Source organism: Salminus brasiliensis, chromosome 14 (genome assembly GCF_030463535.1).
Source record: "Salminus brasiliensis chromosome 14, fSalBra1.hap2, whole genome shotgun sequence".
Taxonomy (NCBI): Eukaryota; Metazoa; Chordata; class Actinopteri; order Characiformes; family Bryconidae; genus Salminus; species Salminus brasiliensis.
The window spans coordinates 5,840,759-5,966,317 of NC_132891.1; the positions used below are offsets into that span (position 1 = coordinate 5,840,759).

A 125,559-nucleotide genomic window follows, 5' to 3' on the forward strand; every position below is an offset into this window, starting at 1 on the left:
GTACTCAGTACTCGCCACAGCTGACCATAAGTGTCAAGCCGTGCCTTTCTGGAGAACTGTGTCCAAGTTTAACTGCCCAGCTGATAGTTTGAGGTTATGCTCAGGAAATTCTGAGATAGGCCTCATTATTGCATCTATTGCAATGTACTATTTCTACTAGTGGTAAACAGCCTCAGAGCATGTTGCTACCACCACCATGCTTAACAGTTGGTGATCTTTTCTCATCATGGTCCATGTGGTCAGAAGGTGTTGATTTTGTAGCAGGGCTTTCTTTCTTGGACAGCAGTCTCTCAGTCTATGGCAATGTAAAACTGCTTGACTTCCAGTTTATAGAAAACTTGTGGTCTGGGGTTGTTCCTGACCATCCCAAACCAAGTTCTTCTCAGCTGAGGGTGACAGATTGAGTCTTCTTCTAGACCTTGGCAAAGTAGCAACACCTCCTAAAGACAACAGTGCTCCAGTTCAGTGAAGATCTCTGAGAGATGTTTCTTTTCTGACTTGTGTAAACCTATGATCACCCTTCTCAGAGCTGCACCGAGCCCCTTGTACTTTTCCAATGTGCTGTGTGTGTGTCAGTAATGTTAATGAGAAGTGTCGATCAGTGGTTTCAGGGCACAGGAAAGCTACCAGCACAGGAGGTTAGGCGGCCTTGACCTTGGCAGGTTAAAATACATTTGGAACTCTCAGCATCACTCAATTAATAATGTAAGTGGGTGTAAGTATATTTTTGGCCCTGTGTTAATTTCCAACCACCCCCCCCCAAAAAAAATACTATATGCTAAGTGCTACAGTTCAAAGAAATCATTAAAAGTCCAATATGACATTCACGTCCATGATGAGTGCATGTAAACTATATATAAGTGTATATACATGATTTAGCAGTGTGACATAGAATGTCCATGTGGGTTCTATGTTTAGGAAACTCAAAAACACCAACCTCTACATCCATCTGTCACCGGCTTACAGTACATTTCGAACTCTTAGACATGGTCACTTGTTATGAAATTTTCTGTCTGGTACAGCAACCTAATAAGAGCATCTGAAGGACATGGCAGCTCTCTAATAAAAAAATACCGCAGCTCATCCAGAAGGAGTAACTGGATAAAGTCACTATCACTCCGATTACAGCTGTTATGTGAATGCAATGTACAAAAATAAACCTGCAGCTTCTATGACTGGCCTGTGCTGCTGTGAAGGCTGGAAAGACATTTGTTTAAATACACAGGGCATGCGAGATACAAAAGACAATTTGATCTCTAAAAAAAGGATATTTCTGATGTCCCCTCACCCCCATATATCCACCCACCCACCCTCAATCTTGCAGGCAACCTCTCACACTCACTCTGAGAATTTGGGGATAATTAAAGAGAGTGACAGCAGGCCTCGGGTTGCAGGACCACAAGTCTTGGCTATGGGCCTAAAACTTGTTCATGACTCCACTGCCAGACAGACCAGGCATTAAAAGGGCGAGCCAGAGAACCCAACCAACACACAGGTGCTGCTCACGTGACTACCTTCACGGTTGATGGACCAAAAGGGACTTTCTGCATTGTTGCCAAATTGCTTCTTCAGAATCTCATTAAGTGACTATTCAAAACAGCGAAACCTGTTCAGCGTGAAGCCATAAAAGCTGTGAGATACACCCTGTGTCTCAATTTGGACACTATGCGTGATATTTTTACACAGTGCACACACACAGTACGCTATGTGCTGCATACTTGTACTGATACTGATTACTGATTAGTGTTGCGCTGTACTCCTAAAAAGAACAAAATGAATCACAATGAATTCCTACACTGTGCACTATATACCTAGTGTGCACTATATTCCTACACTGTGCACTATATACCTAGTGTGCACTATATTCCTACACTGTGCACTATATACCTAGTGTGCACTATATTCCTACACTGTGCACTATATACCTAGTGTGTACTATATTCCTACACTGTGCACTATATACCTATTGTGCACTATATTCCTACACTGTGCACTATATACCTAGTGTGCACTATACACCTAGTGTGCACTATACACCTAGTGTGCACTTTATCCCTACACTGTGCACTGTACACCTAGTGTGCACTGTATTCCTACACTGTGCACTATATACCTAGTGTGCACTGTATTCCTACACTGTGCACTATATACCTAGTGTGCACTATATACCTAGTGTGTACTATATTCCTACACTGTGCACTATATTCATACACTGTGCACTATATTCCTACACTGTGCACTATATACCTAGTGTGCACTATATACCTAGTGTGCACTGTATTCCTACACTGTGCACTATATACCTAGTGTGCACTGTATTCCTACACTGTGCACTATATACCTAGTGTGCACTATATACCTAGTGTGTACTATATTCCTACACTGTGCACTATATTCCTACACTGTGCACTATATACCTAGTGTGCACTATATACCTAGTGTGCACTATATTCCTACACTGTGCACTATACACCTAGTGTGCACTATATTCATAGTGTGCACTATATTCCTACACTGTGAACTATATTCCTACGCTTTGCACTATATACTACTGTAGGCAGTACGTTCCTACACTGTGTAATACACTTACACTGTACACTATGATGCCGTTTTCCCTTCCGCTACATGTATGTGGCTAGTGCTGAGAACAAGCAGTGCAGAACATTACACACTGTTTAAGATGTACAGATCAAAGAACAACACCCGGTGTAGTCCTGTGGCCTTGTAAGGCCTTGTGAATGAAAGCAGTGTATGCAAATATCTTCCTTTATCATTTCCATCTTGGCAGCTTTGGCTGCAGGGCATCATTACTCAGGGACAGACACCAGGACAAATGGCTGTTTTTTTCTGGACACAAATCACCTAGTCGTCATGTGTCACTTAGTCAAATCACGCATATCAATCATGGAAAATCTCCAAGGACAGGAGAATGTAGGCTGCAGCAGCTTTGGTAGCAGCCACAAGCATTCAGAGCAACTTATGATGGCAGGAAACCCATTTCTCCAATGTTCTTAAAGTGATGCACACTGTGTAGCATGCATTTGAGCCAATCATATAGTACACCATATGGACAAAAGTATTGGGACACCTGCTCATTCATTGTTTCCTTTCAAATCAAGGGTATTATCGTGCTGTTGTTGGAGCTACTGTCTCTACTGTGCAGGGAAGAAGGTTTCTCCTAGATTCTGGAGCACTGAAGCACTGATTCCATTGTACTAAGCGACAAGAGCGTTAGTGAGGTCAGGATGTTGGATGCTCACCACCCCACCTCATCCTCAACTCATGCCAAAAGTATGGGATGGAGCACCATTTATCATTCCAGATAACACAGTTCCAAGATCTATATGCCTGACATTAGGCCTGGTGCCAACAGGTTCATGTTTATCTGCTCTAGTGCATTTATTAGAGGGGGTGTCCACAAATATTTGGACATATAGTGTATTTTACTACTTTACATGCTATGGTTTGATTAAGCAATAATATACAGTTTTCCCCTCCCTCAAATGTATGTAGCCAACCACCCAACACATCTGTCTGAAGTCTAATTGTTTATTTCTAGTGATGGAACACTGATGTGGATATCTGTTGGCTTGTAGCTCACTCACTCGCTCACTCATTCAGTTACTCACTCAGTTTCTCCCATCTGAGCTGTGGAGCAGTGGAACTGTGTTCTCTGGAATGATGGATGAAGCCACATCCAATACTTTTAGGATGATGGGAGGATGGGAGTTGGGGATGAGGTGGTGTGGGGTGGTAATCATCCAACACTTCTTTTGCTGAATGCAATCACATCCTCACAGCAATGCTCCAAAATGTAGAAACAGAAACAGAGATACAGAAAGCTTTCTCTGGACAACAGAGGCAAGGGTTTTAATCCTTGATTTCGAAAAAAACAATAAACGAGGTGTCCCAATACTTTTGTCCATGTAGTGTATCTGTAGACTGAGACTAAATCTACAGTGCTCTGGTCCTATCAGTTTCTCCCATTTATGCATGTTTCTCACATTGAAGTGTTTCAGTTCATCCAACTAATTTTAATAGAAGATTCATACGCTTGTGAAAAAGTCATTGCCCCCTATATCAACCAGTTAATCAATTTCACTAGTCACACACAGGCATTATTATTGCCTGTTGGATCAATTGGATCTAAACATCACTTACTGTGCAGCAGGCTAGAAGGTCTCGAAAAGCAGCACATGATGCCACATTTTAAAAAGATTTTATACACAAATGCAAAACATTGAAGGTCTTTGAAATCCAGTCTGTACAGGCTCACAAAGCCCTTGCTGAGGCTCTGTGACCAAGTGAGCCATTATCCACAAATGGAGAAAACCATCCCAGTAGCCAATCCTACCAAAATTTCAGCAAGAGTGCATTGACAGCTCATCCAGGAGGTCACAAAACAACCCATACGAACATCCAAAATACTGCAGGCCTCACATGCTTTGTTAAGGTCACTGTACTTTATTAGTAGAGGGGTACAAATGCCATTAAAACATTATGTTCCTCTGAAGTACCTTATATTTATATATCCTGGAACCATGTGAAAGAGGCAGGGACATGTAGAACAGCATTCTAGGACAGTAGGAATAATGGGAATGGGACAAGGTTGTTTAAAACAGTTCTGTAGAGCAGTGTGAATGAAACTCGACGGCCTAAACCAGCCTTTTAGAACGGTGGGAAGGTGCTAGCATATTCTACAATTTTGTGGATGGGACAGGACACTGTGGAACCCTTCTAGAACAGTAGGAAGGGTCCAGTACATTTTAGAGTGTCCTGGGACAAGGCAGCCTAAAAGAGCATTCTAGAACCGTGTGAATGGAAAAGGCCAAGACATTGTCCCAAGCACACAAACAGGACAGTGTAGAACAGTATTCTAGAACCTTAGGAAAAGACCAGGACATTTTCAAACAGTGTGATTGAAGGTGCTAGAGGTGCATTCCATGTGACTCCACTGCTGCTGAAATGATACAGCAGTGACCGCAGAGGAAAAGCTAACACAATAAGAACAGTTCATGGTTCCTCGGCTAAAGAGTCAAAAGTTCTTCTCTGCGATGAACTGAGGCACTCTGATTATTCTCAAAGCTGGCCCTTGTCCCCCCATTCAACTCTCACTCTCTAACAATCATATCATTCACACAGACACTAGAGTGGACAATGAAGGATCACTGCTCCCAGACTTGAGCACACCACACAACAGAAGGACCCTTGACATCAGCAACAGTTACCAGAATCTGTGAATTCTTCATTCTCTGGCTGTAAAATCTGGTGATGACGTTCAAATCCACAGAGAGGCCGTCAAAATCCTGCAACCCCACACTTTCTGAACAAGTGGGCCATGAACATACTCAATCACTTTCTGGAAAACAGTCTTCAGTATTACACTGGGGAAGGATCTATTTTCTGGGCAGCTACTGAGAAAGCCGTGCCCTAGAAGGGTTAGAATGACGGGAAGGTTTAACATGTCAGCTGACCTCATGAAGGGTCTCATTAAGGGACATTAGCATCGTAAAGGTCGTGGCACACTGACCCAATACTTGTTTGTGATTCTGGAGACTGTTCTAGAGAGCTCTTCCCCTTTCATAATCTAAATATTCTGGGCCCTTCTTACAGAACCTGTTGTTGATTATTCTGTACCATTCACATTGTTCTGGAATGCTGTTCTACACTGGTCTGTCCCGTCCACATTAATTGTAGAATGCTGTGGCCCCTTCTTATGGTTCTAGAATACTGTTCTACACTGTCCTGTCCCAATTACATTTACATTTATGGCATTTAGCAGATGCTGGCATTTAGCGACTTACACAGTGCTTTGCTATTTACCCTAGGAAAACTCAGCTAGTTAGAATAGACTAATAGTTCAAAGATACCTTTAAGCTTTAGACATTACTAAACACAAGACACTAAGGTGACCATAGTACTCTATTCGCTATTCCTCCAAGTACTCTCAGAAGAGGAGGGTCTTCAGTCTGGGTTTTAAGACAGCAAGCGACTCGGCCGTTCGGACACCCAGGGGAAGCTCGTTCCACCACTTCGGTGCCAAGACAGAAAAAAGCCTGGACTCTTGTCTTCCACGGATTTTGAGGGATGGCGGGTCGAGCCGAGCCGTACTTGAAGCTGGAAGGGCTCTTGGTGCGGATCGGCTTTTGACCATTGCCATCAAGTACGGAGGGGCTGGTCCGTTCTTGGCTTTGTAGGCCAGCGTCAGGGTTTTGAATCTGATGCGGGCAGCAGCTACAGGAAGCCAGTGAAGAGAGAACTCAGCAGTGGAGTCACATGGAATGCACCTCTAGCACCTTCTTACTTTCCAATCACACTGTTTGAAAATGTCCTGGTCTTTTCCTAAGGTTCTAGAATACTGTTCTACACTGTCCTGCTTGTGTGCTTGGGACAATGTCTTGGCCTTTTCCATTTACACGGTTCTAGAATGCTCTTTTAGGCTGCCTTGTCCCAGGACACTCTAAAATGTACTGGACCCTTCCTACTGTTCTAGAAGGGTTCCACAGTGTCCTGTCCCATCCACAAAATTGTAGAATATGCTAGCACCTTCCCACCGTTCTAAAAGGCTGGTTTAGGCCGTCGTGTTTCATTCACACTGCTCTACAGAACTGTTTTAAACAACCTTGTCCCATTCCCATTATTCCTACTGTCCTAGAATGCTGTTCTACATGTCCCTGCCTCTTTCACATGGTTCCAGGATATTCTAGCACCTTCTGTTCTGTCTCTTTCATTCTGTTCTAAATTGTTCTGGCCATTTCCCTCCTAAAATGACGTTTCGCACTGTCCTGTTCTAGAGTGTACTGTACTTTTACCGGCCTGTCCCATTCACACTCTTCTAGGATGGTTTGTGACTGTGAGTGAGTGCTGAGTCAGTGCTCTGGCCTTACATCTGGCCTTAAATACAACAACCCAAAATGACTGAGCTTTCGTTACATTTATATGAATAGGGAATAGAAGTTTGGAGCTTTTAGTGAGTTATTAGAATAGCTTCTTTTAGATTTCTGAGTTTCCAGGTTTCCAAGTTTCATTTAATACACTTTTAAAACTCCTGCTCCCTGATCTGGATCTGAGAAGTCAGCCTTTATCCTCTCATGAGCCACAATCAATCATCACATCAGCATAATCACTCAAAATGTAGGGGAAACAAGCTGAAGGTTTCATGATGGTGTTTTCAGAATCAGAGGACACCATCCCTACCTTGTATTGTTGCTGAGTGTTTCCCGTCCCTTCTCTAATGACAGGATTCCTCAATGTGCACTCAGGTGGCATCTGATGAACTGCATATTCCTTGGAAGTGATCGCTGAGGCCTTGCCCGTAACTCAGGTACTATAAACAGGACAGACTGGTTTGCTGTTGGACGGTGCAGTGTACTGCAACCTAGCCTAGCCAAGTCACCTGCTGTCTGTGTTTTTGAGAGGAAACTGGAGCAGCCGGAGGAAGCTCCTTACAGACAGTGACAAGAGTGAGGTTCGAACCCACATATCCAGGCGTCTCGAGCTGTGCAACCCACACCCACAACCCACTCCTTCTAGTGCCACTGTGTTACCCCCAGATATTAGGAATTTTAATCCATATAATTTATATAAAAACGTGTAACATATATTAAATTAACAAAAGAATTCAAACAAAACAAATAATAAATAAATGTATTTACATATACCAATCAGCCATAACATTAGCACCACTGACAGGTAAAGGGGTGAAAATAACAGTGAACAGTCAGTTCTTAAAGGGAAGCAGGAACAATGGGCAAGCAGAATCTTCTGTGGACAAAAGTATTGGGACACACTTTTACAAGAACCAAACTGTGATGGAGACTAGATGACCGACTGGGTCAGAGCATCACCAAAACTTTAGGCAGGTCCAAAAAGATGTGATTCACCCACCTCACAACTTACAGGACTTAAAGGATCCGCTGCTAACATTAGTCTTGGTGCCAGATACCACAGGACGCCTTCAGAGGCCCTGTGGAGTCCATGATTCGAATAGTCAGCTCTGTTGTGCTGGAACGAGGTGGGCCTGCTCAAGACTAGGCAGGTGGTACTAATGTTATGGATGATTTCCATGACAGGTGTTTGCAAATATTGATCAGATACGCTGGTCATTGATATTACTTCATTACGTAACTGTAACTTGTACATCTCCAACTCTACCATTCAATCCTACTCTCATATTATAATGGCATGTAAATGAAAGGGCTGAAAATCTGCTGTATGTAAAACCTGTTCTGTGTGGTGCTCATCTTCTATCAGTTTCAAATGTGACAACCAGTGATCTCATATCTTCCCGTTACTGTGGAAACAGTCAAATGAACACACACACACACACACACACACACACGCATGCACAACATATAGCATCAGACACTGGTGCGTGTCTTGGCCTATACACTATGTTCTGAGGGGTTGTGATTTAGAGCTGTTAAATGGTTGTGGTGTGGTCTGGTGTGGTGTGGGTAGGAGCTGTCATTGGAACACCTCCGACATTCACTTTGGGTTTAAAAATAGACACTCCTCACATGAAATCAATAATGCCACTTAGATGTGATGGAGTGTGTGCTGGCGAGCTTTGTCAACCCCCGGGATTATCACCACGCTTGGCGCTGTAACTGACACCGTCTGTCTCACCTGCAGGGGTGCTGCTCGAAACAAGCTTCTAAAAGGGATATAACGCCTCAGTCTGAGCTAAAGTGTAGAATAGCTTTCTCGTCACAATCCTTCCTACTAGTTCCCTGCACAGGGATTAAGATTAGTCTAATATAGTCATATTTAAACATGTGGACATCTGATCTTCATTTGAACAAAACTGAGAGATGGTAACCATCTTTACCATCATGTATGCTGGTATGTAAAATGTAATTAAGAGAAATTCAATTTTCTAGAAAGGTTAGAAAGGTTTCTGGAGGAGTCTGAGGTCTTATTTAACCCTCAGACGTTTAGTCTGGTCTGCTCTTGATTGAAGTTGAAGTGAGTGGTGAAGAAGATCACCATCATGGCCAGATCCAAAGAGCTCTCTGAGGCCTTCAGAAAAAGGCTGTAGATGCAGACTCTTTGCCATCAGTCTGTTGCACTGCCACTTTGGCCTGGGGGTCGCAAGGTCGAAACCTGAGCCGTGCCTCTTTGCCATCAGCGGCTGGAGTCTGAGGGAGCACAATTGGCCGTGCTCTCTCTAGGTAGGTAGGTGGCGCTCTCTCTCTTCGTGTAAAGGGAAAAAAGAGGCGGTGGCTGGCTTTGCATGTATGGGGGAGAAAAAGGGAAATAATCAAATAATAGAATTATTGATGGGAGATGTGTAAGAAACAATTGCTGTTGGTAGAAAAACATAAACATATGGGCAAGATGAAAGTTTGCCAAGACTAGAACCTCTGGAAGAGTGTGCTTAGGACAGAGTTTAAGTCTCGTCCTGATGTTCTGACTCTCTCCTTGCACACCCCCTGAGAAAAGCAAACGTGTGCAGTCTCTTTTAGAGGGTAGATGCCTTACTTTGACATCAGCTGTCAGAACATGAGGCCTAACTGTCAGTTCTTCCCTCTCATAACTCCATTCCTTGCACACTATGAATGAGCCGGTGTCCCAATACTTTTGTCCATAATTTGTATGACAAACTAAACAGGTGCCAAGCAAGGCTGACTACGCCAAAAATGACACAATACTGCCATCTAGTGGCCACAAGGAGACTCACCCATCCTACACTCAGCTCATCAGTGCTGACACTCCTGGTGGAGTTGGAGTTTGTGTTCCAGTACTGATCATCCAATCCAATCAGTACCTGCCCTCACTACTGCTCTTGTGGCTGAATGCACTCAAATCATCACAGCAATGTTCCATCATCATAATGCAATAGCCTTCCCCGAGTCTATTACTGCAGCATAGGCCTTATATTAGCCCAGCAAACCAGCCCAGAGGAAATCAACTTTTTAATAGTTAGGCAAAGGTGGTTCTTCTTCAAAGTGATGGTAACAAGGTATCTGAATAGTTTAATACCTCTACATCACAGAAAGCTATTACTTCAAAAAATTTTACTTCATATTTTACTTCATATATATATATATATATATATATATATAAAAACATGTACTATTTATTGCAGAAATTATTATTAATATGCAGCCTGAGGGCTGAAACACTGTTCTACCATAATGTTTGCTGGTCTTTGATGGTCAAGGTGGTTAAAAAGGCCTATGGCCTATGCTGGTAAGCTAGCTGGTTAACCAACTCTTGACCTGCATAGGGTACGTTGCATTTGATTTTGCTTGGTCAGCTAAAGGTCAACCCTCATAAGCAGCTAAAACAACGTGACTAGCTTGAGCTGGCCAGGCTGGGTTTGTCAGCAAGGTTGGTAAATGATTTAGCCAAAAATGATCTAAAGATGAGCACTAAGAAGCTCATGAGACTGATCTTAAATGCAGTTCTCAGGATTTTTTGGCAACAGGACGGACTTCAGTCTGCAGTGCTCACAGTGGGAGTAAACCAGTGCTCTGCTGTAGGACGGCCACACTCATCATTAAGGCATTCACAAAAATCCTGCATATTGTGGGCATAATTAAATAATTATTTATGTAAAAATACGTATTTATAACGTTCAAAAATGTGAAAACTTTCAATTCCAAACTTTAAACTTTAATTCTTTAAGTTTTAGTTTTTTTTAAGAAATATTAAAACTGCATGTTTCGTTGATGTTCTAATGCTAAATTCACATTTTATGATTTTTTATTTCAATTTATCTGCAGAATTTTTACATTTTGGAAAAATAAAACCTAACGTTTCAAACATGCAACGTTTTCCAAGTTAAATTCAGCGGGGAAAAAAATTGCATGTCTCTGTAAAATATCCTCTAAACATCTTAGGAAGTTCTTAAATATTGTCTTAAGAAAGTCTCAGTTTTTTTCTCAAGAACCTCTTAAGACACTCGTCGGTTATCATAAACAATGCGAAATCACATCTTTCATTTTCCAATATTCAGTTAAACACGTGCGCTGGAAAAACAGTCAAACTAAGTTTTCAAACATTTTCAACAAGAGCTAGAAGTGAATCCTCCTCATGTTTCTAACAGTCCTTTAGGAGCATTATCCACTTTTAATCCTGCTAAATTCGACATTAATTCCATAACTATTAAAAGGATCTCAGAATATTTCATAAATGAAAATTTACATTTTTATGAATTGTTATTTAAATCTATCTGCAGACAGATCTTTTTTTTTTTTTTTGAAGAAGAATATAAATTGATCTCAACTATTTTAGGCAAAAAGATTTTTTGTGAATCCAGCGCCACCACTGTAAGAAATGTGTGGGGAATTCCCCACAATTACCCATTTCACCCCAAACCCCACACTGACCGACTTTATTTTCATCTCAATAACAAAATTATTCAATTGTGCAGAAAAAATGTGGATGTAGTTCTTAACGGGTTCGTTACAGAACCAAAACCACCCAAAGAGCCATCTGAGCGGTTTTTTGACTGCTTTAGTGGTCCTCTATAATTTAAACCCTGTGGTCGACTAAAGGTACCCCATATAACCATCACTCCAACACTGTAGAGATGAGCTCCCTCTTCTCGCTTTCTGATTGGCTCCCGCCTCTCCTCACACACATATTCCCCACCATCCCCTCCACCCGAACCATTCCAACCGCCGCCTGAATGACAGAAGGACCAGAAGCCCCCTAACTGAAGGACCACCACCTCACACCCACCATTTCAGCAACCTCCCAGCGGCTCGGACCATGCGCACTCCAGCGGCGAGGTCCTCTTAAAGCCAGACCCGGAGAAGTTTGGGGAAGTTTGCGCGGGGAGGGGGGGACTGCCGGGGTAGGGGTCGACTCAGTCTTCCAGCTTTCGGTATGAACGTGTCTCACGGGCTGCTGGCTCCAGCCATGGCGGGGTCTCGCGTGCCCTGGGCGGACGAGCGCGAGCAGTTCCTCGGGCGCCTCGTGCAGATCGCCGTGCTCTGCGTGCTCTCGCTGACCGTCGTCTTCGGAGTCTTCTTCCTCGGCTGCAACCTCCTCATCAAGTCCGAGAGCATGATGAACCTGCTGGCCGACGACCGACGACCCTCCAAAGAGGCGGAGATCATCATGATCGCTGCGTGAGAAGATCTGAGAAGATCTGAGAAGATCTGAAGAAGATCTGAGAAGATCAGAAGATGATCTGAAGAAGATCAGAAGAAGATCTGAACTTTCTGCTCCCAGAATGTGGAGCACAGTTGGACTTTCCGTCTGTCTGAACCTCGAGGAGGACTCGGACGTGGACTTGTTGACCTTTAGCTTCACCCTCGTGTCAGGACTGCCCAAAATAATGCATGCTGAAGTAAGAGAGATGCTTTTTTAATAAACAGCAGAGAACTGAGGCTTTCTTCTGAGTGTGTGGAGGGGAAGGTGAGGGAAGGCGCTAACACTGGGGAAAGTGGTGCATTGAACTGAATGAAATTGAACTGAATGAAATTGAATTGAATGTGTGCTCAACTTCCACAGCAATGAAATACACTACCCCAACACAGACAACACCTGTGTTACCGTACTATACTGTAATACTGTGGGAGGCGTGTGCACATTTAACCTTTTACTGCATGAGTTATGAAATATGCAACACCCTTGAACCCTTTCACAAGTACATTCTGGCTACCTTTAATGTTCTGCCAAGAGTCAGACCACCCTTTAAGGTGGAATGGAAAACTCCTGCATTTTAGGGATGCGCTGTATGTTGTAGGAAGACCTGTTAGACCTAATTAGTCTTCCTACAACATACAGCGCATCCCTAAAACGCAAAAGTTTTTGGACAGTGAACGTTCAGTGAGGGTCCGTACCTGTGAAAGGGTTAAAAACGGTTCTTGAGTAGTTCTTTAGAGAGCCAAGACTACCCAATGACCCTTTGAATGTTTAAATGTTTATTGTTTTGCCTGTTTTAATGGTTCTCTATGATTCGAAATCTGCTGTGTGTGGTTCTTTAAAGATCTTCTGTTGTTACAAAGAATACAAAACTACATAGAACTTTTTTTATACATCGTTCTATATATTCTATATAGTGTAAATAAAACCATGACAACTGCTTAAATGGTTCCCCATGATGATTAAGATCTTGTACACGGTTCTGTAGAGCACCCAAAAGGGTTACACTACTGTCAATCAAGCCCTTTTTACTGGGAGAGGTGATAAAAATGTTTCCATGCCTGAAACTGTTGAATATGGTTCTTTGAAAAAAATCATAATGGTGCTAGATATAGGTTATAAAATGCTGCTAGATATAGACTGTTGTTAAACAATAGTTTTTATTACTTAATAGGACACTAAACTAAAATAAAGGAAATACAAGGGGTTCTTTGAGTGATACCATGGATAGAAGCCCCCTTTTTGGTTTCATAAAGAACTGTTTTTGTAAAGGAGATGTGGGTGTAAATACTTTTACACCAAGTGAAGCTGTTTTATCACTCTATTACAACAATGTTTTTTTATGGGACCAAAATAAGTGCTTCTGTAGCTTCATTCAAAGATCCAATATTTAGTGTGAACCTATATTTGAATGTGTTCACTAATTATGGACATATTTTCAGAATGCATGAAAGTATGCAATAAAATATGTTTGTAAATAATAATTAATAAGTAATTTAGAATTCTCATTCAAAAGTTGGAAAACCCATGAAAACGGCCTGATTTCTCTTCAGGAAACTCTTTCTGTGTATCTGCTGAATATAATTACATATAAGAAAACATTAAACATGCCCTTTTTCCATGTTAAGTTCAGTCAAGAACAGCGTGTCTCTGTAGGGGATCTGCCTTATTAATTATATGTACATTTAGAAAAATCAAGAAATACATATAACTTGGCACAGGGTGCCAGAACCGTTAAATTTGACTGTAGACTGTGTAAATGGCCCACTGTTCAGTTATGGAACATTTACTCTATTTTACAATAATTATATTTCATCATTTTATACATTGCAAATGGCATTTGGGAAGTAAATTGTAAGATAGTCCTTTATTAGTCCCGCAGTGGGGAAATTCCCAACTCTATACATGAAAACTCTATACATATATGGTTTAAATTATTATTAATATGCAGCCTGAGGGCTGAAACACTGTTCTACCATAATGTTTGCTGGTCTTTGATGGTCAAGGTGGTTAAAAAGGCCTATGGCCTATGCTGGTAAGCTAGCTGGTTAACCAACTCTTGACCTGCATAGGGTACGTTGCATTTGATTTTGCTTGGTCAGCTAAAGGTCAACCCTCATAAGCAGCTAAAACAACGTGACTAGCTTGAGCTGGCCAGGCTGGGTTTGTCAGCAAGGTTGGTAAATGATTTAGCCAAAAATGATCTAAAGATGAGCACTAAGAAGCTCATGAGACTGATCTTAAATGCAGTTCTCAGGATTTTTTGGCAACAGGACGGACTTCAGTCTGCAGTGCTCACAGTGGGAGTAAACCAGTGCTCTGCTGTAGGACGGCCACACTCATCATTAAGGCATTCACAAAAATCCTGCATATTGTGGGCATAATTAAATAATTATTTATGTAAAAATACGTATTTATAACGTTCAAAAATGTGAAAACTTTCAATTCCAAACTTTAAACTTTAATTCTTTAAGTTTTAGTTTTTTTTAAGAAATATTAAAACTGCATGTTTCGTTGATGTTCTAATGCTAAATTCACATTTTATGATTTTTTATTTCAATTTATCTGCAGAATTTTTACATTTTGGAAAAATAAAACCTAACGTTTCAAACATGCAACGTTTTCCAAGTTAAATTCAGCGGGGAAAAAAATTGCATGTCTCTGTAAAATATCCTCTAAACATCTTAGGAAGTTCTTAAATATTGTCTTAAGAAAGTCTCAGTTTTTTTCTCAAGAACCTCTTAAGACACTCGTCGGTTATCATAAACAATGCGAAATCACATCTTTCATTTTCCAATATTCAGTTAAACACGTGCGCTGGAAAAACAGTCAAACTAAGTTTTCAAACATTTTCAACAAGAGCTAGAAGTGAATCCTCCTCATGTTTCTAACAGTCCTTTAGGAGCATTATCCACTTTTAATCCTGCTAAATTCGACATTAATTCCATAACTATTAAAAGGATCTCAGAATATTTCATAAATGAAAATTTACATTTTTATGAATTGTTATTTAAATCTATCTGCAGACAGATCTTTTTTTTTTTTTTTGAAGAAGAATATAAATTGATCTCAACTATTTTAGGCAAAAAGATTTTTTGTGAATCCAGCGCCACCACTGTAAGAAATGTGTGGGGAATTCCCCACAATTACCCATTTCACCCCAAACCCCACACTGACCGACTTTATTTTCATCTCAATAACAAAATTATTCAATTGTGCAGAAAAAATGTGGATGTAGTTCTTAACGGGTTCGTTACAGAACCAAAACCACCCAAAGAGCCATCTGAGCGGTTTTTTGACCGCTTTAGTGGTCCTCTATAATTTAAACCCTGTGGTCGACTAAAGGTACCCCATATAACCATCACTCCAACACTGTAGAGATGAGCTCCCTCTTCTCGCTTTCTGATTGGCTCCCGCCTCTCCTCACACACATATTCCCCACCATCCCCTCCACCCGAACCATTCCAACCGCCGCCTGAATGACAGAAGGACCAGAAGCCCCCTAACTGAAGGACCACCACCTCACACCCACCATTTCAGCAACCTCCCAGCGGCTCGGACCATGCGCACTCCAGCGGCGAGGTCCTCTTAAAGCCAGACCCGGAGAAGTTTGGGGAAGTTTGCGCGGGGAGGGGGGGACTGCCGGGGTAGGGGTCGACTCAGTCTTCCAGCTTTCGGTATGAACGTGTCTCACGGGCTGCTGGCTCCAGCCATGGCGGGGTCTCGCGTGCCCTGGGCGGACGAGCGCGAGCAGTTCCTCGGGCGCCTCGTGCAGATCGCCGTGCTCTGCGTGCTCTCGCTGACCGTCGTCTTCGGAGTCTTCTTCCTCGGCTGCAACCTCCTCATCAAGTCCGAGAGCATGATGAACCTGCTGGCCGACGACCGACGACCCTCCAAAGAGGCGGAGATCATCATGATCGCTGCGTGAGAAGATCTGAGAAGATCTGAGAAGATCTGAAGAAGATCTGAGAAGATCAGAAGATGATCTGAAGAAGATCAGAAGAAGATCTGAACTTTCTGCTCCCAGAATGTGGAGCACAGTTGGACTTTCCGTCTGTCTGAACCTCGAGGAGGACTCGGACGTGGACTTGTTGACCTTTAGCTTCACCCTCGTGTCAGGACTGCCCAAAATAATGCATGCTGAAGTAAGAGAGATGCTTTTTTAATAAACAGCAGAGAACTGAGGCTTTCTTCTGAGTGTGTGGAGGGGAAGGTGAGGGAAGGCGCTAACACTGGGGAAAGTGGTGCATTGAACTGAATGAAATTGAACTGAATGAAATTGAATTGAATGTGTGCTCAACTTCCACAGCAATGAAATACACTACCCCAACACAGACAACACCTGTGTTACCGTACTATACTGTAATACTGTGGGAGGCGTGTGCACATTTAACCTTTTACTGCATGAGTTATGAAATATGCAACACCCTTGAACCCTTTCACAAGTACATTCTGGCTACCTTTAATGTTCTGCCAAGAGTCAGACCACCCTTTAAGGTGGAATGGAAAACTCCTGCATTTTAGGGATGCGCTGTATGTTGTAGGAAGACCTGTTAGACCTAATTAGTCTTCCTACAACATACAGCGCATCCCTAAAACGCAAAAGTTTTTGGACAGTGAACGTTCAGTGAGGGTCCGTACCTGTGAAAGGGTTAAAAACGGTTCTTGAGTAGTTCTTTAGAGAGCCAAGACTACCCAATGACCCTTTGAATGTTTAAATGTTTATTGTTTTGCCTGTTTTAATGGTTCTCTATGATTCGAAATCTGCTGTGTGTGGTTCTTTAAAGATCTTCTGTTGTTACAAAGAATACAAAACTACATAGAACTTTTTTTATACATCGTTCTATATATTCTATATAGTGTAAATAAAACCATGACAACTGCTTAAATGGTTCCCCATGATGATTAAGATCTTGTACACGGTTCTGTAGAGCACCCAAAAGGGTTACACTACTGTCAATCAAGCCCTTTTTACTGGGAGAGGTGATAAAAATGTTTCCATGCCTGAAACTGTTGAATATGGTTCTTTGAAAAAAATCATAATGGTGCTAGATATAGGTTATAAAATGCTGCTAGATATAGACTGTTGTTAAACAATAGTTTTTATTACTTAATAGGACACTAAACTAAAATAAAGGAAATACAAGGGGTTCTTTGAGTGATACCATGGATAGAAGCCCCCTTTTTGGTTTCATAAAGAACTGTTTTTGTAAAGGAGATGTGGGTGTAAATACTTTTACACCAAGTGAAGCTGTTTTATCACTCTATTACAACAATGTTTTTTTATGGGACCAAAATAAGTGCTTCTGTAGCTTCATTCAAAGATCCAATATTTAGTGTGAACCTATATTTGAATGTGTTCACTAATTATGGACATATTTTCAGAATGCATGAAAGTATGCAATAAAATATGTTTGTAAATAATAATTAATAAGTAATTTAGAATTCTCATTCAAAAGTTGGAAAACCCATGAAAACGGCCTGATTTCTCTTCAGGAAACTCTTTCTGTGTATCTGCTGAATATAATTACATATAAGAAAACATTAAACATGCCCTTTTTCCATGTTAAGTTCAGTCAAGAACAGCGTGTCTCTGTAGGGGATCTGCCTTATTAATTATATGTACATTTAGAAAAATCAAGAAATACATATAACTTGGCACAGGGTGCCAGAACCGTTAAATTTGACTGTAGACTGTGTAAATGGCCCACTGTTCAGTTATGGAACATTTACTCTATTTTACAATAATTATATTTCATCATTTTATACATTGCAAATGGCATTTGGGAAGTAAATTGTAAGATAGTCCTTTATTAGTCCCGCAGTGGGGAAATTCCCAACTCTATACATGAAAACTCTATACATATATGGTTTAAATGTTATACATGCAAAAACCTTGTCTCTCAATTTTGGCAATTCTTTCCTCCATTTAAAAGTATTTTTTCAGACAAAAGAAATGCCCCAAAATGACTTGGTATAAAATATTTTGACTCTGACTTAAGCTCTGGAAGCCAGGCCTACATCTCAGAAAAAAGAAAACATAAGCAACTATATATATATATATATATATATATATATATATATATATATATATATATATATATATAGTGGACGCAAGACATATATTCTTATATCAATATATATATTCTTGTTGCCATTTAGCAACACAATGCAGTAAAGCGTCAAAACAAGTGAATTTTAATGCATCACTTTTGTCAGGGCAGGTTATTAGAGACTTTATTAGAGGTTATTAGATATTTATAATGCAGTGCAAAGTGCCATACACATATTAGGCTTACAAATTAATAATAGTAACCAGCTCATGATGTTCAAAACCCTTCAGAACTATAACTATAGAGTGCATGTTTTTAGTTATTTTACATTTATTATTAATAAATCCAGAAGGTTTCCAGGCGTCTGTGGATACACCGTTTCATCTGAAATGAAGGGTTTTAACAAGGTGTAATCAAGGGTGTTCCTTCTTTGCTACTGTAAGAGCCTTTAATCTTCTGAGAAGTAAATACACTAGGTGTTAAAAACAATGCTGCAAGGATTTGACTGCATTCAGCCTCAAGAATAGGTGATTAGTTAATGATCAGTTCTGCCTCTCCATATTGGATGGGGGTCAATCTATCAATCCAGAGAACTTAGTGCCACTGCTCCTCAGCCCAATGCTATGAGGCTATATGGGGTAGAGTCAATGTTTGGCTATGTTTTGGCAACCTTAGGCTCACGGGTGGCTGCCCTGGAGTGGCAGTGCTTTTATTTGGAGACTTTACAAGCTCTACAGCAATGGACCTTTGGACCTTGATGTAGCATCTTCTTGTCTTGTCTCTGGATCCTGTCTGCTAAAAGCTGATGTTACGTAATCGCTGGAAATATGTAGGAAACAATTGTTCTAACATGGTCATTGTAGATCATCTAGTCTAACAAGGCAGGACCACATGCATGACATGCCAAGCCACTAATGGCCATACATGTGCTTTGTCACTGACCTAAATCCTGGAGGAATCAAGCCATAAACAGGCACCCATATGTATAAACATAGACGTGGTGTAATCTATGACATGATCACAATAGCCTTTTCATTTTCACATAGAACTCTGTAGGTCTTACAGGGCGCATTCATATGCAATGCAGACTGCAGTACAAGCTGTTACTGTAGTGGATTATAACCTCCCTAAACATAGGGGATCTGCCTTATTAATTATATGTACATTTAGAAAAATCAAGAAATACATATAACTTGGCACAGGGTGCCAGAACCGTAAATTTGACTGTAGACTGTGTAAATGGCCCACTGTTCAGTTATGGAACATTTACTCTATTTTACAATAATTATATTTCATCATTTTATACATTGCAAATGGCATTTGGGAAGTAAATTGTAAGATAGTCCTTTATTAGTCCCGCAGTGGGGAAATTCCCAACTCTATACATGAAAACTCTATACATATATGGTTTAAATGTTATACATGCAAAAACCTTGTCTCTCAATTTTGGCAATTCTTTCCTCCATTTAAAAGTATTTTTTCAGACAAAAGAAATGCCCCAAAATGACTTGGTATAAAATATTTTGACTCTGACTTAAGCTCTGGAAGCCAGGCCTACATCTCAGAAAAAAGAAAACATAAGCAACTATATATATATATATATATATATATATATATATATATATATATATATATATATATATATATATATATATAGTGGACGCAAGACATATATTCTTATATCAATATATATATTCTTGTTGCCATTTAGCAACACAATGCAGTAAAGCGTCAAAACAAGTGAATTTTAATGCATCACTTTTGTCAGGGCAGGTTATTAGAGACTTTATTAGAGGTTATTAGATATTTATAATGCAGTGCAAAGTGCCATACACATATTAGGCTTACAAATTAATAATAGTAACCAGCTCATGATGTTCAAAACCCTTCAGAACTATAACTATAGAGTGCATGTTTTTAGTTATTTTACATTTATTATTAATAAATCCAGAAGGTTTCCAGGCGTCTGTGGATACACCGTTTCATCTGAAATGAAGGGTTTTAACAAGGTGTAATCAAGGGTGTTCCTTCTTTGCTACTGTAAGAGCCTTTAATCTTCTGAGAAGTAAATACACTAGGTGTTAAAAACAATGCTGCAAGGATTTGACTGCATTCAGCCTCAAGAATAGGTGATTAGTTAATGATCAGTTCTGCCTCTCCATATTGGATGGGGGTCAATCTATCAATCCAGAGAACTTAGTGCCACTGCTCCTCAGCCCAATGCTATGAGGCTATATGGGGTATAGTCAATGTTTGGCTATGTTTTGGCAACCTTAGGCTCACGGGTGGCTGCCCTGGAGTGGCAGTGCTTTTATTTGGAGACTTTACAAGCTCTACAGCAATGGACCTTTGGACCTTGATGTAGCATCTTCTTGTCTTGTCTCTGGATCCTGTCTGCTAAAAGCTGATGTTATGTAATCGCTGGAAATATGTAGGAAACAATTGTTCTAACATGGTCATTGTAGATCATCTAGTCTAACAAGGCAGGACCACATGCATGACATGCCAAGCCACTAATGGCCATACATGTGACGAGAAAAAACGTGACGAAGGCCTTGCATTTAATCAGAGGCTGAAACAGATGGTGGTGGAGATATATGTAATGCAAGGCAAAGAACAATAATCTAAATTAGAGATTACAGCTCTATGCTTTGTCACTGACCTAAATCCTGGAGGAATCAAGCCATAAACAGGCACCCATATGTATAAACATAGACGTGGTGTAATCTATGACATGATCACAATAGCCTTTTCATATTCACATAGAACTCTGTAGGTCTTACAGGGCGCATTCATATGCAATGCAGACTGCAGTACCAGCTGTTACTGTAGTGGATTATAACCTTCCTAAACAGCTTGATCCAGGTTTATCCAATCTTTGATTGCAGAAAAGGCTCCTGGGGATTTGGATGGCTCAGCCGTAAGGTTGGGTGTCCATATCTCCAGCGCATGGTTTGCAAGAGGTTGCAGAAGATGTTGTCATCCTCCAGTATCCCCAGTGCAAAGCTAGAGGAGCATATGTTGCATATGTTTTAATTTAATATTTAATTGTCCACAGCTCTGCTCTTCTAATAATGGGTCCCATTGTCCTCATAAACTGCACAAATCCCAAATAAGAACAGAAGAAATGTCTTCTTTAAAATTATTGGTGAATGGGGTCCTCTGTTTCTAATAGAGGTGTATGAGTGTCAAAAGTGTACCCCAATAAATGTGTAACATTTGCACAAAGATATTTTGTACATAATTTATGAATCACGCTACAGCACCTGTACAACGGTGGTGCTGTTTTTCCAGTTACATACAATCTCATGTCTGCCATGTACTCGAAGAAGAATTGAGAACACAGCATCACCACAGCTACATTCATGATGCTTTTCTCTGTTACGGAGCTTCTCAAAAAGACAACAATGGAGGGAAACTCCTGCAGAAACAGTGAGAACTTCACATTCCACTATAGTTATGTTTAGGGTGAGGGTTAGGTAAAGGTTTAAGATTAGAATTAGGTTTGGGTGTAGTAGTTTAGGTTTAGGTTGATGTGTAAATTATGTTAGATTAGGTTAAGATTAGAATTAGGGTTAGGTGTAGTAGGTTTAGGATTAGGCTGAGGTGTACATTAGGTTAAATTTAGGTTTGGTAAAGGTTAGAATTAGGGTTAGATGCAGTAGGTTAGGTTTAGGATTAGGCTGAGGTGTATGTTAGGTTATGTTAAGGTTAGAATTAGGTTTAGGTGTTGTAGTTTAGGCTTAAGACAAGGCTGAGGTGTATATTAGGTTAAGTTTAGGTTTGGTTAAGGTTAGAATTAGGTTTAGGTGTAGTAGTTTAGGTTTAAGACAAGGCTAAGGTGAAGGTTAGGTTACATTTAGGTTACATTAAGGTTAGAATTAGATTTAGATGTAGTAGGTTAGGTTTAGGTTAATGTGTAAATTATGTTAGATTAGGTTAAGGTTAGAAGGGTTAGGTGTAGTAGGTTAGGTTTAGGATTAGGCTGATGTGTATGTTAGGTTATGTTAAGGTTAGAATTAGGTTTAGGTGTAGTAGGTTAGGTTTAAGATTAGGCTGAGGTGTATGTTAGGTTATGTTAAGGTTAGAATTAGGTTTAGGTGTAGTAGGTTAGGTTTAAGATTAGGCTAAAGTGTAGATTAGGTTAAGGTTAGAATTAGGTTTATGTGTTGAAGTTTAGGTTTAAGGCAAGGCTATGGTGAAGGTTTGGTTACATTTAGGTTAGATTAAGGTTAGAATTAGGGTTAGATGTAGTAGGTTAGGTTAAGGATTAGGCTGAGGTGTATGTTAGGTTAGGTCAAGGTTAGAATTAGGTTTAGATGTAGTAGGTTAGGTTTAGGATTAGGCTGAGGTGTAAATTAGGTTAAGTTCAGGCTGGTTAAGGTTAGAATTAGGTTTAGGTGTAGTAGATTCTGTTTAGGTGTATGTTGAGATGTAGGTTAGGTTAAGGTTGTAATTAGGTTTATGTGTGGTGGGATAAGTTGAGGTTAAGGTTAGTTTTAGGGTTAAGTGTAGTAGGTTAGGTTTAAGTTTAGGTTGATTTCTGCGTGTCTGGGTTACGTCAGTAATTCATGCAGATGCACGACGGTCAGTACATTGTACGAATTCTGAAATGATTGTTTGGACACATATGAACACACAGGTTCACACCTAAGACAGATGTCCCTTTTCTGGAATGGGCCAGTGTGGTTGCAGTCTTTCTTACCAGAAAGAACAGGAGCGCTTGTTTGGAATGAATATCTGCAGATTGCAGAAAAGATTAGACATATTATGTCGACTATCTAATATTTACACCATTGAGATTTCCAAACCTGCCTCTAAGCTAAATATGAAGATATTGCTGCAGTCAAGCCAAAAAAAGGTTTATCCACATTTTGGCATAATTTAAATTGTTCTTTACATTGTGTCAAAATGATGAACCAATAGAAATGCTCCAAAATCTTTTTACATTGACTTCAATTGAAAGTTAGGAAGATTTTATTCCTGTAATTTTAATCCTGTATTTCCTGTAAAATTGCTGTTTTGAAGATACAATATTTTTGCATAACAAAGATTATACACTGAATAATTGAGTAGGTCCCCCTGTGTCACCACAACAGATCTGACCATTCAAGGCATGGACTCCACAAGACCTCTGAAGGTATTCTGTCTGTTCACTGGATGTCCTTTTTAGAGCACTTTTGGTAGGTACTGACCACTGCATATCAGAAACACTGCACAAGACCTGCTTGATGTTTTGAAGATGTCTAGCCATCACATTTTGGCTCTTTTCAGCGTGGCTCAGATCCTTTAAACACCAACATCACCTTCAAGAACTGACTGTTCACTTCCTACCTGATATTTCCATCCCTAAAGGGAAAGTGTGCTGTGTTTTCCAGCTTCACAGCTGCTCAGCACTGGGCTGTGGAACTGTGGGACTGCGTTCTCTGGAGTGATGGACCTCTGTCCAATACCTTTTGGGATGGGTTGGAGTGGAGTTTGTGATCCAGAACTGATCATCTAACCTCGCTTCCTGACATCACCGCCTTTCCTAAAGCCGAATGCAATGAAACCCTCACAGCAATGTTCCAACATGTAGTGTAATGCCTTTCCAGAAGAGTAGAGGCTGTTACTGCAGAAAAGAGCTTGGATGAGAAGGTGTCTACAAACTTTTGCACATTCAGCATATCTGAAAAGGATTTTTCCTGCATCCAACCTCAGTCACTATTGATCCCACCACCCACCTTGAGTTCTTTTGCCCTATTCGAGTGCAGCATATCTGTAAATCAGCTTGTCTGGCTCTGTGTAGAGAATGTCAGTGATGTCAGAATGTCAGAAATATCTCATTCAGGGTAAGAAACCGGATTTGTTGTGAGCTTGAGAATAGCACAATAATCAAGATGGAGAGTGAAAGGGGGCTACGGTCCTCGGAGCCCGCCACCACTAGAACCTGGGCCTTTCCCATTGAGCCGTACTGAATGATTGATGCAACGACGACTTTAGTTGTGAAGAAAGAGAGCGTGAGGAAAAAGTGGCAGAAGAAAAGGTCACTCCCGGTGGTGGAGGCTGTCAGGCGGCAGCGCAGGGCTGAGGAGTGATTTAGTATTCGGAGCTGACAGAGCTACAGAACGGCAGTAGAACAGGGGAAATGTCAAACAAAACACACACACACACACACACACAGCTCTCCACCATAAATGCTACAGTGACAGTAACAACAAAAAGTAAACTCACTTGGACGTCCCTATCCAAGCAGAACAAAAAGAGTTACGCAATAAGGGATACGGTAGGGGGACACAGCGGCTCAGTAGCTACGAAAGTTAACTTTAAGCAAGACTGAGAACTTCCTGCAGTATTCATTAGCAGTTGACTCAATGATTCTTGATTCTTACACTCAATGAGATATTTCTGTCTAGCTGATTTACAACTACAGCACTCGAAACGTACAACATTTGGGTGGTGGGATCAATCGTGTTCAGATACGCTGAATTTTCAGATACGCTGAATGTGCAAGAGAGTTTGTAGACACCTTCTCCTCCAGGGGTTTTCTAAAATCAGGGGAATGAATAGAGAGTCTGTCCCCCTTTTCTGCAGTAACAGCCTCTACTCTTCTGGGAAGGCTTTACACTAGATGTTGGAACATTGCTGTGAGGGTTTCATTGCATTCGGCAAACTCCACTCCTACTCAACCCAAAAGGTATTGGATGGAGGTCCATCACTCTAGAGAACACAGCTCCACGGCTCCACAGCCCAGTGCTGAGTAGATTATACTAGTAGCTGGAAAAACAGCAGACTTTGAATTCACTGTTTTTATAATGACAAAACCCAACACACTTACATATACAGTGATTAGCCATAACATTAACACCACCGACAGGTAAAAGTATATATATAAAGAAATGAAAGAAATATTGACAGTGGCTTCATCTGTCAAGGGGTGGATATATTAGGCAGCAAGTGATCAGTCTGTTCTTGTGGGTGACGACGGTGTTAAAATGAGGAAAAATGGGCAAGCAGAAGAAGTTATGATGGCTAGATGACTGGGTCAGAACCTCCAAAACATCAGGCAGGTCTTGTGGGGGTTTTGTGGTATGCAGTGGTCAGTACCTACCAAAGGTGCTTGAAGAAAGGACAGTAATGTCAGGGTCATGAGCACCCTAGGCACCTTAGGCTCACTGATTGACAGATACGGGATTAGCAGCTTTAGGTAATGTTCACATCGACCATTAGAACTGGGGAAGATGTGATTTTGAGCATGTTGTGATTGTTGGTGTCAGAAGGGGCTGGTTTGAGTCTCTAGATAGTCTCAAGAGTTGCTCAGAATGGTGTAATAAGGAAAACATATTCAGTGAGTGGCAGTTCTGCAGACAGAGACACGTTGTTGGCTAATTGTTACTGCTTTTGCCCACTGGATAGCAGCCATAGCTAAACAAGATTTATTAGGTAAGACTTATTTGAGTCAGACCAACCTCCAAGCTGTTAATCAGTCTTTATGATATCTGTACGACCAAAATCTGAAAACCTCCAGGAGTCGATCCTTCAGATATCTGTGCTAGCAAAATATGAACCTTTTAATATATAAAATATGAACATTTTCTGCACCCTAAGTGAGGAAGAGCACCAGAGTTAGAAAGCGTGTGAAGTAGCCGTAACTGACCAAAAGTTACTGTACCCAAATTGGGAAAGATAATCAGGAGTCCACATCGAACAGCAGCCATTCCCAGCAAACTATGAGTGGAAGATACGTTGAACTGCAGCTGTAGCTTTACCTTACTTTGAGGTAATGCCAACCTCTAAGATTTGGCCCAGAATACATCTCAGATTTGTTTAGAGATTATAAACCCATTAGATCTCTCAGACCCACAGACTCGGGTCAGCTGGTCGAGCCCAGAGTCCAAACTAAACATGGCGAAGCAGCATTTAGCCGTTATGATTGCGTTCTGGTTTTTGCACTTTATTTTTATTGCACTTTAGTAAGCCATAATAAGCTCATTTTAACTTTATTTTAATTTATTATTTTATTACTACATACTTGGGGGGGGCGTTTTAAGTGGTTCTATTGTTTATTTGTTTGTTTGTTATTTTAAAGCACTTTATCTCTTTGGTCTTAATTTTCTGTTCTTTTAATAGTAACATAGTAACAATAGTTGGGAAAAGGCTAGAATGTTTTTAAATGTTTGTATTTTTTCTTTATCTAAAGCACTTTGAATTGCCACTGTGAATGAAAGGTGCTATACAATTGAACTTGCCTTGCCTAGAATTGTCTTGCATAAGCTGTTATGGACAGTGACAATATCCTCCCATTTAGCTTAGAGGTCCTATTTTTATATATATCCATGTTTCCTAATTTCTACCAATCACTATTACTGTAAAAAAACAAGCCAAGCTTTTTAACAGATTTATTCAAACCTGGCCTTTATAAACATATACTGCGAGCTCCAGGCTGTACAATTGGTGCACTTTGCCTGCCTTATGCAATCACATCGTCCGTCTGACTGGTGTGTGCACATCAGTGCATGACAAATGTCATGCATGACTAATCTTTTTTTGAAGAAATAGATCTAACTGAATTTACCGGGTTTGACCTGCCGGCTGTGCTTGCCGGCTTCCACGTGACAGCAAGTTTGCAGAATTGTGACCTGAAGCTGCCTCTGAAATTGGAATGACAGTAAAAGAACATGGCTGATTTAAGAACGCAAAAAAACGGTGTAGGAGAGATGTAGGATGTTTCCTACATGACGATGGCTGCTGTTACTCTTTAACATTGCCATTCGTTTGATCGTTGATCGTGTTCTAGATAGCGGTGTGTCACAAAGTCAGAAATCACATAAACAAGTCTGGTTTAGGCTACCTTACAAGCTAACAGACCTTAAACATGTCTCGGACGATGGCTGATCCACTACATTCAGGCTGAATAAAACTTTAACGCTAAAACTGTGAATATCATGTTCTACCACATCCCAAAGGTTTTCTACTGGGTTCAAATCCGGTGACTGGGAAGGCCACTAAATAACACTGAACTCTTGTCATGTTCATGGAACCAGTCTGAGAAGACTTTTGCTTTGTGGCCTGGTGCATCATCATGCTGGAAGTAGCCGTTAGGAGATGGGTACATTGTGGCCGTGAAGGGATGCACAGGGTCAGCAATAATACTCAAATAGGCTGAAGCATTCAAGACATGATTGACTGGTATTAAAAAGCTCAAAGCGTGCCAAGAAAACGTTCCCCACGCCATTATACCACTACCTCCACCAGCCTGGATTGTCAACACAAGGCAGGGTGGATCAATGGATTCGTGTCTCCAATCATTAACTGTGCAGGTTTGGTGAGCTTGTGTGCTACCCACTGCAGCCTCAGCTTTCTGTTCTTAGCTGAAAAAAGTGGAACCTGACCTCATCTTCTGTTGTTGGAGCCCATCAGCCTCAAAGTTTCACGTCATCCTTAAAAGTCGCCATTCTGATGTTTGATATGAACATGTGATATGAAGCTGCCACCCTAAATATTCTAAACGATAAAAAAGTAAACCATACCATCCAAAAATATTAGATATGGGTAGGCCTATAAGGTAAAGTTGCACTCAATGCAAAACAGAGGCCATTTTTAATAATATAGCAGGCACAATACAGCATGCCATTGTAAATCTTTAGGTATTACACAGGTGCTGTGTATTTACCTCATAACATATTTATTTACTTGTTCTTCTGCAGACCTCTATCCTACAGTAAACTCTAATCTTCTTCCAAAGAAGTGTAAGACATCTGAATATTTGGCCAGATTTCCACTTACAGATTAAGACTAATAATGGGTTAAATTTGAGCATTTATGGGGATTCTCCACCGAAAAGTAGTCCCAGACTAAGCGTAATCTGGCCTTTTGCAAACCAGACCAACCCACTTATTGTCTTAAAAGAAGACTGGCAATGGAGGATGATGTGATTAAAGTGAAAGGCTTTGTTTCTGAGAGTGAAACAGTTCAGCGAGGCTTTTTTGGGCCACGTCCCCTGCGGCATGTCGGCAGACTCTTGATTTTGTATAACATCTGTCAGCACTGCATTAAAAATACCAATCACTTATGGGACTTCAAGCTGTCAGACGGTGTTGTAGTACAACAGATTGTTTTAACAGTGGACTGCTGAGGCTATTTCCTTTCTCCTTATATTCACATATAATTACACTTCAGACTGGGTTTACTGTAGATACACTGGGTGCACTGTATGCATTCATTAGAGGTGTGTCCACAAACATTTGGACATATAGTGTACTGTGAACTTATAACACTTTTGTCTCTTCACTGAAAAAAAAACATTTTTTAACATTCATAACAGTCTTGACTCATTTTATTTGATGCCCCCCAAATTTGACACAAACCCAACTAACTAGAGAAAGCTTTTTAACGCTAAACACAACGACCAACTCAGGAGAATATGGAAGCAAGGCTAAAAAGATAATGCTAGGCCATCCAGAGAAGGGAGAAGGCCCAGGGGACCACAGGGAGTCCAGTGAAGCAAGCAGGTGCTAGGCTAAAAGCTAGGCTTGTGAAGCTGCATCTACAACCCCAATATGGTCAAAAGTATTGAGACACCTGCTCATTCATGATTAAAAACAAGAGTTTCTCCTGCTTTTGTTGAAGTAGCTGTCTCTACTGTCCAGGGTAGAAGGCTTTCTACTAGACTTTTTCACATTTGATCACATTCATCAAGACCTCATATCAGCCACACTTCACTCAGAACGGGATGGAGCACCAACCATCATTCCAGAGAGCACAGTTACCACTGATCCGCAGCTCAATGTTGGGGGGGCTTTATACCCCTCTAGCCCACACTAGGCATTAGGCATTAGGCAGGTTGCCAATAAGTTCATGTTTATTATCTGTTCTGGAGAGTCCTATTCTATTGGCAATGCTTCTCTACAGGGATCAGACAATCTGTGTGTGTGTGTGTGTGTGTGTGTGTGTATTTACACACCTGTCAGCAACGGGTGCATCACAACCATTTGAAAGCAATCAGAAGAGGTGTCCACAAACATTTGGACATATAGTGTGCTTACTATTTATACATCAAAGAACTACTTAAAATACTCAAAATGCAAAATCAAAATACTCAATATTTTATAATAGAATATTCTAATAATAATTCTAATAATTATTAAGACATGTCCCGGACATGGATTAATTTCCAATGGTGACACACCATTCACACAGCGATTTAGTCCCAGACTAGGCTTGATCCATGTCTAAGAAACCAGCCTAATAGCCTAATAATGGCCTAATAACATTTTTTGTAATCAGTGGCTTATTAAGGTCCAAACTGGCCACTATATTGCTGAGTACTGTCTCAGCAGCATTATTAAGAAAGCAATGTTACGTAATTCTCAACTGCTTGAGTGTGTGTGCGTTAGAGGGCAGTTGGGGCATCCTGCCATCAGTGACCTCAAGTTTGAGCATGGGTGCACTCAAATGAGGACAGTGTGCAGAAAAGAGTTGCGCTTATTCACAGCAAAAAAGACTAGAAAGCTGCTGGAGGAAGAGAGCGTGCATCATGCAAAAATGCAGGTGGAGGTCTTTTGTCCTGCTTTATTAGATTACCGTCTGTGCTGAAAAATGACCGTCACAAAATATGACACAACCCAGCCGTCATTTTTTTAAATGAACGATACAGAAATCTGTGTTATTCAATTACAATGACCAGAGAGGTCAGTGACAGCAGAGAAATGGGCCTACTAGCTTCTGCTCCCGTATTTACAGATTTTTATATCAATAATATAATTTAATAGACAAATTTAATACAGGAACATTACAGTGACTGGTGATAGCAATGGAAATATTGGCATAATGGTAAAAGAATGGGGTGCCATTAAAGACCCTCTAGATTTCCACCACATCTGTCACATGTTGGAAGATGCCTCGGCATTAGACGAGAGGCACCGCTCTGTCCAGCCACTGGACTTATTCATTTATCCTTGCCCTAATTAACTCAAGCTGTTTAATGCAGTTGTTTGTGAATCTGCAGTCTGTAGGGATGTCTGTGTGTGTGTGTGTGTTTTCTCTCTGTCCATTCCCCTGACTTTCCTCCACAGCCAGCTCTCCAGTCCCACGAGCCTCGGCCTTCGACAGAGCATTTGGGAGCAACAGCTGCAATACCTTTCCATCAGAAGCGGGACAGGACGTCCCCTGGCTCCAATGGCGTGCGAGGAACAGGAAGCGACAGGCGCTCCCCCTGCCTTGCCTCCCGTTCTGTTCGGCCCACCGCCTCTAAAACATGATTGACAGCGAAAGGCATTCGAAGCACAGCCGCACCATGGCACATCCCCAGTGTTTGTACAACAGACAAAATATTGCATAACTAGACTGCAATGGGAATTGACAGCCTGAGCTACAGGCAGAATATTACAATAATAGACTTCCTCTGTTGCCCTCATGTAGAGCTTTGTGCAGCGCAATGGCCGTCAGAGGCAGGTTAGCGGTGACATGAGATAAGTGACCGAAAACGTTTTTTCTGTTTTTGTCCATCGTGCAGTCACGTTCTGGCCCAAATGTGAGTTTGGGGGGAAAAGAAAACAAAAACTACATAAGAACCTATATAAAAAATATAATTCTGCAATAATACACTCGAGGTCGCAGTGCAGTCCAGCAGAAACATTTTAAAAATCCAATAAAAGCTTTTATAAAGATATATGAGCAATATCAGGATATTGAGGTAATAACTTTTTATTGTTTGTTTATTTATTTATTTATTTTTCATTTGCACAATATACAAGAGAATGAAGTGAACTAGGCAGTACAACATAATGGGGCGGGAAACCATTGAAAAACTTTGAAAAAAGTTCTTTAGAACATCAAAAAGGCTTAATTAAATATCATCAAAGAACCATTTCTACCAATGGTGATTAAAATGACCATTGAAAAAAACTAATTCTTTGGTTACAAATGCCATAAGAATTGCGTTGACTGTACACGGTGTTGGTGTGTCATTGCTAAATGTCGTAATGTCGACATGCTCGGCTCGAAACGCACAAAAGTCATGTACAAGTCTTTTAATTAATCATAGGTGTGTTTGTTTTGGGCGTAACGTGCCATAATAAACCAATCAGTGTGTCTTTCACCATCCCTTTAAGAGCCAGGTGCGGTCGGTCTGACTTTGGCGGGTTGCTATTTCATTGGTGTAAAGCGTGAGGGGGTGTACGAGCGTCAGGGTGCACACGCCTGTGTTGACAATTCACTGCCAAGATAGCAACGACCGTCTGACTGTTGACGTCTGCCTAGGCTGTTTTCAGTCAGTGAAGCTCCTCCTGTGTTTTCCGTTGCCAAGATACACAGCAATACACCAGAAATGTACCTGAACACACCTTATTTCAAGACCACCACGCCCATCAGCGTAGATATATTCACAAGCAGCGCTGCTGTTTAAACGACGCAGACGTAAGCTGGGAAAATAGACTGTTGGCAGGATGGAAGATAGCAATGAGTATCGCAACACACCTTGCGCAGGTTTAAAGATAGGGCCCCTGGGTCTTCTCAGGAATCAAAGATGACATTTATATGTACAGTTTCTTTACAATTCTTATTGCTTTTTAAACCCCCTGTTTCTGTTATTTACACTGTTAAAGAGATTACTGCCAAACTCGTGATAGGAACCAGGAATCTGTGTCTACAACACAAATATAGCCATTTTATTCACTGATCTAAAAGCATCAGTTTTATATGGAATGTAATAATAATAAGCTCATAATAACACAAAAACAATTAACAAAATAGTGGTTATTTGCTCTACAAAGCCATTTTGCCTCTTTCTCCTTTCTCTTTTTTCCCTTTCATAGATATAAGGGCTCTTTATTGACTGTGACGCTATGTGAACAGCCCTGTCAGCGAGGTGGCACTGGTGGTGTCAGGATCCCTACAGAGCAGTTTTGACTCCTTGCTGATTCCATGTCCTGCTGAAATGAGGTCACTCCAAGGCCACAATAACCAAAAAAAAGCATCACTACCGTTTTGTGAGCACTTAACTGTCCAGATAATGTATTCTGAGCCATGGGGATAAAAGAGCTCCTCAAGGTTCTTCAAAGCTCAGCGGAGTTCAGGTTGACAGTGGATTTGCCTGGTGGGGTGTGTGCAGAGATGTGTGTGTGTGTGTTTGGGGAGAACTGAGGTTCTTGGTGACCTTTCCAAGAAGAATTTCTTAACTTCTGCTGAAAAATTGTTTATTCATGTTGTGTTATGTCATAGTGATTTCAATCAACCTGAATATAATTAAACAGCAGCTTCAGCAGCATGCTCGTAATTAGCAATGCAATCACAGCTGGGCAGAAAACGGAGCGATGAATCTATTTCATATTAAAATATGCGTGTTTTGATTCATTTAAGACGTGTTATACAAGTTCTTGCTTCTCCCTGGCACCTTCTGAGGCGTGGATGGAAGAGGTGGGAGGAAAATGTATAATTATACTGGAAAAACCTCAGTATTCTTTGTGGATTTTAAGCAATAGTGTTAAAGCAGCTTTATGTGAGGAGTTGTATTTCTTGCTCCCGGGCAGAAAGTGGAATTTGTGCTTTAAGCCACTATTACCGAAGTCCATGCTTACAGACATTTCTAAGAGACACGCTAAGAGATAGAGAACCGTCCCTAACGGTAAAAGAAGCATGTGGGCTGAGGCGGTAGAGTAATATCACAGGAGTTTATGCAAATTTAATTGTAATTTAAGTGTAATTGTGTTCCTGTTATATAGGTGGTGGTTGCTAAGGTGTTGCTAGGTCGAGGTAGAGGGGTGTCCAGAACTTTTGTCCAAAATGTAGGGTGCCAAAACCTTTGCTCAAACATGAAGCTCATTCAATTTGTCTGGCTAATAGAGCGGTGTGCATAGGTGTCCACAAACTTTAGCCCAAAAGATGTTGACTTTCAGAGTTGCAGCCTGACCGAGAGTTGTAGATGGACTCATTTTTTGAGTTATTGATCCATTGGCAGAAGAAGCCAATAGATAATAATTACCCCAAAGCCAAAACCAGGGCAGAAAGGGTTAGGGGCCTTGCTCAAGGGTCCAACAGTGGCAGCTTCGCAGATCTGGGTATCAAACCTACAACCCTGTGATCAGTAACCCATTGCTCTAACCACTAAGCCTCCACAGCCCCTTTGGTGAGCCTGGTCCAAGAGCATTGCTCAAGAACAGATACAATGTTCCTTACTGTGTACTTCAGACATAAAGTAATCCTCAGCAACTACAAGCATATTATATCCGACAGCAGCTGATTAGAGTTGATGGAGCTGTAGTTGAGGATCACTCTCGGCCTCGGAGGAAGAGCTAAATGGGGGGCTAAATGTATCACATGCTGCTGCCCTCTTTCTGACACTTATGATTCTAAGACCCTACTAATCCCTGGACAACTGTAGATGGGTCATTGTTTTAATAAAGCAGTTTTGCATGGGTTTTAAGCTCGGTCATCCTAACCCCCCACTCTGCGGCTGAAGGGTTTAGCTATGATGAACATCAAGCACACTAGCCCACTGTGGCGTTCCTGTCGGGCATACTGCTGCAACGAATAAATGACAATTCTCTCAAAATAGAAAGCTGAGAGCCTGACAGAGAGACAAATAGGAGGTCAGTTTATGGCGCTGTTTTAGTGGAGTGTTAGCAAACACATTGGAGAAGACTGTGTTGTACAGCCTTGTTTGACAGGTGGCAGCAGTTGCTAGGCCACAGTAGAAGATCTAGAAGATTAAAGGCAGGTAAAGGAGAAGATGTTGCTAACAGTGAATGAATGAGAATAGCCAGCTGTTAGCATTATGCAAATACCATCATGCTAATTCCTACCTACTGCACTCCTTTTCTGTCAGCATGTTAGGTCAGCTAGACCTCTAAGGTCAGTGTTGTTATTCTGTAGTTGCCATCGTGCAAATACTGTAATTTCAAATATTAGCAGTTTTCCAAATGGTACATGTCTCGCCAGACATCAGTAACAAGCCTACACTCATGCATAGAAATGGCACTGCAAGAGAGTTAGTCTAATCCTAACCTTCAGCTCTACTACTGTGCCTTATTTTTAATAAACAGGAATTGTGGTCAATATATTTTGGCTTATTTGTCAATTAACTAAAAAATCTAGATAAAATAAAGATGGACTTAATATTTAATTAATATTTTATTTCAGTGGTGGCTCAGCAGTTTGAGTAACGGCCTATTAATGACAGGATTGTGGGTTCAATACCCGGGCTCGACAAGCTGCCCCAGCTGGGCCCTGGAGCAAGGCCCTTCACCCTCTCTGCTCCCCCGGGTGCTGCACCAATGGCTGGGTTAAAGGCGGAAGCCAAATTCTATCTGTGTCCAACACAAATGGTGAATATGGTTGTCTTGTCTTGTCTAAAGTCACTGGCCTCATTCAACAGAGATCTCCTGGATGATCAGCTTTTCAACCTCCTTAGAGCAGCTTAGACCACCTGAAAGCAAGCTACCAGCAAAAGCTCTTCTTGAGCTGGATTTATCTAAACAGTATCTAATCTAATCTAATCTAATCCATAGAGCAGTGTTCCTGCAATATAGGTGTTGGTTGCAAAGGTGCAGCTGTGTCCAGAAAGGTTTGCCTAAAAAGTAGGGTGCCAAAACCTTCAAATGTGTTTCAGGCAAAAGCTCATTCAATATGTCTGGTTAACTGAGCAGTGTCCACTAACTTTTGCTCAAAGGTGCTTGGGGCAAATAGCTGTATTAACTTGATCTCAGGAGAAAACGCATCCTTACTGTACTGAGGCAACTACACTAATAAATGAGATTTTAATGGTAACTAGTTATGAAACACTGTGTAGTAGTGTTAGTAATGTGGTGGTGTGTGGTTTGGGACACAGCCCCACTAAACTAAAGCATCAGTTAAAGCACAGAAACAGGGGCAGGTCTGCACGGAGAAACACCTGTGCTCAATCATCGCTGCAGGAACACCTAAACACAACCTCAGTGTGACATCACATCCTGCGTTTGTATCGTGTTCAGAGTGCGTTTAGAAACGGACCAAGACCCACCCACACAGGCGGTCTCGGCCCTTATTTGGTGCGCAGCAGTTCGAACCGCACTAACAGAGCAATCACTCAGGGTTTGTTTTAAACGAATCAAAGCGGCCATAATATTAAGAACATCTCTGTACTACTCCATTCAGCTTCCCTCAAACCTGACCAGTCTCCCTGTTCCAGCCACTGAAAAACACCCCCACTGCATAATGCTACCACCACCATGCTTCACTGTAAGGGTGTAAGGGTGGGTAAGTGGTGAGCAGTGCAAGGTTTTCAGCAGAAAACATGCTTAGAATTAAGGGCAAAAAGGTCAATATTGGTTTCATCAGACCAGAGAAAGGCCGAGTGTCCTTTAGATGCTTTTATGGGTTTTGTAGTGGGGATAAGCTTCTATCTGGGCCATAAAGCCCAGCCTTGCTCCAGCCTTGCTCCCGCCACCCCCCCCCCCCTTTCGTAAAACTACCCTAAACAAAAGAAAAGAGCTTAATTTGAACTGATAAGTGTTATAGCCTTACCAGTTAGCAGCCAAAACCAGGCTTCTACTTCTAACTTCATTCCACCTGAAGTTGTACTTTTGCTCAAACTTGCTGTTCCACCTTAAATATCTGCACTGAGCAGCTCCTCTGTTCTGTGCACGGCAATAAGGTCAAAGTTTAGGGTAGTTTTCGAGTTCCTCATTGCGGCAGGCAGCAGCTTCTATCATGCCTTTTAATGGCACCTAGAAGAGGAGGCCCAAATTTCCTGCTTCCAGTACAGTGCATTGGTTTACTAGATCCATTGAGCTGTAGGAGACCTGAGCTTCCTGCTTGAAGAGGAATGTGGGATTATTCTGTCCCGTAATTGTTTTTTCCCCCTGTCACACTAGCTGACTTGGGCCACTGCTTCTGTAAACTGCACATCACTGTCAATATGAACTGAGTGGAAGTTAGTGTGGTACAGCCACAGGTCAGCCCCCTTTGCCTCGTCTCCCCCTGCCTCATTTAACCCACTTTTACTCAAACTTGCTGTTCCACCTTAAATAGTGCAGCACAGCAAGTTTGAGTAAAAGTACAACTTCAGGCCTGCTTTGGCTGCTAACTGGTAACATATCTGCACTCAGCAGCTCTTCTGTTCTGTTCACGGCTATAAGGTCAAAGTTTAGGGTAGTTTTCGAGTTCCTCACTGCAGCAGGCAGCAGCTAATATCATGCCAATTAATGGCACCTAGAAGAGGAGGCCCAAAGCACATGCTGCTGCAACAAAACCAAGGATGTGAAGTACATTGAGATTTAAATGCAAAACACTCGATCCACTAAAAAGCGCCTGGATCGGATCAGGAATGTTTCTGTTAAGCCGAGCAAGTGCAACATTGACTGCCAGGCATTTTAAGGAATTCATCAGCTTGTCTTGAGAGAAAGTGGCAAAAAAACCCACTCTGCTTACATAAATGCACAATCTACTGTATGCCCTTCTGGAACGCATTAGCTACTTGACTGTGAAGAAGCCAAAGGCACGGATTCACAAGCATCTACATAACTTTGCCCCTTCAGACTTGGGATTAAAAATGAAAGTAAATGTAGAGGTTTAATATAATTAACTTCCTAATTGATCATTGATCCCAAACTCTGCTCTGTAGCAGCAATAGCAGCAGCGGTGCATTCAAAGAAATGCTAAATGTCCCTGCCACTCGCACACAGTTGCAGAAAGCTGTTGTCAGCACTGCCAGCAGGGGCCAGCTGGTGTGGCCAGCTGTCCGCATGGGTTAAATGAGGCAGGGGAGACGAGGCGAAGGGGGCTGACCTGTGGCTGTACCACAGTAACGTCCACTCAATTCATATTGACAGTGATGTGCGGTTTTACAGAAGCAGTGGCCCAAGTCAGCTAGTGTGACGGGGGAAAAAAAATGGGACAGAATAATCGCACATTCCTCATCAAGCAGGAAGCTCTGGTCTCCTACAGCTCAATGGATCTAGTAAACCAATGAACTGTACTGGAAGCTGGAAAAATGTACGTTTCATTGATTTACTAGATCCATTGAGCTGTAGGAGACCAGAGCTTCCTGCTGTGACATAGTGGCCACCAAGAGTAATCTTAGAATAGTCCATTAACCAGCAAATATCCATCTAGAAGAGGTTCTGTGGACTCAAGCGGCCCAGTGAGGAAGAATTGGGATCAAATGTAGACCTTGAAGTCAGCTTCCAGTCCTTTACTGTATAGCTCATCTTTGTCCATGGTGTGTCTAGTTGTCATGCTCTAGTCCCCAGGTCTTCAAACTGGACCTTGAATCCAGTTTCCAGTCCACACTGGAAGTTGAGAGGGCTGTTAATGTAATTGCTTGGCCATGTAGGGTCACACCTACCAAGGATTACAAAGTCTGGTACTCTGGTTTCATCACTGGTCAGTTTCAGTCTACAGAACCGCGGCTAGATATTTACTGGTTGATGGTCTAGTCTCAACCTACCAGTGAGGAGCGTAAAAAGCCCCACAGTCCACCCTAAAAGAACAAGATGTATTGCTTATCTCAGAGCAATGCAGTTCTTTAGCTCAAATGAGAAATGCTAGGCTAATGTTGCTAAGAAAACACTGGACACCAGACTGTCAACAATGTCTCTACGTAGTTAGGTAAATGACCTCATCTCTTAACTGGCTGAAAACACATACAATTCATTGGCACGTACAAACGGAGGTGGTTTAGAACAACGTAGGTCTAGGTTTAGTCTCTAAAACTAAAAAGACAAAACCTCGCCCCATAGCTAAAGGATAGAGCAGCCAGCTAAACTGTTTTACTAAATATTCTTTAGAAAATAAACTTGTTTAAACACCTATTAGACTTCTGATTTAGATTTTTAAAGCACATAAAATTTTGGAACATATTTCCCATTGGGACATTAGTGACAGCTCAGGGCCAGTGTTTATTAGCAACATTACAACATTAGCCTAAAGAAGCACAGGTCAGATATCAAACATGTCTTGATGATAAATTATAAATTTGACTTAAACTAAACTGGTTACTGTCTCTACTGTCCTAATAAAGGCCTGCCACCACAATAATACCTGGTCTATGGTGGAAGCTAATAGACTTAGCATCCACACAGCAATATCCCATCCTAATTCAGTCAGTATGCAGGTTTGTACCTGGTTTATCCTTCACAAATGCAAAGTCACTATGCTATACGAACGTAGACCCTGGGCCACTCATGCTTGCCATCAACCCCCCCCCCCCCTTTTTTTTTTCTCAACTGTATGGAGACACTTTAGTTTCACAGTTGCATGAACAGTTTTATTTATTTCTGTTAGATTTTTCCAACTTCTCCCACCCACAATGTACAAAACCCCTCCTAGCACAAGCTATGCTCCGGACACCAGGAAGATAATGACACATGCAGCTGGCACGCTTGGGGAAAAAGCACCGGACCCCCAGCTCCACCGCACCAGCTAACAGATGCACGCCTGTGCCCGACAACCTAGCTTAAGACTGATGAGGAGAGCGAGAGAGAAGGAGTGAGAGAGAGAGAGAGAGGCTATTTGTGCTCTCTCCGACTCCGGCCGCTGATGGCAAAGCAGCATGGCTCGGGATTCGAGCCGCCCATAGTGGTAGAGTACACTGGATTAGAATTTTAGTGCATTTTGACTAACTAAAATATCTCTAAAGATACGGTTTTTGCCAGCCATAACCACAGAGTGCCCCCTGCCAAGTTGGTCTACCTTTTATTACACTCTCACTGGCTGAAATTTGCCAATAATCGCTCTATGAAATAAGCTCCAGTAATACATAGAGAAGCAGTTACTGCTTTATCTAAACAGTATCTACTAACATGGAGTCAAGAAACATCTGGAGTCAGACATCTGACCAGTTATTTTGCCAAATCTCCTTCATTTATTAATAAAAGAAACCGATTCCAGCTCACTCAAGAGAGTACATTGTACACATGCATGTTTCGCAATAGCAGAGTTCTCAGACTTGATCCACAGATAGGCTTATTAAAATGTTCTTAAATCCACACAGAAGCCAATTTTCTCTGGCCGGCTGTCACAGTGCCTGATCCGAACAGCAGGCAGTGAAATGAAGATTAAGCTACTCCGTTCAATACAGGTTCAGTTCCAGAACTTACAAACAGGATCGGTAAAGGTTAAGAAATGATTTTCAGAAAAGATACAAAAGCACTACAAAAACAGTTAACACCAAAACCATGCGTTAAAAGAAACGTGTGGGTTAGAAGGCACGCAAGGTGAATTAAAACTTTACTAATAAGAACTCTTCGGTCACATGGAAGTGTGGGACAGGCAGTCCACGAAAGTGCAGGGAAGGACTCTTTCCTGTCAAAAGGAGGAGACAATACCATGAATACAATATAAACAAGCACCAATTAGACACACTGCCAGGTAGTCGAGTAATTGTTCAGGCAGAACACTAATCCCTTCAGACAGGTCTGCAGAGAGCAGGAGGCGACAGGCAGGAATACAAGAGTGCAGCAGTTCGACTAAAGACAGTCAAGAGCACTGCTGCCACCTAGTGTACCAGACAGATCAAGCTCCTGCTCCAGTAGTGGGCAGAAGATTGGAACATTTACACTGAAGGATTTGTACAATTTCAGAACTCACAGAGTTTCCATGGAAGCGTCCGAGGTGCACGGAGTCCTGGGGTCAAGTTGTTGGTGGTTCTTGGTTCTGGCCTGAAGACAGACATGAAGACAAAGCTGCTAAATCACCAGCAGCCCAAATGAACTGCTCAGATAAACTGTTAACTTGCTGTGAATGTGTATCATATGCACCAGCCTTGTACAGTACATAGACAAAAGTATTGGGACACCGGCTCATTTATAGTTTCGTCCAAAATCAATGGTATTAAAAATAAATACATAAAAAATAAAATACATTTTATCCTGGAATAACGGTCTCTACTCTTCAGGGAAGAGTTATTCTAAATTTGAGAGCATTGCTGTGAGGATTTGATGGCATTTAGTAGCAGGAGTGTTAGTATGAGGTCAGGACGTTGGACGATCACCACCCCACCTCATCCCAAACTTATCCAAAAAGCATTGGCTGTAGCGCCATCATTCCAGAGAACACCATCTCACTTCTCCACAGCTTCTGTCAACAAGTTCATATTTTCTGCTCCAGAGTCTTATTCCGTTGCCAGTACTTCTCTACAGAGACTAGACAAGCTGCATAGCCATGGACGTGCATTTGCATATTTGTTAGCAATGAGGTCTAACACTGTAGCCAAACAGTGTCCACAAACTTCCCACGGTGACCTCGTATATAGTTACAGACTGTAGCCCAATTTAGTGCAGCTCCATTCTACTCTGTCAACCAGCATCACTAGCAGAATATTGTGTGGTGGACTATTCATGGAAATGGGTCATGGGTCATGGCAGTGCATGTGGCACTGGCATGAGTGTCTTTGATTGAGTGATTGACACTCGACCCATCAGTGTGACCACACTTAAATAAACATGTGTTAAAATGGCCCTTTGAGTGATTCCACAGAAGATCCAGGGTTGTAAATGAGATGCATTCAATATGTAAATAAAAGTGGTTCTTCTATGGCATCCCTCAAAGAACCATTTAAAGCACCTTTATGTTTAGAGTATAGCATCACTGATGGATCAACTGTAGGTCCACCACTTTCAAAGCCAACCAGGAGAAGCTCTGTGGCAAGAAAGTCCTGACCACTGAAAGTCCTTGAGAACAAGTAGGTTCCAGCAAGCCATGGCGTTCCACCTACAGCATGTAACGTTACCAGATGTTATTTACTACACATACACTACATGTCCAAATGTTACTTGGAGTTGCACCCAATTCTGACATTGATGTGCAAATGCACGCACACAGCTTGTCTCGTGCCTATAGAGAAGTACTGCCAATAGAATAGGACTCTCTGGAGCAGATAATCATGAACCTATTGGCACAATGCTGCCCAATGTCAGGCATGGGCTTCAGTTGGGAATTAGGTGGGGTGGTGATCATCCAACATTCAGACTAAACTTATGCTGTTGTTGCTGAATGCAGTCAAACCCTCACAGCAAATACTCCAAAATGTAGTAGAAAGCCTTATGTACAAAAGCCAACAAAAACAGTACTTCTGAGGGGTAAGAAAAAGAAAAGTAGGGCGATACCACAACACACTGAACACTGGGCTACACTCATACCACATGGTTAATAATAAAGAGCTACACTCACTTGTTATGGGTGAGCAGATTATTAGACACCCCCCATACAAAGGTAGCAGCCTGGTCGTCAACCTCTGTAAAAAGCAAACGCACACTGTAAGAGTACAGTATCTTGCCAACATCTGCACGCATGTGTGGATCACAGTTAAACAGATAAGACACGGACTCATAGATCAACACTGACCAACACACCGACTGACCTTTTTCCCAGTCCTCCTCGGCACTTGTAGGGTTCGTCCAGGTACTGACTGGGACTTGAAATTTCTGCAGCCTCTCGATGTTGCTCTCTACAACACATCATGGAGATGAGGGAAAATAGACCTACCTACATAAGAATAAGCTGATGGCATATGTTGATTACACCCAGATAATTAAAAAGCTTTCTTTGTACAGAGACACTGAAGAACCACTTTTGGTTCTATAAAAGAACCAGATCTGTAATAGGGTCCGAAGCTTACAGCTTCTTCACACTCACACACACTAATATAAACATTGTTCTTCATAGAACCAAAGTGGTTCCTCTATGCCACCTCATGAAGAACCATTTGAAGGGCCTCTTTTTTTTTAGTGCGTGACTAACAGCATTTCTACACCCGTACTTTTCAGTCCAGTTTAATCGGACCCTGGAGCGAGTCGTCTGGGTGGGTGTGAACACCGTAATCACACACTAAGGACTAAAAACTACCACAGCGAGACCCTTGAGAAGAGGTGGTCTCTGTCCAATCCCAAAATCAACTCCAGAGCTGTTCATCTGTGGCAAGAACGTAATCGGACCTCGATTTGACCCAACTAACAGGTGTTCTCCCAACTATTTGAGCTAAATGGCTCCCACAGCCAGATGTTAACCCGATTTACTGCCCAGATAATTAACTATACTACAGCTATGAACAGACACCATCTCTGCTGTGGCTCCACCTTAAACTGCACAGACGTCAGAAGTCTGCACCAGTCCAAAACACAAAACCTTCTTTAGGATTTACTTTCTTGTTTCTCCTCCAGACGGGCCTGGAATAAGCAGAGAGTGTGCTCACATGGTTTGTTAAAAGGTAAAGGTGCACATATTTGTCACTATACTATGTACAGAGAAATGTGTCCTCCGCATTCAACCCTACTGTGGTAGCACACACACAGACAAGAGGGTAAAGGGTCTTGCTCAAGGGTCTTGCTCAACAGCGGCAGCTTGCCGAGCCCGGGAATCGAACCCACAACCCTGTTATCAATAGCCACCACTGCCCCTGTGATGAATTTTGGAATTTTCCCATAAAATTAACATATCTTCAGACTTTTTTTTAACAACACTACTCATCGCTAAGGCTATTAAATGTAAATACAGACACAATGAGCTCCCACTGATCTACATTTTACAAAATATTGTTCATCTACACTCAATTTATGGACATGGTTTGCAGCCGTTGTGCGAGAATGACCTTGTCAGACTGGAGATTAAGGCAGACAGACAGGCAGACAGACAGACAGACAGGCAGACAGCCTGCCAAATGGAAAAATGCTGGCTTACCATCCTCAATACTGAGAGAATGTCGGTCCTCACAGTTCTCAATGTGGTGGGACAGCTCATGTTTGGGCATCAGGTGCTTTGCATTGAAGGGACACGTCTTAAGTTCACTCGCCAGTTTGGGGTGATTCTGAAAAGAGGATGGTAAAGACCAGGTAAATACAGAGTTGACCGCTCATCTGCCCAACACCTACACGTATTGGCCGTTGCTGTGGCTAATCTTGCATGAGGAATTTTCCATAACCATAGAAAGGCCCAGATATTCGAACCGTATCAATGATAGCAGCACTTTAGTATTAACAGAACCTACATGTGGTAGGTATACCTGATCAGACAGCCAGTCTGTAGACTGTAGGTCCAAGACTACATTCTCTGCTCTCCATAAAATCCTCTCAGAACTAACTCTCTCTTTTTACCTTCTCAGAGTAAATGGCCACCCAGCCCGACCTGCTGGAAGATTGCCCGCTGAGGTCCCCTCTACCTGCGTCAAACCAGCTGCCACCTACCGGTCCAACCAGCAGGCCCCCCCACCCACCCCCACCCATAGCAGACCAGCGGCTCACCCGCCTACCACTGCTACTTGCTTAGTGACCATGTTAAAACCATTATTAACTATCTGTTATACCTGGTTTGGTCATTTTTATCATCAATGTTTAAATAGTTCTGACCAGAGGAGGACGGGTCAGGTCCTCCTTGTGAGCCCAAGGTTTCTTCCTCCAACTCTGAGGGAGTTTCTCCTTGCCACTGTCGCCGCTTGCAGTTCACTGCGGGTCTTTGATTTATTTGTCCCTGTCTTTTAATAAATCACGATTTATATAAAGCTGTTTTGTGACGACAAAACAAATATGCACTATTCAAATAAATCTGACTTGACTTGACCTCACTAACCAGAATAATAGTCAATTTAGCACATTCTCAGACTGACTTCAGGTGAATTGTGAGGACAAACGCATGAAGGAGGGAGGAAAGTCAACTAATCCCATTGCTGGTCGCACCGTAATCAGACACCAACCTTCCTGCACTTGAGAATATGAAAAGGGAAGCGGCTGGCTCGAATCTGATGGTTCTTGTCGTAAGGGCACTGCAGCATCTTGTTGGGATCACTGGGATCATCTGGCTTCGCTGCAGAAGTTCAAAAGCACATACAGCACTTATTTCAACATGCTCTCAAACCTGCCTTTAAGTGTGTATACACAGTAAACAGAGGTGGGCTGTAACTAGCTCAGTTTCCCCATTTACTTTATACCATTACAAGCTTAGGTGAAGAGTAGAACTGCAGTCATTCAGGGCTTATTTATTCCAATGATTCGAGGGCAAAGAAGAGCAAATTAGGCCATGTTCAGACGGCCAGCCCAAATCCGAGGTCTGGCATAGCTAGACTGTATCCAGATTGAGATTGAGATTTCATCATTTGAGTCACTCCAAATGGACCGTCATCTCACCAGATCTGATCTGAGAAATCTGATTAGCCTGTAGTCTGAACAGAGCCTTAGTCTGGTGTTGTGATCCAGCTCCAGTTGTTGTTCAGCCCTTTGAACTCTTTAAGGCCTTTAGGGGCTTTTAAGGGCTTTATTCGACACAGCCCACCTCAGTACAGTTCTCTTACCAGTGACCTCCTCTCCGTTCAGACGGCCTCCTGTGGAGAGGACAGCTCTAGGATCAAGGCTGGTTCCATATCTGATGGTGGACATCTTCCTTGGCCTTCTTAGGTACCCTAAAAAGATCAAAGCAACTCAAACCTTCATCACACAAACAAAGCTTGAAAAGCCCTGGAGGATAAAGCAATGCTGGGCACGTTGTTGAATTTCTGTCATTTCTGTATCAGTCTGAAGAAGCTAACTTCTTACTGAAAAGCACAATAGCCGCGACCTGCAGGCTGAGCTCCACACGGTTCTTTTGAAAAGTAACAATTTGTGACGCAAGAAAACATCAAAGGCGCCTAGAAACTCGATTATTACTGTTAATGAGCAGCACACTCACAGCTTCCCTGCGTCCAACCTGAACCACACGACCATAGACTTCCTTTTTTTTTATCTGGCTTTAATACAGCTAGCGGAACACGTGATCACCGAGGGGCGAAAAAAGTAAGCACCACCCACTCACGACACGTCACGTCAAACACGCCCCTTTGATCCGCATTCTTTCATTGGCAAGCCACGCCCAAAATATAAATATTAATAGAGCCTGTTGCAGGTAATAATAATAATAATAATAACAATAATAATAATAATAATAAATAATAATAAGAATAAGAATAAATAATAATAAGAATAATAATAATAATAATAATAAATAATAATAAGAATAATAATAAATAAATAATAAGAATAATAATAATAGGCTATATTTCTATAGCGCCTTTCAAAATCCCAAGGTCACTATTTATGTTACGCTCCCGTTTAATTTAGTGTAGCAAACAAGCAATAATTACTAAGTCATCACTGTCACATTTAAAAACCTCGTATCTCCATTTTTTGTTATTTCGATTTCAGTTAGGAACATATGGACTTATATGTACTTGAAATGTGTGCCTCTGTGTATGTAATGGCTTATGTGTGTATGTAGTCTGTACTGTATAGTGTACATATTGTTTATGTGCTTACTGCAAGGGACTATACTCCTCAGATCTTCACTCACCTTCACACAGTTTTTAATAACAACAACAATAATAATAATAATAATAATAATAATAATAATGATACCACTACTAAAAATAATAACACTAACAATAATTTAAAATAAATACATATATTATTGTTAATATTAATGTTATTAATACTCATAAGTATAAAATCTTTTTATTATTATGATTTGGTGTTTCCCGTAATGATGATTAAATTAATATAATAATCTAATACGTTGAGTTCAAATTTGTAAGTTTTTAGAAATAAACTGAAACACAGTTAAAAGTTACTTTATGTAAATATTTTTTATTATATTTTTATTTACATATCATTTATTTTATTTTTTTAAATAACTTCTAATTTTCAACAGGATTAATGTTACATAAAAATAAAATCTCTATCCTCCAGCGTGCTGTAAAACGTTATCCAATCACAACGATCCTCTGCAAGTTTTGGACCAGTCACAATCGGAGGGGCGTGTTTTTCCACAATGTACCACGCCCACTTGCACGCCGCACGTTAACCACGCCCACGCCGAGTTGACTGCAGTCCTTTTGCAAAATGGCGCCGTCCTGTATGACTATGTGCCATAGGGCTTCAGTGACTTTTCTGTGTGGAATAAGAGCTCCGGCGGTCACAGCAGCTTTCTACACGCCTAAACTGGCTTCTGCTCAAGTGAGGTAAAGTATTTATCACAGAAAGAAATGCAGGTTATTGCATGCTAATGCTGCTGTGCCTGAGTCTGGGTGTCCGCCTGTTCTTCATGTGAGATGTCAGGTGTGGATGACATTAGGGAATCAGAGAATTTCCCCTATAAATGATGTTTAGCCTGTAATTTGCTGTAGTCACGTCCCACGATGTAGTCTGTGTAGCAGTGAAAGGTGTCTGTGAAAGGTTCAGCTTTAAGTAGGAGAAGGAAAAGCACTAAATGTTCAGTACTAAGCCCAGGCTGCTGACTTTGAGATATAATCTGGAGTCTAGTTTATTGGGTTGGCTTTTATATTACCAGTATAACCACAATTCAATCAGTCAGTCCAGTATTATAACCAGTATAACCACAATTCAATCAATCAGTCCAGTATTATAACCAGTATAACCACAATTCAATCAATCAGTCCAGTATTATAACCAGTATAACCACAATTCAATCAATCAGTCCAGTATTATAACCAGTATAACTTCAGTTCAATCAATCAGTCCAGTATTATAACCAGTATAACCACAATTCAATCAGTCAGTCCAGTATTATAACCAGTATAACCACAATTCAGTCAATCAGTCCAGTATTATAACCAGTATAACCACAGTTCAATCAATCAGTCCAGTATTATAACCAGTATAACTTCAGTTCAATCAATCAGTCCAGTATTATAACCAGTATAACCACAATTCAATCAGTCAGTCCAGTATTATAACCAGTATAACCACAATTCAATCAATCAGTCCAGTATTATAACCAGTATAACCACAATTCAGTCAATCAGTCCAGTATTATAACCAGTATAACCACAATTCAATCAATCAGTCCAGTATTACCAGTATTATAACCAGTATAACTACAACTCAATCAATCAGTCCAGTATTATAACCAGTATAACCACAATTCAATCAATCAGTCCAGTATTACCAGTATGATAACCAGTATAACCACAATTCAATCAATCAGTCCAGTATTACCAGTATGATAACCAGTATAACCACAATTCAATCAATCAGTCCAGTATTACCAGCATAATAACCAGTATCACTACAACTCAATCAGTCAGTCCAGTATTATAACCAGTATAACTTCAATTCAATCAATCAGTCCAGTATTATAACCAGTATAACTTCAATTCAATCAATCAGTCCAGTATTATAACCAGTATAACCACAATTCAGTCAATCAGTCCAGTATTATAACCAGTATAACCACAGTTCAATCAATCAGTCCAGTATTATAACCAGTATAACCACAATTCAATCAATCAGTCCAGTATTATAACCAGTATAACCACAATTCAATCAGTCAGTCCAGTATTATAACCAGTATAACCACAATTCAATCAATCAGTCCAGTATTATAACCAGTATAACCACAATTCAGTCAATCAGTCCAGTATTATAACCAGTATAACCACAATTCAATCAATCAGTCCAGTATTACCAGTATTATAACCAGTATAACTACAACTCAATCAATCAGTCCAGTATTATAACCAGTATAACCACAATTCAATCAATCAGTCCAGTATTACCAGTATGATAACCAGTATAACCACAATTCAATCAATCAGTCCAGTATTACCAGTATGATAACCAGTATAACCACAATTCAATCAATCAGTCCAGTATTACCAGTATGATAACCAGTATAACCACAATTCAATCAATCAGTCCAGTATTACCAGTATGATAACCAGTATAACCACAATTCAATCAATCAGTCCAGTATTACCAGTATGATAACCAGTATAACCACAATTCAATCAATCAGTCCAGTATTACCAGTATGATAACCAGTATAACCACAATTCAGTCAATCAGTCCAGTATTACCAGCATAATAACCAGTATCACTACAACTCAATCAGTCAGTCCAGTATTATAACCAGTATAACTTCAATTCAATCAATCAGTCCAGTATTATAACCAGTATAACCACAATTCAATCAATCAGTCCAGTATTATAACCAGTATAACCACAATTCAGTCAATCAGTCCAGTATTACCAGTATTATAACCAGTATAACTTCAATTCAATCAATCAGTCCAGTATTATAACCAGTATAACCACAATTCAGTCAATCCGTCCAGTATTATAACCAGTATAACCACAATTCAGTCAATCAGTCCAGTATTACCAGTATTATAACCAGTATAACCACAGTTCAATCAATCAGTCCAGTATTATAACCAGTATAACTTCAATTCAATCAATCAGTCCAGTATTATAACCAGTATAACTTCAATTCAATCAATCAGTCCAGTATTACCAGTATTATAACCAGTATAACCACAATTCAATCAATCAGTCCAGAATTACCAGTATTATAACCAGTATAACCACAGTTCAGTCAATCAGTCCAGTATTATAACCAGTATAACTACAACTCAATCAATCAGTCCAGTATTATAACCAGTATAACCACAATTCAATCAATCAGTCCAGTATTACCAGTATGATAACCAGTATAACCACAATTCAATCAATCAGTCCAGTATTACCAGTATGATAACCAGTATAACCACAATTCAATCAATCAGTCCAGTATTACCAGTATTATAACCAGTATAACCACAGTTCAATCAGTCAGTCCAGTATTACCAGTATTATAACCAGTATAACCACAATTCAACCAATCAGTCTAGTATTACCAGCATTATAACCAGTATAACCAAAATCCAATCAATCAGTCCAGAATTCTAACCAGTATAACTACAACTCAATCAGTCCAGTATTACCAGTATTATAACCAGTATAACTACAACTCAATCAATCAGTCCAGTATTACCAGTATTATAACCAGTATAACCACAATTCAATCAATCAGTCCAGAATTCTAACCAGTATAAGTACAGCTCAATCAGTCAGTCCAGTATTATAACCAGTATAACTACAACTCAATCAATCAGTCCAGTATTATAACCAGTATAACTACAACTCAATCAATCAGTCCAGTATTACCAGTATTATAACCAGTATAACTACAACTCAATCAATCAGTCCAGTATTACCAGTATTATAACCAGTATAACCACAATTCAATCAATCAGTCCAGAATTATAACCAGTATAAGTACAGCTCAATCAATCAGTCCAGTATTATAACCAGTATAACCACAATTCAATCAATCAGTCCAGTATTACCAGTATGATAACCAGTATAACCACAGTTCAGTCAATCAGTCCAGTATTATAACCAGTATAAGTACAGCTCAATCAATCAGTCCAGTATTATAACCAGTATAACCACAATTCAATCAATCAGTCCAGTATTATAACCAGTATAAGTACAGCTCAATCAATCAGTCCAGTATTATAACCAGTATAACCACAGTTCAGTCAATCAGTCCAGTATTATAACCAGTATAAGTACAGCTCAATCAATCAGTCCAGTATTATAACCAGTATAACCACAATTCAATCAATCAGTCCAGTATTATAACCAGTATAACCACAATTCAATCAATCAGTCCAGTATTACCAGTATGATAACCAGTATAACCACAATTCAATCAATCAGTCCAGAATTATAACCAGTATAAGTACAGCTCAATCAGTCAGTCCAGTATTACCAGTATTATAACCAGTATAACTTTAATCAATCAGTCCAGTATTACCAGTATTAATTGATCAGTCAGTCTAGCTGCTTTTCTTTTCACTCGGATGTACATGGAGGGTGACCCTTATTTTTAGTTTAGCCGAGTATTTACAATAAACATGGATTAAAAAAAGAGAGAAAACATATTTTATCAACTTCAATTATAACTAAACTGCCAGTTTACAAGATGTACATGTTAAGATTGAATTACTATGCAAGAACAATAACATTAAAATACATAACTAAAAATTAACAAATCAAAATAAATATTTAAAACCAGAGTTATGAGATAAAAAAAATCGAATTTAAAATGAATAGGCAAATGTGAATTTTATATGCAGACGTGCAAACAAAATACTAAAGTTCAAGCTAAAATATCTAAAACATGAAATTAAAGTGATAAATAAAACCATAATAATCATACATAATTATTATCCAATATGTGTATATATATACATGACTAAAATTAATTTGTTAATTTATTAAACTACAAAGTAAAACAGTTACAGGCACAGTGAAGGTGGTTAGAAATGAATACCTTAAAGTTATTGAGTGTCGGACGCGAGCTGAGCTTTAGTGTTTCCAGTAGTGAATTACAGCTGGCTGCTGCACTGTAGCTAAAACTCAGGGGAGGCTGATGCCTGACATTGCTCCTGAAGGTCAATCTGACCTTTTTCCTGAAGGTCATGTTTAAAATTGTTTAACCTTCTTTGGTTTGAATAGCTTTTAAATATCTGAATTGGGTGTGTTAGATTAAGCCAAGAGCTGTTTTGCTAGCATGTCGGGTTCTCTAGGTGGAGCACTGAAACCTGGAGGAGGAGCAACCAGTAATGTCTTCTCCGTGTGGCTGTTATGATATGCGCCTTCATGCTCTGCTGTGTTACCTGACTGTTTCTCATTGTTCTCTGTAGGTTATCTTTAGCCAGGCAGTATTCCCCCTCCCAAGCAAGGCATGGGGTCGTCCGAAGCGTTGTCTCCAGGCTGAAACGGGCCAACGAGAAGTACGAGAGGTTTCTCCAGCGGTACTTTCCTCGCTTCTATGTTCTGTATCACAGGTTTACAAAAGGTGAGGTTAGCCATTGGTCATTTACACACAAACTACAAACATGCATCCACTTGTCCTTATTATACAATAAAAGCTTGTCTAGTCCCTGTAGAGAAGTACTGCCAATAGAATAGGACTCTCTGAAGCAGATAAACTACATTAACCTGTTGGCTCCATGCTGCCTAATGCCAGGCGTGGGCTAAAGGGGTATAAAGCCCCCCAGCACTGAGCTGTGAAGCAGTGGAATAACTGTGTTTACTGGAATGATGGTGGAGGAGCTCCATCCAATACTTTTTGGATGAGTTGGGAAAGATGAGGTGACCATCCAAAGAAGTGGCCTCACTAACGCTCTTGTTGCTGAATGCAGTCAAATTCTCACATGCTTCAAAAAGCCTTTACTCCAACAAAAGCAGGATAAACTCTTTTTAATAACCTTGATTTCAGAAGAAACAGTGAATGAGCAGGTGTCCCAATACTTTGGTCCATATAGCGTATTTCACATTTGATTCCTAATGCCACTAAAGGAATAAGGGGATCAGGGATCAATATTTAAATATGACTGAATGGACCAATGGTAGTCGTCCAGAGTTAAACTTCCATTAACACACATTGTGTGTTATGGGCAGTGGTGGCTCAGCGGTTAGAGCGCCGGGCTATCGATAACAGGGTTGTGGGTTCGATTCCCGGGCTCGGCAAGCTGCCACTGTTGGGCCCTTGAGCAAGGCCCTTTACCCTCTCTGCTCCCTGGGCGCTGGAGTTGGCTGCCCACCGCTCTGGGTGTGTGTCTGTACTCACTGCCCCTAACACGTGTGTGTGTGTGAGTGTGTGTTCACTACCAGATGGGTTAAATGCGGAGGACACATTTCGCTGTACAGTCCACACTGTACAGTGACAAATACGTGCACCTTTACCTTTTTTACCTTTACATTGTAAATGCTTTCCTCTGACCTTAATTGGAAAATGTTCTTTGTAGGATTTCAGCTCATGTTCCAGGATGGCAAAGAAGTCAATAGAATCAAAATACGGATGATCACAAACAATATTCAGCCCGAAATGTTGCCTTACCGTGAAATGGAGAAGCTCAGACAGGTGAGATGATGTTTTTTTTGTTTGTGTGGTTATTTTTGTAAATTAATGTATCATTAGGGAGGGACCAATACCACTTTTCTCTGGCTTAAATACTGGATAGATGGCTCTAGATGGAGTTTTGAAAAAATAAAAATGGCCACAATGCAGAAACCCGTGCAGGTAGGGAAGCGTAATCTTGCTAAGCTTCACCTAACAGCTTTTAACTGGTGTAAAATTCACATTTCAGAGCAGTGAACAAACGCCAGGCTAGAAACCGAAAGTGCTTCTGCAGCGATTTCTCATTCAGGTTCACGTCTCTGTGTAAAAAGGTGCTAAATGTCAGTGTGTTTCATTCACACAAGCTGCTGAAAGTCTTAAAACTTTGATTTCAGAACCAAACAAACAAACACTGAAGCAGAAAGTGCAAAAAGTTTCATTAAACGTCCATTAAATGTTTAATGGTAATAAGTATATATGACTGGCTTTTACTGGTTGTTTAAGTGTTTGGTTTTATAACAAAGTCTGCAAACAAAAATGTTCTATGTAAAAAATAAATAAATAAATAAAAATAATAAATAAATAAATGTAGGGCGTCAGGAAGCTTCATGGTATGGTTTTCGAACCATTCGTTACTGTGACTCTTCTATCTTAAATACAGCTCTGGAAAAATATATACACCACTCCACTTCCTTAATTTCTCTGGTTTCACTGTTTGTGTTTGAGGAAAATAAATATTTTCATTTTATTCTCCCAGATTTCAAATAAGAAATATTATTTCGTTATAAGCATTTATTTGCAGACATGACAACTGCTCAAAATAACAATACAAATGTCGTGTTTTCAGACCACATACAACCCAAAGATTCATTCAATATTCATATTTAAAGCGATAGTCTTTAAGTTTTGGGGATTTAGAGACCTTTCTGGTGAGAATGTGTAATTGCAGCTCCTGCAGTAGGCGTTCTGCGTGTATCAGCGCTATTTGTAGCTCTGTGGCTGCTTAGGTAACCAGCAAACGGTGCTGGATCCTCTTTTAGATGCTGTGCATGTGACGTAAGTATGTAAAGACGTGGCATGGCCAGGAAAACACCAGGGGAAACCTACCAGACCACTTATATATTCATTTTAAAATGAACATGTTAGGCTTTTGCAGGGACGACTGTGCAGCACAGTGATACCATTTATTACAATATTTTCGGCCCTACACACTCAGGAAATCTTAAAGACTGCTGCTTTAAACACACAGAGAATTCAGAAATCACGGTTTGGTTAAATTACCTTTCATGTCTTGGGTGACTTTATAAAGAATGAATAATATATGGCTTATATGTTTTTTTAAACTACTCATTAAGGACACAGAGCAGCTTTACAGAATCATGAATCAGTTAAAGGACAAGAGATCAACAAAATAAAAAGACAAAAAAAAAACCTAAGACCCCCAGTGAGAAAGCCAAAGGTCACAGTGACAAAAACTCCCTCAAAGCTGGAGGAAAAAAACAAGACTCACAAGGGGGAACCCTCTGGTCTGAACTATTTCTAAATTACTGTTACTGATAAGACTGTTCTACTGCTCAGGTGTTTAAATATCATTATGATATCACAATAATCATAATGTAGTATAACTTGATATAATCATAGTTGTGATGGTCAGAGTAATGATAAATAATGCTGGCAATAATAATAAGAGTGGCTGATAGTAAAAGTCCATGTTAGTTATAACATGGTCATTAGGCAGTTGGTGTGGCAGGAGGGTGGGCAGCTGGTCTGACACGGGTGGTAGGGCAACCTGGTGGTCAGTTACATATTTAAAAGATATTTAATATTTGTCTTTCCCTTTCTCTGTCTGACAGTTTCGCAGAGACCTGTATAAAGCCTTTCCTGTGATGATCATCTCATTACCTCCATTTGCCAACTACCTAGTCTTTGTTCTTATGTAAGTACTGAATATTTTAGCTCGACACACACTGAGAGGTTTTCTGTCTGGCCTCTTTAACGTTCTAAAGCACATTATACGTTTTATTTGGAATTCTCTGTCGATGCTCAGTTGTTTACTGTCCCCTCGTACTGACCAGCACAAAAAAACTGTTCTCACACAAACCTTCTACACCTTATTACAGTCCTCTTAGGCTGTTCAGAGTTGACGCCCTAAGAGAATTAGCCCTAAGAGAGATCCAGTTCCAGGATCAACTTTAAAATGCTTCAATAAGACTTTTATAAACTTTATTAAATAAATAAATAAACATATATATATTATTGTATGCTTGCTAACACTGCATGACGAGCTACAGTACTGTAAACCAGTGAGAATTAGAATGAACAAAGCTGTGTTCATGAGAACATCTCCAAGGTTCTCCTCATGGAGTCTAGTATTATTGGGAGTTCACCTGGTTTGGTGGTAAATCAGGGCTTAATGATGGTAAATCAGGTGAGCTGCTGCTGCTGTTGCTGCTGAAGGAGTTGAACACATCCTCCACGCTGTGCTGGCTGGACTGGGGGGCATCCAGGAGAAACCTGGAGGAACCAAGCCCTGTTCTTCAGACTAGCTCATAAGATCTCAGTTTCATCTGTTGCCAGCAGGAGGTGCAATAGTGTACCTTCCACATTCCTGAAAATTCCAGGTGATCAAATGCTCTGTTCACACAGCAGGTGACAGTGGCCCAAGTCCGATTTACCACCCAAATCAGAAAAATCTAAAAAAAAACTGCTTGGGGTGTTTATATTATCTTCATGACGTGACCTGTGTCTGCCGTTAGGCTGAACAGAGCACACTGCTGAACTGACCCACATGGCCAATCCACAAGGATCCACCTGACACACACCGCTATCCTGTTTATCTTTTTAACCCCTTAAACAGCCTGTGGCCTCCCAGCATTAAGCCTCTTAATAACATTAAACTTCATTTACCAGAGAATAGCTCCACATGTTTGTACAGAAGTCCCCTGTAGTTACTGAGTAATATACCTTAGTGTGTGATATGCCTCTGCACAGACATTGTCACATTTGTTTAACTAATTCTTAGGGAACCTTTTTTTTTCTCTGAAGACCCTTTTTTTGAAGGTTCCTCAAAGCTCCGTAAGAGGTTCCTCCACAGTTTCAAATTGAAGAACCTCCAAAAGTTCCTCAAGGTTCTTATAGTTCTTATACTTGTATGTATCTCTTTGGATGGCTTTTGCTCCATGACTGGGAGACTAGCGTCCTCTCTGCTTCTTTTATGACTGGCATCAGCGACCCCTAATCAGGGGAGGAACTGGCTTGCTGCACGAACTGGCTGCTCTTGGATAAAAAACAGTGCAAAAAGTTCCTCAGAGATCTTTTACTTTTAGCAGTGTAGAGACTCCTGTTTAGAGATGTAGTGTTTTGGGTGTTACTGGTGCATGAATGTGTAAATACAACACGCATGGATTGATGGTGTTGGTGACATCTACAGGCCAGAATGGGTGATGCTGGCTGATGCTTGGAAAATCACCTAATATTTTCAAATCAAGATATAAAACATTCAAATTTTTATCCCTTTTTTGGTCTGAGTTTTCTCTCTTGGCCCCGTCTGTGTTTTGTATTACTCTCTGTAATTTCCACACACATCCATGCACCCATCCATCCTGCACTCACCCCAACTCCTCTCCTCCTCCCCTCCACTCCTATTACCAGGTACCTTTTTCCCCGTCAGCTCCTGATTCGCTACTTCTGGACTCCGCAGCAGATGATTGAGTTTCAGGCCGTGTACCACAAGCAGAGGGCACAGCACCACCAGGCTATACTCAGCGGGCTGGAGAGGACTGCATCGAGTGTCCGAGATAGCCGCCTGAAGAGCCAGCTTCTAAGCTTGTGCAGTAAAGTGAGTCTCAACCCACTGCCATACTGTCTTACTTATTGTTTTGGGAGTGAGCTACATTGTGTCGGTAGCTCTCAGGTAGCTTTAAGTCAGAAGAACAGTTGCACTGGGCTGCCTGATACTCGGTGGAGATGTAGCTGAGCTGGCTTTCACTTTTCAAAGCCTTTGTTGCAGTAGATTCATTGTATTGGTACTTGGCGCTCTGTAAGAACGTCTGCTTGTGTTTACAGACCCGAAGCGGTGCTCACCCTGTTGTTTCGGACATTCATGCCGTACAAACCTTATTCTCTGGACCTCCACTTGCTATCAGGAGTTTGTGCGCGGATCAAATGGTATATGAATATTTATATATGACAATTTTATCTGTTGAAGTATTATTATATGAATAGGCAAATTTACATGGTAACAGCAGTAGCAGTGGTGTAATATATAATATATCTATATATTTATATATATATAATATTCTACACATTTCTTTTTATTTGTAGACTGAAACGTGAAATGTGGAACAATACAATTATCTAAAACAAGAATTAAGCTAATATAAATGTGAATATATATAGATATATAGATAGATAGATAGATAGATAGGTATTTATTTTTGCTTAATTATTGTTTTAAATCATTCCAGTGCTCTATTTAATTGTGTCAGCCTGTAGTTTGTATCCCTTTGAGTGAATTTGAGTGGATTTTTGTTTGAATGTATTTGCCCACAGAGACACCTCTGCCCATTGCTCTTCCTGACACGCTGCCTACCTTCCTTCTGGATTCGCATCCGCTTAAATAACCACGCCAAAGAGCTTATGCAGCTGGATGATGCCATTGTCCGTCTGGGCCTCCACCAGCTGAATGACTCAGAGCTCAAAGAGGTTTGAGATACTGTCTTAAGGTTTAAGCAATTAGCATAGAAAAATAGCATTCATGCATACGGATGAAGACCATTTAAAAACACCATCCTTTAAAAAAAGACGCCAGCTGCACTTTTTGCATTGTGTGATCTGTTCATGATGAATGGACCAACAGAAATGATCCAGAGTTACAAAACACAGCTTTTGTCCATTGAAATACATCACATTTTTGAGTATTAGAATTATGTGATCAGTCCGATCATGCAACCTCGTTTTCAACAGGCATGTTACGTTCGAGGGCTGAGCGTAGAAGGGCTGCATCCTTCTCAGTGCCGTGAGTGGCTCTCCCAGTGGCTGCAGTTCTCAACATGTCTTAAAGGTCAGTAAGGCATCCGGTCAGCCTGTTGTCAAATGTTGTTCTACCAGATTTCCATGTGAATCATTCTCAATACAAACTTTTCTTTCTAATTGCAGTGGTTTAGTACAGTGGTTATGTTTGTAGAATGGCTGAATTAGCCACACAAACATAACATGCGTCTCTTGCAACTGAGGGTTGCCACGCCTTTTCCAAGTCATTGCTGTAGTGTGTTTAACAGTTGGGCTGGCAGTTAACCAGTCATCTCTTTTTGTTCCTCAATTTGATCTAACCAGAATCAGAGACGTCCCTGTATTTGCACAGCATGGTGCTACTGACGGTAAACTACATGAAACCACCACGCAGCTGACCAGCTACCATGACGATGCAGATGAAGAAGAACCACCAAAAAAAAAAAATAGAAAAAGGGTAAACACCACAGGAATGGAGGACTGCTGAACAGCAGGAACACGCAATCCTTTACACAGCGTTGAGTTTATGAGGTTTATGTGAAATGTATAAGTTCTCTGATTTTGGTGGAAGGTCACGATAATCTTTTTAGGACTTTTTGGGAGGAGTTGTGCACTTTTGTTTACTTGAGCACAAAGATTAGAAAGGGGTGGAGAATGTCGTTAAGCCAGGAAGTAAACACAATTAGGCATTGCCATCAGGCGACAGTAAATAGAACAACAGGATCCATTCCCCATCTACAAAGGGTCGTGGGCCTCTACAGCATGTTAGCATAATAAGATCAGTTATATCGAGGTGATGGATGCGCAGTACGTCCAGCAGCTAATGTGTTTGTGGGTGAGCTCATGCAGGCCCACAGGCTTTGGCTGGTGTCATGTTTACATGGAGTATGCTTTTGGGTTATTCCACCTAATGCAGCTCTGGCAGGACTGAACAGGAGTCTGTGGAGCTTGATGTTTTGATTTGTGCTTTGCTTCTTTTTTTATCACTTCCCTCCTGTGTTGGGAACAGTAGAGTCAGACCCTTGTAATTTTAGCTTTCTGCTAGAGAGGCATGCCCTCTTCATCACTACAGAGCACACAGGCTTGCGTCTCTATATTGGACCTATATTAATAAGCCATGTGTCTTCATGAACATGTTTAAGTGCACTGTCAGTTGGCCTTATAGTATGTAAATAAGACTGGTGGTAGAGGTGGGTGAAAATATGGTAAAAATGTCATATCACAATATTTATAGACAATTTCACAGTTACACAATATTTATTGTAATATATATTTTGCCATGCAGACAAAAAAAAGCATCAGGAGCAAACTGCTCAAAACTGCTCAAATCCTCTGCTACATTGAGTACAGTGACTCCTCTTCAAAATCTGCTGCACTTCATCCAATTGAACAGCACAAATTATTTTAAGCACTGACAATATCCACAATACTTTGGCTTATATCACAGTAACAAAATGTATCACGATTTCAATAAAATATTTTCATATTGCCAACCCCTAACTGATGGTGACCAGGGTGCCCTGATATAGTCCACAAAAACAATTATTTGAGAAAATGTAAAAGCTTTTGTCTGTACTTAAACACATGATTTTTAGTTTTTAACTATGTGACGAAGCACCTGATTTTCTGTACAGGACCTCGTTAAAAGCATGTATCTCAATATCGCCAATTAGAGAGTTTCACAAAGAAAGTAGGTGAGATCTTGTCGGTGAGCTAGTCTGAAGAACAGAGCTGGGTTCCTCCAGGTTTCTCCTGGACACCCCCCAGTCCAGCCAGCACAGCGTGGAGGATGTGTTTAACTTCATCAGCAGCAGCAGCAGCAGCAGCTCACCTGATTTACCATCATTAAGCCCTGATTTACCACCAAACCAGGTGTTGATCTGAGGAGAACTCTAAATAATACTAGACTCCATGAGAGAGGAGAACTTTGAGAGGAGATGTTCTAATAATGAACCCAGTGATTGAGAACCACCACCACTTTCTGTATGAGTGTTATTATTAGTGTTTATTCTAATATCAGTGATTTATTGAGCTGATAAACACTTACTGTCCAGATAATTAGCTTTACATTATAATTTTCACAGGTGCCTAAAACTTGTATATGTCCAGTACTGTGCAAAGGAACCAAGCTTTGTTCTAGCTCATAAGATCTCAACTGCTTTCTTCAGAACTTCTTGTTCCTTTTTTACTGTATTTATGTTTACCAGCATCTGTTCTTACAGGATTTTACGGGAGTTTCTACAGTCTACAGGTCTTATTGCTGAGAGACGTGCTTTTAAATAATGTGCTTAGGTGCCAAAACCTTCTGCACAACATATATATATATAAAGTTAGAAAAAGAATGATGTGCTCATTTACTGTTATGATAATGAGTTGTTTATGTTGATGATTGTTTTGACTTCAGTTGCTGATTGTTGGGACAGTTTAAGCACTTAAAGGTTTCAGAAAGAGTGCCTTGCACACAAAAGGTGCTATTATTAAACTAATGTTGCCTACTGCCTCTGCAGCGTTAAGGGAAATCTATAGCACCGTTCAGCCTATTGTCTTCGGCGTCTGTAGTGTACAGGGATTTCGTATGGACAGCACTTTGAGGTTCCTGTCCTTAGTGAAAAAGAACAGAAGAAAATGCCATCAAAACAAGTTTATAATGAATGGACAGGTGCATGGGCAGGTGCATCAGCCCCAGCACCCATTTTCCCCGTCAATGGTAAACAACTGCATGCTACAGATCCAGCCGAAAGATAGTAGGCTGAAAATGCTGGACTATTCCTTTCAGTACTGAATTGTTTATTTTACTTTAGAGGTTCTGTCTGTGAGTGTATGTTTGTGTGCACATGTGTGTATGTATTATTTTTCTCACTGAAGTCAACATGCAGTTACACAATGTGGATGAACTTGAACATGAGCAATAAACTGACTGGATGTTGTGCCCTGTTTATTGTCTCCTCCAGTGACTCGTGGGATCACTTGGTGTGCAGGAAGTATGCAAATGCACTGATTTTGAGAGAAAACCATAGAATTTTATTTCTCTTTCCAAAATATTTTACGCATTCAAAGCTTACCACTTAATATAATGCAGATAGTACAAATGTGGCGTTTCAGCCACGTATTTAGGAGAAGTCTGGGAGTGTGAATTGGAGTATAAAAGTCTGAAGTCAGCTCTCTATAAGAACAGAATCCGTTTCCAAAGGGAGCTAATAAAGTACAAACACGCAAGACTTGAAGAAAATAAACCACCGTGACAGTTCTTCACCTCTACCCTTTCTTTTTCTCAGCTTCTATGATTAAAAATATAGATGTCGCTCTGCTAATCTGCAATTAGGCACATTTTCCGTCTACAGCGAGACAGTTATAAAACTTGAACTTTAGCTAAACAAAACGAACGACAGGCATTTACAAAATAATGAGTCTTTAAGCCTTGAGTATGTAACTGATTTTAGTTTTTTTCTTCAGTTGCCAACTGAAATCCTGGGGCGGGGATCACATCACCTCGTAGCCACTGCGGATGCCTCTCATCAGCATACAGGCGAACACAAGGCCCAGGATCTAAAAGAAACCCAAACAAAGAGATCAGGAATGAAAAGCAGTGTAAATATTTGTGCGAAACTGACTGTAAAACTGTGTGCATGTTTCTTTTGTTAGCGCCATGCTGCGTTCTTGACAACAGGGAGCTCTGAAACTCCTACATTTTCCACCTATTAAGAATTTATGCAACTTGTGAGGTTTTTAAGCCAAAGTTTAGTGTGTTCTTATGTTATTATTAGTTTTTAAATGGATGTAGTCTAAAGCAATGTACTATTTATATAGCTTTTAATATGAGGATGAATATGATCTAGAACCCAACAAAACTGAGGTTAGTGTTTTTAACTGTCAATCAAAAACATCCTCATTCTGAATCACAACTTTTTATGTTAGACGAGCTACGCAAAGATCATGTGATTTAAAATCCAGTTTGAAATATAACCACCAACAAATTGCAGATCTTTAACGAGACGTGAAATGTACAGCTAGCTCACTATACATATAGGCATGTATATTTGTGTATTACCTCCTCCCTCTCTCTCTTGCTGTCAGTGTGCAGCTGCTCTATATAAATATTTATAAATTTACATTACATTTATGAAATGTAGCTGATGCTCTTATCCAGAGGGACTTACGAGGCTACTGGTAATACAGAGATGGGCCAATGCAGTGATAGAAGTCTTGCGCAAAGACTGTTATTGGTGTAGCGCAGCATAATCACCCAGACCAGGAATCGAACCCCAGTCTCCCACATGTTTATATATAAAAAACCAGTGACCACATATATTTTTTTAGACCTTTAGACACTCACACACACAACATATACATATGATTGTTTTTTGGGGTTTTTTGGGGGGGTTTTTTGGGATCATTGTGTGTGTGTGTGTGGGTGTGTCTAAAGGTTTTGGTCCTCAGAATGGATCAATAGAAATGCTCCAAAATGACTTAAATAAAAATAACAAAATATGTTTATAATGACCTCCATTAAAAATCCTTCTCCTGTAAAGTTGCCATTTTAGAGATACAAGGTTTTTCGATGATCTGATACACAATTGGGCGTCATCTTATTAAAACTATATCACGAAACAGTGAACTGAACTGAGGAAATCCAGACTTTCCGTGTAGGAATTAAGAGCTGGAGTTCCGTTCAGATGGATGTGGGTGGGAAACCTCGCAGTTCCCAGTTTGCTCATGAACGCAGCATTGGTACAGTTTAAACGTGTGCTCATGTGTGAATGGAGCAACATGTCTTACCTCTATGAAGGCAATGACTAGAGCTGCTACTGCAATCCACAGAGTGTTTTGCTTCAGCAGTTTCTCAAGAGCATCCTGACAGCCCTACATGCCGAACAACACAAAGGTATTACCACACAGTTATTACACAACATGCACTTACAGGTAAGCCTTAGAAGCCTTCTGCACTCATCACAGAAAGGCAACCCAATGTAACTGTGTAAATACCTGTGTAATCAATCATGCAGTAATTGAGGAATTACACATAGATAGTATAACATTCATATCTGCAGGTCAAAAGGTTTGTTTACTGTGGCTCATCTAAAGAGAAATAATAAAAAGAGGGGTGTCTTTCTTTTGACTAATTTCCTTGTGGACAGAAATGTATTCAGTGGCAGATCTTACCGTCACGTAAATCTTGTTTGTGTCATTCATGGCTTTTAAACCGCAGTTTAAAGTGACGTTTTTGCAGCAGGAGTCCGGGACAGAGATGCCATCCGGTTGGTACTTGACCCAGTCCGTAGAGTTCAGAGCTCCGCAGCATTTCAGCTACACGCAGAAAAAGAAGACATCTGGTGAGTGGATTTGTGTGTGTGTGTGTGTGTGTACATGGTTTAAAGTATATGGTGTTTTGATGCTTTCCTTCAATAAAATGTGCATGATATGGACTAAAGTATTGGGACACTTCCCAATCATTGTTTCTTCCAAAGTCAAGGACACTAAAAAAAAGCTTTCCTGTTTTTGTTGGAGTGTAACTGTCTCTGCTGTCCAGGGAAGAAGGCTTTCTACTAGATTTGAGGTGTTGCAGTGCAGATTTCATTGCATTCAGTGTAAAGAGCTTTAATGAAGTCTGGATGTTGGATGATTACCATCCCACCTCATCCCCAACTCATCCCAAAGATATTGGACGGCGCACCATCATAACCATCATTCCAGAGAACACAGTTCTACTGTTCTGCAGCTCAATTATGGGGGCCTTTATACTCCTATAGCCCACACCTGCCAATAGGTTCTGCTCCAAAGAGTTATATTCTACTGGAAATGCTTCTCTACAGTGACTAAAGAAGCTGTATATGTGCATTTGCATATCTGTGTCAGCAATAGGTGCAACTTTATATAGCTGAATCCATTCATTAGAATAGGTATTTGGACATATAGTGTAGTTACTAACAATCCCAATGCTTGCTGGCTATTGTTTTGTTTTTTTAATCAGGTCTTAATCAGTTTTTGTCCCTATTTAAGACTAGATTAGAGATTCTGTGATTTAAGTGATCGGGTTGATCAGATCAGTGACTTTAATCCTGTAGGAATCTGCAATGCTGTTCCTTCTTAAATTGTTGAGGAAGAGCAACCTTTTGAAGTTGCAACAAAAATGGCAACCCATCGTACATTTAAAATATTTAAAGTATGCGGTTTATTCTTAATAGTTGGACATCTAAACCATATTACATGTCTTTAAAGTCAGACTGTATGGCTGGATGTCAGTCAGGAAGCAGGATGTGAATTTTATGTCAACAGATGGCACCGGACAAACATTTGAGAAGTACACACATCCTGGGTAAACCCACTTAGACTACCTAGATTTGTCTTCTCCTCAGCTTAATATATCAGGTCAGCCGGAGACATGCTAAGCACTAACACTCTGAGGACTTCACATTTTAGTGGAGTGTCTTTTAAGGAGGCAAACAAATGCTTATGTTGTGTACGAGTGGTTGAATGAAAGTTGCTGGAGCCTCATGGATCCACATGCTAGTTAGTTCAGCCAGTTTATTACTGGAAGCCAAGGATTACAGATCAGGAAAAGCAGACAGCGTATTTGTGTTCATAGCTGATTTGTGTTTGTTTTGAAGAAGTGGAACACATACATCTTCTTGAATTTTGTCCAGACCTTGCTTGTACTCCTTACTGGCATTGTTGTACTGCTGGATCATGTCCCGGAGACCAGCATCCACCAGGCCTGACAGCTGGAGAAAGAAGCAAAAAGTATTATCTACAAATGTCAAACTGTCTTGGGTTTGGGACATGAATTAATCTAAATTAATTAAGATGAAAAACTAACATTAAAATACATGATCACTTAAAATGAGTTTGCTTTATTGTCATTTATGTAGTAGAAGTAAATTCTTCTATTCACATGTCCCAGCTTAAAAAGCCAGGCTCATATGTGCTACAGCAGCCTAAGGACCTAATAATAGCAGCAGGTATCAAACCCACAATCCTTTGATCAATAACCCAGTGCTCAAACCACTGAAAGCCAGGGTCAGAGCATACGGATTAGCCATGCTACAGCTCCTCTTGAAGCTGAGAGGTTTAAGGGCTTTGGTGAAGGGCCTAACAGTGGCAACTTAGTGGACTTGGGTATCAAACCCACAACCCTGTGATCAACGTCCACTGAAAGCAGTCCAGTAGCGGAACGCTAACAGCCAGAGTCAGCTATGCTACAGCTCCTCCTGGACTTGAGAGGTTTAAGGGCTTGGGAATCGAACCTACAGTCAATACCCTGTGGTCAATACTGCCGTGCTTAAAGCTCTGAACCTCCTCTGAAAGCCAGGGTAAAAGCACGGGGTTAGTCATGTTACAGCTCCTCATGGAGCTGAGAGGTTTAGGGCTTTGGTGAAGGGCCCAACAGTGGTAGCTTAGTGCATACCTAAGTCCACTCAGCTGCCAGTGTTGGGTCCTTCACCAAAGCTACACCACTGGGTTATTGATCACAGGATTGTGGCTTCGATACCTGCTGCCATTGTTAGGTCCTAAGGGTGCTGTAGCACATATGAGCCTAGCTTTCTAAGCTGGGACATGTGAATATAAGAATTTACTTCTACTACATAAATGACAATAAAGCAAAATCATTTTAATCTACTGTAAAATAAAAACTGTGTTGTCATTTATTTTATTGTGTGGGAAAGGCAACTGAATGATTGTGTCTGTTAAAAAGGCTTATACAAATCTTCTCACCTTGTCTCTGAAGACATAAGCAGCAATGGCTGTTGCAATTTCAATGATGATGATGAGAGACAGCAAGATGGCGAACTGTGGAAAAATAAATGTTCAGGTCAATTCAATGCTAACATCAACAAACCAGGTCATTGCTTTCCACCACTCTTCAGATGTATAGTATTCTTTCAATTCTACACAATAAACAAAGGCACACGTTTCAGTATCTGGTTGGACCAGTCTGGCAGGATGGTACGAAGCTGCTTAGTCATTTTACAGCTAGCAGGCTAATGCTATTTGCATGAGAACATCTGATCATATCAGCCCACTTCTATCAGCACTGCACTGGCCTACATGGGCTCGCTCCTGAGTACCTGCAAGATCTCATTTCTTATTATAATCCATCACGTTTACATAGATCATAGTGCGCTGGCTTCTTACTACTTCCTAGAATTCAGAAAACAGACATTTCTTAGAAAGCCTCCCAATTCTGGAATAACATTCTGGATAAATCTTGGGACTCAGACACAGTCTCAGTCTTTAAATCTAGACTGAAAACTTATCTGTTTAGTTTAGCTTTTGGTAAGTAATGTTTCCCCTTAGATAAAGGTTGTAGGTCCAGAGGTTCGCGGACACAGGGAATTGTGGTAAACTGAGATGCTGGAGCTGTCGTCCCTCTGCTTGCACCTTGATCACTCAGGTTTGTGTACGTTGGAGCAGATGGACACTAGTGTTTCAGGGTGGTCCCGTGTCTGTGTTACCTTCTGGCTCTCTCCTTTTAATTATGCTGTTATCTGTTAGTCAGATCTGCCAGAGTCGTCAGACACACTCTGATAATGTGCACATTCTCTGTACTCCATAAATCCAAACAGAAGAGAACTTCTCAGAGTTAATGACTTCCCACTTTTCCAGCCTGACTGCGATGGAAGGCTGACCGCTGTGTTCCCATTACCCACATCAGACCAGCTGCCCACCCTCCTGCCTACAGACTGTTGAAGTTTACATGGACTACTATTATTATTAATACCACCATTAACCATCATTACTTTCATTATTCTTGTCATACTACGATTATATTATTGATCGGATGATATGATTATATCAGATTATGATTATATTAGATTATTATTAAAATATCTGAGCAGAAGAACAGTATGTGGTGGTACGGTGACTTTTTATCAATACTTTATAAGTACGATAGAGGAGTCCCCCTTTGTGAGTCTTGGTTCCTCCCAAGGTATCTTCGTCCAGCTCTGGGAGAGTCCAGCCTAGTTCTGGGCTTACTGTCACATCAGCACTAAACGTAAACAAGTTAAGTCCTGTGCTATAATTTCCCATTAGGTTGAACTGGATGAGCTTGTCCAACCTAGCCCAACAGTTGCTATGAATGAGTTTGTGGGCAGAGCTTGGGAAAGTTTATTAGGGCAGTGCAAAACCATTGTATAATAAGTGAGTCCAGTGTTACCATGGTGACCATGCAGTAGTTCTCTTTCCAGGCTCCACAGCAGCCGAAGAAGGCGATGAAGAAGATGACGACTCCCACAATGATAAGGACGAGAGGAGCTGCAGAACCGGATGCACCTTTGATTACAGGTGTGTTGTGGAGAGCCACCTGAGCCAACACTCCGAGTACAATCAGAGCCAGGCCACACAGCTGAGAGAGAGAGAGAGAGAGAGAGAGAGAGAGAGAGGAAAATCATAATACAATATCTCATCTACAGATGGGAAGATATTAAAAAAAGTTAGTCTTTTTTTATATACATTATTTTTTATTTATGTATTTTTTAAATAAGATCTTTTTACACTGACTTCCATTAAATGTTTTAGTAAAGTTGCCCTTTTGGATATATAAATAAAAAAAGGCAGACCATAAAATTATGGTACAGCAAAGACAGTATCTGTACACGATTCATTTAATTATTAAAAGTTTACGTGGTGCTCGCTGGCTTTTAGATCACAGCATTACATCACTATAACAGAGGTCATGTAAAAAACACAACATGGGAGAAAATGGCCATGCCACACCTGTGTCATAAGCCCATGTGTCTGTGCTGGTTATTTATTAAACACTGGCTTGCCTAGTTTGTACTCATAGGAAAGCCCTTACAGAAAAGCCCCCTCATAAAGTTCCCCTTTGTAACTGCTAGGAGAAGCCTGAGTCATTTGTTTATCAAACTGGACGGCCTTTGACTTTACCAGTGACTATGACACATGTATTGTAAATGAAACTTTCCAGGTCATCATATCTACATTACTCAGACTCTGGTTATGTATGCTATACTCAGCATTGCATAACACAAGTTCATTTTAAAGTTAGGAGAAATATTACTGTAGATTGTGCATTTAGCAACAAACCACTTCAACACATACCCCTCTAGCCCACACCTGGCATGGTCCCAGGGGAAAATATGCTCTTACCTTTTCTTAAGCTATTTTCTAACTTAGCATTTTTTTCAATAATAGTTTTTTTGCGGGGTTTAGGCTGCCTTACCCACCTCAGCCAAAGTCCAATCCTTCTCTAAACACCAAACATACTGAACACTAGCACTGAACTGAAGCATTATTTAGTAGAACCTTCTTACTGACGTTATTTGCCAAAGGTGTTGTGAATGATACCTGTTCACATGTAAGTAAATACACACAGCACTTAAAGGATGTAGTCGGGAAAGCTCTGTCAGGCACACCTCGCTCTATCCGGCACTTGAGACTACCAATGTGAGTTACAAACGAATAGACTGCAAATGCAAATGCTAAATACAAGTCAAAAAGGGGATGAACTGAATTGTATGTTTATATAATAAATATATAATAAGAGTTTTTTTATTACTGTAGAAGCTCCAGATCTCATCAGAACAGATGCAGGTGAACATAAACAAGAGCTTCTCATTCTGAAGAAAGAAAGTAGGTGAGATCTTATGAGCTAGTCTGAAGAACAGAGCTCGGTTCCTCCAGGTTTCTCCTGGACGCCCCCCTGTCCAGCCAGCACAGCGTGGAGGATGAGTTCAACTCCATCAGCAGCAGCAGCAGCTCACCTGATTTACTATCATTAAGCCCTGATTTACCACCAAACCAGGTGTTGATCTGAGGAGAACTCTAAATAATACTAGACTCCATGAGGAGAACTTTGGAGATGTTCTAATGATGAACACAGTGATGGAGAACCACCACCACTTTTTTATGTAAAGGAGCAAGAGATTTGGTGTGTGTAATAAAAACATACAAATGTCAAAGTGGAGTTATGAAATAACTTATAATAACTAAGTTCTGGGAGGAGGAACATGACTGAAACTTTCCTCCTCCCTAATCCAACGTCCTATAAATTCTACGTTCCAAGTTCACGTCTACAACAAGTCTACGCAACCCTCCACCACCCCGTCACCTCCCTTTTAACCTTGTCATCTATCATTCTCCACCAATCAGCAGGGGGACTGGCTTCCTACCACAAAGCAGAAGCCACCTGAACTCCTGCCCAAAGTCCTCCTGAGTTCTCCCCTCATCTCTTACAGTCCCATCACAAATCCTTGTAAGATGAAGGCATGGTCCGAACTAGCAAATTCTGTGTTATGCATCAGTCCTGACATCTGAGATTTTGCTTGTCTAAGATGGGCAAGTTCAAAATATGAAATATGTTAAATTCATATCAATGAAGACATATAGTTACCATAACTTTAAATTAACAAAATTAATTACAAAATTAATTACATTAAATAAAAGTTAATGAATTTACTAATAAATAAATAAATAATTGAATTAATATGAAAATTATAATTTAAGAAAAATAATAAAATAAAAATAAATTATTTAAAATAAAATAAATAAAATTAACCAAAGGGGGTTTGTAAGATTCACATCCAGTTTGTGGGAGAGAAACTATGAGACATGATGCTATTGGCCCACATTCACCACATGTACATCCTTGTTTAAGCCCCTTACACACGAGGCAACACCAGTGTAAATATTTGAGGGTTTAATTGGTGATAGCAGGTCCCTGCAAGGAAAGGCCGAGTCCAGGGGGAAGGGAAATCCAGAATCCAGTCTGCTGCACTCAACAAAGCTCAGTGAATAGCTGTGAGGATTTGTGTTTCCCTGGCCAAATTATGTTCTCTATGAAAGGAATTTTTTTTCTTGCAGGCACTTTCTCTCTGAGCACTGCCTGGGGAAAAATACTGATCCTCACATGACAAGGTCACATGACGCTATCACGACACCTTAGTCATGAGGTTTCATGGCTACACTTTTCCACTTCCATTCAGGGATTGCCCACTGGAAAGACAGTGTTTTCCTGTGATGTAATTCACTCTCTTTCCCTCCAAATCATATGATTAATACACTAAAAAGGGTAACAGAACAGGGTAGTATAATAGATAGAATGGGGTTTGTGGATATGCTTTGTAAGACTAAGTAATTTGCGCCATTGGTAATCTCCACAACAAGAAGTAACGGTAATAAATTCCCTCAAATCAGGAGAAAAAGATGATAAAGTGATTTTAATCCCTTAATTTATCATAATGCGTTCGTTTGATCGCATGGGACAACTGATTTATAATCAATTCAACATTAATTGTGAATAAAACTATATCAATAGCAAGCAACTGGTTCTATGTTCTATGTTAATCCAAGGTGGAACTACACCAACTTTCCTCACTTTAGATCAATCAGTGCTGCTGGGCTGCAGATATACAGTCATAGCACTTAGGAAGCATTGCTAAACAGTATATTCCCTGTGATGAAGTTCAGTAGTGAACAGATTCATATCATAAGTCTTAGAAAGCAGTCCACAAACCATATTATATCTATCATACTACCATTTTAACTCAACTAAAGTCCTCTGCAACTCAAATCAAATAGATATTTCCAAATCATATGACCCATTCACTAAAAAGCATGAATAAAAAAAAATAATAATAATTGCCTTGAAAATGTAGTATAACAGATATTAAAGGGTTTGTGGATATGATATATTAGACTTTATAAGCAATTTGCACCATTTTTGTGTTACTAGCAATGCCTAAAAGGATGCCTAGCATATTTCCTCTGACATATGTGAAGCCAGTCACTGCCTCGTTTTAAGGCTAGACAGCCAGCTCACTCGGAGGAACACACAATAGCTCCCCATATCACTCCTAGTGTGAGGGAAGTGCCATCAACACACCCCTCTGAGAGCATGGTCAATTGTGCCCTCCCTGACTCTGGTTGCTGATGGCAAACAGAATGACCTTAGATTCGAACCAGCAACCCTCAGTCTTTTGATGACATAAGACAAGTTTATAAATATAGAAATATATTAATTTATGTAATATTTTTCTAAAGACCAAAAGGGTTCTATAAGATATTCAGACAGGGTGCACTATATGGAGAAAAGTATTGGGACACCTAGGCATTACACGCCTACGGGAGCTTTCACGGCCAATAGGAATTAATATGAAGTTGGTCCCCCTTAGCCCTGCAGTTATTGAGTCAGCACAGCGTTGGAGACTGCTACGCACTAGTCTGTGACTCTGTAACTTTATGTGGTTTGCGAAAAATCTAGGAGGGGAAGAAATTTCAACAGCTGAGTTACTGCAACAGTGTCATACTATTACAAAACCACACTGGAGTTCAGTGAGCTCTTTAGAACCACCAATTCCTTCACTAATGTGTGTAAGAAAGGCAGACTGCAGGGCTAGGGGCTGGATTCTATACACCTGTGGCAATGGGATTAAATAAAATAGTTGATTAAGAGGTTTGTCCCAATACTTTTTGTTCATATAACGTATAACTAAACCATATTTCATCACTTTGGATCAACACAGAACAAGTTCCGTGCCTTTTTCCCTTTTTCTCGTACTAAATATACTTACAGACTAAGCAAAAAAGATCCAAAAATTAAATGGAAAAAAAATTGTTGCATCTGAAGCCATGAAAAATAAACTTCACACAAGTGCAAGGCTAAAGGTTACTCAGAAGTTCTGCAAAACTCAGAAAAGTTCCCATAAATGTAGCGCAACCAGAAGCATCTGACCACAGAAGCCAGAGGAAATGACAAAGTATAGATGCCTGAGTGTGTGTGGGTGTGTGTGTGCTCATGTAGGCGTATATCAGCTGACAAAGTCCATACAATGGCTAAAACAGTAAACGTCTAAGCTTTACTCGTGACATCATCACAGGATTTCATCCTGTGGTTTTCATATGAAGAATGTGTGTTCTCTGGAAACTTGGGCTCAGGCCATATATTAATATATTAATATATATTCGCTGTGCCGAAACATGTCGTAGGACTAAGCAACGTCAACACCCCAAATGCAAAAGAGCTGCACTGAGACAGGAAAGACGTTATCGCACCTCTGATCTATTTAAGGTGTTACTTTTGACTGTGTTCATGAGTTTCAGGAGGACGTTATATTTAGTATACAAAAGACTCCAGGCTCTGGAGGTGCCAGTCCATGTATTTAAGCACCATAATCTTACAGAACAGACGGCACTGCTCTCACTGCCTGATAGAACTGCCTGGTAATGCCACTGTTCATTGGGAATTGTTGGTACAGCATAGCTGGGCCTGAAATGTAAAGCTTTATAAGTTTACGAGTCAGAACAAACTGGTGGAGACATGAGAGGTGTTGAAGATCTATGCAGACTGGGCCTAACAGCTTAAAGACTCACGTTTTTACTGTTCTTCTTAAGTCAGTCTTCTTAAGAACATATATCAGTATACAGAATAGTACATAAGACAGGTCATAGTATAGGGAACTATGTATAGCAGTGCCTAATGGAACACAGCACAGAATATGAGCATTCACTGAACTGCTGAACATCTTCATCTACAGTGGCATCTGTGAAGGGTTAGTTCTTAAAGGTGGTGTGTCAAAATCAGGAAAAACTGGCCAGCATAAGAACCTGAGCCACTTCGACAAGAACCAATCTTTGATGGCTAGACGACTGGGTCAGAACAGGTCTTGTAGGGTTTACGGTCAATACCTACAACAAGTGGTCTGAGAAAGCTGCGAGAGATAATATGCACCTAAGTCAGTCTATCTCTCGATCTCTCTCTTGCTCGAAGTGTGTGTGTGGGGTTTTTTATGTGCTCATACTTATTTATTAGTAGATGACGACAGTATTACAGAGCTCATCCCCTTGCGGTTCAAAGAGTCCCTCGCTTTATCTGGCAGAGGCGTTGTGAGAATGTATGGACCATCTATTGTTCCACTGCCCCCTAAACTGTTAAGTCTCAACAACCGTCTCTCTGAGCGTAATTAGAAACCGTTGTTTACAGGAAGTTAAGCTGGTCACAATGGGGCACATGTTAGTGACAAGTGCGAACAGGAACCAGTCAAAGTAGATCCAGATACTATCTGGATTCAAAATGCATGGTAATGTCAGGTGCAAACAGGCTCAATATTCGGGCCCACATATGGAATAAAGTGTTGGAATAAAATTTCCATCGTAGCGATCTAAGGATCTACACTTTGCAGGAAAACTAGAGTACAAAACCGAAAGGGATCCTTATGAATCCACGTTAATAAAATTCCACCTCCAGACACCATCAAATGTACATGTTTGACTGGTTCTGTAGACTTTCACATGACTACACCCCCAAAAAAGGAAGGAGGGTGTGATTTCATTGAGTTACGCAAAACTGATTTCCATGAACAACAAAGTCTAAGAGACATGCAATATGTGAATGACTGTGTGAAAAGTCAAAGGAAGCTGACATGAACGTAGCTGTGAACGGTATTTGGTCATAGCGACCTGTGACTGGTCATGACAAAAGATGACCAAGCTGAAGACTTACCCAGAAGACAAAGTTAAAGAAAAAAAGCAGGAACTTCACGCATTTCATTCCACCCTCCACAGCCATGGTGCTTTAGGTTCTGGAAAACAAAAAAGTAAAGCAAATCAGACATGATCATTACAGACAGCGCTTCATTTCAGTCACATTGAGTCCTGGACGGCTGTCTGACAACTTATAAAGAGGGGTGACATGGTAAACTTGGAACACTGCAATGCTGAAAGATAGAAATGCTCCGATCCAATCCACTGGATCAGGACTGGGGCGGATCCAGGCATATTTAAATGGATTGGGTATTGGCTATTTTAATCCAGTCCTAGCTCCAGTTCTTTGGTTTAACCGCTGTGTTCAACCCGCCTTCTGGCGTCCTCAAGACACCATTAACGGACATTATGAACAGTCCGCACCCGTGAGCGTTCTCAGAGGTAACTAACAGAGGTGTCAAGTAACGAGGTACAGATACTTCGTTATCTTACTTAAGTAGAAATGTTGGTTATCTATTGTTTACTGGAGTAATTAAAATGTTTGTTTTCATTCCAGTTCGTCATCGTTAAAAAAATAATAATCGCAAAAAACTTATCCAGCTAAATCGCACCATCGGAAAGTGTGACATATGCAGTCTAGTATGAAGACTGTGTCCGTGGCAGAGACTCAAGAGAGCTGCAGTGAAACGTCCCGACTGAGCCCCACATTTACATTCCAATAAAGCTTATTGATCACACGCCTCTGAACTCTGACTTTCTGCAGCTTTACAGAACTTCTAGACAACGACTCCTCATATTTTCCTCCATGAAGCTCATGTTAATGCTCAGTAGAGCACAGAGACGCTCCTTTAATAGAGCTGATATTACTGAAATGCTTCATTTTCAATGGGCAGATCTGCAGCTGAAACAGGAGCCTAGTGCAGCCCAACATTTTTAACATCAACATTTTAATAGAACATTCTCCTCATTATGGCTTTTAGAGAAATTTTTTTGTTTTGTTTGTTTTTTTGGGAGGGGGGTTGTTGTGTTTTCCTTCCATTACTTTTACTTTTCTACTTGAAGTGGTTTTGAAACCAGTAGTTTTACACTTTTACTGGACAACTTCTATATAAGTCTTTTTAAACCCCAGTATCTCCACTTCTACCTGAGGAATTAATATCAATACAACATCTTTGGTAACAAAGCAGACAGACTTCCATCACTGCAAACACAATAAAAACAGAACATAACACCTAAACAATGTATAAAGCTACTGCTGAAGCGCTCTGTTTCACCAGCAGGAGAACCGGTTTTACTGCGGTATTAATCAGCAGCTCATCTAATCTAGCTAAATCGTATTTAGCTATAGCAACACAAAGATCTGATCAGCATAGGGGCGCAAAATAACTGGATCTGGACATCTCTACTTTAAAATCTTTAAAACACAGCGCAGGTATCAGGATGAGTTTTGGATGAGGTTAGTTCATTTAGAATAGACTTTACACCGACAAATAAGAGTAAGCAATTACAATTTCCATTTTTACTGAATGTAATAAGAAACAGATGGTAATAACATTGTGTTCTAACATCTTATCGCCTCCTTATTACCTTGCAGTTGAATCTGACACTGTTGTTTGTTTACTAAGCTAAATCTCTCAATCTCTTTACCCTCACCTTTCTTCTTAATTTAGTTTCATTTCCAATTCCCACCCACTAATAAAAGTGGGAAATCAAGGTTTAGAAAGCAAAACGCTTTATCATCAAAAAGATAACTTATCAGTTACAGTTACAGTTGTATCAGTTTCAAAGAGAACCTACAAAGGCCCAAACTTGACCACTGTAAAATTCACCTTGCTATGCCTCTAGGATCACCAGCCTGCATTCCATGTCCTACTGAAGCGGCCAACTCATCTACAGCTAATAGTGACTTTACAGTGTGTGTGAAAGTTTAAAAAATAGGGAAATGCTAACAGGGTTGGTTCCTGTGCTGAAGACCTTTGTGTTAGAGTGGTCATGATTACTCGACTGATCAGCACTGATTAGTTCTGATCAGCACTGATTGGTGAATTGATCTACTGCTCTCTACAGCTTAATTGGAATACCAATTTATATGGTTACAGTTGTGCAAAATCTTTGTATCTCCATTTTTGTTGTATTAAATTTGCATTTTTTTCATTGTGTGCAAATTTCATGATGGACCAATAGAAATGCCACAAAATGTTTTGTACTACAATCTTTTTACACTGACTTCCATTTATAGTTAAGGTCTTTTTCCTTCTTCTGTAAAGATGGCATTTTGAAAGTTAAACGTTTCTGTGTAACAACGAAGTAATGCTGCGTTTAGCCAAAAATAATCATTAATAACAAAAAGTCTTCTAATGTTAAGCTAAGCTTTCTTGTTTATCTTTTTCAGTATCTTATTTTTTATTTTTATGGCTGATTATTATTCTTCATCTAACACATCTTAATAAATTACCATTAAATAATCAGTAGATTAGAAATGTGGAGCATTCAGGTGCTCTATATCCAGGTCTATATCCAGGTAATTGTGGGTTAATGAGAAAAAGATCATACCAACATTAGCACACCCAGAGCACAGGCCAGACCAAGAGAGGGCTGCCTGCCCTGTGCCTTGACCAAAGAAACAAAATCAGAATGTGGATCTATAGTTATAGATAAAATAATAGTTCAAACATTTCAAGCTCAGACCGTTTCTACCTTTGTAAACGTTGAAATGTTTACAGTGATTTATAATGGCAGTAAATATTCTTCAATGTATCTCACCCAAAAAGAAGAAAATGAAGCTCTGCTTGCACAGTAAGTTTATGCACAAAGGCTCTAATTGTATACAGACTTAAGCCTTTTTTGCAAGGGGGGTGGTGTCAATCCAACCTTAAGCTGGTGGTTAATTAATAACAGAATGCAGAATAAACAAACTATGAATTAGAAATCACAAGGTGACCCTGTGTAAGTACGGACTCAGCCTAAGACTGGCTTTAGCCTCAAGACGCAAGCGAAGTCCAAGCCACACAAACACAGGCCTGCAGTGTTAACAAGGTTCTGGTTTTCCAAAAGCGAAAGAATTCTACAATCCTGATGCGTGTCCCAGTGTCATATAACTCACAATAAAAAATACTTTATTTAAACCCACAGACAGACGTTTTTAACATTTATAATTTATTCCCTATTTCCACTATTCATTCCCCAGTTCCTCCAGTACTAAATAACATTTAAATATAGATGCTTTTAAAAAGTTGTTCAAATTGTATCACTTTCACTTCAACTCAAGTGTGTTCAATATGACAGGAATGTGCTCTTTACTCTTTACTCACATTTACATTTACTTCCCTGTTCTAGTCTTTTTTACTTGTTCGGCAGGTTCAGCACCTGGACTGATCTGTGGTTTCTCACACCTTTCATACTGTCATTATAGACTCAAACAATCTCAGAAAGTTAAGGAATTTCGGCTAACCAGCTTCAGTTAAGCTCCACTGTAGTTCTGCAGGTTTTTTAAGTGGTTGTTTTGATGGGCATTTTAGCTTCTCATGCTGTCATTACTTTAGCAAGGTTTTTTATTTACATTTATTTTACATTTACATTTACAGCATTTAGCAGACACTCTTATCCAGAGCGACTTACAAGGTAAGTCGTATTACAGAGGAGGGCCAGTGTAGTGTTAGGAGTCTTGCCCAAGGACTCTTATTGGTGTAGCGCAGCATAGTCACCCAGACTGGGAATCAAACCCCAGTCTCCCACGTGGTGTGGTAGCTCACTGGCAGGTAGTGGTGTTATCTGTTGCGCCACACCAACCACCAACCATTTTAGTTCCCTTTATATTACTGAAATGCTTCATTTTCAATGGGCAGATCTGCAGCTGAAACAGGAGCCTAGTGCAGCCCAACATTTTTAACATCAACATTTTAATAGATCATTCTCCTCATTATGGCTTTTAGAGAAATGTGTTTTTTTTGGGGAGGGGGGGTTTAGTGCACTATAGACCCCTGGGGCGCGGCCTAAGCTTTCGGCCTTTGTTTTCCTTCCATTACTTTTGCTTTTCTACTTGAAGTCGTTCTGAAACCAGTACTTTTACACTTTTACTAGAGTAAAAAGCTTAAGTTGATACTTCAACTTCTATAGAAGTCTTTTTAAAACCTAGTATCTCCACTCACTTCTACCTGAGGAATGAATTTCAATACTTTTAACACCTTCGGTAACAAAGCAGACAAACTTCCATCAATTTCGGCTAACCAGCTTCAGTTAAGCTCCACTGTAGTTCTGCAGGTTTTTTAAGTGGTTGTTTTGCTGGGCATTCCAGCTTCTCCTGCAGTCATTACTTTAGCAAGGTTGGTTTTATATTTACATTGATTTTAGTTCCCTTTGTCATCAATTAACTTGTACAGTACAACAAAGGGGGTCAGAGCGCAGGGTCAACCATGGCCAACAAGTGGTAGCTTAGTAAACGTTCGATATCCGACATATAACCCGGCTCCTATCTCCCAGTTAACTAACCACCAAACCACCAAACCACCACTGCCCCGTGTTGAAGAACTATATTTCAAAACTGTCGGACTGCAGCGGAAATATTACAGAAAAGCCCAGTGGCATTGTTTACTGTACATGTGCTTGATGACTGTCATGTAAACATTCATTGTGTAGAAAGTCATTCATCCGGCTAGATGACTCATACAACAGTAAAACTGATGATAGGTTACTTTGTTGATTTTTAATAATATATATGCTATATATATAAGATATTACTGTATCTACACTTTAGGGCTTTTATTTAGATTTTCTTTATTTATTAACTGTTCCAGGCGATATTTTATTTCATACTTACAACTTTGGAGCTGTTTATTGGAGCTGTCTAACAGAACAACTTTCTGTTTGAGTGGTTTTGATCTGAAACAACATTTTGTTTACTTGTTTTCTTTTTTTGTCACCAAAGGAGAGCAAGTATGCTCGGGGTTACTGCAACAAAACTCAATATGTAAACTCATATGTTCCATGTTTATTATCAAAGATATTGCCACATGTAATTAATATTAAATCATTATTATATTTAATTATAATAAAAATGTAATTAATAAACATGTTTGTTTACATTTTATAGAGTGTTTATTCATACACAAAGGGTTGCAACTGTAACAACTGCAATTTCCTTTTTGGGATCAATAAAGTATTTTAGATTCTGATTCCATACATAAACATTAACAATTAAAATTAGGAGAGCAATGTTTTTATCCACTAAGAAGCATCGGTAACATGTAACTAGTGGCCTATTTTCATGTGCAAATTAAAGTAAGCCATTTAAAAATGGCAGTTCAGCCTGCAGTATTCATGTGTTGCTTTTAAATAACTAAAATACAACAAATTTAAAATACAATTATCCGTCTTTTCATATTGACAAGCACCCAATTCAGGAAGCATGTGCTCATCGAAAAATCCAATTCCCCGCTACTAGCTTTTACTTGCTTTTTCTTTGTGTTGCTGCTTGTATGCGTTGATTTTATAAACACAATATTTCTTAGCCAACTTGAAGACAGAATAAGCATAAACCTTCAGGTTACGTAGGAATATTGTATTCACAAGATAAGTGAACATGAACACCACCACAAAAAGTCATAGACTACTTACTAGTGGCAAATCCCTGACTTTGAATGTTTAGGGAGCGTCAATAAAAAGTAAAGCTCGTCATTTAGCAGCAACACATGAACACCATAGTCAGAAAAATAATGACAGTCTTACAGTAAGACATTAACTAACATACTTTTTAATGGCCTACTCTCATATACACACATGAAGAAGACAGATAGCTAGCTAACCATCAAGCACATGCCACTGATGCTTATTACTGGGTATAAACATTAGCTACTCACCTACTGTTAATTCTTTGCATTTTGCCAAATATACTTTCTCTCTGGCGACAGAAAAACAGAAGTAAACAAAAGCGACTAAAACCAGCGGAACAGAAATCGGGACGTACTTACGAGCCCCATCGTCGTAAGAGGAACAGTGGTAGACCACTTGAAGGCTGCACGCGTCCTTCCACGCTACGCACTTTTCTGACGGTCCCTTAGCGTCAACGACCGTACGGCAATATGTTTTAATATTTAATATTTAATTTTATTACATTTAGACCATTTTTACTGCTAGTTTGTTCTGCCCTGTCTCAGGATGCATGAGGCAAACAGGAAATCAAAGAGAGCAACTCTGGATATGAATATGTAGAGATAGCTATTTTAAAGTAATACAGCTCTGAAGTAAACAGTTTTCCTGGATTATTAATAGCTCTACCATATTTACAGCACAGTGATCGCTAGTCACAAGCTTTACAAAAATAAACAGGTTCTTCAGACACTATTTCTTCTTTTTTGAGAAGACTCCAAATTGATCAGCCATTTTGTAATGATATTTTTTTTTCTGTATGATTGCAAAATGGATCATAACGGAAAGCCAGGATTATTAATATGGCGTTTAATGCTCAATAAACGGACCGAAAATGTGGGCGACTGTCTGTCTGACTGTCTGTCTGTCTGACTGTCTGTCTGACGCACTGCTGCGTGGTTAACGCTCGTGAACGCTGCCGAAATATGAAGTTTACTATAATAACATGAGGTTCCTCATCTAGCTTCAAGAAAATCTCTCGGATCCAGGTTCACATACTGAGCCAGTGCGCGGTCTCAGCTGGCAACACGTTGCCCAACTTCGCCAGACAACAACAATGCCACCATTCACTTCACTAAACCCAATTACTGCTGCTTAATGTCCATAACCTCTCGATTGAGTTAGTTATCTACGGTCATTTCCAGCCTAAACATCATTAGACAGCAATAATAATAAAAAAAAAACTTAACTTAAACCACCGTAAACTCGAATTCAGATATTACTGAAAACGCCCGTTATGTCTACTCTTCAGCCTGATCACAGCCAGACAACCACTTACCTTAGTTATCGGATGTAAGCGGCGGAATATTGGAAACACTGCCAGAAAATAACAGTGCTGGTCGGTGATAATGCGCTGCTGTGTCTTCACTGCGTGTTTCGACGGCTGAAACTGTTGGCTATGCTTTATTTGCTGTATCTACGTATTGTCTTGAACTTTCGGTCCCTCCCTTCTTCCCCAGCTAGCTACCTCCTGGCCCTTTTTCATGTGACCATGGCGTCACCCCTACTGTTTGCTTTAATGATTACACACACAGGCTGTAATGGAGGAGGATGTAGACCAGTAGACCAGACCTTGTGCCTCTTCTCTTCTGGACCCAAGATCCAGTTAAAGAAGGCGGTCAGTTACATTAATGATGCCAGAGACATGTTGTGCTGCAGTAACGAGGCACATCACATTACCAAGGCTGTTGTAGCCTAGTAATAGAGGACAGGTTTCATTTTTGAGTTCAGATATGATTTGCATATTAGCTAATGTGATAGTAAAGACATGAGCTGGGAATTGGCTTGCGGGTTGTCATAAATGCAGAAGACTGGCAGGTTTGGGTACTGTCAGTATGGTTCACCGAGGTCCAAAAGATGGGGGGAAAAAAACAAAAAAACACTACAAGGGTAAAATTTGTCCAATACATTGTCCATATAAAAGGTAAAGGTGCACATATTTGTCACTGTACAGTGTGCACTGTACAGCGAAATGTGTCCTCCACATTTAACCCATCTGGTAGTGAACACACACTCACACACACACTCACACACACACATGTGTTAGGGGCAGTGAGTACACACACACACCCAGAGCGGTGGGCAGCCAACTCCAGCGCCCGGGGAGCAGAGAGGGTAAAGGGCCTTGCTCAAGGACCCAACAGTGGCAGCTTGCCGAGCCCAGGAATCGAACCCACAACCCTGTTATCGATATCCCGGCGCTCTAACCGCTGAGCCACCACTCAGCGGTATTTGGACATATAGTCCAAATATATAGTCTCTATAGTCCAAATATGAAGCGTAAAGGAAACCTGCTGTACCCGGTAGCTTGTTTTTCGTTTTTTCTGAAAAGATGGGTGAAAGTTGGCCAACAAGTCAAAACACAGCTTTTGCAGATATTGCTGGCTTACACAGCTTTGAGTTTGATGGGTCGTAAAGCTGGTCATGCTGTTGGCCAGTGCTGTCAGGTCGATCAATCAGCTTAGTCATGGTGGTCAGCAAGCTTGGTAATACTGTTTGACCAGCTTAAACATCGAACTCAAATAAAACAACCACTTTTTTGGGGTCAAAAGCTAAGCTAGTCAACCAACCTGAGCTGGCCAGGGTGTTTTTTCAGCGGTGGTAACAGTTGACAACCTTTTTAACATGGGAATGAAATGAGAAATGAGTCAAGACTATAGACTATAGTGTAAGAGTGCTGTAGTGTAACTGCTTGTTTAATACCAATACAGACAGGTAGTGAAGATGACATGAGGGATACTACCCTGCCTGTTTTCTGAGCTTAAAAAAAGTGTTTAGATCCCCTAAGAAAGCCAGAACATCTCTAGAAAGAGTTACTAGGAGTTCATCAGGATCCTTTACAGTGTAGTAACAGCCCATCAGGAAGGCATAAAAGACCATAAGTGACCATAAGACACCAATTCAAAACCACTAGGACTTTTAATTACTTGGTTTGTTTGTTTGTTTGTTTTTTTTATTCTCGTACCACCAGTATTATAGGCTTCATAACTCAGGATCTTACAGAACTTACTGATGTGATACACATATTGCAAACAGCAAGTGTGGTGCCCTCGACCTGTCATCATCTCTCAGCGAGTAATCCAGCTCGTCTTCCATATAAAGAGACCTGAGAAGGGAGGAGCTGCCAGCTCCTCTTTAGTCTCACAGACTTTGAATTTTAAGAATAAAAGTCCTGAGCTCACACAGTTATTAATTTTAGTGAGAAATAAACATTTATATCTGTGTTCATTTGCTATAGTTTGTTTTACAAAGTTAGTAAAGTAATGATTACATCAATCCTGATGCCGTAATATATCTCCCACATGGTCAGATATATGGTTTATTAATTCAATAAGAGTATCGGATCGGTAATGGGTATCGGCCGATACACAAAGTTATCGGTTATCTGTATCAGAACAGAAAAGGGTGGATCGGTGCATCCTTACACCTGAGTCACACTCAACTCAACTGTTCACTATGAAGCTGGATTACCTGCTTACGAGGTCCTCTACACTGTTGGCAAGTCGAAGACGAAGTTTTCAAAGAGTTGTCCAAAGCCTAGCAATGTACCAAGTCACTTTACACAGTGTGCAAACTGGACCACTAACTCATCTCACCCTGGAATACAGCAGCCTTGAGTAGTTAGTAGAAGTAATCTCACATAGATTTGGTTTCTGACACGTCCATTTTGTCTGTGTTCACACTTCACAGCTTCCTGTTTAACTATAAATTCACCAGTAAAAGTGCACGTGTGAGAGGTACAGACTCCACTGTGAGAAAGAGTCAAAGCACCTTGTTCCAGACGTCTGGACTGGCCTTTGTCTGGTCTTTGTCTGGTCTTTGTCTGGGTATTCTAGGCTGACGACCTTTAGTTTTGTCTTGATGCTTTTTTTTTTGACAGCAAGGGTTTCCTCGTCCTCACACCTCCCACAACTTCTCGCCATCAGAAAAGTTCTCTTTGTGCTGTATTGTCACATCAACTGGGGCAAGAGCTTTACCATGTGGCATTGTACAACTGACGCATCTTGAGGACGGAACTTGCTAGGACGGCCTGACCTGGCCATGTCGACATTTTTTTTTTGCTTGTAAAGCATTTAGCGGGAGTGGAACGTCTGATTTCTAATAGTTCTGAGATCTTTTTAAAGCCCTTCCCAGACTCGTCTGCATCTACAGCCTTCTTTCTGAAGGCCTCAGAGAGCTCTTTGGATCTGGCCATGATGGTGATCTTCTTCACCACTCACTTCAACTTCAATCAAGAGCAGACCAGACTAAACGTCTGAGGGTTAAATAAGACAGACTCCTCCAGAAACCTTTCTAAACAAGTTGTGATCATTTATAATGTGTTTTGGTGCTTAAAGACATCATGTGTTTAGTTTTAGTATTACGTATCTCTAAATATACATATACATATATATATATATATATATATATATATATATATATATATATTTAGAGATAGGTCACACAAAATACCTCTAAATTGTCTGTAATTATAGACCCCTCACTCTGTGCTGAGGAAAGGCCGTCCTCATCCTACATATTTATTTGCTACTAATTGTTGTACTTGTTCTGATTTCAAGATTCCGTTTCCCCACAAAGTTAAGGCACATAACGGTTACTGTATTCTGAACAACGGCACTCTGATACATCCCAGCTCTTCCTGTAAGCTACATTAATGTGTAACTACAAGTAGCTACAAGTCTCTGTGGAAACTGTTGCTTTGTTCAGGGTCTCACATTTTTCTGTCAATGTAGAACTACAGAAAAGACAGGAAAGCACTGTATGATCTCAAGGTTACAATGCAGTTCATTTTATTTTGTAGTGGAGTGGAGGCTCGGCTGGGTAAGGACTGGTGGGAGGGGACTTGAGGGCGGAAGTTCTGGAGAAACATGATTTACTCTGATTCACAGAGAGATGTGGTGCAGCCATTTACTGAAAGACTGGTCAGTGGTAGGTGAAGCAGATACTGTAAAAAATAACACAGTATTCTTGTCACGCAAAACCTTGTATCTTTACTTTAGCTGTTGGTGTGAATCTGGCAGTCGTTCTTTACATTGTGTCAGAATTTCATAATTAACAGACCAATAGAAATGCTCCAAAATCACTTGGAATAAAATCTATGTTGACTACCAGTGACAGTAGCCATATATTTCCACATGTATACACACAGTCATATCAGAATATTATGAACTCGGCTTGTATATCAATACTACCTGCTCTGCGGTGGTCAGTCCTGTGGGGTCAGAATTAGAGAACTACACAGTGCTCCTGAAGCTGATCGAATGGGCCAATATATACTTACTATATATTTATACATTACTACAAAAATATTATATATATTTATATATTAATACATATATTTTATACCATATCCTACAAAATGCTATGGATAATTGTTTTTTACTTCAGAAAAACTGCCATGAGTTAATAGGTGAAGTTTTTTCTGATACACATGTCACATGACATCACATGATAACGAACCATAATAAACCAGTGATGCCGTATTGCGTACATGATCATCAAACCATTGTCACAGTGTTACTGTAGGCTATGAGTCACGCTCACGGTGCTTATCGGTGCACTGGGGAACAGTGCCATGTCGTGGTCATAAGCAGCAGTGCTGGTAAAAGGTAGGCTCTTAAAGAGAGCTCACAAGTTGCTGCTAATCAAATACACACAGACATAGACTACATCTTGTCCAAATGTTTGTAGACACCCCTTCTAACGAATGCATTCAGCTACTCTGAGTTGCACCTGTTGCTGACACAGTTATGCAAATGCACACACACACAAACACAGCTTGTCTTGGTCCTGTGTTGAGCAGTACTGCCAATGGAACAGGACTCCCTGGAGCAGATAACCATGAACCTTTTGGCACCATGCCTAATGCTAAATGTTTGGTATTGTAAAACGGTGATGAATTACGGCTGCTTCTTTGCTTATTTGATAACAGACGATCTCGTGTTATTTTGCTTTTATACACTTTTAACAGTTCAGCAAATAAATAAAGTATGAAATTTAATAAATTGAGACACTAATGAACCATTTAGCTAATAGGTTTTGATGTTAGCATTTCCATCTCTGTGAAAACTCAGTTTTCCACTTTTCTTTCTCCTCAGTTTGGTTTTAGTTATTATTTATTTCCATCTTAATCCTTTCAGTTTCAGTTTGGGTCGTTCAAGCTCGGGGTTTTTACATTACTTTTGAACAAAGTCTGTTTGTGCAATACTATGTGCAATACCCCCCCCCCATAAAAAATACTGTGTGCAATACCCCCCCCCCATGTGCAATTAAGAGTCATTTGCAATAACCTGTAAATAATATTGTTATTGCTTTTTTAATTCTTATTTATATTGTGTATATAGTGTAAATTATTTATCTACATGCTTGCTATCCCTTTCTGCTGTGACACTGAGAATTTCCCCACTGTGGGATTAATAAAGGATTATCTTATCTTATCTCTTATCTTTATTAATGATTTTCAGCATATATAATACAAAAAGCCTTAAATCCTTTTAAACATTCCCAACTTACCCCATCCCCAGACCTGCATTTAAGGGAGAGAAGCAAATGTTTATACACACTGAATCATATTAATTTGAGAGAAATACATACTGCATCTTTTACATAGTACATCTTAATGGGTCCTATTTCCAGCTTCCATGTTTTCCACAAAGGTCAAAAAGGGCAGCCAGGTTATATAAAACTCTAGAGAGTCTCTTATTCTCTCTAGTTTGTGATATTACTTCTCTACTTCTCAACCAATCATCTTGCATGGCTGGAACTAGCTGTTGTGTAAAGGGACGTTCTCATGGCAAATGAACTTTGTTAATATGGGTGGTTTAGAGTTCATGTCCTGGCTTCCTCTTTACAGAAAGCAGAAGTGTCTGTAAGTACTGTTCCAAACACGACGCTCCTATACTGATAATACCTTTCCATTAGTAAATAACATTCATGTTTAATACTTACAGCTTCATTTATCTCCATCTTATCCAATAAATGTCAGTCTATCTACTTATGCCTTAAAAACACAATATGTACAAAAGTATTGGGACACCTGCTCATCCACTGTTTCTTCTAAAATCAAGGGTATTAGAAAAGAGTTGATCCTGCTTTTGTTGGAGTAACTGTCTCTACTGTCCAGGGAAGGCTTTCTCGATCTTGGAGCACTGCTGTGAGGATCTGACTGCATCCAGCAACAACAGCATTAGTGAGGTCAGGATGTTGGATCTGCTCCAGAGAGTCCTATTCTATTGGCAGTACTTCTCTACAGGGACTAGAGAAGCTGTGTGTGTGTGTCAGCAAATTGGTGCAGCTTAAAGTCGCTGAATGCGTTCATTAGGAGGGGTGTCCACAAACATTTGGCATTCTTAACTTTAGCGTACGTACGTTAATATAAAGAGTCGTTTGTGTCATACTGAGCGGTTCATCATGAAATATTCATATTATGCTAAGGGCAGTTTGAAATGTTGTCAGGAAATTGACAACAGGGGGTGAGGTTTGGTGTGACAGCGATGATGAGCATTGCATAACCGCATAACATCAAGTTGTGGATTACCTTTACCAGCACAACCACATAATTACCATGTACACCAATGACCAAGTGGACATAATGAATAACATTACATTCAGCACACAAGCAGGTCCTTTTCACACTCCAATGGACGTAAGGGACCCAGAGCTGCTGATCTTCTTAAACCTATTGGCTGCAGCGATTGCAATATAGTTTTTCTGCAGAGAGAGAGAGAGAGAGAGAGAGAGGGTGAGAGACAAATGAATAAACCTCAACATCGATTTTACTCTGTGAATTAGTCTTAGATATCAAGCTCAAACATAAACCTGAAGATCCTGAAAAATCTACAATAAATGTCCAAACCTCTGATTATATACTTCGATCATAACATTAGCACCTCCTGCCTAATATTGATTAGGTCCCCCTGTGCCACCACAACAGATCTGACCATTTGTGGCACGGACTCCACAAGACCTCTGAAGATGTCCTGTGATATCTGGCACCAATGCTTTGACCAAAAATGGCTCCCTATTTCCATGTTAGGGCACTAATGAGTATATCAGCCATTTTTCTCTGGGATTTGAATGTAGGGATTAGCACTATAAGCTCCCACAATGCACTCGTAATTTATAGCAAATGACCGGTGCTGACGCATGTTGATGATGAGGAAGCTACTTAGTGAGCTCAGTCTCTCTCTCTATAGCACAATTCATAAAGCCCAAGGCATTAGCAGAAAATCCTTTAAGTCCTGTAAGTTGTGAGGTGGGTGAGTTCTCCTCCATGGGCTGCATCAACGAGTCCTGGACCACTTTTTGGAGATACTGACCACTGCATACCAGAAAACCCCCCAAGACCTGCCTGATGTTTTGGCAATGTTCTGACCCCTGATCGTCTAGCCATCACGATTTGGCCCTTGGTCAAATTGTGGCCCTCAAATACTTACACTTGCTGCCTAATATATTCACTCCTAGACAGGAGCCATTGTAGATGAAGTTAATTTTTCACTTGTTGATCTTGTTGATCACTGTATTTAATATATCCCTCTTTTGGACAATTGCTGTTTGTTGGTCAAATATAACACATTTATGTTAAATGTAACATAATGTCTTTTTCCTGTATATTAAATTCAGCAAATAAGTAGAATTGGTAATTAATAATGTAATATTTGTTACATTATTTAATGTAATATGTAAGTTTGTTTCCAGTAGAAGGAGATTACGTACCTTCCATAGCCGACGGGCCATGTATTTCTTGAGCAGGACCTGTGACTTCAGGACGATATTACTGCACTTCGCTTTCTCTGAAATGTTGTTCAGCCATGCATGCTTAAGACACTGAGTAGCACTGAGACGACCACTGCAAAGAGAGAGGGGGGAAACAGTCTGATTAGTCCAGTCTAGCTCAGTAATACATACAGTCCCATTGTGTTACAGCACTTTCTGATAAACACTGATTCAACCTGTAGGTGTATGAGAATTACAATTATATATTATAGCCCTGATAAAACATTCCTGTAGTGCTGTCTTAAAGCTGATGTAGTACGCTATTATAAAGCCCTATTGGTCTCTAGTGAAGAAATGCACTTAAACGTATTTAAAACATGGTTTTAAAACAAGGTTTGTCTATGTATGTTGTAAATATCTAGTCAATTTGTGTACTTACTTAAAATAAATGTTAAAATTACATTAATATTATGCTTTCATCAAATGCTTGCAAGTAGACTTTAAACACACTGCAAAATTATATAACATTATTTATAAAATTATATTATTTATAATTATAAATGATTTCTTTCATTTATTTTATATACTTTATTTAATGTTTTTCATAAATAGTTTTCAAAGACTTTTGTACATTTTTGCCTATTAAAAACAACTTATACAGTAATTCACTTAAACACACTTGAAATGTCAAATAAAACGTAAAAACAGTTCTACCTTATATTCAATCCTGTTTCATGTGAGGGTACAGTCAACTGAGCATTTCACTGTTGGTTTTATTGTATGTACTGTGTAACCAATAAACTTTTGGCAAAAGTTTGGCAAAAGTTACAAAATGATCCCTAGAAAGTGTGTTATTTTGGTAAGATGGACAGATATAGAAGTGTATTTGTACTCTAATGTAAAGAATTTCTATTTTATAGTACATTTCCAATCTACTCAGCGTACAATAATACTGTACTGTAACACTTAATGTGTTTACATTTACTTTAGGTATACACTGCTGCACTGGGTGGTAGTATATAGATGAAGTGGATTGGCTGGGTGTGGGTTTTTATCTTCTAATATTTCATTATAGTATTGGTTAAATTTTTTCTGTAGGTCGGACTGCTTGGCGTTTAAGACAATAGACCATGAAGGTAGTGTTATACTGTGATTCTGGATCCTTGTCAAACCAGTATCTGATCATGGTAGGTGTGTGTGGGTGTGTGTATAAAGTGTAAAGTATTTGGTGGTTAAAATGGGCTTAATCCAGCAAAGCACTGACTGAGGGAGGTCCCATTAATGTACTGGGTAATAGAAAATGGGTGAAGGGAAGGGAATGGGCCCTATGTGTAACCTCAAGTATTAGGTGCAGGATTTCTTTATCAATTCATGTAGTATTTTACCAATAGGGAAATATATATGCAGTAGCATGTTCACCTAGGTCTACCTATGTATACTCAATAGTTCTATTTTGGCACAGTTAAGTAAACTTAAAACAATTAAAGTTATGCTTTTGTACGATTTATGTGCAGTTAAAGTATAATAAATATAAATAATTATAAAGTATAAATTTAGAAATAGTTGTTTCATTTTAGCACACCTTAAAGTGCACTGATTATTAGTGAGGCTATAAGTACACTTTAGGGCACTGTAGCATGATAACAGTTAGTACTACTACTTGAGTCTACAGTTTTTATGGGGTTCCTGGTTTGTGCAACTGTCTAATCGCTGGTTCTATCATTTGATTGACATTCAATCTCTGGATGGGTGGGTAGTATGGTCTTCCCTCTCTCCCCATCACTCAATGTGATTTTAGCCATTGCATAACAGAATCAGAGAAACACTCCAGCCAGTTTAAATGTGACACTCAGGAAGCATGATGCACTCGGCCTTCACCCTCCTCATGCTGCATCATGTGATGAAGGTGCCCTAAGTACTGGGTGAGGGTTGTAAATGATTACAATCGAGAGAGAACTGGGGAAGTTCACTGAGTATTACTGCAGTTCATAAGCCGGGTCGTGTTAGAGTAGCAGTGTGACGGCCATGCCTGTTTCTCTGTCTTACAGTAGGTCATTATGTCGTGCCATCTCTTACCTCCGCTCTTTGATCAGCAGGTTGGAGACAAAGTCTTTGGCCTCATCAGAGACGTGCTCAAATGCATCCTCATCAAAGTACCTACACAGGGAAAATCATGTTTTAAACAGCAAAAAATATGCCATAAAATTCATAAATTAACCTCATTAAAGAGGAAAAATCAACCAAGTGCTATAAACTAACTGATGAAACAATATAATGGTATATTGAGTTGACAGTTTGTAACTGTATAGCTGGTGAAGTTACTATACACTGGTTGTTACTGTTTATAGGCTCTTTATAATTAGTCATCTGTCTATAGACAGATAGACAGATAGACAGACAGACAGATAGACAGACAGACAGACAGACAGATAGATAGATAGATAGATAGATAGATAGATAGATAGATAGATAGATAGATAGACAGACAGACAGACACACAGACAGACAGACAGATAGATAGATAGATAGATAGATATATAGATAGATAGACAGACAGTTAGATAGATAGATAGATAGATAGATAGATAGATAGATAGATAGATAGACAGACAGACAGACAGACAGACAGATAGATAGATAGATAGATAGATAGATAGATAGATAGATAGATAGACAGACAGACAGACAGACAGATAGATAGATAGATAGATAGATAGATAGACAGATAGATAGATAGATAGATAGATAGACAGACAGACAGTTAGATAGATAGATAGATAGATAGATAGATAGATAGATAGATAGATAGATAGACAGACAAACAGACAGACACATACTTTATTGATGCTGAAGGAAAATTAGCAGCCAGTAGCAGTTACACAATACAATAATAAGGGTGGTACCGTATAATATTACAATACACATAACACATAATCTCTTATTCAGTTTTAGTGTCTAATGCAGAAACTACTGTTTGGTCTCTCTTGTAATCATTTGGTTTGACATATCTCGTGCCCCAGATATGTCCCACAGGGTTCTATTTTCGGGCCTATGAAGCTAATGGGAATTGTGATAGTAATGTAGTTATAGGGTGAAGAACTGAAGTAGGGGCTTACGTACAGGGTCTAAAGGGTTGGAGTATAAATATCAGCGCTGTTAATCGCTGAGATGTGTCAGACATGAAAGCAACATGAATGATGCACACACACATAGTATATATATCTCAGTACCAGTTGACCGTTAGCACGTTGTTGAGGGTCTGGCTGTCATCATCACCCAGGAAGGGGGAGAGCCCACTTAATCTGTGGAGTAAAGGTGAACAGATTGTGTCATTCCTCCACTGAACACTGAGAACACTAACACTATTTTCAGATCACAGGGTGAAAATACACCAAATGTCCATATGTTTGTGGACACCCCATTCTAATTAATGCATCAAGCTACCTTACACAGATGTGCAAATGCACATAAACACAAACAGCTTGGCTAGTCCCTGTAGAGAAGTACTGCCAATAGAATAGGACTGTCTGGAGCAGATAAACATGAATCATGGACCTATTGGCACCATGCTGCCTAATGCAAGGCATTGTTTGGAGGGGTATAAAGACCCCCAGTATTGAGCTGTGGAGCAGTGGAAGAACTGTGTTCTCTGGAATGATGATTGGTGGTGCTCCATCCAGCACTTTTGGAATGAGCTGAGGAGTTGGGGATGATGAGGTGGGGTGGTGATCATCCAACATCCTGACCTCACTAACGCTACTGTTGCTGAATGCAATCAAATCCTCACGGCAATGCTCCTCCAAAATCTAGTAGAAAGCCTTCTTCCCTGGACAGTTACTCCAACAAAAGCAGGATAAGCTCTAATACCCTGGATTTAAACTATTTTTTAATACCTGTGAGTTCGGAAAAAAACAATGAATGAGCAGGTGTCCCTATACTTTTGTCCCAGCAGTCAGTCACTTTCACTCTGCAAAGGTCAGACATGGTACGCACCAAGTGCGCCCCCAGTGGCCTTGGATCTCACTAATTTTGTTTCCACACCTTTGTGGCTGATTAGCAGTGTTCTTCAATGACCCTTTACTTACTTCTCTGTGAGGCCAGTGCATGTAGATTGGTGTGATTGTGCAGTTGTGACTTACAGCATGTACGTGACGACTCCTAGAGTCCACATATCTGTAGGGAAGGACACAAAGTCAAAGTTGACCACCTCTGGAGCTAGAAACTCAGGAGTTCCGAATGAGACTCGCAGCTTCTCTCGTGGTTTGTACCTAAAAACAATGACAATAAGTTTTACTCACATGGTGTCTTTCTCAAAGCCATCCCTGATCAATACTGACAAGCTTAGGAGAAATATCTCAACATGATAAACACACTCGAGACACACTCTACCTTCTGGCAAGCCCAAAGTCAATGATCTTAATCTGATGACCTGACCGGTTCACACACAGGATGTTCTCTGGCTGAAAGCAGAGCAGGGCGTAAGAGATGATCATCTGCACTCATATCATCCACAACTCTCTGACTGCTGTAGCCTGAGAGTCCTACCTTCAGGTCCAGGTGAAGGACGTACATTTGGTGCATGTACTGAACTCCCTCACAGATCTGCTTCACGAACACCATGGCGTCCACTTCGGTCAGCGGGCAGTTCTCATCCACGATTCTCTCAAACAGCTCCCCTCCTTCCACACTGCAGTAATTGAACAAATCTTGTAGGTTCTCATAAGTAATGTTGTGTTTTTACTCAACATTAAACTCATTCACACTAAATATTAAAAATAAAGGTGCTACACAGTTATTTGAGCAATACCATAGAAGAACCGTTTTGGAGAACCTTTAAAATGGTACACTGATCCACACACACACACACACACACACATCTTTTACATATGTTTTTGTAGGCTTATTAAATTACCCATAACATTGTTCTTCTATTTCACTTCTCAAAGAACCTTTTGTAGAACCTATTTTTAAGGGTGTAAATTTGATTTACTTTAAATGTATGCATGTTTTTTCCCCAAAAATAGATCCCATCAACACAGTTCTTCCTTACAGTTTATACATTTATGCCAAATTGTATAATATATTTTTATATATTAAAGTAATAAAATAAACAAAAATGTTTTTACGTATGAAATTGTATACAGATTTGATTCAGTTATATCCTGTTTTTATTATCTCATTTTTGGCAGCTGTAATTAGAAATGATTAAGTTGATGTGAAATTAAAAGAAATCAAATATATTTGTGCATAATTTGATGTATAATGAACTTAAAAGCTGTCAATTCTACAACCTTTATTCTGCTTATCTCATAATTTACCAATCTGAGCAAGAAAACATATTAAACTAAATTAAACAAGTCAGAAAAAGATGTGACATAAAGATTTTTGTTTCATAACCCTCACACCAATTTTGAGTTATTGGTTATTACACATTAAGTGTAATAAACACTTCTTTTTTTAATATCGGGATAATAAATTATAATGTATTTATTTTGTTTATGTTTTTGTGTGTTTTTAAAGTTAAAAAAGCTAAAACTAAACCTTTCAAATTTAAACAGAAAAATAACAGGAAAAAAGGCTTTATATTAATGTTATATTTTTTATATATTTTATATTAGCCCTTTAAAGCCTGACCCACCAAGTTATTACCATCATTTATGATTCTTTAAAATTCTTTAAAAATTGCAACACTATCATTTCAAAAATCGTCAATAAACAAAGTAACACTCACTACTCCAATATCAGCACTACTTGATTTTTGGCCTCAAAGGCGTCGTACAGCTGCAGGATGTTGGAGTGGCTCAGCTGGTTCATCACCTGGATCTCATTCAATGCCATTTCCTGCCAGACATGGAAAGTTCCACAATTCGCTTCTATTCATCTCCACACAATTGCCACTTAATGAGCCCTGACAGGACAACAGTAACCCAAAGGAAGCAGAACTCACCCTCTCTTTGGCACCTCTCGCGCTGATGATCTTGGCAGCCAGTCTCAGCCCAGTTTTGTTGTCTGTGCATCTGTGCACTTTGCCAAAACGTCCACTTAAAGAACAGGGAATTCACTTAATGTAAAATATGCCTTTTATATTCAACCCTAAAGTTCACTCACCTTTAACATGGCTGTCACTGTCTTAACTGAGCAAACCAAGCTTTCACACAATAGGGCTTCACACTTATATACACTGATCAGTCATAACATTAAGACCACCTGCGTACTATGGTGTAGACCCCCTATTCGGGCCACTAAAACAGCTCTAAACTGTCGAGGCATGGACTCCACAAAACCTCTGAAGGTGTTCTGTGGAATCTGGCACCAAAACATTAGAAGCAGAGCCTTTAAGTCCCTTTAGTTGCAAGGTAAGGCCTAACACTAATGACCCTGTTTGCTGGTCCTTCCTTGAAGCACTTTTGGTAGGTACTGACCACTGCATGCCGGGAACACCCATCGAGACTCCCTGGTGTTTTGGAGATGCTCTGACCCAGTCAGTCGTCTAGCCATCACAGTTTGGTTCTTGTCAAAGTGGCTCAGATCAGGGCTCCTGCTTTTAACTCATCACCCCAAGAACTGACTGTTCACTTACAGCCTAATACATTGCCACAGTTGCCATAGGAACCAGATAATCGATGCTATTCACTTCACCTGTCATTTTTTTTATTATGGCTGATTGGTGTGCATTACAGAATATACTGTGTCATATTTATAGTGTAACTCTATTTACCCTCCCAGCACTTCTCTGGTGTTGATGCTGAAGGGGTCACATGGTGAACTGGGCCTCAGAGACACACACCTGTGTGGGAAAGGGGCTTGCTGAGGAGGAACGTCATCTGAGGAGAGGAGGAGAAATACAGATAATCAGTCGCCCTCTCTAACAAACACCCACTGTATTAATCAGTTGTTCTTCTTAAGGATTATTGCTTATATATTATTGGCAGAGCCATAAATAAATGACAAAAGTATTGGGACACCTGCTTATTCATTGTTTCTTCTGAAATCAAGGGTATTAAAAAGAGTGTATACTGCGTTGTGTTGGAGTAAATGTCTCTACTGTCCAGGGAAGAAGGCTTTTTACTAGATTTTGGAGCAGAATTGCTGTGAGGAATTGCTTTCAAGAGCGTTAGTTAGGTCAGGATGTTGGATGATCACTACTGCACCTCATCATCCCCAACTCCCCAACTCATCCCAAAAGTACTGGATGGAGCACCACTATCCATCATTCCAGAGAACATAGTTCTTCCACTGCTCCACAGCTCAATGCTGGGGGGCTTTATACCCCTCTAGTCCATACCTGGCATTAGAAATGGTGCCAATAGGTTCATGTAGTTTATCTGCTTCAGAGAGTCCTATTCTATTAGAAGTACTTCTCTGCAGGAAATGCATACATTCATAGAGTGTATGAACAGGTAAGGAACTCTACTCTACTCTACTCTGGGACTGATTGGGAGTCCAGTCAAGTTTCAGGGATTAATGAGCGCAGGGTTTTGAGGTGATATGAGTAGGGATCTGTAAGAGCTCGGGGTGTAATTGATAGCTATTAGCTGCTCGCTGAGTTTTAGCCATGCTGAATTAGTCTGAAGGGTTTGTTCTGTCATGGTTTCTTTTGTGAAAGAACAAAGCGAGACGGCATGTGGGGCATGCTGACACCTGATCTATAACTCTCCCTCGGTCTCCTGGTTGTGCCAGTGTATGAACAGCTGCAGGTAATGTTTAGGGGACAGTGATGTGGTCAGGAGGGAAAAAGGATTACACTGTTCTGGAGAACATTCTTCACAAAAAGGTCAATTTAAAAAAAGTGACCTTGAATCTTGCTTCTTTAATGCTTGCCCAGTGCATCTATACACTGGGATCTACTGAATACGGACATCAGCAAATTAGCTTGTGTAATATTACTCACAAATATAATGTAAATAATATAATATACACAGACACTAAATACAACTATAGTAGAGATCCACAGCTGAATTATAACTGAATTGGCTTGCTTTAGATGTGTACTTTACATTATATCCACATAAGTGTTGCCAGTAAGTAAGGCAAGTTAATTATGTATATTCATTTATGTATATTAAAAGTAAAATAAATCCATTAGTTTTTCAGGATCCTGTCGTTGTTCAACATCTATACATTTACGCTGTAAATGAGGCCCCCCTCGACGTAAACCCGAGCTTATGTATGTATGTATCTCCAAATGATGACTTTACAGGAGAAGGAAAAAATGGTCTTAACTTTGAATGGAAGTCAATTTAAAATAAGAGTATTTCAAGTCATTTAGAGAGTTTCTATTGGTCTATTCACCCAGGAATATTTACACAGTGTACAGAGCAGCTACAGGGTTCAAACCATGGAGAGATACATGTTTTTCATTGGACAGCAGTGATAAACATGTTGATTTGTGGCTTCTACATTTTAAACACCACAAACAGTGATGTGTCCCTCTGTGCTTTCTGATCGTTTCTCGCAAATGCTCTTTTGCAGTGACATATCGTCACTGTCAAACGGCACATGAAAACCTTCTTAACTTTTATTCCAAGCCATTTTGGAGCATTTCTATTGATCCATTTATCAGAAAAGGCCCAATTTTAAGGTCAAAACATACCTAGAACTAAGAAATCATATGTCTATTGTAGACTTGAGCACTGATCAGCTTGGGACAGCCTGTACAACCACAGCTACCGCAGTGGACAGAACATCACAGAGAGAAATTCAGTGACTTTGACTGAACTGAAATTATGTCTACACATGTACAGAGGACAGCATCATGTAAAGATTTTCATCTCAGATTTGAATCCTGATATTGCTAATTTACCACGAGTAGTTCTCTTTTATACAATAGATTTGATTGTGCCTATCGTCATTTTTATTTTGGTCTATTCATCCAGAATAACTTACACAGCATACGGAAGCAGCTGCAGGGTTCAAACCATGCAGAAAACTAAAAACAGACAAAAATGGAGATACGTGTCTTTCATTGAACAGCAGCATATCCTAGTTGTATTTTCCTTTACGGCAGGTTGTGAATTGTTTTGGTTTTTACTGTTATGTAAAGTGATGCAAATAGATGTAAATAAAATGCATTATTATTAGTGTTGTTAGTAAGGGTGTAACAATACACTCAGTCCTCGATTCAACTGGACTCCCAATACTGAATTCAATACTATCATGAGATACCGAGCTAGATTTGAACAACGGCTGGTGTAATTTCATTGTACGTTGTTTTGGATAAGTAAAAAAAATGGTTTCAATGCATTTTGACTTCCATAATTATTGTTGCTGTTGTTGTATTATTATTGTAAATCAATTTCAGCCCATTAATACTTAATGTAACCTGAGGCTTATTAGGCCAAAACAGCACAGGTATAACTACATGTACTCATTAAGCTCAGAATGGAACAAGGTACTCTAAAGCTTGACACACAAATTTGTCCTAGTTTTAAAAATTATACTTTGTAACAATTTTAGTTCTGTTTATAATTGTTTTAGATTAATATTTTCCTTTTATTCTACTTTTCTTATTTATTTGATTGGTATTTAAATTTCATAATTTTTATTGTTACTGTTGTTGTATGTACTATTATTATGAACCCCAACTTTCATTTTATTTATTAGTCATTCTATAGTAGTCTTCTAGTCTATTTGTCTTTCTACACTGAAATCTCTATTTATCTTCATTCGTGGTTTTATGTATTTAATTTTTTTTACCCTCCCTGTGGCTCTTGACTTCACTGTAAATGAGGATCCTCTTCAATGTAAACCAGTGGAAGGATGATGAAAATGCTGAATTTTAATGTTACAATGCTTCTTAAAGGCTCTGGTCATTTACCTATCATTTTGAGGCAGGTTTTGGGAGGTGTTTTGGGAGGTGTTTTGGTCTGGGTTGTGCTTCGCTCTGCTGCTGCTGGACTTATTCTGATCTGTATTCCTCCAGCCAACGTCGGCCCCGCGCTCGTCGGCCCAGTTGCTGCAGTACCAGGCTTCAGCAGTGGTGGTGATGATGTGTGAGCAGACCCTGCCTTCCCTCCAGAACCCTGAAATCTAGGCAATAGGAACAATTTAAGTGTTTTATTAAGGACTGGCCAGTCCTGTGGCAATGTTGTGACAAAAGCTTGTAACTTTACAGGAGATGTTCTTCACTCTAAAGCACGTTCATGTAAGTTTGGAACATTTCTGTTGGTCCATTCATCATGACATGTGAAGAGCAGTTGGAATTTAAGATGGAGGTAAGAAATGAAAAATGGGAGATGACAGAGACAGTCAGAAACATCCGGAGACGACTGTATTGAATCCTAGAATACCTAGTAGAGTGCAATTGGTGGAGATATGACCATCTTTGAGGCAACTGCCATTGCCATTGTAGGTACAGCCGATATGGTTGACCTTTGGTTTGATGAAGATATATTTCTGTTAATTCTGGCTATGTCTCCAGGTTCACAGCTTGGCGTTTTTTTTTTTTCAAACGTGAGGCCACAATCGATAATTCTCTACGAACTTCTTTGAGTGGTTGTGGCCGGTGCTGATCTTTGAACTTTGCTTTACACTATATGAACATTTGTAATAATGAAGGAACCAACAGAAATGGTCAACAGTGGTTGGCCTATTTTTCCTATAATGAACGTTGTGTGGAGCTCTTATTATTTTACAATAGTTGTTTTTGTACCTTTGCAAGGACTCTGGACAACTAGACACATGTTTGAGGGTGGAGGCTGCTGCTGTTGCCAGAGGAACCATCAAGCCAGCTGTGTGTGGTGGAGATAAGGTTGAGCCTTTTGTTGCCAGCGCTTGTTTTGTTGTTTGAGAATTCGCCAAGGGCTTTTCTAGGTTTTGTGACGTTGCCACTGGAGCACTCACGGTTGTCACTTTTGCAGGTTTATGGTTCGGTGTCACAGTCCCTGTTGGTGGATTCTTGGGTACTGAGGCGACTGAGGTCAGAGGGGTGGTCAGTCCAATCGTCTTAGGTACATGATTTGGTGCTTGTGCTTCATCTCCTGCTACTGTAGTTTTAGTGACCGTGCCGTTTGGCCATTTTGAGTCTGCCTTTGGTAACACTTGTGGTGATGGAGTAGTAGCTACAGATTTCCCAATGCTTTGAGATGTTGCTACAGGAACACCCAAACTTGTCTTCAGAGAACTGTGAAGTAAGGGTGGTGGTGCTCTTATCTCTGTTATGGTAAAAGAATGTGGTGGATTATTAGACACAGAAGTGACCACAGTTGGGCTTGTTGTCACTGGAGCAGCCAGACCCGTTGTTTTTGGCATCTTCTGATTTGACGACAGTGCTGAATATCCTGAGACTGTAGCTTTTGTAATTGCGGTGGTAGGCAAAGAAACAGTTGTTTTAACAGGAGAAGCCACTCCGGTTGTCTTGAAAGGTTTCTGGATTGATGATGCTGTAGCTCCATTTTCTTTGGCCATATTTGCAGGTTCATGGCTGGGCTGTGATGCTGCCAAATGTGGCACCACAATCGATAATTCTCTATGAACCTCTTTGTGTGGTTGAGGCTCATGCTGATCTTTGACCTCTCTGTTTATAAGCCCTTCTCCTTTCAGACCCTCCAATTCACTGTCTTCAATCAGCACACCTGCCAAGAGGAACAAACAACACATGCAGCAGGGATGTAAAAATCCATCAGTGAATCGTAAAGCATTGATCTAAAAGTGGCAAAATGTCAAGTGGTTCCACACGGCTGCGTCTGAAGCTTCGTAGACACTTGACTAAGTAATATGTAGCCAATGAATTTTAATAAATCTAATTCTAATAAATCAGTTGGATCTTCACTAGATGGACAAAAGTATTGGGACACCTGCTCATTTATTGTTTCTTCTGAAATCAAGGGTTTTATAAAAGAGCTTATCCTGCTTTTGTTGGAGTAACTGTCTATACTATCCATGGAAAAAGACTTTCTACTAGATTTTGAAGGAGCATTCAAAATCTAGTAGAAATCATGATCCCCTCATCCTCCCCAACTCATGCCAAAAGTCCCGAAATCCATCATTCCAGAGAACATGGTTCCACTGCTCCACAACTCAATGCTGGGGGGCCTTATAGCAGCACATTGGCGTCAAACTCTACCGGACATTATCAGAAAATGGGAGGCAAGGAAGCAAACACCAGGGATGCAAACAAGTCTACATGCTAGGCTAACAGCTAACTCTAGTTGACTGGCTTTACCATTTCCTCAGCTAGCTAACTGCACACCAGATATCAGCACAATTCCAATGCTAGAAACAACGCTAGGCTATATGATGCTATGCTATGCAGCTTCCGTGTCAGCCATTGTGGCGCCTCGCTGTAAACCAGCCAATCAGAGCAGAGCTCATCAAACTATTCACGACCCCCACCATAAAAGGAAACACATATAATGGGCATATAAAACCACATCTGGGCTTTTTTTGTGCCCTGGCCAAAGTCCCAAACCTTCCATGTGGACTTTAGAACCAGCATATGGTTTAGGAGAGGATTTTAATTGGTACAGAACCTTTATATCAAGCGTAGGTTCTTCAGTCGCACCATTACATCACATGTTGGCTGACAATGATTTGATTTGCCATTTATACCCCTGAGATGACTTATGGGTCTAAGCTACAGGGGGTAGACTGGGGGAGGGGAAAGGGGGTCAAAAAATAGTTCAGTGGTTAAACACACCTGTCAGTCAAATTTATGTCCATCAACTCTGAACACCATCAACTCTGGAATCCACTGGCTCTATTCCACCTTTCCGAAGCCAGCGCTGCCAGAAAGACATAGTGCTAATGAACAAAGTAGGTACCTGTCTGACCTTTCCCACTGAGCACATTGAAAGCATTCTGCTTTGTTTTCTCTCTGGGCAGATCCAGCCGCACATACACTTCGTCCTGCGGGGGAGGAGATACACAACAGTCATAATGCATAACAGTATGCATCTATAAAGACTACAAAACATTATTTGAATATTAACAGACTGTCGTGATTAACAGAATGGCATTAATGAGAGATTCAGCCTAGCTCAACTCAGCTTTCTTTATATAATGTCTGTGACCATGTAAAATTAGAAGCAGCTTTACACAATTACACAATACATAAACAATATAAACTTAAGGGAGTGAAGAATATGATTATATTAAAAGAAAGTAACACAGAAAAGTGACATTAAACAAAGCAAGAATTTTAAAATAGAAAAAGGTACAGGATAATATAACCCATAATCTTGATCATCTTAAAAAGGAGATAATAAAATCATCTTAAGATAATAATCAGAATAAGGGAGATCATTAAAAAAACAATGATATTGAGTCTCAGTGTATTTAGCTTGACAGCTAAATGTAATGGATCTGCACTCACCACTGAAGTCCTGACCGGCAGGGATTTCCGTCGTTGCAGAGCGAATGCAGGCACCGACATTCTGTCAGTAGATCTCTCCTCTAGACCTTTGGTGTTTCATGGACAAAGTAAGGCTCAGTACATGTTTTATGACTTTATAAACTCTGCTAATCGCAGAGCACAGTTTAATTATATGCTGAATTAAAGGTAATTTATCTGACTTCTGCACCATTTAAGGTGTAAGAGTAAAGTTGGGCATTTTAGGGATGCACTGTATGTTGTGGAAGACTAACTATAAGCCAGAATCTGCAGAATTAAATCGTAATGTTGTGTCACTTTCAAAGCTGACTGTTCGGACCGTACTTGTCAAAGGGTTCAAAATAAAGCACAGTTTAAAATATGCATTTCTGTAAAAAAATTAATAAATAAATAAATAAAATGTGCATAAATGTCCATTATAATGTGCAGACATGTTCTCTTCTAAGGATTTGTGAACAATTTAACACAGTAGGGCTTAATTAAACCTTTGCAGCCAACTGTACGCTCACATATTCTATCTAATGTTGTATAACAGCATAAACTGAATCTGAAGCTCCAATGAAAGGCATATGCAGTACTGTGCTAAATTCTTGGGCCATGAAGTTTTTTTTTTCTTCTTGCTTGTAAAACACTACGACTAGAATGAACTAAAATTTATAAATAACAATTAATGGGCCCTAGAACATAAATTTGTAATTTCCTTGGTATAGCTGACAAGAACACTGTCATTCAGAAGAAAATCCAGCAGAATCAAAACAGGACCGTAAAATGAGCCAAAACTGGAACATAACAGTCCTGACTTTTATTATTTTAACACCCCCATAATATACATAAATCCAGCCCACCAGCAAAAGCCTTTCAAGGCTAAACTTCAGTGAGAACCAAGGCCAAAAAGGTAAAAGCTAAAGCTGGTTTAGCAGAGCCATGTTTTGCAGGGAAGTCAATGAAGCTTGCTGGGTTCAACGGCCTTGGCTAGAAGCTAACCATACCAGACCTCACCACAATAGCTTACTGCACAATGTGCCAATGGGACACCGACCACAGGCTTTCCTCAGGGAGAGCTTTGGAAATAGCTAATCTAACACATTTACACACAAACACACACACACACACACACACACACACACACACACACCGAACAATCACGTTTTTGTCTGTTGTTCATTTCCTTATGTGTATGTATGTATCTTGCTGTGCTAAAGTGCTCCTTTGTGTAGGCCTAAGTGTCTTTTCAGTCAACATACCGCTTGCTAGATCCTCCAGTGCTGTTCTCACCTCCGCCACTTTCCTCTCCAGTGAGTCAAGCAGTCTTGCCTGGGCTGAAAGCTGGCTGGCCGTGGTCTGCTGCTGCTTGCTGTGGTGGCTGCAGATCCCGCACATGGGGCAGCCTCCTGCAGCACTGCGGGACAAGAGCTGGTCCAGTTTACGATGCAGGTCATCCATCTTGGCCTCCAGGGTGGCCGGGTCATGGGCACGAGTAGCAGGCCACCTCACAGAGTGCATGCTCTGCGAGCACTGAGCTGAGCTAGCTGCAAAAACAGAGAGCAAACTATGGGGGGCAATAAAGCGGTTAACAGGTGCTGGTGATAAGAAGGGATCTTTTGAGGCAACCTAACTGCCCTGATGTTATCCATACTAACATTTTGACCTTTAACCTCAACCGAATATGTTCTCCCATTACTGTTGTACAAGGAATCACACTATTTCTGCTAACCCACCAAGGTCATTTATAGAAGACCAGAAGGTAGAAGAGGTCCTGCTCAAAATGACAAGCCATGGTCAACTGAATGATACTAATCAAACACCTATTACTGCTTAAGACACCTAAGAAAGGTTTAAAGTAATAAAAAGAGAAAAGCAAAGCACATACATGCGCTTACCTGAAAACCCAGCTAGCAGCTAGTCCACTGGAAGACCCTCAGAGTAAGACTCCAAGAGAGGGAGAGGGGGAGAGAGAGAGAGAGAGGTCCTAGTGAATATTACTGGTACCCCACACAAAGCAGCTTGTCAGATTCCTACTTTATCTGAGCCTTGTAGCCACCACACCAGAAATAGGCAGGCAGAGTTCCGAATAGTAACCGATAACAGAGGCATGTACGGCTGGTCTGAGCAGAGTCAAGTAGGGGGCACACAATCATATATACTAGTGTGTGTGTATATATATAAAAATATATATATGATCAAGATTGCAGTTAAAGATGTATAAACCACCTATATTACCCATGTTAAAATAAGTAATTGCCCCTCTACTGCCTAATTTTGGCCCACTTTTCTATGCAGAATTAAATTTACAGCAATTAGATGTTTTTGTCTAGAGTGACCTAATCATTCCCTTAGAATATCCAAAACTAGGTTTAATAGACCTCAAATGCGACACTTTTGAGCCATGACCCTGCCAGAAATGAGCACCCACTAACCCTGAACTGATAATATGCACACAGATCAGCAATCATTAGTACTGCTGAGAGGTAAAGTGAAAAACATTACTTTAAGCTACAGTGGCATCCGTCAAGGGGTATGATAGATTAGTCAGCAGGGAAAATGGGCATGCAAAAGTATCTGAGTCACTTTGGCAAGGGCCAAACTCTGACGGCAGGACGACTGGGTTAGAACATCTACAAAACATCAGACAGGTCTTGTGGGGTTTCCACCCTGGTATGCACTGGTCAATACCTACTGAAAGTGGTCTTTTCTAGGACAACCGGTGAACTAGCAACAGGGTCATGGGCAACTAAAGCCCACTGATGTGACCCATGGAGGCCCCACTTTACAGAACATACAGGATCTGCTGCAAACATCTCAGTGCCAGCTTATCACAGAAAACCTGCAGGGGGTCTTGGAGTCTATGCATCAAATCAGTTGTATGGCACAAGTGGGTCCTACTCACTATTAAGCAAGTGGTGCTAAAGGTTACAACTAAACTTAAGTGATAGAAAGGGCTGTTAAACCACCAGTTTTGCTGTTTCCTTAAAAAGTCTTTCAAATATATGGTTCTTTAAAAGCCCCTTGAACCAAATTGGCACTAGGTGGTTCTTCTGTGGCACCACCTAAAAAAACAAAACAACCCTTGTTGAAGTTATTAAACACAAACAAGCCACTACTAAACTACTTAAAGTTAAATTCAGAAGAGGGGCACAAGACCCTTTCTGTAACGAGATGCTCTAGATCAGGAACACCAGATTATGATCTTTCAGGGCAGAAATCCACACATTATTCCTTTTTAAAAAGATTTATTGAAAAAGAAAAAACAGGAGACAGTAAGATTGAAGATGAAGCTACATATACATTATGAGTGAAAGGAAACATGGTACAACAGTTTACATAATAGAAAAGATGTAAACAGGTGTGCAAGTACACGTTTACCAGCAAAATACATAGCCTCAGAAGGTCAAAAGGTTAGGGCTTTCTATGTATGCAATTATAAAAGCATCATTTTACAGCCTTGCAATATTTAAAAAAGCCATAAAAGCAAAAAAGACATTATGTACAATTCAGGCCCATGAGTCTTTACATGCGGAAGCGGTCAGAGAAGTTGGGTGACTGGGGCACTGTGAGAGTAGCCTCGCTGTGCTTCAGCTCCACGGGTTTGTAGCGGCGGATAGGCTGGGCTTTGTGCACCTGCAGAGAACACGAGATTAAAACCCAGGAAAACAAAGACAGCTATTCATACACACTTAAATAACTTGGCCGTCAAACATGGCCTTCCTGCAGCATACCTGTTCTTGCCGTAGTCTGGCAACTTCTTCCTTGTCGTGCTCTTCTCGTTCTCTGGCCTGCTGCTCCTCCACCTGTGCCCTGAGGGCCTCTTTCTCCTTCAGCGCCCGTTCAAACTCCAGTCGCTCTTTAGCTCGCCGCTCTGTTGACAGCTGGAAGCCTTCAGGAACTGCAGAAAGTGTAGTATTGGCTTGAAAAAGTGCCAAAAGATTTAAAGAGGACCGAATAGTGGTCAAGTGAATAATGATGAAATTGGAAGAAAGCAAAATAAGGTGAAGTTAGCAGAGCAGAGAGCTGGACATGAACACAGCTAACAAACCCAAGGGGAAGAAGCAGCAGCAAAGTGTACAGGGATTGTAAGAAAGTCCTTGTGCATGGTCAGATATGCCACATGTAAACATACCCAGGATGGAGCGATTTTCTTTCTTTGGTACAAAAGGTTCCTTGTGCGTGATGACATTGGGTCGTGCCTTGAAGCATGTTGCCTCAGCTTGCTGCTTCAGCTCCTCCTTTACCTAAGGAAAGGAAAGGAAAGGAGTGATAACACCCCAAAAAGCCTCCACAAAAGCCCCCTACAGTCCAACAATCAAATTCAATCCATTTGATTTGAAAATTTACCATCTGCTCCCAACGTTCACCCTTTGTAGCTCCCCGCTCATCTACTACTAGCTTGAAAGGAGCAGGCTTGGTGGGTTCGAGCACTTTCTTTTCTGGAAGATTCACTTCATGGAAGTCCGGCAGGGGTCGAGCTTTAAACTTGGGCACCTGGGAAACGAGAACAGTGTAACATGAGCTCAGGCTTGGTGTGTTTTGCTCATACTGGACAGAAGACGCATGTCACACGCATAAATGAAGGAGCTCAAAACAAACATGTCAGATACAGGCCTGATACAGCTGCACCAACATCCACTTAGAGATGAGGAATCATACCTCCTCATTTCTCAGCTCTTCCAAACGCTTCTCTTTCTGTGCTCTGCGCTCTTGCTCACGCTGCTCGAAAGAGAAAGGGCACATCTCTACGTGGTTCTTAACTGCAGGCTTGGGGTTGAAAGGTAGGTAGTGGGGCACAGGTAGTGCCTTCAGAGGTGCTGGAGGTTTCACCTGTGTGAAAGTTTATAAACAGCATTGAAACCTCTCCAAAGTTCAACATATTATTGGGAAGCTTGTAGCACACATCTCACAGCCCATACCTCTTCTGTCTTGCGTTCTAAACGAACACGGTTTTTGAGCGCAAATGCTGGAGATTCAGGGACAGTAGGATTCAACACTTTCTTCTCTGGGACACCCTGAGTAGAATAAAACAGATGGTCAGAAACAACCAGTAAGACAGTCAAAGGCCACAAATCTACTTAAATATAATTAAAATATTTCCTTACCACCACTTCTTCCAGAATGCGAGTTGGCAAGGGCCTGGAGTGGAAGGTGTGGTCTTCAGACTCCTCTGGCTTTTTGCTGATATGACGATCCTGCAGACGTTTCTCCACCTCCAACTGGAAACCTTCTGGGCGGGTGACTTCTTTAGGAGCTGGTTTCTTAGGAGCCACAGCCGCTTCCAGGATTTTACGGTTAAGTTCTAGTGCTTTAAATTTAAACCTGAGGAGAGGTGAAGGGGGGGGGGGTTAGTATAATGGCAAATTCACCCCGTAATGTAAAAAACACTTTGCTATACAAGGCCTTGAGCTGATAGGATCACGTTTTCAAGTAAACAGACAGAGGTTTTGGACACATTCATAGGTACATACTGCTGCATTTTTTCCACTTCTTCAGCCTCAATCTCTGCAGTGCTCTTCACCATGACAGGACGGCTCCTTTGCCGAGTTAGCAGCTGAGGAGTCTGAGGATGGGTGATTGTAGGCTTGTCAGTCTTCACTGGTGATGGCCCTAAGAAAAAAAAAATTAAGCACCATTACATAATGAAAAACTGTAGAACTGACTAGATTTATATTACGGAAGGAAGTTGAGCTAACTGGGCTACTGTACACCTAAACATTAAATTAGGCATGTAGGTAGGCATCTATCCATCCATCTCTCTTAAAATGTACAAGAAATTAGGTTATCTGAGCAAAAGTAAAAAGTAGCATTAGACTGATTACAGCACCCATTAAGCCAAACTCAACCCAAAACACTAAACTAATAACTGCCTCACCTTTGTCTTGACTCTGCCGACTACGCAGGTGATAGCGGACTGGAGTGCGTTTCTGAAACTGTTCAATCTGCTGGGCCATGGGCATGTAAGCATCACCCTCCTCGTGTTTCCTTTTATTTCCAGTAGAGAGATTGAAGGGTTTGGGGATTGTGGTACCCTTTGGGGCCTTCAACTGAAACGTGAAAGAGGCAAGTTACACCTCCATACAAGACATCCCTGACCAAAGAGTCTAAAACTGCTCAATTTAGTAGTTATTCTGCTTGCATCACCACATATGTATAGGATTGTCTTAAAGTCGCTTTTAAGGCACAATACTCACAGGGGAGGCAGGGTGTTTGCGCAGTTGAGAAGCAAAGTTACGCTCTTTGTAAGAAGCATCTGTAACATCCGCCTGGTTTTTCAGCCTACCATCCGAACGGAAGTTAAACTCTTTGGGAATGGTGGTGGACAGGACCTGCTTCTTCGGAGGGTGACCTACAAAGTCAATATGAAGTTAAGCTTACATGCCCCCAATTAAAACAGCTGAAGAAAAAAAAAAAAAAAAAAACACATCATATTCTGCACATTTTTCATAATTAAAATGAACCCAAATTAACTGTTAAAGACTGGAACTGAATTTTAAGAATAGGAGGTTGTCGTATACTCACTGCCAGCCAGTGCAGCTTTGTAGCTGGCCTCGTTCCTCTTGCGCTGCTCAGCAACCTCCTTCTGCAGAGCCTCAATACGCTCAAGCTCCTGCTGCTCTGTGCTCCTCTGCCTGCAGGTAAAATATGCAGGTTTAAGGAATGATGCACTAGTAACTAAAGCCAGAATTTTTTTTTTTATAAAAATGATATCAGCCTTCACATTACTCTTGATAAAACAGGGCAAGTAGTTGTATGAGCATATTTGCATTGTACATCATTTAGCAAAATTCCAGTACCACTGAAGATGGAAAGCTGGGTCCATATCATCACTTACTGATTAGCAGTGGAGGTAGACACAGCAGCGGCAACAGAGGGAACAGGTGCCTTGTTCTTTTGTCTGATGCTCCTCCTGGCTGCAACAGCATTGGGGCGAACTGGCCTTTGGCCTGTGGAACTCCTGCAGAAAGCCCAAAGTAGTAATCATTTAGGACTGGAAATGCATACATTGATGTGCATTACAGGATTTGGTCTGCTCACTTCATGTGCATAAACTGCTGTGGTGATCCAGAGTTGACAGTGCACTATTTCATATAATGTGCCATCAAGATTCAACCAAAACAATAAGCAACCAAGGTTAGTAATGTGAATACAGCCCAGGAGTTCCAAACTACACAGGAGATGGAGTCACCAGTGACGCCACATTACACAACATAAACCCTGTGCACCAATACTTTTACCTCCGGGGTTGACGGAAAACTGTTCTTTTTGGTGTCGGAACAACTCTGTAAGTGGGAAGATGAACCACTGATTAAGGGACCCACAGACATTACTCAAGTATCAGAACCTCAGACATGGACTTACCTGCGCTTCTTCTTCACAGGTGGTGTTGAAGGAGCCTGAGGTCTGTCATTTTTGACCACCGGACGCTTTGACACCCTGTAGAGAAAGATAACGCTGATTTATAGTGACTGAAGTAATGAAGGACAAGAAAGGTCATCTCAGTCTGATCCCAAAGGAACTCTGGAGCAGTTCATTTGTAGGAGGAAAATGTCATCTACACTGGATCCACCCAGACAATCAAAGACGTTCTTACGTAGTTTGTGGTGCATTTGTGAAAAATGTAAGAACATTCCTAATGTTGAAAAAAAACTGAATAGATTTCTTAGGTCACCTAAAGGAATAAGAGTATAAGGTAATTCTCTACTTGCACATCTGCAACATAGCCAACATGGCCTTTAACATGCTTCTTCAGCACCCAGTTTAAAAACTTTTTTGACTTCAATTTTTCACTTGAAGGACTGCCATGTACCTGCGTGGCTGTGCTGGAACATTAGTTCTAGGAGCCGGAGCTGCAGTTGATCCGCTACCCCAAGACGTCACGATATTTGACGGTGGTTCTGTGGCTTCATTGTTTGAAAGATCTGAAAGGACAGAAAAGAAAACAAAGGGGTTAACCTTGCAATTCAGAAAAGAATAGGACAAATGTAAAACTGAGATTCTGCAACTTTTAATAGGGTAGACAACATCACAAATGCATGAGCCATTAGGCTAGTTGACAAATTACACTACAAATCACAAACCTACAGCAAAAAAAAAAACATTACTGTTACTATTCATCCCTCTAGTAGCCCAATACACTAAAGTAAACACCATCTCTAGTGAAAGTTAACCCCCCCAAAATGTTAAATTCTGCAAAACTTGGATGCACACAAATTAAGGCAATTAAGGCTTTTTGTGAAATACTGTTTCCTTAAAAAACTCCGAACTTATGTACTCAAATTAAACTATGCCATGAGCGATTAAGTCAACTCAAATTGTAACTCGCTTGTTAACCATTCCTTTAAGACTGAATAACTTCATAGATAACTTGACCGGTCTGACAGCATCAACAAGGCATTTTACACAAATAAGTAAACAATTACTTGTGGTTGCTGTTCCTTCTTTGACCATGGGTGTGACTACAGCCTTTGGCAGATCTTCATTATGTGTACCATCAAATGGTTTCCTAAGGGGGGTTGTGAGCGGCTCCACTTCACCATTTTTAGGGGCAAGAAGATCTTAAAAAAAAAAAATATTCCATGTAAATAAGTTTAATCAATTTATGTATTAATCAGTTAGGTCCCCCATAGCTAGTCTGTTTAACACCACCCACCCCAATCAGCCCACATTCACTACTAGAGCTGCACAATAGTGTAAGAGCATTGTCATTACAACACATTCACACACAGTAGTTACACTGCAGGACATGCAAGCTCATGAAAGGCAAATAAAATGAAGTGACAAGTTAAAAAAAAAAAAAAAAAGTACTACTTGACAAGTCGTACAGCCACTTTCCATATCATTAATTTTACTGCATTCTTGAATGCATGCATGAGATGCACAGGATCACTGACACTTCATGAAAATTTGTCTTTATCAACACACAGCACAGACATACAAATGAAAGTTGGTGTTCTCTCCAAAATATCATGTAGCCCTATCTATTACACATACAAACTGTGAAACAGCACCAAGAATTTGAGGCAGGCATAAATTAAACTTCCTAAAATTATATTCTTAATTAAGCTTATAATCAACATTATTTTAGAGTTGGTTCATTTACTTATTCCCTCAACACATCACTTTCTTGTACTTACCTTTTTAATCCATTTATTATTGCTCCTGAACTGAGAAATCAATATTGATATGCTGATTTTTGCAACTTAATTTTTAATTAACAACTCCTTATCTAATTGCTTTAAAATTTGACAGCATTCAATTTTTTACTTGACTTAATTTTTCTCTATGCTGTTTTAACTTTGTACTGCATCTTTGCTGTATGAACGGTGCTAGCATATATAAGTTTATTATTATAAAGTTTAGATCATTATCTTTGATCTGCATCTTCTGGCAGACATCAAGGAAAAGAACATAACATTTGTCCTTTTAAAAATTATGCACATACACATACACAGAAGTGCCTATACATTTATCACTAGGGCATGAAAACTCAAGAAGGCAGATGTAGCTGTTTATCTGGATGAAGATAGAGATAGCTTTTGGGTGGAACAGCTTTATTACCAGAGTCAGACAAAGACACAACTGTAGGATGTCTGATAGACCTGGATGAGGAAGATGGAGGAACTAGCTACACCAATTCAGAAGAAATGTAGCTAAATACAGCACAGACAGAGATAAAGGCACTAGACAGCCAAAATAGCTACCTACCAAACCACTGATCTGCATTATCTTCTCGATCCAACTCAAAATCACACATCACATGGTTCGGGGCGTCGTAGGCATAAGGATCAGCAGAGTCGCCTTGCTGCTGCACGTCCATCTTCAAACGCTTAAAAAGACGCCTGCAAATACATTAATATTAAATACTCATTTATTAATTATCTTCCTCAGATATCCTGAGCTTATATTAACCAATATATCAAATAAACCAGCACTAAGCTGGGAACCAGGCAGGCAGTCAGTTAGCTAGCTATAGCTATAGCTAGGTTTACGCTAGCTAGCTATTAGTCAGGGTAGCTAAAGGAAGTGATAAACTAACATTATCTACATCAAATCTGCATGATTTTAGAGTTAAACTAATCTCTAAGCTCTACATACCTTTCGAATATGTATTCTTCGGTCCCAAACCGAATATAAACGCGTAAAAATAAAGAAAATATGAACTATTTCTCCTCCTCCAACGAATCCCACAGAGCGGACTTCGCCAAATGGCCAAACAGCGTTTGAATATCAGCGCCGTTGGCGTTGCGTTTAAAAATCAGCCAATCGCAGAGCAATCACAGCGAGCTCGCTCTCCCATTGGCCGCGGCGTGTTCTGACGTGTCTGCCACCGTTAAATCACGTGACTGTCTTTTCGCCACACAGGGCATTTAACAACAAGCGTCAGTATTTTTAATAAAATTAAAGACAGTAATAATAATATTCTCATGGGTATTTTAAAGAAGACTAAACGTCTGTAAATAAATATGTTTAAATATTGCACGCCTGTTTCCCCTAGAAAAATGCAACTCTATTGTCACGACATCCATACATAACAGTCAGCATGGCGCCCTCGTGTACGCCTGTTTATCATTTACAGCGTTTAACACCGTGAGGCTTAATTTGAGATGTAATTGTACGATATTTTACTCACTATCTACTATTAATGGGTTGTGTGTAGTATAAACGATTCAGTAACTGCGATAAATAATTTAGTGTGTGCTGTAAACGATTCAGTAACTGATATAAATGAATCAGTATCTACTAGAAAGGATCCAGTAACTTCTACAAAGGATTTAGTAACTATAAATTATTCAGTATCCACTAGAAAGGATCCAATAACTGAAATAAATGATTCACTATCCACTAGAAAGGATCCAATAACTGAAATAAATGATTCAGTATCCACTAGAAATGATCCAGTAACTGATATAAATGAATCAGTATCTACTAGAAAGGATCCAGTAACTGATATAAATGAATCAGTATCTACTAGAAAGGATCCAGTAACTTCTACAAAGGATTCAGTAACTATAAATTATTCAGTATCTACTAGAAAGGATCCAGTAACTGAAATAAATGAATCAGTATCTACTAGAAGAGATCCAGTAACTGCTGCAAATGATTCAGTATCTACTAGAAGAGATCCAGTAACTGCTGCAAATGATTCAGTATCTACTAGAAGGGATCCAGTAACTGCTGCAAATGATTCAGTATCTACTAGAAGGGATCCAGTAACTGCTGCAAATGATTCACTATCTACTATGAAGGATTCAGTAACTAAATGATTTGGTAACTAATATGAAACCAATGTGCAACGTATATAGTGTGAGAGTAAGTAATTGAGGTATGGGCCACTATAATTGCTTTAGTTATAGTTAAAATGGTTAAATCACTTTTCTTTTATGATATACTGTAGTTCATATGTTCAAGACGATATGTTCATGATTTCACAAGTAGTACATTTTGTGTTTTGTTGTGTTTTTATTCATGTTATGTATTTCTGTTGATGTTTCAATGAAAACCTACTTATGTTACTAATTGTCAAGGGGTAATAGTAAAGTTATTGACATGAGCAATTGTCCAAATACTTTTGTCCATATAGCAAAATAGGCTCACAATTGCTGTACTTCACACATTTAATAAAAAGGCACATAGTGTACAGCCTTTCACCAGTAGTATCCAGCAAATGAAAGTACAGCAAATGAAAAACAAAGCCAACCTCAAACGTCACTGGATTTCATTGCTAAACATGTAATAAATCTGCACTTGTAAATAATCACATGGGATAAAGCTGCAATTTGCTAGAATTTTAATGATACTTAGTGTAAACATGATTTATACGATATAATCAGTAAATAAAGTGTAAAAGCCATTATAAATCAAAGATGTACAAATTAAAACAGGACCTCAACATGCTAGACTTTACATGCAAGGAATTTTCAAGTGTTTTTATGGAAAAAAAATCATTAAGCAACAAAACAGGCAAAAGAGACAAATATGAACAGTATATATTATTTTGTTCTTCTTTACATCTTCTGGATCATGACCTGGAATTTACCTGGAAAGAGAATGAGAACAGTGAGAACAGCAAAGTCTGTCAAACTGAACTAAAAGCAGGCGGTCACTAGCCTTTTCCTGAGTTCAGTTCCAGCCCATATCAAACAACTGATCTATTCAAGAGGAAACAGTGATCAGCTCAAACACTGCATTTATATTTATGACAGTTATGTGGTGCTCTTATGTAGCGCTTAATGTAGAGTTAGGCCTTGCCCTAATAAGTACTCCTGGGGGACTCCAAGGTCTTTGGTGGTATCTCAGACAAGATTCAGAAACACAGTAGATTGTATGGTGTGTGTGTGTGTGTGTGTGTGTGTGTAGAAACAGATAGAAAGAAAAGGTTTCCATACAAGCAGGCATGATGGACACTTCCGCTGTGACAATACTCTTCACACCAAGATTAGACAGTCCTCCTCTCACCAGGCCGCAGGTGAACGCCAAATACTGCAGATGAGGAAACAAATAGCAAACTACCAGTCAGTAGTTATTAATAACTAAATGTTACCAATTGAACAAAAATTAAACATAAAAAAAAGGAATTAGTCATTCAATGGCAAAATCTAATGTTCTAATTTTATTCTAAGAAATATCATTCAGTAAAAGTTACTTTAGTACTCAGGAAAGTTTTTTTAATTAAAAAAAAAAAAAGTTAGCAGTTACTACTTACTTTATCTGCTATAAACCCATCTAAGAAGAGAAAATGATGAATTTTTAACCTCTAGCCCCATATTAGGATTGGTTTCCAATCCAGAAGTATTAAACATCTATACATGTGTACCTTTGGGGCATGCTCCAGATACTGTTTACCAGCAGACAGTTGGGTCAGCAACCGGAACTTGTTATCTTGTAGGACGTAAATACCCTGAGCAACAAAAAGACACATTACAAACCACATGCCATTTACACCAATCAGCCATAACATTAATACCACCACCTTGTTTCTACACTCATTGTTAAGTATATCAGCTTCTCTTACCACATAGGTGCACTTCGTGTGTATACATAGTGAATAAAATGACCCTACTATACTATGTTGAGATTCACTGTTATTTTCATAGTAACTGTCTAATCATATCATGGAAGTTCACATTTAGGACACCCGGCTTTACAAGTGCACTTCAGCTATAGTGGTTTTACTGAAGGAGCTCTTTTTTTGAAATAATTACAATAAATACATTGGGATCATTTAATGTGTCTTCTGTAACACCCATAGATGCATATGCAAACTGCAGTGAGCTATGAAACCTAGAAATGTGGTCAGAACGGAACGAGCACACAGTATGCGCAAAACAACCACTGTGCACGTACCTGATGGTTTGTTCGCAGGTTATCAATCTGTTTCTTAAACACACAGGTCCAGAAATCTTTGCAGATGAACTTCATGACATCAAGCTCGTCCTTAAAACGTGCTGTGTCTTTGGTGAACCTATGAAGACAGTAATAACAATCAGCTTTCCCTTCATACAAACAAAACACTCCCTTAAATACAGAACATAACCGTCTATTTCACTGTTTATTGTTTATAAAGTTGCCATTTGCAAAATTTTGCATGACATTGATGGCAGCGGTGGCTCAGCAGTCAGTGCACCGTGCAATTGATGACAGGGTTGTGGGTTCGATACTGGGGCTTGGCAACCTGCCACCGCTGGGCACTTGAGCAAGACCATTCACCCTCTCCTGCTTCCCACCGCTCTGGGCATGTGTGCTCACTGCCAGTGTGTGTGTGTGTGTGTGTGTGTGTGTGTGTGTGTGTGTGTGTGTGTTTACTGCACAGATGGGTTAAAGGCGGAAGTCAAATTCCATCTGTGTCCAACACTAATGGTGAATATGGTTGTCTTAGACCTCATCATCCGATATATCAGATATGAGGGGGTTGTAGATAGGGGGAATATGAGAGTAAGGAACAATTTCTGCACAATTTAAGTCTTTCAGAGTGGGTCTGGTGTAAAATGCTCTGTTTAAGAGAAGCGTATAGTCTACAGCGAGTTCACAGAGGTGCGACAGGAACCAGGGCTTCATGTTTTGTTTTGTTTTATTATTATTATTATTATTATTATTTGATTTTTTTTAACATGGGTAATATTTAACCATGAAATCATTACAAAGCATATTTATATTGACTATATACTAACTCCTATAACTCATTATATAAAACCACTAACACTATTGAACATGCAGTTTAATAGTCACATGATTCACATGGTTTAATTGATATTGAGTATTGATTGACTATGATCATGTATTTTCAGAAGCCCACATCCTAAATCCTTATTAAAAAGGTTTAGAAGAAGGGATAGTGAGTTTTCTAGATTAGGGACAAGTTAAGGGGACCTGCCTTTCAATCAGTCCTTGTCCTACACGGAATCCCATGTTTTCCAGCTTGGAAACACACCGTCCATTTTCCTGAGCACAAAACCACGTAAAGCAGAATTTAGCAACCACATTTTCACCATAACCAGCTTATGTTAGGGGCATTAGGCTGATTATTAGTCGGTACCCAGCTTTAATGTATTATTAGTGTTGAGGTCTTACTGTCTCTCCGCTTTCTGCGCTGTTCACATACTGGATCACTTCATTATGGAGGAACTGGAAGAGAGCCTCGTCTGCCATGTCCGCGCTAAAAACACCAGATTTCTAACCGTAAATCATTAGCAAGCAAGTTCACACGTCGGTGGGATAGAAAACTATAAACGTTACTCGAAAAACTGAACCATGTTTAGGTCAAATTAGAGATAAAGTGAAGAATAGTAATGATAATAATGATGATGATGGAGGAGGAAAGCAACACTGGGTCCTTCGCCTGCCATTTCCTTCCTGCCTAGCTTAGTCGTCCTACCTTATGCCTGCGTTTGTGTGTGTGTATATAAATAACCCTGAATATCACCTCACATACAGTATTGTGCAAAAGTGTTCCCCACCTCTTTATCTTAGCAGAAAGTGTTTAATAACTCAGTGAAAAATTCAAAGTAATACGAATGACATTAGTTCACAAAGTGGTGGTGGTGGTTCTCCATCACTGGGTTCCTCATTAGAACATCTCCAAGGTTCTCCTCTCTCATGGAGTCTAGTGTTATTTAGAGTTCTCCTCAGATCAACACCTGGTTTGGTGGTAAATCAGGGCTTAATGATGGTAAATCAGTGCTGCTGCTGCTGCTGATGATGATGGAGTTGAACACATCCTCCACGCTGTGCTGGCTGGACTGGGGGGCGTCCAGGAGAACCCTGGAGGAACCGAGCTCTGTTCTTCAGACTAGCTCACCGACAAGATCTCACTACTTTCTTTCTTCAGAATGAGAAGCTCTTGGTTCTCCTGTTTACTGGATTTATCTTCTCCTGCTTTATCTGTTCTGATGAGATCTGGATCTGTTTTTAAGCTCAGCACAGGGGGTCAATAATCCTTGTCCTAAAGTTATACTGACCTGCAGAAGTTTTTTCTGTTAGAGAAGTACAACAAGACAAGACAACCATATTCACCATTAGTGTTGGACACTGATGCAGTGATCACACACAGTGAGCTGTGGGCAGACATCACTGCTGGGCCTGGGGAGCATTGAAGGTGAAGGGCCTTGCCAAGCCCGGGTATCGAACCCCAACGCTGTTATCAATAGTAACAGAAAAGATTCCCCCAACAAACATTTCTTTAGATTGAATTCTTACTTATCATTGCTGATTTTGTCCAAGATCAGATTTATTCAATATCTAGTACGTTACCAGACCTACAGGTACAACCAACACTGTCAGTGGTCTCCAACCCTGCTCCTGGAGAGCTATCCCAGCTGGTATATCTAAAGACCTCTGGTATAGATCCTGGTATATATACTGGTATATACTATGTGAACAGTTGAGCTATGTGCTGTACAGCTACACTTAAGGGGAACCCTTATTTCGTATACACATGTAATTCTACCATGCTATCAGAAGTGCTTTAATCCTATTGGTGACGGTAAAAGTCCAGCGTCCAAAATCCCACAGTGTCTTGTACATCCAAAAGGAAGAGTAAACATTATGTTTAATGCTAGCCTAAGTTTAGTCAAATTAAATACTAGCAACCATATTAAGTTACATGCACTGTATTGTACATGAGCGGCTAAAGGAAAAGTAAACACTATGGACCAGTTTCCTCTACCCAGTTTAAGCCTTTTCAATAAGGGCTTTTCAATAGAGAATTGCTAGTTTGGTCCATATTGTCTTAAGCAATGTCCAGGAACAACCGCCATAAATGTGTTGTACATGTAATTTGTGGAGACTTACATGAAATAAACAATTACATTTGAAAAATAAAACGTATTTTATGTATAATTCTATTGCAAACTGCACAACATCTATTGCAACATTTATTAATACGTTTTTTATTTGTTTGTATAAATTCAACAGAAAAGTGTGTTTCTGTTGTAGTCTTCTACAACTGCCCATTTAACATGGGTGTAGTTGTAGAAGTTATATGGGAAGGGGTATTTCTTTCCCCATATAAGCTAAATCACATCAGGAATTGGTGAGATGAGAATCAGCTGTATTTGAATGTTGCATTTTTATGTTTCTGAGAACGTGTTGGTAGCACTACATTAAAATTCTCTAATGAACCTTCAGAGGAGCCTTTCCCCCCTCATTCACCAACCAACTGTTTATTATTATTGCTATTATAAAATTAGCAATAATTAAGCTAAAAACTAAATAAAATAATAAAAGTTTCCATCAAACCCAGAGATAATGCTCTCTGAAACGCTGCATCTGCAACTTGACTGTAATGGAAGTGTAGTGGATTAAGTGGTGACACTGTAAATAGGTTAGGCTATATATATATATATATATATATATATATATATATATATATATATATATATATATATATATATATATATACATACATACATACATACATACATATACATACACACACACACATATATATACACATACATACACATATACACACACTGTATAATCTGCTATATACTGTAATATTCCGGTTAGTTTTTTTTTTTTTTTTTATAAAGTGAATAAATAATTATGCTTAAAATACAAGTGCTTCTCTGTAGAGGACGTTACTTATTTACATAGAAAGATAATACATCATTTACGATTTACCATACCAGGTGTTGATCTCAGGAGAACTCTAAATAATACTAGACAGGCCGTTACTGCACTGGAAATTCCCATCTGTTCTTATAAGAGATGGTTTACAGTCACCTTATTAGCACTCCTCTCTGCACTAAAGGAAAAGGTAACAGATTTTCTACTTGATTCTCTGCCTGTACATCTGCAGCATAGTCAATTACCACGGCCTTTAACATGCTTCTCCAGCTCTCAGTAAAAAAAAAAAGAACATTCGGGCCAGTGGACAGATGCTGAAGGTCGGAGAAGTCATTTAATCTGGGTTATGAATCAACGCCCTGTGCCTGAATTCATGTCACTAAGCACACATACATTAAGAACAGTTAAAAGACAGAGGAGACACTGATGTCTAGAAGATGCTTTATTTCTCTGTCATCCATGAAATTGATACTAAGTACATTAAATGATCTCAACCTTTCCCTTCCTCAAAATGTTAGTAAAACAAAACCGAACAAAAGGCCAACTGAAACATAACAAGCGCCCATGTTAAACATATTAAAGATGTAAAACATCATCTTACTCCAGTGAGATACCCACATAAAAAATCTCTCACTGTGAGTACAGTACATGTAGAGCAGTGCACAGAGTGCAGCTCTGAGGTAGTTACGTCTGAGTCCGAACATATCACAGTAAGGCTAGGTTCCAGTCTTCCGTATCAGCTTGGGCCATTTGCTTCACTGTACAAGCTGAATGAACCGAATCCTTCTCCCATGTTTTCTGATTTTTAGATCTGAATGGAACCAGCCATAACCCTGTTTCACAGTAACTGCACAGGCCACCGAATCATGGCGATACATCTGGAGGAGAAAGTAACAGCAACAAGAACCGCAATGGATTATTCTTAAATATGGATTCCACTGATTTTGAATGATTACTCTTAATTTGATTTCTGTATAATCAAACTGAGAAGATGTAAACAAAGTAACCCAGAGTGGTGTGAAATGCTCTGTTGAACCTTAATAAAAGTGGTTGTGACCGAAACCATACATCTATATACCATATGTTCAAATGTTTGTGGACACCCCTTCTAATGAATGCATTCAGTTACTTTACATTGCACCCATTGCTGACAGAGATGCCCAAATGCAACCACAGCTTGTCTAGTCCCCGTAGAGAAGTATTGTCAATACCATAGGTATTGTACTGTAGAGCAGATAAACATGAACCTATTGGCACCATGCTGCCTAATGCCAGGTGTGGGCTAGAGGGGTATAAAGCCCCCCATGGACTGAGCTGTGGAGCAGTGGAAGAACTGTGTTTTCTGGAATGATGGTTGGTGCTCCATCCAATACTTTAGGGATGATTTGAGGATGGTGATCATCCAACAACCTGACTTCAATAATACTCTTTTTGCTGAGTAAAAATCAAATGCTCACTGCAATGGTTTGCAATCTAGTAGAAAACCCTTTTACTTGGACAGTAGACAGTTACTCCAACACAAGCAAGATTAACTCTCTTTAATTCCCTTGATTTCAGGGAAACATTGAACAGATGTCCCAATATTTTTGTCCATATAGTTTATTTATATTCTATTTTTAATGCATTTAATAACCATCCCATGCCATGATTTAGGAAAGGCTTGTTGTAGCCCAAAAAGTATTTCTAAAACACATACAGGGAGGAGTGGGACATGCATGGCAAAACTTTGAACCGCTGTGGTTAAAAAATGTTTACTTGCCATTTCGGATAGCAAATTAAACTGCTACATATGTGTGTTCCAGACATTAAAACCTCTGATTCCCATCACGACCAGGATAAAGTCACCTGTAAGCTTCTCAGTATTTAATTTGAAACCACTCTCAAACCACTTTGTTTACATCTCAACGACCGTAATACGCACAAGTATGAAACACTGGTGGAAATTTCTTGAAAAAAAACATCAACTAATTGCAATGCCTCAGCTCATAACGACAGAGCTAAGGCTGTTCTTCTGACATCCTTAGAGAAGCACATCATCAGGAATTGAGATCCGCTTCTTTATTTTTATTGCCATATTTTTTCCAAAATTGTAGCTGAGCCAATTAACCAACCCAATCACCAAGACCCCCCCCCCCTATTACTTAAAATGCCTGTGACACAAGGAGGGTGAGGACAAGCACATGCCTCCTCCGATACATGCAAAGTTAGCCACCACCTCCGCCATTGAGGCATCACTTGGCAGCCAACAGCCTTGAGGGGGAAAGCACTGGATACCGAGCCAACAGACGCCTATGCCGGCCTGCATCACATTGGGAGTGATGAGGAGGGTGCCATACACTCAACTGTGCTCTCTCAGGCTCAGGCTGCTGATGGGAAAGCAGCATGGACCGAGGATAAAGTTTGAACCCCGGGCCATGCTGCCCCACCATCGGCAGCCGGAGCCAGAGAGAGCACAACGGGCCATGTGCATAACTCCTCCTCTCTCCCGGGATTCAAACTCATGATCCTTGGGCCATAAGGTCAGCGTCTACTGAACCACTGAGCCCCCAGCTTCTTCATCTTGAACAGTAGGTTAATGTCACATTGCAGTAGGCCTATCATTCTCAATATCAGAAACAGCAAACACATATTTGCATTTGGGGTCTTTACATCTTTAACTCTATGGAATGAACAGAGACAAATGAAGAGCTACAGGAATCAAGACAAGCCAAGTTGTCTTCACTCATTATCGTCGTTCCATATATCAGCAACGTGCGGAACGCTACAGCACCTTTTTAACTTTTCCCTAAAAGGATAAAAACAATATGAATATGCTAACTTTTGCTAACGCCTCACTCTAATCTTCTCATGACTTACTTCTCTTACTTTCATTACTAATGAAAGGCACTCTAAAAGTCCCCGTTGAAAGTTCTCTACACACACTATTTCACATGGGGATTCATTTTTTGCTTCTCTAGTCAATAATCATAGTTCTCCTAAAGAGGAGCCACTAAAAGAGGTAGGTTATGTGTGGTGTGTAAAGGCTGCGAGTTCGGGATGTAAATAAGACCACAGTTCAAAATGACCTTTAGTCAAAGAAGTGCTTCTGACCTGAAAAAGTGCGTCATTTTACAATGGAGAACACTGTGAATCTTTTTTTTCCAAAAGAATATTTCGAGGTATTTCTTCAGATTCATTCAATGTTGATTTCTCTGTAAATGGATGTCAATAAAATCATAAATCACTACAATCCGATATAGGGAAGACCTACTAAGTAACAGAAAATCTAATCTAATATTCAAAACTACTCTAAAAAAACAAAACAAAAACAACCTCTATTCAAACTAGAGCAAATTTCTCACAAATCATCTTATTCTACAGAATCCAGACGAGCAGTCTCTGCAATGTACGAGTCAACCCCAAACAACTTCAACAAGTACACTGCGTTAAATGAATAAGCCATTTGGCAATGATACAAAGGATCTTCTCAATTCGTTGAGGCAGAAACATGAAGGATCCGATCAGCGTTACTGCTGAAAGGCCTGATGGAATCGAGGTAGAGTAGGAGAGAAACCAGACAGCTGGTTTAAATGCCCTGAGGCTTGAGGCTCGTGCAGCGGCTGCGGTTGAAATGAGGTAAGTGGCCCGGAGAGCTGAGAGGTAGAGGTTGGGGACCCGGCTGTAGTGGTGGTGGAGTATCCCATCACGAGGCCTCCTGAGCTCAATGGTGCGCTGTACGGCGGCAGGCCGAAGGGCAGGAAGCCCAAGAGGTGAGAGAGGTCCATGTTAGCAGCAGGAGGTGAAGGCTCGGCTGTGGCAAAGGCGGAGTTCCTGAGGGTGAAGTGGGCGGCCTGACCTCCTAGACTTTCTGGGAGAAGGTCTCCAGGTCTGGAGGTGGTGGTTGCAACCGAAGCCTGTGGTGGCATTGGCCCACACTGGAGCTCTGTCAAGAAGTTCTCCATCTCCGCCTTCAGATACGAGGTAGCGGAGCCAGGCTGGTATCTGTGAGCTTCTTGGTACTGTTGTGGTGGCTGGTGCTTGCTTGGCTCAAGGTAGCAGCCCACACCCATCGGGCTGGGCAGAGGGCCAGGCACTAAAGAATGATGGTGACTGACCCCTGAGGTAGAGGAACTCTGCAGGCCTTGAGGGTTGAACATGCCCATGGCAAACGCTTCTGAGGCATCCTTAGGAGAGCCAGAGCACATGGTGGGGCTCGGCTCTTCTTTCACAATGCTAGGAGGCACGGAGGTGAGGACGTCCAGTTCCTGGGCATGGCTTTTCTTGAGGTGGCGGGTGAGGTGGTCACGTCGGCCGAAACGTTGGGCGCAGCGAGGACACAGGAAGTCTCTTCTGCCCGTGTGCACCACCGCATGGCGCCTCACATCCTTCCTGGTGAAGAAGCGACGGCCACATCGCTCGCACTGGTGTTTTCTCTCCCGCACTACTCCGCCCGGAGGAGGCCGACCGGTATGAGTGCTCAGGTGCTCGAGTAGAGTCGGCATGCTTTCGAAAACCTGACGGCACACTTTACAGGTTAGATCTCCGCTGACCGAGGTGGTATGGGTGGCCACATGCCGTCTCAGACCCAGGCGAGTGTTGTAGTGTTTGCCGCACTCTTCACACTGCAGCTCCTGCTTGTTGGAGTCATGGGTCTGTAGGTGGCTGTTTAGATGGTCCTTCCCATGAAACATTGTCTCATATCCTGAACATCTAAGAAAAGAGGAAGTAGAACCAGTAAGTGCACTACAGGGATTACGCACACTCATGTTTAGCAATTATTTTGGATGTGTGTGAACCTTAGCAGTTCAAAAAAAATCCATTTGATCCAATAATGTAGAAAGCCCATTACCATCACTTCAAAAAAAATCATACAATTTTAAAAACGTCTCAATAACAAAAAAGGATCTCAAAGTAATGACATAACATTAGCACCTCATTATGATTTAGTATCTCAAAATGTAATATTTATTTTATTATTTTAAGTGAAGGAAGTGGGCTTCCATTAATACCCATGACTTCAGTATCAGGATCAGAAAAGATAAGAATAAATGGTGGTGTTTTATCTCTAGTATTTTATTTCACGTAATTATGGACATAATAAGATCTACACTGCTTTATCTGTACTAACATAAGGAAACAAACATTCAATTAAATAAAACGTGATATTTCAAATTCATGATTCAATAAGACATTAGGAAAGTAGTAAACCCCTCCCCACATACCAGTGATCCAACTCTGCTACGGAACTGCTCTTCAGATGGTAGGTAGGCCTTGTGCATATTCAGTCCTATACAAAAACACAAAGACACAATAAGTAGCTGTTGCGCAAGACAGAGAGCTAAGAAAGTTTCCATTCAGCCACAAACCTTGTTTGAGTTACTAACCCACAACCTGCTTTCTGAAGCGGGTGACCCCTACATGCTAAAACGCAATTATACTACGGACATAATTAACAATTTTAAAATCAATCTGAATTAATTTTTCTACAGAATCAGTGATTAACTTGGGTACAGAAACTGACCACTTTTGCTTTATTGACTTTTGTCTTTTTTTTTCTTCCCCCCAATAAATTTGAAAAAGGCCATCTACCCTTATACCTGATGTGTACATGTGTACAACTAACTGATCAACAAAAGGTTTTCACAATTATTTGGATTTCTTTTTAACATGGAATCAAATTCACAGAAAGTTAAAAAGGTGTTTCCTTACTCTGTAAAAGATACAATTCCAAAGATGAAAGATTCTGTCTCAGACAGCAATAAAATACTGTGACATGCATCTATAGACAGACCACTAGTGGGTATGCTTGCATTCAATAATGTGAATTAAACAGTTGTAAAAATTAGAATGAAATTATGTTGATGGAAAAAAATAAACAACTAAATTACATCCTTTGGTCCTGTGGTGTACTGCATAAATACCAAAGCTGAATACTGACTGACTTTTCTGACAGGACTAACTGATCATTTCACTTACTTTTAAGTTCAATCTCACAAACATTGCAAACTTTTGCGAACTTACTCTTACATTTTTAACTCACTTTTTTTAAAACTCACTTTTTATTATACTAAAAAGAAGAAAGTAGTAGTGGTTGTATTACTCCAAAAAGCGCATCAGATTTTGAAAAAATAAAATTCATAAAAGGCATGTATTGCAAGAAAAGTATATAAATTCTAATATATATATATATATATATATATATATATATATATATATACACACACACACACACACACACACACACACACTACATTCTAAATCTCCCTTCCTTTCAAAATATTCACTGTTTTAAATTAAACTTATGTATTATTAAATATGATTAAAATCTCATTTAACAAGATTTATTTAGAATGATATTTTAAAAGACTGCTGTTAAATCGTGAAGAAAATACACTAAAGAATAAGTAACAGTGCAACATCAGTGATAATCACAGCACCTTTGCTAGGACAAATTTATCATTTTGGTTAATTGTTAACAATCCCACAAGGTTTATTTATATGTTTAATATCAAATTAAGTTATCAAACACCTATAAAAAAAAATAAAAAGTACAAACTGACACACATGAAGAAAATATACTGCATAACATTATTAACTTAAATAAATGTTTAACTTAAAAATAACTTTTTTTAAGGCACTTGGCAAGGAGGTCATTTTATTAGCATTATTCCAAACTCAACATTAAAAAATAAACTAAAATAAATGATCACAAGAAAAATATTATTATATCTTATATAATCTACATTATAAACTGAATAATTTGACAATTATTAAATCCTTACTATCGAATATTGTCTACAAATGTGTCCCTCACATTTATTTAGATTTTTAAAACTATTAGAAACAGCAAATAGGAATAAAAGCGAGAGGTGAAGGATTACACACGTATTGACTATTTTAATCTTTTAGGAAAGGCTTTGCTCTTTTCTTAGTCAGCAGAAGCCTGTAGGCTGCATTAGACACCACCATCACCCGCTTCACCATGCAGCCACACACTCACACACACACAATCAGAGCACAATAATAAAAATACCGGGCAATAAATAAAAATAACAGAGCAAAAGCATGGATTTAGTTTCCAGGATGGGTGATCCAGATGATTTCTGCTAATTATAGATCATTAAACCCCAGAAAAACAACTTATTTTACATAGCTAAGCTGTTTGTTCGGGCAACATCAGACTTTTAACATTGTCTTAGCTATAACAAATTAGTCGAAGCAATATTTATCAATTCTAACTCGACAAAAACCCTGTTTTTTGACGACTAAACGCTAAAACTAAGCGATTATGCTGCACTATTTCCAGCTCCAGCTCAGTCTATGGAAGGGTGCATTACAAACAGTCTCGCGCTCACCCCCAAAACTTTAAAGCACCGCAGAAGTCCACTTTGTGCTCCTCTTTCTCATCACCAAAGGCGCTCTGAGGCTGCATCTACATCGTCGCTATGCCATCCCGGGTTTAATCCGTCGGAAACGTGTACAATTATTAAATGTAGAATTTTTTTTCAGTATTTCTGTAGTTTTTTTCGGGGCCTGTGCTCTTTCCCTCTAAACACAGCGGCAGCAGCAGCAGCACTCGAGTTCAAGAGCGCGTGCATTGTGGGAACGTGACGTCACACCGCTTCGGCCAGAGAGGGGTCTCTTTTAGCTATATATATATATATTTATATATTTATATATTTTCACTTAGTTTATGGCTTAGTTTTTACATAGTAATTTTAGAATTATTAACGAATTAACAAATAAATATTTTCACATGTAAAGATTTGTTAATTTGTTGTTTGGTCAGTTTAACTTTAACACTTGTTGCCGCCTTCAGCGATCTGAAACTCAGCGTATTAAATCAATAAACATTATTTTTAGCTTTTATTTGTTGTGGAAAAATCAGGATGGCGCTGTGTTTTCAGTCCCGCGCTGGGAATACCGAGGAATTTGCTCGGTTGCCACGGTAACCCGGTCAGCCCGTTACAACCGAGAACTAGCATAGCTAGTTTAGCAAGCAGAGGCTAGCTAATGCCCCCCGGCTACATAAAGAGGTGGGCAGAGTGGCCTAATGCCGCCTTCAGGCCGTGTTGGAAAATCGTATTTACGAGGTGAGCGCACAGAAACGCCACCACAGCGTCGTCTTCACTAGTATTTCTCCGTTGGTCTCAGGCAGGACTGCAGTGAGTGTAGAAAACCATCGGTCCAGTAGGTCTGTGACTGGTATGTGCACACGTCTGCATCATTAACATGTCTAAATACATTTATTTAAGTTATTTATTTCAGTTCCAAACCCAAAAATAACCTGTAAAATCAGAACAACAACAAAAGGTTCTACCATGAGGAGTTGAATGAATAGGAATGGACAAGCTGGGATCGTGTTTAGGTAGATTAGTGAGGAGGAAGACAGAATTAAGAGGTTTGATGAAAAAAGAAAGTGTTTTTATAACTTAATAATATCAGTAATAATCATAATACACGTACCACCACCACCACTACTACTCCTACTGCTACTACTCCTACTACTACTAACTCTACTACCACTACTACTGCTACTACTACTACTGCTACCACTACTACTACTACCAC

At 40.1% G+C, this 125,559-nt stretch overlaps 9 protein-coding genes across 12 annotated transcripts; 3 read left to right on the forward strand and 6 right to left on the reverse strand.

The window, feature by feature from the left end:
• The first annotated feature begins 11,838 nt into the window (after window positions 1-11,838).
• Window positions 11,839-12,400, forward strand: LOC140577405 (protein reprimo A-like). The gene has a single exon (XM_072697372.1). It carries the CDS (start codon window positions 11,839-11,841, stop codon window positions 12,085-12,087), a length of 249 nt encoding a protein of 82 aa, XP_072553473.1. The 3' UTR covers window positions 12,088-12,400.
• A 3,381-nt stretch (window positions 12,401-15,781) lies between these two features.
• LOC140577424 (protein reprimo A-like) lies at window positions 15,782-16,343 on the forward strand. The gene has a single exon (XM_072697405.1). The coding sequence runs from the start codon at window positions 15,782-15,784 to the stop codon at window positions 16,028-16,030; it is 249 nt and encodes an 82-aa protein (XP_072553506.1). The 3' UTR covers window positions 16,031-16,343.
• A 22,657-nt stretch (window positions 16,344-39,000) lies between these two features.
• On the reverse strand, window positions 39,001-44,806 carry gtsf1 (gametocyte specific factor 1). 2 transcript variants are annotated; one of them, XM_072656378.1, is made up of 8 exons: window positions 44,763-44,806; window positions 44,389-44,496; window positions 43,795-43,904; window positions 42,786-42,912; window positions 41,470-41,556; window positions 41,280-41,343; window positions 39,699-39,769; window positions 39,001-39,413 (listed from the first exon to the last, which is right to left on the reverse strand). In XM_072656378.1, coding segments are annotated over exons 2-8 (546 nt in total). In that variant the 5' UTR covers window positions 44,474-44,496; window positions 44,763-44,806; the 3' UTR covers window positions 39,001-39,411. The 2 variants fall into 2 exon arrangements, with proteins under 2 accessions (XP_072512479.1, XP_072512480.1); XM_072656379.1 differs by lacking the exon at window positions 44,763-44,806 and adding an exon at window positions 44,630-44,689.
• Window positions 44,807-45,967: 1,161 nt separating this feature from the next.
• letmd1 (LETM1 domain containing 1) lies at window positions 45,968-59,762 on the forward strand. The gene is made up of 9 exons (XM_072656376.1): window positions 45,968-46,086; window positions 50,620-50,774; window positions 51,727-51,842; window positions 53,672-53,754; window positions 55,470-55,656; window positions 55,884-55,985; window positions 56,370-56,522; window positions 56,784-56,880; window positions 57,153-59,762. Exons 1-9 carry the CDS (start codon window positions 45,968-45,970, stop codon window positions 57,224-57,226), a joined length of 1,086 nt encoding a protein of 361 aa, XP_072512477.1. The 3' UTR covers window positions 57,227-59,762.
• Window positions 59,763-59,826: 64 nt separating this feature from the next.
• cd63 (CD63 molecule) lies at window positions 59,827-79,406 on the reverse strand. Its single transcript, XM_072656377.1, has 8 exons — window positions 79,189-79,406; window positions 72,286-72,364; window positions 65,983-66,171; window positions 64,539-64,613; window positions 63,449-63,547; window positions 61,989-62,132; window positions 61,605-61,688; window positions 59,827-60,374 (listed from the first exon to the last, which is right to left on the reverse strand). Exons 2-8 carry the CDS (start codon window positions 72,349-72,351, stop codon window positions 60,309-60,311), a joined length of 723 nt encoding a protein of 240 aa, XP_072512478.1. The 5' UTR covers window positions 72,352-72,364; window positions 79,189-79,406; the 3' UTR covers window positions 59,827-60,308.
• Window positions 79,407-85,538: 6,132 nt separating this feature from the next.
• mylk2 (myosin light chain kinase 2) lies at window positions 85,539-102,178 on the reverse strand. The gene is made up of 16 exons (XM_072697430.1): window positions 102,175-102,178; window positions 101,199-101,483; window positions 99,937-100,022; window positions 99,386-99,470; window positions 98,100-98,197; window positions 96,442-96,646; window positions 93,343-93,448; window positions 92,572-92,665; window positions 92,356-92,465; window positions 91,170-91,311; window positions 91,014-91,084; window positions 90,764-90,892; window positions 89,855-89,926; window positions 88,701-88,781; window positions 86,625-86,757; window positions 85,539-85,619 (listed from the first exon to the last, which is right to left on the reverse strand). The coding sequence occupies exons 1-16, from the start codon at window positions 102,176-102,178 to the stop codon at window positions 85,539-85,541; spliced, it is 1,782 nt and encodes a 593-aa protein (XP_072553531.1).
• Window positions 102,179-103,164: 986 nt separating this feature from the next.
• Window positions 103,165-110,134, reverse strand: tpx2 (TPX2 microtubule nucleation factor). Of its 2 annotated transcripts, none has more exons than XM_072697035.1 (17): window positions 110,038-110,134; window positions 109,648-109,781; window positions 108,363-108,497; window positions 107,750-107,861; window positions 107,302-107,376; window positions 106,775-106,897; window positions 106,462-106,571; window positions 106,134-106,288; window positions 105,815-105,986; window positions 105,411-105,549; window positions 105,045-105,261; window positions 104,859-104,954; window positions 104,599-104,769; window positions 104,287-104,433; window positions 104,072-104,183; window positions 103,671-103,837; window positions 103,165-103,572 (listed from the first exon to the last, which is right to left on the reverse strand). In XM_072697035.1, exons 2-17 carry the CDS (start codon window positions 109,757-109,759, stop codon window positions 103,462-103,464), a joined length of 2,154 nt encoding a protein of 717 aa, XP_072553136.1. In that variant the 5' UTR covers window positions 109,760-109,781; window positions 110,038-110,134; the 3' UTR covers window positions 103,165-103,461. The 2 variants fall into 2 exon arrangements, with proteins under 2 accessions (XP_072553136.1, XP_072553135.1); XM_072697034.1 differs by having other exon boundaries at window positions 103,671-103,858.
• A 1,409-nt stretch (window positions 110,135-111,543) lies between these two features.
• Window positions 111,544-114,811, reverse strand: trappc6b (trafficking protein particle complex subunit 6B). Of its 2 annotated transcripts, XM_072696661.1 has the most exons (6): window positions 114,511-114,810; window positions 114,314-114,381; window positions 113,287-113,404; window positions 112,757-112,840; window positions 112,329-112,422; window positions 111,544-111,979 (listed from the first exon to the last, which is right to left on the reverse strand). In XM_072696661.1, the coding sequence occupies exons 1-6, from the start codon at window positions 114,586-114,588 to the stop codon at window positions 111,948-111,950; spliced, it is 474 nt and encodes a 157-aa protein (XP_072552762.1). In that variant the 5' UTR covers window positions 114,589-114,810; the 3' UTR covers window positions 111,544-111,947. The 2 variants fall into 2 exon arrangements, with proteins under 2 accessions (XP_072552762.1, XP_072552761.1); XM_072696660.1 differs by having other exon boundaries at window positions 111,544-112,422; window positions 114,511-114,811.
• A 5,517-nt stretch (window positions 114,812-120,328) lies between these two features.
• plagx (pleiomorphic adenoma gene X) lies at window positions 120,329-124,554 on the reverse strand. The gene is made up of 3 exons (XM_072696853.1): window positions 124,344-124,554; window positions 122,211-122,275; window positions 120,329-121,698 (listed from the first exon to the last, which is right to left on the reverse strand). The coding sequence occupies exon 3, from the start codon at window positions 121,677-121,679 to the stop codon at window positions 120,516-120,518; it is 1,164 nt and encodes a 387-aa protein (XP_072552954.1). The 5' UTR covers window positions 121,680-121,698; window positions 122,211-122,275; window positions 124,344-124,554; the 3' UTR covers window positions 120,329-120,515.
• Window positions 124,555-125,559: the final 1,005 nt, after the last annotated feature.

Excerpts from the sequence above, each read along its gene's own strand:
- LOC140577405 (XM_072697372.1), top strand. The coding sequence starts at position 11,839 with ATGAACGTGTCTCACGGGCTGCTGGCTCCAGCCATGGCGGGGTCTCGC.
- LOC140577424 (XM_072697405.1), top strand. The coding sequence starts at position 15,782 with ATGAACGTGTCTCACGGGCTGCTGGCTCCAGCCATGGCGGGGTCTCGC.
- gtsf1 (XM_072656378.1), bottom strand. The coding sequence starts at position 44,473 with ATGTCCACCATCAGATATGGAACCAGCCTTGATCCTAGAGCTGTCCTC. Across the intron at positions 41,557-42,785 it reads TTCTCTCAGTATTGAGGATG|AGAGCAACATCGAGAGGCTG; the intron begins GTAAGCCAGCAT and ends GATGTGTTGTAG. Across the intron at positions 39,770-41,279 it reads AATCTGCTCACCCATAACAA|GCCAGAACCAAGAACCACCA; the intron begins GTGAGTGTAGCT and ends GTCTGTCTTCAG.
- letmd1 (XM_072656376.1), top strand. The coding sequence starts at position 45,968 with ATGGCGCCGTCCTGTATGACTATGTGCCATAGGGCTTCAGTGACTTTT. Across the intron at positions 46,087-50,619 it reads CTGGCTTCTGCTCAAGTGAG|GTTATCTTTAGCCAGGCAGT; the intron begins GTAAAGTATTTA and ends TGTTCTCTGTAG. Across the intron at positions 56,881-57,152 it reads GTTCTCAACATGTCTTAAAG|AATCAGAGACGTCCCTGTAT; the intron begins GTCAGTAAGGCA and ends TGATCTAACCAG.
- cd63 (XM_072656377.1), bottom strand. The coding sequence starts at position 72,351 with ATGGCTGTGGAGGGTGGAATGAAATGCGTGAAGTTCCTGCTTTTTTTC. Across the intron at positions 64,614-65,982 it reads ACTACTGCATGGTCACCATG|TTCGCCATCTTGCTGTCTCT; the intron begins GTAACACTGGAC and ends ATTTTTCCACAG. Across the intron at positions 60,375-61,604 it reads TAGTCATTGCCTTCATAGAG|ATCCTGGGCCTTGTGTTCGC; the intron begins GTAAGACATGTT and ends GGTTTCTTTTAG.
- mylk2 (XM_072697430.1), bottom strand. Across the intron at positions 96,647-98,099 it reads AGCCTCAACCACACAAAGAG|GGTTCTGGAGGGAAGGCAGG; the intron begins GTTCATAGAGAA and ends CCTAGATTTCAG. Across the intron at positions 92,466-92,571 it reads CGAGAGGTGCCAAAGAGAGG|GAAATGGCATTGAATGAGAT; the intron begins GTGAGTTCTGCT and ends CATGTCTGGCAG.
- tpx2 (XM_072697034.1), bottom strand. The coding sequence starts at position 109,759 with ATGGACGTGCAGCAGCAAGGCGACTCTGCTGATCCTTATGCCTACGAC. Across the intron at positions 104,184-104,286 it reads GTGAACGTTGGGAGCAGATG|GTAAAGGAGGAGCTGAAGCA; the intron begins GTAAATTTTCAA and ends TCCTTTCCTTAG. Across the intron at positions 103,573-103,670 it reads CCAGACTACGGCAAGAACAG|GTGCACAAAGCCCAGCCTAT; the intron begins GTATGCTGCAGG and ends TGTTCTCTGCAG.
- trappc6b (XM_072696660.1), bottom strand. The coding sequence starts at position 114,588 with ATGGCAGACGAGGCTCTCTTCCAGTTCCTCCATAATGAAGTGATCCAG. Across the intron at positions 113,405-114,313 it reads GGACAAGGACTGATTGAAAG|GTTCACCAAAGACACAGCAC; the intron begins GCAGGTCCCCTT and ends CTGTCTTCATAG. Across the intron at positions 112,423-112,756 it reads ATCTGGAGCATGCCCCAAAG|TATTTGGCGTTCACCTGCGG; the intron begins GTACACATGTAT and ends CCTCATCTGCAG.
- plagx (XM_072696853.1), bottom strand. The coding sequence starts at position 121,679 with ATGTTTCATGGGAAGGACCATCTAAACAGCCACCTACAGACCCATGAC.